Source organism: Raphanus sativus, chromosome 8 (genome assembly GCF_000801105.2).
Source record: "Raphanus sativus cultivar WK10039 chromosome 8, ASM80110v3, whole genome shotgun sequence".
In the NCBI taxonomy this organism is placed as follows: domain Eukaryota; kingdom Viridiplantae; phylum Streptophyta; class Magnoliopsida; order Brassicales; family Brassicaceae; genus Raphanus; species Raphanus sativus.
In genome coordinates this window covers 22427982-22568872 of record NC_079518.1, presented here as the reverse complement: position 1 = coordinate 22568872, position 140891 = coordinate 22427982, and the positions used below count along the sequence as shown (strand labels likewise).

The following is a 140891-nucleotide window of genomic DNA, read 5'->3' as shown; positions in this document are numbered from 1 at the left end:
GTTCTTTCTTTATTTAGACTATTCATACTTTTAATGAATATTAGGATTGATATGCCAACACTATACTAATCCTTTTTGTTTATTAATACAGATCATATGTATGTGAATTAAAATCACTTAAACTTATTAAGCAATACATTTAATTTTATAATCTAATAAACACAGACGAATATCTTTTGTACCATTATGTCGCCACTACAAATAATATTCCGGTGAAGGCAAAAATAATTTCATTGCCTATCCTGCTTTGTAAAAAAGAAATTGTAACATGCCGGTTTGTGGTATACGGAAAAGTTTAAGAGAATTGATTTGGCTACCTATATCACCAAAGTTGACTTATCTTTTCCGTCACACATCTGTTTACAACTCCAAAGTTAAGCGTGTTTGGGCTAAAGTAGTGAAAGGATGGGTGACCTATTGGGAAGTGATTCGCGATACCGTGTAAGTGAAGCCAAAACACGGGGAAATGTCTGGTGGTGATTGCAGGGTCAGTAAACAGTGATTTCGAACCTTAGAAAAATTAACGGCCGACCGTTGAATGGGATGGGACCCACGGGCCGAGAGAGCGGGCGTGGATGGCCCATTAGCCGTGGACGAGGTGGGGCGTTACAACTGGTATCAGAGCTGGTTAGCCGTCTCAGTTCTGACCTGAGAGGCGTCTTGAGACCTGTTGTGAGGTGCAACAAGGACATTGCGTTCTTTGAGAGAGGATGAATTGTAACATCCCGGTTTGTGGTATATGGAAATGCTTAAGAGAATTGATTTGGCTACCTATGTCACCAAAGTTGACTTATCTTTTCCGTCACACATCCATTTAGAACTCCAGAGTTAAGCGTGTTTGGGCTGGAGTAGTGAAAGGATGGGTGACCTATCGGAAAGCGATTAGCGATACTGTGTAAGTGAGGCCAAAACACGGGGAAAGGTCGGGTGGTGATTGCAGGGTTAGTACACAGTAATTTCGAGCCTTGAAAAAATTAACGGCCGACCGTCGAATGGAATGGGGTCCACGGGCCGAGAGAGCGGCGTGGGTGGCTTTTAGCCGTGGACGGATCAGAGCGTTACAGAAATGCAAACCACTGTGTCGCATACGTGTCACTATAAATTCTTAAGTGTCAAAAACTTAACAGCGATTCGTAATCTGTATTGTGCAATTCCACGTTTCTTACGAGCATGTCACACTCCTAGGCGAGTTCAGTAGAAGACGGAAAAAACTATACATTTTACTTATAGAAAACAGGATAAAAATAATTAAAAAATAAAATAAAAGAATATGAATCTCATACATTAACATCAAAACCGAAAATTTCTTATGATATTTACTTTAGGTTTGAAGAAAACAATGAAGTAGTGTGAAATGATGATATGAATTATATTTTTGTTATAATACCAGACTAAACTAAAAAGATTAACTGAACAAATACAAACAAACCCAAATTAAACTGAACCAAACAAAAACCAAACCAAACCAAACTAAACATACATCAGACCGGAATAAAAATAAACCGAACCGAATACAAACGAAACCTATAATTAAACCAAAATGCTCACCCCTATTTTCTTTTTATCTACACTTTTCCTAATAAAACTAAAAGAATTTAACACCAATATTTGTGTTTGAAAACTATAAAACAAAATAGAGAAGTGGTAGAATTGACCTAATTTCACGATGACAAATATTTGTCGTTAATGATCGTCATTATGCTTCTTTTTTTTAGTGGTAGATAAAAACTGTGAGAGCATTTCCAACTCTACTCTATTTTTGACTCCAAACTTTATTTTGGAGTAAAATCTTTTCCAACCCCACTTTATATTTAACTCCAAAAAGGAGTAATGGCTAGGGTTACTCCATTTATAGAGTAATCTTATTCATTACTCTATTTTGGAGTTGAACTTTTTTATTTAAGAAATGATCCTTTTAGTTTTAAATATTTTTATTTTATACTTAAATAATATAATAACATGAAAAGAAATAAAATACTCAACAAAAGATTATTTAATAGTTACATAAAAATGCATAAATTAATAAAAATCAAAACTAAGAATAAATGATATAAAATAAATATAATGTAATGTAATATAAATAAGTAATATAATAATTCGGTAACTTATTTTTGGAACTACCAAGATCTGTGAAGTATTATTCGAACGGAAGAAATGAGTTTTTTAATTATGTGGGTCAAAGTTTTGGTTGATAACATTTATACTTATTGAACTTGATATAAGCACAGTTTAAAAAAAACTTGATATAAGCACACACATTAGGATCCAATATGTAATTAAAATTACAATACAAAACTTTATTTTTTTCTTTACGTTCTTTTAGTGCATAATTTTATTTTTTAAATAAGAAAAATTGCGTATGACAAAAATTGCACCAATTGAGTTGGAACATAATCTCTCATTGTATTTTTAGTAGTATAGATTTCATTAAAATATAATATATATTTTATGGAAATTTTGTAAACATAAAATAGTTGGGTTAATTGTTAAATTTTTATGAGTTGAAAGGTATTATTAACAATTATCAACGAAATAGAAAATTAATCATTTGAGAGTATTATTTTTTGGAGTGAAAATGGAATAATACATTGGAGAAAAACTCAACACCATTTTGGAGTTACACCATTTTAGAGTAAAAGATGGAGTAATACATTGGAGATACTCAGAGAGAGAGAGAGAGAGGGAGAAGAGAGAGAGAGAGAGAGAGAGAGAGAGAGAGAGAGAGAGAGAGAGAGAGAGAGAGAGGAGAGAGAGAGAGAGAGAGAGAGAGAGAGAGAGAGAGAGAGAGAGAGAGAGAGAGAGAGAGAGAGAGAGAGAGAGAGAGAGAGAGCAATACGAACATCATTAGAAACACAAGCTTGCAAGTTCATAGAAGGTTTGTTAATCCGATGTCATCTGCCAAGAAGTTTTGTAGTCAGTTTTGTTACTGTATTTTTTTTCTTCAAGTAATTGTGTATCGAGCAGCGGAGGTTCATATAAGATCTTAAAGGGTTGTAAAATATTAGCAGTGAATATGATAGAAAAGTATGAAAAATAATTGAAACATACAACATACATATGATCTATAAATTATACATATATATAATATAGTAATATGCATAAGCAACCATATATAAATTGTATACTATACAAACATATATATATATATATATATATATATATAACTTATACGGTACATTTGTGTGGTAACAAGAATGTGTCTAATTTTATATATAAACACACCTATAACTAATACACTATACATACATATAATTATAAACAATTTCTATATACATAAACAATTATCAAAAAAATTGTATACTATATAAACATATATAATATACATAAGCAACCATATATTAATTGTATACTATACAAACATACATATATATATGTAAATTACGTTAATGCCCGCACATATACACCTTATCCTTTTTATTAACAAACCATCCATCTAGTCTTATAACTAATTTAAAACCATTAAAATTCAAATAGCTTAAATATTATTTGAGAAGTGATTTTGCATATTTCATTTCTAAGTTCACTTTCACATAAAATATGAAATGGCTTAGAATATATGACATGGATAATTACATTTAGTATTGATTTAGATTTTGGGTAATGTTTTTAGAATATAGTATTAACTCATAAATTACATTTAATGTTGACAAGTAAATGTTTTATAATATTTTTGAATATGGTAATAAATCATACAGAATCTTTAAAATAAATATATTCAAATATGAAGTCACAAATTTCGAAATCTTATTTTATTTTATTTTTTTATAAATATAAATGTATATTGCTAAAATTTTCGAAACTTTCTACAATTTTTTTAATTTTAAAAAAAAATTGATCTTAAAACCATTAGTGTCTATATATCTATAAATTATATATTTTTGTTTTAATTTTAGATAATTATAAAAAAATTATATTAATTTTAACTAATTTTAATTACAAATTGATTTAATATATTAGTAAGAAAATAATAAGATATATAGTATTAATAATTTTTTATTTTAAATATAATTTAAATTTAGAAAATTTCTTATTGCACATTGTGCAGGAAAACACCTAATTCAAATAATAAAGATAAAACAAATTTTGGTAAAAATATTTTTATTGATTTATATTCTATATCGGTAAACAACCATTTCTATTACATAAGTTGAATTTCATATTACTTTGGAGGATAATGAGGAGGAGGACAAACTTTGTCACATAAGGCTTTGTCGTGCCAGCAAGGTTCACCTTTTAAACTTTTACAACACCAACCGAACTTTTTAAACCATTTTACATGAAAACAATTTGATGATACGTTAATGTGTGATTTATCTATTTCTCTAACATCAATCCTTGCACCTTCACATCACAACGACCAAATGTTAGTTAACAATGAAAAAAAGGTTAAACTGAAAAAATAAGTAATATAATTTCAATAAGATATACACACAGTAATGCAAAGTAAATAGAGAGATGAGTAGTATGCAGATAAGAGATGTTTGTATTTTCATAGTTTTCTTAAACAACAATGTGATGTCTTTTTTGTTTGGAATTCTTATTTAGAGTGTGAATTTATCTTCTTGATATTATGTATATAAAGCATGATGTTTAAATAATAACCCAAAATCTATGGTTTCATAAAACCATTATTAAAAAGTCATATATATAATCATTAATGATCACTTAGATTTTTAAATGTTTCTATTTTATCCAAGATATTTTTGTTTAGTTCTTTTTTAATTAATTATTTATAAATATTACTATGTGTATATTATTGATTACCAGAAAATTTAAAAAGAAATTAAGAAAAATTAAACACCAACAATTATATTCTAATCTAAAACAAACATATTATTACATTTGTAGGGTCTTAATGAAAATTACATCTAAAATTAAACTAATACTTATTACATTTATAAGTATATGGTTATAGATTTTGTAATATCTACAATTTCACCTTGTTTTAGCTATTTACAATAATTTAGTACGATTTACATTTTTGATTTATTATTATTTATCTATAATTTTGCTAATTTTTACTATTTAGAACATAAGACGTGGGAAAACCACCAAGATACTATTTTCTGAGATATGTAAAACAAGATCATAGTTGAGAAGACATCTAATGCTGTATAATAGTTATCATTTTAAAATAGCTCCTCGACCCATTTTCTTTTAGGAATGAGCAAAAAAAACCAAACCGAACCGATCAACCGATCCAACTGAATTCAGACGACCCAAATCAAATCAAATTCTATGTCTAAACTATTTCGTTCAAGATTTTATCAACTCAAATAGTTTGGTTTGGTTATAAACTGAAAAATCAAAGTTTATAGTTAGATTAATTAAATGTACTAATAATATTTAAATGTAATATATTTAACCATTTAACCTAAACAACTAAACAAAACTATACATTTTACTTATAAAAAACAGGATAAAAATAATTAAAAAATAAAATAAAAGAATATAAATCTCATACATTAACATCAAAACCGGAAATTTCTTATGATATTTAAGTTTGAAGAAAACAATGAAGTAGTGTCAAATGATGATATGAATTATATTTTTGTAATAATACCAGACAATTAAAAAGATTAACTGAACAAACACAAACAAATCCAAATTAAACTGAACCAAACACAAACCAAATCAAACTAAACATATATCAGACCGGAATAAAATAAACCAAATCGAATACAAACGAAACCGAATCCAAATCAAACCTATTATTAAACCAAAATGCCCACCCCTATTTTCTTTATATCTACACTTTTCCTAATAAAACTAAAAAAAATTAACACCAATAATTGTGTTTGAAAACTATAAAACAAAATAGAGTAAAATTGATGAAGATCCAGGCGTGATTGATGTTTTCTAAGTAAGTACCATATGGTATAAAATGTCTATGTAAGGTGTTGAATTTTTGCGCGAGATTTGGGGGTTAAGCCAGGTCGACCACGTGGGAATTGAAAACGACAGCGTTTTCGTTTCTAATTTGCGCCGAATAAAAACATAACGGTGCAGCTCATTGCTGAGAGAACGGCAAAGGTTTTCAATTAATTTAAGAAATATATAATATTTAAAAAAAAACAATAAAACAAATTAAATAGACAGAAAAGAAAGAGACACCTTCGTTTGCGCGTTTTCTGTAATCTCTCTCTCTCTCGCTCTCCTTTCTCTCTCCTCTTACGGCTGTGTCCATGGCATTTCTGCAGAGCGCCGTGATCCGTGATTGTCGATCGGAGGAAGAAGAAGCTTCATCGCCGTCTCTCTCCGCGTGATCTTAGCCGCTGATTATCATCTCATCTCCGCTCAATCAAAATCGTAATGCTTCCTCTATTTCTCTTTCCCCCCCCTCATTGTCTTGTAATCTCTCCACACGATGCGATCGTATCGATTTCGTTATGCACAGTCTGCCTCAGATCATTTGTTTTCCGCTTTTAAATTTTCATCCGTTCAAGGCTAGTTTCGAGAACGCATTACGATTCACAAAATTTTATCATTGAATTAATTTTAAGATCTAATTTGATGGCTAGATCGTTTTGTTTCGATCTAGCAATGGTGGATCGAAATGTTGAGCATGTGCTAGACATGTATATATAAATATATATATTTTTTAAAAAATAAATAAATAGGAAGTAATTTAAATCTCTTTTGGAGAGCACACTAACCTGTAACCTCCTTGATAAATCTATAATTAAGAGATTATGATTAATTTTTTTTTTTTCTAATTTTGTAGCAGGTGGTAGAGAACTAGAGGCAGCTAGAGGAAGGTTTTAGTGTTTTTTTATTTAATTTATTTAAGCTTTGGGAGAGACAATGTCAACTAGAGGAGAGCATCATACAGTTCCACTTTCGGTTTTGCTCAAGCGTGAATCTGCAAATGAGAAGATAGACAACCCTGAAGTTGTACACGGCCAGTTTAACCAGAGCAAGAAAGGAGAGGATTTCACTTTCGTTAAAACTGAGTGCCAAAGGGTTACTGGAGATGGCGTTACCACCTTCTCCGTCTTCGGGGTATTTGTTCCCTCTTTGTTTTCTGTTTCTTGCTACATTTTAGACCATATATTGGTTGGTCCTAACAATTTATTATAATGATTGGATTGACATGAACATCTTAGTCCATTAATCCTTTGGTATTTGATATCTCTCTGGTTGAATATTGCAGCTTTTTGATGGACACAATGGTTCTGCAGCAGCTATCTACACTAAGGAGAACCTTCTGAACAATGTATTAGCTGCAATACCCTCTGATCTCAACAGAGATGAGTGGGTTGCGGCACTTCCTAGGGCTTTGGTTGCTGGATTTGTTAAAACTGATAAAGATTTCCAGGAAAGAGGTATTTAACTCTTTCATCATTGAGTAAAATTTATGATTTTTTAGTGAAGGAAGTGTTTTTAGTTTTTTTTTGTTGTTGTTTCCTGTCTTTTTCAGCAAGAACGTCTGGAACGACTGTAACGTTTGTCATTGTAGAAGGATGGGTTGTGAGTGTTGCATCTGTAGGTGACTCTCGTTGCATACTTGAGCCTGCTGAGGGTGGTGTCTATTACTTATCTGCTGATCATCGGCTTGAAATAAACGAAGAAGAGTAAGTCAGCTTTGTTCCTTTTGTTGACTCCCAGCTAATAATAATGACCTTATTGTTTGTAACAGAGTCATAATATCTTTGGGTTTTTTAACAGGCGAGATCGCGTCACTGCTAGTGGTGGTGAAGTTGGTCGACTAAATACTGGTGGTGGAACTGAGGTACTTCTTTTAGACAATACATTGTCAACTAATGCTAGCTTTGTAGATTATAAAACATATGAAACTTCTTTGTGCTGTTAAAATCTATTAACTAAAATCTGAATTTTCTTAGATTGGTCCTCTGAGATGTTGGCCTGGTGGTCTCTGTCTCTCGAGATCCATTGGAGATCTGGATGTTGGCGAATACATTGTTCCAGTTCCTTATGTGAAGCAAGTCAAGGTTCAAATCTCTTTTAACTCTCTCCTGTTGTGGTTATGAGGCTAGCTGAAACTTTCTCAAGTATAGAGTTTATTCTGAAAGATGTATCTAATTTTTGGTTGTTGTGTAGTTATCTTCAGCTGGTGGTCGACTTATCATCTCAAGTGATGGTGTGTGGGATGCAATTAGTGCAGAAGAGGCTCTTGATTGTTGCCGGGGTTTGCCACCTGAAGCTTCGGCGGAACATATTGTTAAAGTATAATATCTGAACTGCTTATATTCTTTTCCATGCAGTACCTTGATGTGTTTTCATTGCTTCACACAGGCAGCTGTGGGGAAAAAGGGTATTCGCGATGATACAACATGTATTGTGGTTGATATATTACCATCAGAAAAGCCGGCTGCTTCCCTGCCCCCTCCAAAAAAGCAAGGAAAAGGAATGTTAAAGTCCATGTTCAAAAGAAAATCTTCAGACTCCTCTTCTAATATTGAGAAAGAGTATGCAGAACCTGATGTAGTTGAAGAACTCTTTGAAGAGGGCTCTGCTATGCTTTCAGAGAGGTGTGATTCTCTAGATACAGTTGCTTATATTGATTGATAAGCTTCATTTCAATAATGTGAAACTTGATCATTCTTGTTGTTTATTGCAGATTAGACACGAAGTACCCACTTTGCAATATGTTTAAGTTGTTCATGTGTGCTGTGTGTCAAGTAGAAGTGAAACCTGGCGAAGGTGTCTCGATCCATGCTGGATCAGCTAATTGCCAAAAGCTACGTCCATGGGATGGTCCATTCCTATGCGCAAGTTGCCAAGAGAAGAAAGACGCTATGGAAGGGAAACGATCATCAGGAGGTAACCTACTTACATCTCCTCCTGACTCCACTAAGGATGCGTGTATTGCGGAAGCTAATAGTCATTGTTCTAATCTTGCAGATAGACATAGTAGTGAGAGCGACTAGCCAACAGCAATTCCACAACTTGCAATTTATTTGGTCAATCTACTAACAAAAACAGTATTGTGAGTAATATGGAGCCGTCTTAAGGATCTTATGGTTGTTAATTTTCACCCAGAGATATGAGTTCGTTGATCAAAGCCACCACCATCCTCCACCAAACTCCAAAGCAGTTTATTTTATTTTTAACTTTTTGATATGGCTCTCACTTCACACCCTCTTGGAAGTTCTTTTCTTTGTTTTTTTTGTTTTTTCATTTGTGATGCTTTGGTGTTTCAAAAATGAGGTGAACTAACTGCTGAGAGATGGTAGGTACAGAAAGATATGCGAGTGTGAAATTATTTCATGTATAAAACCTTGAACACAATTCTGGATAGAAGCATCATTTTTCATATAACTTAAATTATATCTTTCGTGTTCGTCGGTTTATAACATAAGCTATTCTCCTCTATCGTATGACACTTGATAATCTGACACTTTCCAGCTATGTATTCAAACAAGTGAACTTATTGTTTTAGGAACCCATAAAGTTTACATGTCAAACTCAAAGAGATAATAGAGTTCAGTGGTAAATCAATTTCTGTCTATTTAATACACCAAAGTCGCAATAAAATTGGGTGAATCTGTAGCGGCTTAAACTTTAGGATTAATAAGTTTGTATGGTTTAAAGTTTTTACACTTAGGGATACACCATTGGTTAGTACAATAAAGTTTTCAAAAAATAAATGTTGGTCTTACTTATAAGTTTGCAAGATAAACTAGGTACCACTTCTTATCCGGCCCAGCTTTAAAAATTAAAATAGACTAGATTCTAACATGAGTTTTAAAGCGCGGAAATAGTTTTTTTTTTTTTAAGAATCTAATTTACAGTATACATTTTAACTCTTTTGATAAGTAATGTTTAAACATTTTATTTTTGATGTATTTGAAAACTATATAATGATATTATTTGTATTTATATTAAATATAAAAATTATATATTACTTATTATTTTAAGTAATTTTTTTCAACCTGGATGTCACAAATATTTAATAGGATCTCTGTAATTGGTTTGATTCATTGTGTAATATATACTTATTCGATAAAGTTTAAATTATAAAACTTATTTTATGTAAATTTAATGACTAATATTTTATTTTTATAAAACCGATTCATTTGTCAACTTATCATAATCATGCACTAGTAATTATATGCTCTTAAGAATTAAAAAAATCTAAGAAAAATAAGAAACCTTTATTAAATTTAAATGAAAGCAATTTCTTATGAATATATAAATAAAATAATCTATTAATTTAATTAATTTCAATTGATTTATGAAATTATTTTCAGTTTCTAAACCCACAAAAAACAGTGATATGTTTTGAATTTGTTTTATAAATGAATTGAGTGGTTTAGCTAAATCATTAAAAACGAGACAAAAACTTTTTTAAAAAAATATAGTATCTCTTATTTTATATTGTTCGGATACAAGATTAATTATTGTGTTGTTTGGAAATACATAGTTGTACAAGGGAGGAAAGTGTTAAGTAATTTGGGTTAGTTTAGTTATATAATAGAAAAGTGTCTTTAATTTAATAACTTTCAAAAAAGGTTAGGTACATGAGAAAGATTCTCTTTTAATAAGAAAGATGGATCTTGTGTTATATACTATTTTTCCCTAGTGTTTTAGATGATTTAAAAGTTTAGACCCTCTATTTAATTTTTAAAAAATTTAAGACCTGAAATAGTTAAAGTAAAAAGAATAATGAAATATGGGGACTTTGTGCATTTTCACCAAGGCCTGGGCATTTTAACCTGGATCCGAAAAATCGAACCGGAACCGACCAAAATATCCGAACCGAATCAATCCGAAAATCTATAAATACCTATTGGATCCAAAAATTTTATACCCGAAATAACCGGAACCGAGAAGAACCGATTTATACACGAATTAAAAACATGAATATCCAAAAACTATGTTTTGTTGTGTCTTCTTTTCTATATTTTATTTTATGATTCAATTGAAATATTTTTTGTTAACAATCTTCTTTATTATTTTGTAACATTTTCAAGCATTATGAAGTTTTAAATGTAAAATTTAGAATTTAAATTCAAATAATTTAGAGAAAATTGAGAAGTTTTGGAAAAAATGGAGAGAGTTTTAGAGAGAAGTGAGAGAATTATAGAAACTTCTGCAGTCATTTTAGAGAAAATTATGTAAATTTAATTTATGCAATTAGTTCTTCAAGGCATGTCACTAGAGGATGATAAGTCAATCATTATCCCGGAAGATGACGATTATTGTGCGATCGTCTGCTGAACCCGGAGTGCCAGAATATGGGAAGGATGCTTAGGACTATGCCAAAAATTTGGAAAGTCTACAACAGAGCCCGTGGTATGGCTCTCACAAGAGAGCGCTTCCAGTTTGTTTTTGATTTAGAAACAGACTTACAAATGGTTTTGGATCAAGGCTTCTGGACCTTTGATGATTGGGGCCTGGCGATGGAAAGATGGGTAGAGAACCCTCCTCCTAATTATCTTCAGACTGCAGCGATTTGGATCCGTCTGCATTATCTTCCGGCGAACTACTTGACACTGAAAACGATTGACACTGTTGCTGATGGAGTTGGACATGTCAAAGTGATTGAATTTGATCCAGATAAGCCTCTTCTGAATGACTACGTACGGGTGCTAGTGGTTCTAGATCTCAATCAACCCTTACGAGATAAAAAATCATTAACTCTTCCAGGAGGTAGAGTTGAATACGTTGAGGTCAGATATGAAAGAGTCAGGAAGAAGTGTTTTCACTGCATGAGGCTTTCGCATGAGAAACCGAGGTGCCCAGTTCTTCAAGGAGAGAGGAATAAGGGCAAAGGCTTAATGGGTCACAAGAGTCAACTTCAGGCTCAAGTAACCCGTCAACATCACACTGACCTTGCAGAGAAGATCATGCCGCTGCTGGCTCCATTTTTTCCTCCAGGTTTTGAACCACATTCCTCAGTGATAGTTCCTGAGGTCTTTGAGCAAATGCGCCTGTACATGAACTGCTCGGATCCAGATGAGAGAAGCATTAGAGAAGCTAAAATGAAGAAGACCCTCAATGAATTATCTCAAGACCCGGTTGCGCAGAGATCTTGTCTACGTCTTGAGGCAGCTCCAAAGATCGTCACTGTTCCATCCCCAGTCAAAGGAAGAGTTTTCGACTTTAGTAAAGTGCAAGAGAAGCAATCTACAGACGTAGCAGAGTCTTCCTCCAGGAGCAGTGCTAATCAGTCTTCACGTTCTGAACGTGATCGGGCTATTACTCCATCTCAGAGAATTCTCTTTGGAGAGACCGACATTACGGCAGATAAAGATATGAGGAATGCTTCTGATAAACACCCTCAACAGAACATAACAGTTCCTACAGCTAATAACTTGGTGGGAGTCAGAGAAGGTACACAAGTGGAGGCTGGAGTTTTTGTCATAGGCTCTGGAGATAACATCGGTGACAGAAGTAACAAGAGTCGAAACTCTTACCGTAGCCGCTCCACTTGGTCAAGGAAGAACCAAAATAACAGAAACAAGTCTGCATCTAGGCATGAGTCTGATATTCATGAGCGAGAGGATGGTACTGGAAAGCGTAAGGCGGATGAAGACGGTGAGGTCTCATCAAAAATGTCACGAAAACACTCAGGTTTGATGGTTCACCAGAAACCATCCAATCCTCAATGACGACGCTCAGTTGGAACTGTCGGGGTTTGAGAAGCAACCTGACAGTTCGACGCCTAGAGGAGATGTGTCGTGAACATCTTCCGGATTTTCTGTTTCTCCTAGAGACTAAAAACTCTAGTGATCACGTGATAAAGTTCCAGAGTTCGTTGGGTTATGATCATTGTCATATGGTGGATCCAGTGGGACTCAGTGGTGGTTTGGCTTTATTTTGGAGGAGTAAATATGAGGTGAAGATACTGTCGGCCTCAGCAAGAATTATAGATACGGAAGTGAAGTTGGGAGAGCTGGTTTTCTTCATGTCTTTCGTCTATGGTGATCCGATCAGACACAGACGAATTACAGTATGGAATGAACTTCAGGATATTGGTTTAACCAGGAATGGAGGTTGGTTTTTGACTGGTGATTTTAATGAAATCATGAATAATTCTGAGAAGATGGGAGGCCCACCAAGACAAGAAAGTCTGTTTTTTGATTTCAGAGCTTTAGCCAGAAACTGCAGGTTGAAGGAAATCCCTAGCTCTGGGAATCGTTTGTCTTGGGGAGGAGTGAGAGAAGTTTTAACCAATGGACTTAAAGAAAAGGTTTGGGTGCAATGCCGTCTAGATCGAGCTTTCGGCAACGCAGAATGGTTCAGTTTATTTCCTCAGGCTCACACATTATACCTTGACAAGACTGGTTCGGATCACAGACCAATATTTACGAGTCTTGCCAACAGTGGTCAGAGGAGAACTGGCAGATTTACTTTCGATAAGAGATGGTGCAAGAAGCCTGAAATCGCAACAGTGATCAAACGTGGTTGGTGTGACAAGTTTGATGCTGCTCAAGGCTCGGTCTCAGAGAGAATAAAAGCGTGTAGGCAGGAGTTGTGCAAGTGGAAGCGACACGCCAATGTCAACTCTAGTGTGAACATCAGAAATTTGAGAAGGAAGCTTGAGGTAGAAGAAAGTAAAAGGTTTCCAAATCTGGCTATCTTACCTTCTCTACGTGTAGAGTTGGAAAAAGCTTATGACGAGGAAGAGTCCTACTGGAAACAAAAGAGTAAGAACACTTGGTTGAAAGTAGGCGATAAGAACACCAAAGTCTTCCATGGTTGGGTGGAATCTAGACGCATGAAGAATAAGGTTCACTCTCTGATTGGTGATGAGGGAGTTGAGCACTTCACGGAAGATGAGATGGGAAATATAGCGGTTACCTACTTCAAGAACCTTTTCACAACCTCTGGCTCTGCTGATGCGACTGAACTGCTTGAGGGTATGGAGCCTAGAGTCAATGAACGGATGAATAGAGATCTTATCCGGCCTGTCTCAGATGCTGAAATCAAGAAAGCAGTAAAGGCGATCAAGAGTGACAGTACCCCTGGTGTTGATGGTATGACAGGGCAGTTCTTTCAGAATTTTTGGAGTATAGTTGGTCCTCAAGTGACGCAAGAAGTAAGGCGTTTCTTTGAAGACGGTTACCTTCCACCGGATTGGAACTATACTGAGCTATGTCTGATTCCGAAAGTTCCAAATCCTAACATGATGAAGGATCTGAGACCTATCAGTCTTTGCTCGGTAGTATACAAGATTGTTTCTAATATCTTGTGTGATCGCCTTAAGCTGGTACTCCCACATATTATCTCCCCTACACAAGGTGCCTTTGTGGCTGGCAGACTTATCTCCGGTAATCTTTTGATTGCTCATGAAATGATACATGGATTGCGGACCAACCCGGTTTGCAAATCAGACTTCATAGCAATTAAAACAGACATGTCAAAAGCATATGATCGTGTTGAGTGGGATTTTCTGGAATCACTCTTCCTGCGATTAGGCTTTCATCAACGATGGGTGTCTTGGATCATGCTTTGCGTCAGATCGGTAACGTACTCGGTGCTTCTAAATGGGCAATCATTTGGTCATTTCACGCCACAACGAGGGATTAGACAAGGTGATCCGCTCAGTCCTTTTCTTTTCATACTCTGTGCTGAGGCTTTGGTTCACACAATGGAACAAGCAGAACGCTCTGGGAGTATTTCAGGAATGAAACTAGCGCCCCAGTGTCCGGCAGTTCAGCATTTATTGTTCGCAGACGACAGTTTTTTTCTTTGTAGAGCTACACTAGCTGAGTGTGCTGAGTTCCTACGGAGACTGAAGCTATATGGAGACTCGTCTGGTCAGATGATTAATTTCCAGAAGTCAGCCATAACTTTTGGCGCAGGGATCGATCCAGTTAACCGTCGTGTCTTAGCAGAGTTCCTTAATATAGAAAAGGAGGGAGGTGATGGGAAATATCTGGGTCTTCCAGAGTGTTTTAATGGATCCAAGAGAGAGCTGCTAGCATTCATACGTGAAAACATGAGCAAAAGGTTGCGAGGATGGTTCGCGAAGAAGTTTTCTTATGGGGGCAAAGAGGTTCTCTTGAAGTCGGTAGCGATGGCTCTTCCAGTCTATGCCATGTCTTGTTTCAGGTTGACTAAGCACCACTGTCAAAAAATCACGAGTGCTATGGCGAGCTTTTGGTGGGATGAAGATGGAGAGAAGAAGAAGATTCATTGGATATCCTGGAAGAAGCTCTGTATTTCGAAAGAGAATGGGGGTCTTGGCTTTCGAGATATCGAGGATTTTAACCAAGCTCTTTTGGCCAAACAGGCTTGGAGATTGCTCAATGATCCTGATAGCTTGATAGCCAGAATCTACAAGGGTCGATACTTCTCATCGTCGAGCTTCATGGAGTGTGGGAAAGGATACCGTCCCTCATATGCTTGGCGCAGCATTCTGTTTGGTCGGGAGCTTCTATCGAAAGGACTCATCAGATCTGTGGGTAATGGAAGAGATACCTTTGTATGGTCTCAACAATGGATAATGGATGATTGTCCCAGAAGACCTATCAACAAACAGCGAGACTTTGATGCCAATCAACGGGTGTCATCGCTAATAGGGGAGGATGGTCAATGGGATATTGAGAAGCTGCAGTACTTCTTTCCAGAAAATGAGGTGCTGAGGATAAGGCAAATCCATTTAGGACCTACTGAGGATAGAGATATTCGGGCCTACTCTGCGAATGGAGCGTATACTGTGAAGAGCGGCTACAAACTGGCAACTAAACACAAGGAAACAGAGGAGGTACAGTCTATGAGTTTGAGGCCGGGTGTTTTGGAACTAAAGCGACGTATATGGAAGGTTAAAACAGTTCCTAAAATACGTAGTTTCTTATGGCGAGCATCTTCGGGAGCCTTGGCAGTCGCGGAACGCCTCAACACGAGAGGACTGAACTTGGATACACGTTGTAGAATTTGCTTATCAGGTTCAGAATCCATCTCACATGTCCTCTTTGTCTGTTCAAAAGCACAAGAAGCGTGGGCGTTGGCAGGTTTCCAAGATCTTTCTCACCTGCATACGTTACCGTTGACAGAGGCGCTTTCTACATGCTTGAATATGATGGAAGATGTATCTCTTTTGGTAACACAGAGACGAGCTATCCCTTGGTACTTGTGGACAATCTGGAAGAATAGAAATTCACTGCTATATGCAGATACTCAGGAATCTCTTCTTAACCAGATACAACAAGCGAGTGAAGAAGCTCGGTTATGGCATGTTCTCAATGATCAGCAAGAAGTACATTCAGTGCTACGTGGTTTAAATGAAGAAACTCAGAAATGGGAACCTCCTATCTTTGGCTACGCGAAGTGTAACCTGCACGCTAACTGGAGAAATGCTTCACTACACAGTGGTTTAGCATATATCATTAGAGACCAGAGTGGTAATGTCCTTCATCACGCTCGAGATGCTATCACTTTCTCACCAAACAGGTTCACAGCGGAGCTGAGATGTTTGGTTTGGGCATTACAGAGCATGAAAGACTTAGGCTACCAAGATGTGATTATAGCTTCTGACTATCGCGATGTTATCTCTGCGGTGAAAAAGCCGAAGGAATGGCCACTCTTCAGAGCTCAACTTCAGGAGATCAGAAACCTCCATACCTCATTTAGGTCGGTGGCTTTTGAAACAGAGTCAATCTCCTCAAATCAGATAGCAAGAGAGATAGCTACAAGTGTCCTACGTGATGGTCGTCTCCAATCCTATCTGGCCTTAGGAGGACCGGCGTGGCTCCATAACAGAATTTTAAGAGAATCTATCTAGACTGGCTCGCAGACCTGTTTCAGGTTGAGCTCATCTTGTTTTTTCTCTTTGTTGTTGCATTTTATCACTTTCTTCCCCTCTGTGTACGAACCCTTTGCATTATTCAGTTGATGAGTTAAAAAAGAATAATTTATGCAAGGATACAAAAATTGTAACTCGCAGTAGACTTCTTTTAATATTTACTAAATGTTTTTAATAGTTATAATATGAAATTTTTTATTCGTAAAAAGCTAAATTTAACTTTAAAATAATGATTTTTGTAATTACTAATTAACATAAACTTGAAAAGACGACTTCAATGAAGTAGATTTTATTGTAAATATAATAAACCTTAAAACCACAAATTTCAAACTCTAAATATTTGTTTGATAATAAAAAATCTCAATTATTAAAAATATAGAAAATATAAACTACTCAACGTTAACATGTTAGGAGCAACATGATCAAACTTGTGGAATTCTTGATATAAAAAACAAGCAAACCGAAACCGGTGGTATTGGTATTTCTGGTTTTTCCTTTATTCAATGTATATCTATCTTATTAAAACAGAAACATTTTATTGGACTTAACATTTATTTTGTAAGTTTTTAAATTAAATACACCTTTATACTTTATAGTTAAATCTACATTAAATCATTAATATTCATTTCTTTATACTACTATCCATGTTTCCAAACAATATACTTATTTCTTTATACTACTATCAATGTTTCCAAACAATATATTTTTTATACTACTATCAATATTTCCAAACAATACAATAATTAATTATAGTTATTTTATATATATCATTTTTTCTTTGAAATTTTGTAGAAATGTCATAATTTCATAAATTGCAAAACAATGAACTTTAAAATTTGGATTATAAGATTACAAATTATAAAACTATTACAAGTTAAATCCAATTAGATTACATATCGGTCATCCATAAGTTTAATCGGTTAGTCTCAGATTTTAGTGATTTTTTTAATATGAATATTTTAAAAACCAAAATTGAATTGTCAGATCTTCGGATTAACCGGTATAATCACAATCAGGTTGAATTTAAAAACATAAATGCAAAAGTATTTTAAATACACACTCTTTAAAAATTACCAAAATATTTGTTAAGTTATTAATGAAAATTTTTATCGTAAAATATTCCGCGCTTCCAAAGCGCGGGTCAAAATCTAGTTCAAAATTTAAAAATATAATACATATAAACTATAACTATTACATCCTTACATTTGTGGTGTGAGTAAAAAATGATTTTTATTATGATTTTGATAACAATTAGGAATGACAAAAGGAAAACTGAGGAAAAAGGTATAATTGTAATTTGATTTTAAAAAAGGAAAAATCTAGCAATTCCTTTAACGCACAATTCAACAATTGACCACCGTACTAATGTGTATTTTGTCCCTAGGTCTAAATATAAACTTTAGTCTCTCTCTCTCTCTCTCTCTCTCTCTCTCTCTCTCTCTCTCTCTCTCTCTCTCTCTCTCTCTCTCTCTCTCTCTCTCTCTCCTCTCTCTCTCTCTCTCTCTCTCTCTCTCTCTCTTCTCTCTCTCTCTCTCTCTCTCTCTCTCTCTCTCTCTCTCTCTCTCTCTCTCTCTCTCTCTCTCTCTCTCTCTCTCTCTCTCAGCAACTAAAACGATCATGTGTTCAGATTCTCTCCCTCATGATCTCAATATTGAAATATTGTCGAGATTACCCGCAAAGTCAATCGCTAGGTTTCATTGCGTGTCCAAGCAATGGGCATCAATATTTGATTGTCCACAATTCAAAGACTTGTTCCTGACCAAGTCATCGTCTCACCCTCGACTGATATTTGCCATCGAGGAAGAAGTGTAGGAGCGCGAGAATCCTGATTGAAAATTACGAAACAATAGTATATAGACGATAATATAAATACTTACAACGTTTAAAAATCGTAAGGAAATAGACGAATTCACGGAGTCGAGATTTGATCTTTTTCCTTAACTCAATAAATCGCCCGTAATGTGTGACGTTTTTATGCGATTTTTGAATCCCAAGATACAACCGTGATGAGACCGTTTCGCAACACCCGAAACAGAATCTACGAACTAACTACTACGATATACTCTCGAGACACTTGATCTAAAAAGAAGAAAATCTAAAGAGTATTTTTTTTTCTCTAGTGAGAGAAAGTGGTTGTGAGAGAGAGATCAATGTCTCATCTTATGTGTTATGAGATGAAGATCATGAGGATATTTATAAGGGAAGCTAAGCTTGGTCACCAAGTTAACAAAGCTAAGTCACCAAGTTAACCAAGCTTAGTCACCAAGTTTGCCTAACTTGGTCACCAAGTTGGCTATGCTTGGTTGTTAAGTTTTCTAACTTGGTTGCCAAGTCTTTTCCTTAAGGCTTAAGCCTTTTCCATCATGGGTTCAAAACCAACAAATGAATCAAATTACTCAGCTCATTTGGCTTGTAAAATGAATCAAAAATCTTCATATTTCTTCTCATGAAATCTAAATTTACTCAGCCATTAGGCTTATAAAATTTTTCTATTCACACATCCAAAATATTACCCAGCCCATTGGGCTTGTAATATTTGACCCAACAATCCCCTACATGAATAGAATTACTCTAAAACCTAGACTAGTTAGACTAAGACCGACTCTACAGTTAGACCTAATGCTAGACTAGACAGACGGACTTTCGAGAGTATAAGCGAAAAACTAACTGTATATGATGTAGTAGCATATTTCAGCCTTGAACTACTCACTGTTAGTATCTGCCGGATTTACTTTTCAGGTGGTGAACATGATGTCTTGAACCCCCCGAAAGTTTATGTAAACCGAGTCAACAGATATAACACAGCTGCGTTTTCTCGTAGAGTTAAGTTCTCTATTGTGTTCATTTTGGCCGTGAACTTGCCTGGTAGGTCATGAGTGAACTTGGAGAGTATAGCCTTAACTTCATTCTCCTAGAAACGGCCCTATTTCACACTCACTAGGTGATTGCCATGTGTACCTTCCATATACACAATAAAATACCCTGTAATATTTTATCTACATGTATATGAAGGTCATGGTCTTATCTCATTAAAAGCCAATGCTTAACCTTACATTTACAGGAGCACTGTTATCATCTTGGAGTATGGGTAGGTTTCAGTGCTTCAACGGATTTTGTTTGATTTAGTTGTCCCTTTGAACCAACTTCTTGGGATCTCCAGTCACGTTGGTAGGGTTTCCATCAAACATCCTTTAGTCATAGGCAACAACCCATCCCCTTCAATGATTTTAATACTTAATCTCATGTTAAACCTTTGGTAAATAATCCATAATGTTGTCAGCTGACGTTTTGAGATCACAGTTTATAATGGTTTTATGTCGTCTTATGTGATGCGACTTACCATTATAGAGATTATCCAGTGCCCAAGCTATAGTCGATTGACTATTGCATTGTAAGCGTTGAACTGAGACTGGTTTCTCCCACATTTGAATATCTTTCAAAAGTTACGAAGTTATTCTGCTTCTTTTGCTGCTTTGTGTAAAGCGATGAACTCAGATTACATTGTGAATCTGGTCATATTTGGAAGTTATTCAAGATTTGGCTAAGCACCTCCACATTTTTAGGAGTTAGTACAACGACTTTTGCTTACACCCCCACACTTTGAAGTATTTGCATGAATGTACATTACCTTTTCAAAGTACATAGCCTCTTGCCAATGTTTTAATGTGGTAATTAGCAACGCTCCCCCCACATTTCCTGAGATAACTCAGGATCATGCATGCTTGCAATCATCCGTTATGAGTTTAGAACTTTTGTTCCGCAACTTTATTGGATTCTACTGAGTAAGGGGCAATTCTTATGAGGAATAATGTTAATTCTTTTAAGAACACATTTATTCTCATTTAAGTTGCTATACGTATTCTATTATATTATGGAATGTTGACGCAAAACTACACTTCATGTGACAGTTTTTATCAAATTGGTTTGAGATTTTACTTCGTCTCTACATAAACCAATATTGCTACAACATTCGTCAGCCCTGCTCCAATGTGTGTCAGCTTTTTGAAATTATCCATTAAACTTCTTCGAAGCATGTTGCTTTCTAAAGCTAATGTATAATTTAATATGAACTTTTTTTCTAGTTCTTTTGCTCAATCACTTTCGTTTTATGTTCACAATTGTGAGGACATATGTTTTGTGATTTGCATATTTTTGTCTTGCCTGACAATCAAGTCATATTATGGCACTCAGCCTTTTCTTATGAGATAGTTTTTTTATGGATATTTTCCAGTTTAACTATAGACCTAGTATGCAAATAAATTGCCATACATGCAGTCTTTACCTCATGCATTAAGAATCACAACTCTTTGACTAGATAGTTTGTCATTGCAAACTTCTTTGAACTTGTGTTCTTAGCCTTGATTTCTCCATATCAAAATTTAAAGTTTTTATGGAAGTATTTAACTCACTATAGACTTATATAGCGGTTTTACTAGGCATAGACAAAAGAATCTAAGGGGATGACCGTTCCCAATTAGGGTTGCCGTCTCACTAAATATTTTATGATTATTTGAACACAGTCTTCAATCTTTCAGATTTAGATTTTTTCAAAATAAATTATCTGATATAATCTAAATATAGATTAGATTTATTCAAAATAAACATTTCATAGTCATTTAGACACATTATTTTATATATATAGATTTATCCTTATGGACACAACCTTTATATTTTGATTTATCCATAATAGTTATTTGGCCTCAATCTTTAAATTTATATTACCCGAAGGTACTAAGACGGTTTGTCTAACATGATTTATCCAAAAATATTATGAATTCAATCCTTTAAGATTTATTCAAAAGTAAAATGAATTCAATCTTTTAAGATTTATTCAAAAGTACTATGAACTCAATCTTATAAGATAAATCTATATTTTACAAGACTTATCTTGAGAGCTTAAAATTTTGTAGCTCGTTAGAGAGATCATTAGTCTTCATTGAATCTATTCTCAAAGTACACAAACCGCAGTAAGTATTGAGAACTCAATTCAATAAGCGATTTTAGAAATCACATAGTCGTCCACAGAAATCACCTATAAGGTGTTCTTAAACGTTTTAATAGTAGTTCTAGGAATCGCATAAAAGCGTTCTTGAACTTCTAATATTCGTCCTCAGAATCACTTTAAAGCGTTCTTGAACTTCTAATATTCGTTTTTTCAGATTTCGCCACAAGGCTATCTTAAACGCTATATTTTTTATAGAAAAATGAGATCGTGAACCTTTCAATGAATGTCACGTAAATCATTTTCTAAAGATGATTTGTCTTTTATACCAAAAATGTTCTGAAGAATAGCTAAAGAGCGTTCTTAGAACCGTTTCAGATCGATTTAAAAACGTTTTAAAATCATTTTTAAAATATTGTTCGCAATATTCAATCTGATTCAAGCGATAAGCAGGAAGCAGATTTATTGAGTTCAGATTGTAGGAGCGCGAGAATCCTGATTGAAAATTACGGAACAAATAGTATATAGACGATAATATAAATACTTACAACGTTTAAAAAATCGTAAGGAAATAGATGAATTCACGGAGTCGAGATTTGATCTCTTTCCTTAACTCAATAAATCGCCCGTAATGTGTGACGGTTTTTATGCGATTTTTGAATCCCAGGATACAACCGTGATGAGACCGTTTCGCAACACCCGAAACAGAATCTACGAACTAACTACTACGATATACTCTCGAGACACTTGATCTAAAAAGAAGAAAATCTAAAAAGTATTTTTTTCTCTAGTGAGAGAAAGTGGTTGTGAGAGAGAGATCAATGTCTCATCTTATGTGTTATGAGATGAAGATCATGAGGGTATTTATAAGGGATCTAAGCTTGGTCACCAAGTTAACAAAGCTAAGTCACCAAGTTAACCAAGCTTAGTCACCAAGTTTGCCTAACTTGGTCACCAAGTTGGCTATGCTTGGTTGTCAAGTTTGCTAACTTGGTTGCCAAGTCTTCTCCTTAAGGCTTAAGCCTTTTCCATCATGGGTTCAAAACCAACAAATTAATGAATCAAATTACTCAGCTCATTTGGCTTGTAAAATGAATCAAAAATCTTCATATCTCTTCTCATGAAATCTAAATTTTACTCAGCCATTAGGCTTATAAAATTTTTCTATTCACACATCCAAATATTACCCAGCCCATTGGGCTTGTAATATTTGACCCAACAAGAAGGTCTGCGGAGCATCTTCTCTTTAGCTCAAGGTCTTAGTCCATACGAGAAGCCTTCATCTTCTCTTGTAGCAAGCCCCGAATTTCATATGATCTTCCCCCCACAAGATATGCAGATCCATCATCATGAAAGCCGAAAGTTTGCATGTGGCTTTGCCTCCGGTTTGATCTATTTCTATGGTTTGTGGACCAAAAGGAAGGTTGACGATGGAGTGCCCAGTGGCGGAGCCAGTGTGTAATCATGGGTGTCAGTTGACCCATGTCAATTTCTGCAAAAAAAAAATTTACATGTATTTCCAAATAAAACTCTGATGAATATAGCTTATTGACCCTTGCAAAATACATTGATTATCACATTGACCCCTCTAAAATAAAATTCTGCCTCCGCCACTGGGAGTGCCTGTAATATGTAACCCTAAAACAGGAAGGTATGAGACCTTACCCTATATTTTAAGGTACAGAGGGTCGAGTAGCTTCTTTGGGTTTGATCCAATTGACAAACAATTCAAAGTATTGTTCATGGGTCATCCATGTTGTTGTGATGATCACAGAATTATGACATTGGGAACTAGAGGAATGAGGTGGAGAAAGATCAAATTTTCTTTAAGAGTTGAGATCGTGAGTGAAGGAGTATGCATTAATGGGGTTTTGTATTACTTAGGTGACATGTGGGATTATAAGGAAGTTTCTGAGGCGAGGTCTAATTATGTGATAGTTTGCTTTGATGTTAGGTCTGAGAAATTCAAATTTCTTTATCCGGAAAGCTTTTGTGAATTGATAAACTACAAGGGTAAGTTAGGTGTGGTTTACTATGATGATCTCACTGATGATGCCATTGAGTTGCGGGTATGGGTTCTAGAGGATGTGAAGAAACAAGAATGGTCGAAGTATTCATACACTCTGAGGGGTGATAAACTCTTCCCGCATTATTCTTCCGTGGTTGGAGTGATTTCTACGGGTGAAATTGTCTTGTCGATGACTGACTATACATCCAAACAACCGTTTTATATTTACTATTTCAATCCAGAAAGGAACACCATTCGACGTGTTGAAATCCAAGGTTTCGGAGAATACCATCTTACAAAACCTTCAGAAAAACCTAGTAGAGTCTACGTCTTTTTAGACGATTGTAGTAGATTCTATACCTTCGTAGACCATGTTGAGAATCTTAATGTTAACGATCCAAGGCTACTCAAGTCAAGCATCTATGCTCCATATGTGTATAAAGAAGAAGATGAAGAATCAGAAGAAGAAGAATATGATGATGAAAAAAATATTTTTCGTCGTTTTTATGGTAAAAAGAGGAGATGGAGATGAACGAGAAGGAGAAGGTGAAGAAGAAGGGGAAAGATGAAGGTAGGAGAAGGAAAAGAAGACAGCAGGAGGAGAAGATAGAGCCTTTATTGGGTTTTTATTTTTGTCATCATCGATAATTGGATTTAGGTGAAAGCAATGGGCGAGTCATTGTGTGCTTTGTTTTGATCTAATATGCGTTTATGTTCTTTATAACTCTTTTAATAAATCAAGTTTTCTTTTTTTAAGTTTCATCTCTCTATAGTTTTGAATCAATAACATCCGTTGTGTGGTAATAAAAACGACTATGCACAAAATTCTGTCAGAAAGGTTTAGCGTAAGAGACACACAAGAGTTTCAGTTTCAAGCTCATAGTGAAAGCTGTACTAATTGATAGATCAAGATCCAATCAATAACATGTGAGACATTGCAAAAATAGAAAAGGAATTAAAGTTTCAGTTGCTATGTTAAGCATGGAGGAACTCCAGTCCAAGGGTTTAACTTAGGTGTCGGAGTCTCTGGCGTCAGCTGAGGCCACCACCAAACCCGACGCCGTTGGGAAACGAGACAGCCGCAACAACAACTACAAGGCCGACGGAGAAGTTGTCCAGTGTAGTGGAAACGCTCCTATACTCAGAGAAGCTCTTCAAACTTGCGAACAAGGTCATGCCTTTCGGACCCACTAACATCGAAGCCACCGTTGCCTCAGAGGTCAGGGCAGTTAAAGTCAGTTTTCTTCTTAGGAATGGCTGAGTTTGATACTGATATTCACTACTTTGGTTTGCACACTTTATTAAGGAAACTAGATACTATACTAATTACCGTATATTCCTTCTATTACTTCTGTATCAAGTCTAGTGATTTACTCCTATAATTACTCTTGTACATCTTGTATAAATATGTATACTCTCATATCAATAGAATCATCCTTTGATCTTATATGGTATCAGAGCGGGTGTAACCCTAAAGAAACTTCAGCCGCCCCTTCTTTTCTTTTTCGATCTTTCACGTTCTCTATTCTCTGCCTCCTTCAATGACAAACTCAAACACATCTTCTGATATCCCTGCAGTCACTTCGCCTGCAGAAACTATTGTTTCAAACAAAACCTCTGTTCTTCACATTAACATGTCCAATATTGTCAAGCTCTCGGCTTCAAACTACCTTGTATGGAGTCGCCAAGTGAATGCTCTTCTTGATGGGTATGAGCTAGCTCACTTCCTTGACCCCACTGCTTCACCACCAGATGAAACGATCACTGTCGAAGACGTCACCAATCCCAACCCTGCGTTTGCTTTGTGGAAACGACAAGACAAGCTCATCTTCAGTGCTCTCTTGGGCGCCATCTCTCAAAGCATTCAACCCATTGTGTCGCTTGCGTCTACGGCATCAAGTGTCTGGACTATCCTTGCTTCCACCTATGCCAAACCAACTCGTGGTCACATCAAACAACTTATCAATCAGATCAAGCAATGGAAGAAGGAATCCAAAACGGTTGATGAGTACTTGCAAGGCCTTACCTCCCGTTTTGATCAACTGGCGTTACTTGGTAAGATACTTGACCATGAGGACAAGCTTGACCACATTCTTCAAGGCTTGCCTGAAGAATACAAGCCGGTGATTGAGCAAACCGAAGGTCGTGACTTGCCTCCCTCACTCACAGAACTTCATGAGAAGTTGATTAACTTTGAAGCAAAGCTCCTCACCTCCACTCCTGCGGTCGTAGCTCCAATCACCGCAAACTATGCTCACAACACTCGTCCTCCACAGAGACAAACCAAGCGTCCTCAAGGCCCGCAACAAGCCTGGAACAACACACCAAACAACAATCAGCAGAGGGCGTATCGTCCATACCTTGGACGCTGTCAGATTTGTGGAACTCAGGGGCACTCTGCTAAGCGCTGCAATCAGCTTCAACAGTACCAGCAGAACACGCAACCTGCTCTGCTTCCCACACCACAGTACGCTCCTCCGTCGTGGAACCCCAGAGCTAACATCGCCTACACCACAACTCAGCAGCCGTGGGTTCTCGACTCAGGTGCAACTCACCATATCACATCGGATTTGAACAACCTCTCTCTTCACCATCCTTATACTGGTGGAGAAGAGGTCCTTATCGGTGACGGCAGTGGTCTCTCTATCTCTCATACTGGTTCTGTCTCCTTACCTACCTATCAAAAACCTTTACTCTTAACCAATGTTCTCCGAGTCCCATCTATCCATAAAAACCTCATGTCTGTTCATAAGCTATGCAATACTAACCAAGTATCCGTTGAATTTTTCCCTTCTCATTTTCAGGTGAAAGATCTGACCTCGGGGGCGCGGTTACTCCAAGGACATACAAATAAGGAGCTGTACGAGTGGCCAGTCGAGAAAGCCTCAACAGTCTCTCTCTTTGCAACTCCTTCAGTCAAAACTTCATTCTCTGATTGGCATTCAAGGCTTGGTCATCCCTCAGTTCCAATTCTGAAAACTATTTTATCTAAGTTTGGTTTACCTGTTTCTGATTCTGCTTCAAACACTTTTTCTTGTCTTGATTGCCTCTCCAATAAAAGTCACAAGCTTTCCTTTGCTCAAACATCTATCTCTTCCACTCGCCCTTTAGAATATCTTTTTACTGATCTCTGGACTTCCCCTGTGGTCTCTGTTGATAACTACAAACATTATCTCATCATAGTTGATCACTTCACCCGTTACTCATGGTTTTACCCCCTCAAACTTAAATCTCATGTGAAAGAAACCTTCATCAGCTTCAAATCCCTTACCAAAAATAAATTCCAGACCAAAATAGGGACTCTCTTCTCCGACAATGGGGGAGAGTTCATTGCCTTACGTTCCTTTCTCTCTCAATCTGGTATCTCTCATCTCACAACCCCACCTCACACACCAGAACACAATGGTCTGTCTGAAAGACGACATCGACACATTGTAGAAACTGGTTTATCTCTTCTCCACCAAGCTAAAATGCCAAACACATTCTGGTCGTATGCTTTTGCCACTGCAGTCTATCTCATAAATCGGATGCCCACTCCTGTTCTCTCTCTCAACTCGCCTTACTCTCTTCTCTTTAAGACCCAACCAAACTACCAGAAACTCAAAATCTTCGGTTGCTCAAGCTTTCCTTGGCTCCGACCATACAGAGATCACAAACTTCAAACTCGATCAACTCAGTGTGTCTTCCTAGGATACTCCCTCACCCAAAGTGCTTATCTCTGTTATGACCCAACTTCGAATCGACTATATGTCTCACGACATGTTCGATTTGTTGAAAATGTTTTCCCCTTCCCAACTCTTACCAAAACAACTTCTGTTCCGACTGCTACGCTTTCCGACTGGACACCACCGGTTACTCGTATTCCAGTGACCACTGTACCCCTCGTACCTGCTCCGACACCGCCGCCCCTGAGTACAGGTCCGACACCACCACCTCCGACTTCACCCTCAGAACCCGTCGCAGCAGATGACCCACTTTCTCCAGCCTCATCTAATCCAAACCCAGAAAACCAACCACCAGCCCAAACCCAAATTGTGGAATCTCCAAGCCCACAAATAGATAACCCGGTCCAAACCCAATCTCAACTCCCTTGCAATCAACCAATACCCAATCAAAACCAAAACCAAAACCCAAATCCGATAACCACTTCAAACCAAAACCCAAACCCAATACCTACAACTCAAATTATACCGGCCCAACCATTCCAACCAAATACCGGCCCAACAAACCCAGCTTCTCCCTCTCTCTCATCGTCGCAACGCGGCCAACCCTCTCTCCCCACCATCTCTGAACCTACACCTTCTCTTCCTACAAATAACCACCCAATGACTACCCGAGCCAAAAGAGGAATCTCCAAACCCAATACCAAATATGCTTACTCTGCTCAACTCCACCAATCCCAGCCTTTCATTCCGACAACTATTGCCCAAGCTCTAGCAGATCCTCTATGGAGACAAGCCGTCATTGATGAGTTTAATTTGATCGTGAAGAATGGTACGTTCTCTCTTGTTCCACCATCATCAACTCAGAATCCAGTCAGTTGTCGCTGGGTCTTCACTATCAAATACAACCCAGATGGATCAGTCCGCAAATACAAAGCGCGCCTTGTCGCTCGTGGTTATACGCAGCTTCCTGGAATCGACTACACCGAGACCTTTAGTCCTTATCAAGTCCACTACAATTCGTCTGGTTTTGGACATTGCTGTGAGTCGTTGCTGGCCCATTAAACAGCTCGACGTCAACAACGCCTTTCTACAAGGTCGTCTTACTGAGGAAGTCTACACTATACAACCACCCGGCTTCGTTGATCCCGATCATCCTCATCATGTCTGCCGCCTTCATAAAGCTCTGTACGGTCTCAAACAAGCTCCACGAGCTTGGTATCAGGAGCTGAGTAACTTTCTCACTCAGTCTGGCTTTCTCAATTCGTTAGCAGATACCTCCTTGTTCATTCTCCGGAGAGGCACGAGTTTCATATACATGCTTATATACGTGGATGATATCATTGTTACAGGAAATGATCAAGCCTTGCTCACTCAAATTCTGGATTCCTTGGCTCTGCGTTTTTCTATTAAGGAACCAGAAGATTTAAATTATTTCCTTGGCATTGAGGCTATTCGTACATCAAAAGTTCTTCACTTGACACAGAGGCGATACATTTGGATCTTCTCTCTCGGTTCAAGCTCACTAACGCTCATCCGGTGACCACACCGATGGCAACTCATCCGAAACTCACTTTGCAATCAGGCACTCGGCTTTCTGATCCCGCGGAGTATAGGTCTCTTGTTGGTAGCCTGCAGTATCTCTCTTTTACTAGGCCTGATATTTCTTACGCCGTCAACAAGTTGTCTCAGTATATGCATGCTCCTACCGCTGATCACTGGCAAGCTGCAAAACGTGTGATGCGGTACCTTGCGGGCACTGCTTCTCATGGCCTATTCTTTAGCTGCAACAATCCCATGTCACTCCACGCTTACTCTGATGCGGACTGGGCCGGTGATACTGATGATTTTGTTTCCACCAATGCCTTTGTCATCTACCTTGGAAAGCACCCGATCTCCTGGTCTTCTAAAAAGCAAAAAGGTGTTGCCCGGTCCTCTACTGAAGCAGAATATCGCTCAGTTGTTAATACCTCTGCTGAGTTACGCTGGATTTGTTCACTTCTGCTTGAACTTGGCATTCGCATCACTGGTCCTCCTGTCATCTATTGTGATAATGTGGGCGCAACATATCTATGTGCTAATCCGGTTTTTCACTCAAGAATGAAGCACTTAGCACTTGACTATCATTTCATCAGAAATCATGTTGCTTCAGGGGTCCTTCGTGTTGCTCATGTTTCATCCAAAGATCAGTTAGCATATGCTCTGACGAAGCCTTTGTCGAGAGCTCCTTTCCTTCAAGTTTCAGCCAAGATTGGTGTTGCTCAAGCACCTCCATCTTGAGGGGGCATATTAAGGAAACTAGATACTATACTAATTACCGTATATTCCTTCTATTACTTCTGTATCAAGTCTAGTGATTTACTCCTATAATTACTCTTGTACATCTTGTATAAATATGTATACTCTCATATCAATAGAATCATCCTTTGATCTTATACACTTGTGATATCTTTCTTGCGAAAGAAGGTACTTTGTGAACTTAAGCTTTGGAAATGGGTGACAATGGTCTTGATGTTGTTTTGTTGTAGGGTTAGCCCCAATATTGAAGAGTAGACCGCTCCCAATGGGAATTCAACCTAGGACCTCCTAAGCAAGATAGCTCATCATTGAGTAAATATTATATGACTTTCGTGAAGGAAATGTTTATGTTTTTTATTTGTTGTTTCCTGTCTTTTTCTATTTAGCAGGAACGTCTTAGAACGATTGTAACTTTTGTCATGGTAGGAGGATGGGTGGTGAGTGTTGCATCTTGTAGGTGACCCTCTTTGCGTACTTGAACCCGCTGAGGGTGGTGTCTAGTACTTATCTGCTGATAATTGGCTTGAAATAAACGAAGAAGAGTTAGTCGGCTTTGTTTTTGTTCAAACAAAAAAAAGTAAGTCAGCTTTGTTCCTTCTGTTCACTCCCAGCTAATAATAATAACAATAATCTTATTGTATGTAATGACATCATAATATCTTTGGCTTTTTTAACAGGCGAGATCATGTCACTGCAGTGCACGTGGTGGTGAAGTTGGTAGGCGAAATACTGGTTGTGGTACTGAGGTACTTCTTTAAATAATGCATTGTCAGTTAACTCTAGCTTTATAGAATGCAACACAAATGGAACTTCTTTGTTCTGTCAAAATCTAATACTAAAATCTGAATTGTCTTAGATTAGTCTGAGATGTTGGCCTGGTGGTCTCTGTCTCTCGAAATATCCATTGGAGATCTGGATGTTGGTGAATACATTGTTCCAGTTCCTTATGTGAAAACAGGTCAAGGTTCAAAATTGTTGAACTCTTTCGTCAATTGTAGTTTTGGCTCTAGCTAAAATTGTCTCAAGTATTGAATTTATTCTGAAAACTGAATGTTATTTGTTATGCATTTATCTTTAGCTGGTGTGTCAAAGCAAATAACTCATATATTCGTTTAACAAAGGTAAGTCCACAGTCAATTTCACCGAGAACCTACATTCCGAATGAAATCAACCTTCATAGACGAGAACAAGCTCTCGACTCTGCCCTCTTGACTCTCAACAAGCCTATGATTCAGTTACAAAGCTAACCGTTAAAAATGAAGAAACGTCAACGACATCTTATATACTTTTCTATTCGTCCTCCTTCTTCCACGTATCTAAAGCTGCACGTCACTAGTCACTCTAAACTCTCTTCTCTGCTTGACTCTGCTTCTTGGGAACATACACCTTTAATGGTTTATCAATATCCACCATGTTGAAAAGAAGCTTGTTGTAATACCCCGATTTTTTAAAATAATATAATAAATAATAATCTCGTAAAAGTCTCCATTTATTACTTCCCAAAAGTCAAACTCAACATCGTAATCCAATAATAGCATAAATAAAATAAATCCCGGAAAATATCGATAAAAGCATAAAACCAAAGTTTGAAAATAAGAATAAAACTCCCAAAAGCACCAATCCGATATTAATCACTCATGTCTGCCAGGCTCACCTGAAAGACAAAAAAGAAAGAGGGATGAGCAACAGGGGAGTCACTCAGTGAGGTATGGGATGCTAATCCACAAACCACTGACTTAAGTAAATAGAACTCCCGCTATGGAAGTTTAGCTCTAACATGAACAAGCAAGACGCTTAAAGCATCACACACAACAAACACTGCGCTGATAGTGCATAGATATACCACACACCCCGCATCTCCGTATATGGGTATACATACGTGGCGTCGCTAGTACAGTCTGTCTCTGTACCCCGGCCCTCGATCGCTGCGTCAGATGCAAACGTCTCTGCACCACGCACCACACAAATTGTGTCGCTAGCCCAGACGTCTCTGAGCCCCCGCCCCTCCACAGTGGCGTCGCTAGTCCAGGCATCCCTGAACCCCCGCCCTCGCACATAGTCCCTACTATAACTATGTATATATATATATATATATATATCATATCTCATCATCACACAATCCAATCAATGGTTGAATCCTCTAGACCCCTAATTCCGGTTTGCAATAAATAAACTAACTACCAAGTAAGGACTCAAGCAGACACATTTCATGTTTCGAAGTCTAAACCTATCATAGAAGGAATTCTACACTGGTACGGAATTTATGGAGTAGACCCTCACCTTTGCCATGGGTTCTGAAGAAACCTGAGAAAACACATAATGGACCTTGACAGCTCTAAAACAGCAACTCTGAAACTCTCTGAAAATAAATGAATATGATAATTCTGGTAGGATTGAACCCTAGAGAAACCAGATGGATATCTCAAGATCTGACCGTTAACTTTTCAATCCGTCCGGTCATAATGTAGTCCTATATGTCCTCTGTCCAGAGACACCGAGTTCACTCCGATCGGACACCATTTGATTAACATAAATAGCTTCACCTTCCGGCTGGTCGCAAACGAAGACTGCAGTAATACTTCTCACGAAAACAAACACAACTTTCAGAAAATAACTCGAAATGACAATCCGCTTCTTGGAGATGATAGATAAAAACGATAACTACTTACTGACAAATTTCCAGATTGAAAGCTTTCGTTTAGGTCGGCCGTTTGGCCTTTACGCTGAGACTGGTCGGAACTGTATCTGCATCACTAAAGCTTCAGCTTATCCTTGGCCTAGAAGCAACGTCAATAACTTTCCAACCGTGCCTTGTTACGATCGGGAAGATGATCTGGAAAGCTGACAACGAGATCTTTCTATTGATAACTCGCTCGTTTGCTGGTTCCTTCTATATCAACAGGAAAATACCGATGAAGTTGACTATCGGCGGATTCGATCTACAACGAGTAGCCCTAAAGAAATGACCATAACTATTAGATGAAAAATCCAAATGGTGATCCGCTTTCTGATAAACATAGATCTATGAGTGTAGAACATAACCTCAAAAGTTGGATTCGAAATTCTCTGTTTTGATTGATCGTTCTTCTGTTCTTCCAAAACGTGTCTGATGAGTTATAATCTCTCTTTTCAAATGGTGTGATGGCTCTTTCATGGTGGCTGATGGTGGCTGGCACAGACTCTAATGGTGATGAGAGATGGAGTACGTGATGATGGAGAACACAGAACATGGCATGTCTGCGTCGAGCAATGGCGGCTCACGTTTTTAGGTTTTAGGAGAAAGACACATGTGATTATATATAAGCACACCCGGTTTTATTAAACCACAAAGATGATGAGTTGGGTTTATTTGGTTTGGACCAATAATTAATCAAACCAAATAAATTAAATAATGATTTTAAGAAACTGGGTCGTTACAATTCTTCCCCACTAATAAGGAATTCGTCCTCGGATTCAAGTTATGAGTCGGATGTCCAATACCGTCCGAAAAAAAACCTGAACATTCAATCCTTATTTCAATCAAGGTCTCCCAGATTTCCGCATGGATCTTGTTTCTCTCTCAACAAACTTTGACCAACATGGTCATCATCCCCTGAACCTCTTTGAACCTCTTTTACTTGTCGGTTTAAAATCTCTATGGGCTGACAAAGTGCATACAATTTTTTTTTTACCATGATCACTTGGCGGCTGCTTCAAAATTAGTTTTTTTTTCTCAACTGACCTTCCTCAAACCTGACTTATGGATTACGTCTTGAAAATCTGACAACTCTGCTGGTAACTTTAAACTATAAGCCACTGCTACAATCCGCTCCATGGTCCCATATATCTCAGCTTAAGCTTTTTTTTTTTAGTTTCCGAGTCTCAGATCCTTCTTGAAATGTCCTTTTTCAGGTATATTCGATCGTCGGCAAAACTTCAAATCCTTATGATGCTTAACTGCATAACTCCTCTGATCATCATCGCTTCCTTAAGCCAATCTTAAGCATGTCCACTTGCTCTACCGTCACTGGAACTATTGATGGTTCTAAGTCTTGTCTCTCCCCCACTTATGTCCAACTAAGTGGTGTACGACAATACGTATCATAAAATGCCTCATATGGTGCCATCTCATACTCAAATAATAGTTGCCGTTGTAGGAAAACTCTACTAGATGTAGATACTTCCCCCAGTTTCCTTCCCGATATAAAACTCAAGCTCTGAGCATATCATCCAATGTCTGAATAGTCCTCCCTGACTGTCCATCTGTCTGTGGATGATAGAATGTCCTCATATAAATCTTTGTCCCAAGTGCCTTTTGAAAGAATCTCCAAAATGTCGATGTCAACTTTTGCATCATGATCTGGTACAAATTTTGACGAGAACTCCATGCAACCTCACAATCTCTTGTGATGTAAATCTGAGCCAACCCAACTGATCAAATCCATTTGTTTCCGTAATCGCTATGAAAGGAGTAGACTTGGTGAGTCTATCCACAATCACCCAAACAGCGTTCTTTCCACCAGTGGTTATTGGTAGTCCAGAAACAAAATCCATAGTCACCATGTTCCATTTCCACTATGGTAATGGCAGATCCTGCAATAACCCGCTAAACACCAGATTCTCAATCTTAACATTAGACATGTCTGACACTGCGATACAAATGTAGCAACATTGTTTTTCATACCATGCCAATAAAAATATAACTTCTGATCTCTATAACTCTTAGATGTCGGCCGCGCTGAAATCGTAGTGGTATTTTCCAAATCTTGAGCAACTCCTGCTTCCGGAACCACATAACCCAAAATCCATTTTTTTGTCCTACCAAAAGAAAAACTTACCAAGCTAGCAAATAATTGATGCTCTCCAGCTTAACCAACCCAATCTGTAAATGCTCCGCATGCTCCTCTCTGCTCAAAGAATAAATTACGATGTCGTCGATGAAGGCAATCGCACACTTATCCATGTGCTGATGAAAGACATCGCTCATAATATTTTTGAATGCTACCGGTGCATTTCGAAAACCTAATCAGCATCACCACGAGCTCATAATGTCCATAACATGTACAAAATCCCGTCTTATGTACAAGGTCTCAATGGTGAAGTACTCGACCTGATGAAAACCTTATCCGAGAGTTCATTCAGCTGCTTTTTCAACTCAGTTATCTCTGCTGGTATTAAACGGTACTGCGCTTGTGAAACCGGTTCTTTCCTTGGTTCCAACTCAATCATACGAGCGTCTACTCTGGCTGGTGGTTCTTCAAAAAGCCTCAAATACATCCTCATACTTTGCAACCACTGAAATGTCCTGCAACTCATGATGTCCATCATTCTTAACCATCTCGATAGTCGCCAGAAATCCCTCTGCTCCCCTCTCCAATAGATCCTCAGCATGCAACATGGAGACAATAGAAATTCCCCTCTGCGCAGGAGTACCCTCAAATGTGATCTTCCCATCACCTCTAGAAATATGAACTTTTGCCCTCGGGCAATCTAGTACCTTTCAATGATGTGACAGCCAATCCATCCCAAGTATAACATCATAATAATGAAGCTCCATCATCTCTGCTAAGCCTCCGATGAAATCGACCCCACCAAGTAGAACTGGTACATCTCGATGAACGCTAGTGGTCCCCAATCTCTGTGTTCCGGCTGACTGAATCTTAATAGCTTAACCACAATCTGAAACTGTCAATACCGCCAAAATCTGGCAAACCAAAATAAGCATAACTCCAATATATACAAAACACAAGATGCCGCAACCCCAATCCAAAAGCGATCCCCACGAATTTACAAACTGATCATACCTCCAAAATAGTCAATTTACTCATACACGAGAATAACACATGCCAACCAATGGCTCACCTCTCACACCAAATAAGCTCTACTAACCAAAAACTCGCAGAATGACAGCTTAAAGTTAGGTGGTGGTAGAAACATCATAAATCCACTTGCAATCTCTGAACACGGTTGACGAAACTGATAAACAGCTGAGCAATCTTACAAACTGTGACATCCTCCATCTATTAAACATCTGGTTGGAACTCTGTTTGCTAGAGAACGGATAACGATGAGTAAACTCATCGTCATAAAAAGACATTTAGGTTAGAAGTTATCGAACAGAAAGGTGCTAGTTACTTTTATTTTTAAAATCCCCCCAATTTCCAAAATGTTTCAAAAAACTTCTAAAACCGATTAAAATTCAGTCCCACAAATCGCCATCCCGGGTCAGAGCCGGGACGGAACCCCGCTCTGATACCAAATTGTAATACCCCGATTTTCTAAAATAATATAATAAATAATAATCTCATAAAAGTCTCCATTTATTACTTCCCAAAAGTCAAACTCAACACCGTAATCCAATAATAGCATAAATAAAATAAATCCCGGAAAATATCGATAAAAGCATAAAACCAAAGTCTGAAAATAAGAATAAAACTCCCAAAAGCACCAATCCGATATCAATCACTCATGTCTGCCAGGCTCACCTGAAAGAGAAAAGAAAGAGGGATGAGCAACAGGGGAGTCACTCAGTGAGGTATGGGATGCTAATTCACAAACCACTGACTTAAGTAAATAGAACTCCCGCTATAGAAGTTTAGCTCTAACATGAACAAGCAAGACGCCTAAAGCATCACACACAACAAACATTGCGCTGATAGTGCATAGATATACCACACACCCCGCATCTCCGCATATGGGTATACATACGTGGCGTCGCTAGTACAGTCTGTCTCTTTACCCCCGCCCTCGATCGCTGCGTCAGATGCAAACGTCTCTGCACCACGCACCACACAAATTGCGTCGCTAGCCCAGACGTCTCTGAGCCCCCGCCCCTCCACAGTGGCGTCGCTAGTCCAGGCATCCCTGAACCCCCGCCCTCGCACATAGTCCTTACTATAACTATGTATATATATATATATATATATATATATATATATATATATATATATCTCATATCTCATCATCACACAATCCAATCAATAGTTGAATCCTCTAGACCCCTAATTCCGGTTTGCAATAAATAAACTAACTACCAAGTAAGGACTCAAGCAGACACATTTCATGTTTCGAAGTCTAAACCTATCATAGAAGGAATTCTACACTGGTACGGAATTTATGCAGTAGACCCTCACCTTTGCCATGGGTTCTGAAGAAACCTGAGAAAACACATAATGGACCTTGACAGCTCTAAAACAGCAACTCTGAAACTCTCTGAAAATAAATGAATATGATAATTCTGGTAGGACTGAACCCTAGAGAAACCAGATGGATATCTCAAGATCTGACCGTTAACTTTTCAATCCGTCCGGTCATAATGTATTCCTATATGTCCTCTGTCCAGAGACACCGAGTTCACTCCGATCGGACACCATTTGATTAACCAAAATAGCTTCACCTCCCGGCTGGTCGCAAACGAAGACTGCAGTAATACTTCTCACGAAAACAAACACAACTTTCAGAAAATAACTCGAAATGACAATCCGCTTCTTGGAGATGATAGATAAAAACGATAACTACTTACTGACAAATTTCCAGATTGAAAAAATTTCGTTTAGGTCGGCCGTTTGGCCTTTACGCTGAGACTGGTCGGAACTGTATCTGCATCACTAAAGCTTCAGCTTATCCTTGGCCTAGAAGCAACGTCAATAACTTTCCAACCGTGCCTTGGTTTTACGATCGGGAAGATGATCTGGAAAGCTGACAACGAGATCTTTCTATTAATAACTCGCTCGTTTGCTGGTTCCTTCTATATCAACGGGAAAACACCGATGAAGTTGACTATCGGCGGATTCGATCTACAACGAGTAGCCCAAAGAAATGACCATAACTATTAGATGAAAAATCCAAATGGTGATCCGCTTTCTGATAAACATAGATCTATGAGTGTAGAACATAACCTCAAAAGTTGGATTCGAAATTCTCTGTTTTGATTGATCGTTCTTCTGTTCTTCCAAAACGTGTCTGATGAGCTATAATCTCTCTTTTCAAATGGTGTGATGGCTCTTTCATGGTGGCTGATGGTGGCTGGCACAGACTCTAATGGTGATGAGAGATGGAGTACGTGATGATGGAGAACACAGAACATGGCATGTCTGCGTCGATCAATGGCGGCTCACGTTTTTAGGTTTTAGGAGAAAGACACATGTGATCATATATAAGCACACCCGGTTTTATTAAACCACAAAGATGATGAGTTAGGTTTATTTGGTTTGGACCAATAATTAATCAAACCAAATAAATCAAATAATGATTTTAAGAAACTGGGTCGTTACACTTGTCCTCAAGCTTCTTATGAGGAAACTGCTTGAGCAACATTGATGCTCTCTCCCATGAGTTATCATTGTTAGGTAACCCTGTCTACGGAATCAAAGGTTCTAACACCAGCTCTGGTTCTATAATTATTTCAGCAGCGGCTGACAATGTACGTGGAAAGAGGTGAAAATCACAATAACTAGGCATGGAAAACTTTGCGAAAAAACCCAAAATTTAAAACCCATAAAAACCCACAAAAACCCATCAAACCCCGAAATCTGGTACCGGTTGAACCACTGGTTGAACCAATAAATAAATTTTACATTTTTAAAGCTTTTAGTTATTTTTTAGATTCTGTTTTATATTCTAAATTTTTAATTAAAAATTAAGTTTCTTTTAGTTTTTTTGTCAAAATTAGTTGATGTTATTTGGTGTTAGTTTATTTTTGCTATTGACAATTTATTAAAATTATGTTTTACTTTTGGTTTATTTTGGATTTGAATTTTAATTTATTATTCACATTAGACATAATTATTTATGAACTTTATTTTTGATAGTTTTAGATGTCATAACTTTTAACTAGTTACAAATATTTTAAATAGTCTAAATTATTTTTTTGATTTTTTCTATATCGAATGAAAATAAAAATATAAAAGGTAAACTTAAATATTTTCTAAATGTTTTTAAACATAAAATATATAGATATCCAAACTATTATTTTATGTTTAGAAAAACATTTAGAAAATATTAACTTTAGTTTCGATATTTTTAATTTCATAGTTAATATATTATTATATAATAAAATTAATTCATTTATTAATCCGTAGTTCATCCGGTCGATCCAACGACCCAATGACTCGGTAAATCGTCCGACTCAGTCTCCGGGTCAGTTTTTAAAACATTGGTTGCAAGAGAGCAGCCTAACTCTACGAAGGTGTTAGCTGCCGTACTTACATCCCCCGTATGGTCCCAGTAATTTATATGCCAGTTCCACAAGATGATTATGGCATCATCACAATAGCAGGTATCTTTATACTTGGTCTGCCAAATTATAATAAAGTAGTGTTTATCTGTGACGAGGCCAAAAGAAAGTTACCAATAAATAGAAAGAAACAAGTTATATTTGTTAATATTTTTGGAAAGAGTTTTTCTTTATGATCATTCCATCTAACAAAATGATTGTGTGGCATATCATGAACAACAACCATTAACCGCTCTTGCAAACACTGCATGGTCCTGGAGAAGCTTCAAACAAACAAGCAAAGCGATGGATCAAAAAGTTCAGAGAAACACACGTATATCTAGTGATGTTGCTAAACTAGTTTACTTTGGTGTGCGTGTCTTTTGCCTTTTGAGATGGTCATAATAATTGTAGCTTGACGTTTTGGAACATGTGGCACGTAGAAAGGTTACCAGGTCCCAGCTGGGCCAATAGATGACTTGTCGCTAACACTAAATGGTCATGTGGAGTTTTTGCTATACAAACAATACAATTGCAGTTGAAAAAAAAAAGTAAAATTTCACCCAAAAAGTACGCAAATTTTTTTTTGTCAACTAGTATGTAAGTTTTTTTTGGTAAGAAATGGAAATTCAGCAACACCGCCCTAATTTGTTTTATATTTTCTCTGCCGCTTTCCATATAGTAGCTAGGTCTTTTCATATAGCAAGGTTTGCCTAGATCTTAATATAAATTTCAACACCTCTACTCTCTCTCTCTCTCTCACATAGCAAGTATAACGATCATGATTTCATATTCTATACCTATGGAGCTCACCCTCGATATATTGTCAAGACTGCCAGCAAAGTCAATCGCTAGGTTTCATTGCGTGTCGAAGAAATGGGCATCAATACTTGATCGGACATACTTCAAAGATTTGTTCCTGACCAAGTCTTCGGCCAAGCCGCGTCTCATATTCGCTATCGAAGAAAATTGTTTGTGGAGCTTCTTTTCGTTGCCTCAGCATGTGAGTCCATATGAGAAGCCATCATCGTCTCTTGTAGTAACCCCTGAATTTCATATGAAGTTCCCTCCAGACGATATGTGGTGGATCTTTCCTAGTTATTACCGAAAGTTCTCATTCGGTTATGCCTCTGGTTTGATCTATTTCTCTTCTATGACGGTCAAGGAGGGTTACGATGGAGTGCCTGTAATTTGTAATCCTAAAACAGGACGATATGAGATCTTACCTTATATCAGAAGGTACAGAAGGTCGTATGGTTTTTTGGGTTTTGATCCTATTGAGAAGCAATACAAGGTATTGTGCATAGCTTATCCATGTGGTCCTGATGATCACAGAGTTATGACATTAGGAACTAGAGGAATGAGGTGGAGAAAGATCCATTGTTCATTAAGACTTCAGGAACTGAGTGAAGGGGTATGCATTAATGGCGTTTTGTATTACTTAGGTGACACGTCTGAGTGTAAGAAAAAGATTAGGGAGAAGTCTAGTTTTGCAATAGCATGCTTTGATATTAGGTCTGAGAAGTTCAAGTTTCTTTATCCGGAAAGCTTTTGTGAATTGGTAAACTATAATGGTAAGTTAGGTTTGATTTACTATGATGATCTCACTGATGATGCCATTGAGTTGCGAGTATGGGTTCTAGAGGATGTGAAGAAACAAGAATGGTCGAAATATTCCTACATTCTGAGGGGTGATAAACTCTTCCCGCATTATGCTTCCGTGGTTGGAGTGATTTCTACGGGTGAAATTGTCTTGTCGATGGCTGAATATACGTCCAAAAAACCGTTTTATATTTACTACTTCAATCCTGAAAGGAACACCATTCGACGTGTTGAAATCCAAGGTTTCGAAGAATACCATAAACCTTCAGAAAATCCTAGTAGAGTCTATGTGTTTTTAGACTTTTTAGACGATTGTAGTAGATTCTACCCTTCTGCAGACCACAAAGAGGATCTTAATGTTAAGGATCCAAAGCTACTAGAGTCAAGCATCTATGCTCCATATGTGTATAAAGGAGAAGATGAAGAAGTAGAAGAAGAGGACGATGATTATGGTTTTCCTTGTTTTTATGGTAAAAGGAAGAAGAATAAACCAGGTGAAAGCAGGAGTAGAAAAGGAAGAAAACAGGAGGGGAAGAAAAAGAAGAAGGAAGTAGGAGGAGAAAACAGAGACAATCATTGGAGTTAGGTGAAAGCAATTGGCATGTCTTTTGTGCTTTTATCTATGCGTTTATGCTCTTTAGTTATGTACTCTCTTTTATAATGATTTTAATAAACCAAGTTTCCTTTTAATATATCTCTTCTCAGTTTCTAAATGCAATAGCATCCTCTGGGGGGTAATGAATGCAAAACAGTGAGTGGAGAGTTTGTATGTGACAAATAATTATATTTTGATGCTGTCTTAAAAAGAAAAAAAAACGTGTATATATTGATAAGTAAATCGGTTACTCCTGCATGTTGACTCTTATCCTGTTGTGAATGTTCAAGGGTCAGAGCAAAAACATTTAGCTTATGAATCTTCAGTTAGAATCTCTAATGCTAAAGAAGCTCTTGGATAACGTCCTCCAAGATGATAACTCCTACAACCTCTCCATTGCCAGTCAAGATCCTTATAGACAACTGCAATGTTGCTGTGACCCTTTTGGAACTTGTTTAGCATATCATATAATACACTGGAGACAAGAAGGTTATTAATATGAAGGCTTGTGTTATAGGATATCATATAATGACATGGTCAAGAATGTGATTTTCCGCGGAATTCTCTCATAATGTTTTTTTTTCGTTGGAGGAACTTAGTATTTTGTTAATTAAGCTGACAAAATCTAAAAGATTGATTCCAAACTGATTAGTAAAATTTGGTACTGAGTAAAAACTGAAATTGACTGTAACAGAGTTCAAGTTACGAAGCGGAGAAAAATAATACAAGCAGCTCTAAAACCAATCAACATCCATCCGTACACCCAAAGGATGTATACAAAAGAGTCAGGTTTGAACCTTAAAAATAAAAACAAAGTCCAAAACACAATTGTTTTGGGGATATAATTGGGACTATGGACTCATCTTCTTCAGTCACTCTTCTTACTGCCGAAAAATCTCCAAAAGAAAATGATTAATGCTACCAAAATTGCAATGGGTATAGCAGAGTATCCGGTTGTTGCAACAAGGTTAATATAGAGAGTAATCAGAATGACTATTGCAATGAGTGTCTGCTTTTTCCATTGAACCGTATCAGTAACTGCAAATATCAACCATGCCACCAAAATCATTTTTTCAATTATACAACTTAAAACACATGGAAACCAATGGTTTAACCAATACGTACCCTCTTTTTTGGGCTGGTTTTGAGCTGTCAAGTGTGAGAATGAGTCTATTGGCCTCTTTATACCTTCCTGTAGGTACATATTAATGAAAGTGAAAGGGTTACTGGTACTGAAACAGAAAGTATATATCGATTTATATATCTGTAATGAAAATAGAAGATTGTGGCACAAGAGGAGCGTAGCCTAAGAAATCCTTTGCTTTTGAGGAATCAAAAGTTCTGCTGCAAGAGAGCAACCTAACTCTAGAAGGTGTTAGGTGTGGTACTTTCATCCCATGTGGTCCAAATAATTTATATGCCAGTTCCACAAGATGTGCTATTGGCATCATCACAACAGCAAGTATCTTTATACCTGGCCTGCAAAATTGTTATAAAAGCAGTGTTCATCTAACTACGACTAACAAGGGGAAGAACCTACTTGTAGCTTGTTTTACATAAACTCCCAAAACTTAATTGGCTCCATGTTGGTAATGAAGTATGCCTGCGCAGCCATTTCATTTCAGATTAAGCTAAAACATATATTCCCAAACTCGAGTACGAGGAGATTAACTTCTATCAGAAAACAAAATATCATAGTTCTAGAAGTGAGAGCATGTTTATCCATATCACCCCTAATGGGTTTGTTAATGATTTTTTAATAAATAAATGTAACTAAGAATTCTTAGTTAAGAAACTTCCATTTTGAATGGTTCAATGGGAGTCTCTAAGGTTTTTAAGGAAAAATATTAATTTTTTTTTAAAATAAAATTTATTTATTAATTAAAACATATTAAAAGATAATATTAAAACATAAATTAAAAAAAACAAAAAGAAAAAGATTAGTACAATAATCGAAAGAATAATTTGAAAAATGCATCTGAACTCAGTTGTTGTCTTCGTCAAGTCCAAATTTACGCTATACATGTTTAATAAAATCAGCTTTTAGTTGTTGATGCATTTGTCTATCACGAATTCTAGTTTGAGCATCCATCATATTAGCGATATTTATAGGAATATTTGTAGAATACGTAAAATCCACATGTGAACTTTTGTTGTCTTCGACACACATTGAGAATACGAAAAGAGAAAAAGAAACTAATTAAAATTGAAAAAGGGGAAAACACCTGTGTGCAACACGTGTCTAGGAAACCCACTTAAAAGTCGGTCACCGAAAGGCGAAAACCCAGGCTAAGGATCGACTACATGCCTTTATTTAGTTTTCATTTAATTAAATCAGTAATTTGCTTTAAAATCCACTTAAAAAACTCTTATAATCATTTCTGAGAGTCCATTTCCTGTAGGGAAAATTGTCTTTTAAATTCTGAACTTTCAAATTTGGTTCAAAAAAAGTCTGAACTATTGTTTGGACCATTTAAGTCACAGACTTATTTTGACAAACCGTTTAAAGCCTCGAATTAATTTGACTAAGCCACATTCAATACGTCGTTATCTCGGCTAACGGCACGATTAAACGAGCTTAACTTCTGTTTATTGTTCCCGTTAAACCTAAGCTACGTCATCTTAAAATTAGAAAACTCCTAAATTTTTATCTTCTCAAAATTGCAATCCCTAATTCCCCAAATCAAAAACCCAATCAAAAATACAAACTCTTGATTTCAAGTGGAGCAGAGGCTCGTGAAACAAGAGCAGCTGGTCGTGAAGCAAGGGCTTTTGAGGCAGAACCTCGTCGGGCAGAAGCTCGTGAGAGGGAGAATCGTGAAGCAGAGATTTGGTAGGCAGAGGCTCGTGAAGCAGAGGTTCGGCAGGCAGAGGCTCGTGAGAGGGAGAATCGTGAAGCAAATGCTCGTGAAACAAGGGTTTGCAATTTTTGATTGAGTTTTTGATTTGGGGAATTAGGGATTGCAATTTTGAGAAGATAGAAATTTATGGGTTTTTCTAATTTCAAAACGACATAGCTTAGGTTTAACGGAAACAGTAAACGGAAGTTAACCCCGTTTAATCGTGCCGTTAGCCGAGATAACGACGCATTGAATATGGCTTAGTAAAATTAATTCGAGGCTTTAAACGGTTTGTCAAAATAAGTCTGTGCCTTAAATGGTCCAAGCAATAGTTCAGGTTTTTTTTGAACCAAATTTGAAAGTTGAGGATTTAAAAGACAATTTTCCCATTTCCTGTATGTAGTATGTGACCTTATTATAACCAAAAAGTTTGAAGATGAATTAGAGTGAGAACCTATATATACTTCTCATTTGCACCATTTCTCCCCAGTGTGGGACTTTCCTCTTCTCTTCATTAACATTATGCCTCAAAGGCTATTTAAATTATCGACCCAATGGCCTATTTCATTTTCACAGTTTTGCCATTAAATATTGGCCCCGCAGTATACACTATCAGAGTATTATGATAATTAGAGCAACACGGATTGTCGTTAGTAGGTTCAGGCGTTTTTACTCCAACCCGAAATACCTACCTAAACTTGAACCCAAAATATCGAAACCGATCCGGAATGTTATATAAAAATATCTGAATAAGATTTATTAGCTTAGTATTTTAGAGTTTGGTTATAATTCAAACTGAACCGAAATCCAAATTAAGATTCGAAGATATCTAAAATTAGTTAAATATGTTAATATTTTTTATAGATGTTAAGATAATTTGATATTTTAGAGTATTCAAAATATTTTTGTAGTTTGTTTTATTTGTTATTTTGACTACAATTTAGTTAATTTAGATAGTTTAACTAATTTTTAATTAGATTTGTAAATAATTTATATATTTTGAAAAAAAAGTTTATCAATTTGTGAGGTATAAAAAATATATTTTTGGATGATTTGAAACATTGGTTACATCCAATCTGAACCAAATCCAAAAGAAACCGAACCGAACCCTATCCGATAATTAGTAAAACTTGAATAAAACTTATGAGCATAACGAATCAAGCGGACCGAACGCCAGGCCTAGTCGCTAGTACAAAAAAAAGAGTAATTTTTGAGCTTTTTCTACAAAAACATAATATAATTGCAGTTGAGAGGAAAAGAAAAGCATTAATTACACCCAAAAAGTATAATTTTATTTCGTAAGAAAGGAAATCTTTTATTAGTCACCCTTATTTGCTAAAAAGTAAAATTGCCGCCTTCCATATCGTAGCTAGGTCTCTTCTTATAACTAGGTTTGCCTAGGCCTTAATATAAACTTCAACACCTCTCTCTCTCTCTCTCACACACAGAAAGTATGACGGTCATGGTTTCAGATTCTATACCTATGGAACTCAACCTCGAGATATTGTCAAGATTGCCAGCAAAGTCAGTCGCTAGGTTTCACAGCGTGTCCAAGCAATGGGCATCAATACTTGATAGTCCATACTTCAAAAAATTGTTCCTGGCCAAGTCTTCAGCCCAGCCACGTCTCATATTCGCTATCGAAGAAAATTGTCTGTGGAGCTTCTTTTCGTTGCCTCAGCATATGAGTCCATATGAGAAGCCATCACCGTCACTTGTATTAACCCCTGAATTTCATATGAACTTCCCTCCAGACGATAAGTGGTGGATCTTTAATCGTGATGACCGAAAATTTTCATGTGGCTATGCCTCTGGTTTAATCTATTTCTCTTGTATGTCGATCAAGCAAGGTTACGATGGAGTGCCTGTGATATGTAACCCTAAATCAGGACGATATGAGATCTTACCTTTTATCAGAAGGTACAGAAAGTCGTATGGATTTTTTGGGTTTGATCCTATTAACAAGCAATACAAGGTTTTGTGCATAGCTTATCCATGTGGTCCTAATGATCACAGGATTATGACATTGGGAACTCGAGGAATGAGGTGGAGAAAGGTCGAATGTTCCTTAAAACATGAGGGCGTGAGCGAAGGGGTATGTGTTAATGGGGTTTTGTTTTACTTAGGTGACACCTCTGAGTTTGATAATGAGGAGGAGTTTGATGATGCGGATTATGTGATAGTTTGCTTTGATGTTAGGTCTGAGAAGTTCAAATTTATTTATACAGAAAGCTTTTGTGAGTTGATAAACTATAATGGTAAGTTAGGTGTGATTTACTATGATGATCTCACTGATGATGCCATTGAGTTGCGTGTGTGGGTTCTAGAGGATGTGGAGAAACAAGAATGGTCGAAATATTCCTACACTCTGAGGGGTGATAAACTCTTCCCGCATTATGCTTCCGTGGTTGGAGTGATTTCTACGGGTGAAATTGTCTTGTCGATGGCTGAATATACGTCCAAAAAACCGTTTTATATTTACTACTTCAATCCTGAAAGGAACACCATTAGACGTGTTGAAATCCAAGGTTTCGAAGAATACCATAAACCTTCAGAAAATCCTAGTAGAGTCTATGTGTTTTTAGACTTTTTAGACGATTGTAGTAGATTCTACCCTTCTGCAGACCACAAAGAGGATCTTAATGTTAAGGATCCAAAGCTACTAGAGTCAAGCATCTATGCTCCATATGTGTATAAAAGAGAAGATGAAGAAGTAGAAGAAGAGGACGATGATTATGGTTTTCCTTGTTTTTATGGTAAAAGGAAGAAGAATAAACCAGGTGAAAGCAGGAGTAGAAAAGGAAGAAAACAGGAGGGGAAGAAAAAGAAGAAGGAAGTAGGAGGAGAAAACAGAGACAATCATTGGAGTTAGGTGAAAGCAATTGGCATGTCATTTTGTGCTTTTATCTATGAGTTTATGCTCTTTAATTAGTTATGTACTCTCTTTATAATGATTTTAATAAACCAAGTTTTCTTTTAATATATCTCTTCTCAGTTTCTAAATGCAATAGCATCCTCTGGGGGGTAATGAATAATTATATTTTGATGCTGTCTTAAACAGAAAAAGACGTGTATATATTGATAAGTATATCGGTTACTCCTGCATGTTGACTCTTATCCTGTTGGGAATGTTCAAGGCTCAGAGCAAAAACATTTAGCTTATGATTCTTCAGTTAGAATCTCTAATGCTAAAAAGAGGTGTCGAGTTTACCTGAAGAAGCTCTTGGATAACGTCCTCCAAGATGATAACTCCTACAACCTCTTCATTGCCAGTCAAGATCCTTATAGACAACTGCAATGTTACTGTGACCCTTTTGGAAGGTTATTAATATGAACGCTTGTGTTATAGGATATCAAATAATGACATGGTCAAGAATGTGATTTCCCACGGAATTCTCTCATAATGTTTTTTTTCCTTGGGGGGAACTTAATATTTTGTAATTAAGCTGACGAAATCTAAAAATTTGATTCCAAACTGGTTAGTAAAGTCTGTTATTGGAGTAAAAACTGAAACTGACTGTGACAGAGTTCAAGTTACGAAGGGGAGAAAATAATACAAGCAGCTCTAAACCAATCAACATCCATATACCCAAAGGATGTATACAAAGGAGTCAGGTTTGAACCGTAAAAAATAAAAAACAAAGTCCAAAATACACAATTGTTTTGGGGATTATTGGGACTATGGAGTCATCTTCTTTAGTCACTCTTCTTACTGCCGAAAAATTTCCAAAAGAAAATGATTAATGCTACCGAAATTGCAATTGGTAAGGCACAGTATCCGGTCGTTGCAACAAAGTTAATATAGAGAGTAATCAGAATGACTATTGCAATGAGTGTCCGCTTTTTCCATTGAACAGTATCAGCAACTGCAAATATCAACCATGCCACCAAAATCACTTTTTCAATTATACAACTTAAAACTAATGGAAACAAATGGTTTAACCAATACGTACACTCTTTTTGGGGTTGGTTTTGAGCCAAGTGTGAGAATGAGTCTATTGGCCTCTTTATACCTTCCTATGGTTACAGATTAATGATGAATGTAAAAGGGTTGCTGGTACCGAAACAGAAAGTATATATCCATCTATATGTCTATAATGAAAATAGAAGTTTGTGTAAACCTGAAGTGGCACAACAGGAGCGTAGCCTAAGAGATCCTTTGCTTTTGAGGAATCAAAAGTTCTGCTACAAGAGATAAACCTAACTCTAGAAGGTGTTAGCTGTGGTACTTTCATCCCATGTGGTCCAAGTAATCTATATGCAAGTTCCACAAGATGTGCTATTGGCATCATCACAACAGCAGGTATCTTTATACTTGGCCTGCAAAATTATAAGTGGTGTTAATCTGAGAAGAAACATCAATTCCAGATGTGTTGTTTATACGTACATTGTTAATCTCTTTGGTAAGCGTTTTGCATTATGAATTTCGGAGAAAACTAGGATTCAGTTAACTAAAAACAAAAGCAAGAAATTGTTGGGGTTACGAATTAAGAAACAAACTTCTATTATGTAATCAGCATAAAAGTTATATGTTACTGAGTTAACTGTGGACAAAATTAAGAAAGCAAATGAAATATTTAACTACGACTAACAAGGGGCACAACCTTATTGTAGCTTGTTTTACAGAAAATGTACCTCTCATAGCCAAGTCCTTCAAGAAGCAGTGACATAAACTCCCAAAACTTAATTGGCTCCATGTTGGTAATGAAGTATGCCTGCGCAGCCATTTTATTTCAGATCAAGCGTAGATTCCCAAACTCTGAAGTACGAAAAGATTAACTTCTATCAGGAAAAAAATCCTAGTTCTAGAAAATGATAGTCTGTTTCCATGTAGTATGTCACCTTATTATAACCAACCCAAGAGAAAACTAATTCTAATCCATGTGGTATATCACCTTATAACCCAGCCTAAAGGAAAAGTATATATTATAAGACAAGACCATACGCAACAAATAGAGCCACTATTCATTCAGCTCATCTAATGGTTTCATTTCATTACAGAACTATAAAACATTATGAACCAAGGTATATATTATAAGACAAGACCATCAGCAACACATAGAGCCACTATCATATTAGACACGAACAACATGGAATCAACTGAAACCAAATACCTGGCCTGCAGCTTTTGCAGACACTTCCCCTCCTGATGCTAGCGATCGCTCAGCACAGACATGGGCATGCACAACGTTTTCAACATAAGTGAAAATCATAGAGGTTACTTCCATCACCCATAATGAACTGGACAAAAAAAGAAAGAGAATTGTAAGTACAAGGAAAACTATTGGGCAAAGCAGCACATGCATACAATCCAACCTTTGATTTGCCAGCCCTGGCAGCAGCTACAAGGGACGGAACCATTAATCTATCACCAGGACCAAATATGCTGCTAGGACGTATGGAACAAGTGAGTAGTCCATCTCTTCCATTCGCTTTCAAGATCAAAGCTTCCCCTTCAGCTTTAGTAGCTGAATACGAGTCATTGTGCTGAAACAATGAAAGATGCATCCAAAAGATTACCTTGGATGGGTATGGCACTGTTTCATTGGCATTCAGAACACTGTTGACGCCATCAAAGACGACACTAGGAGAGCTAGTGTAGACGAGCCTCTTAACTCCAACCTCAACACAAGCATCAATTACATTGCTTGTACCTACAGATCAAAACCCCCCATAAAGAAACAACACTTTTTCACATATAGAGAGAGAGAGAGATTTAGTTTTCAACAAACCTTGAACATTAACTGAATAGTGAAGCTGGTAGCTGTTGATGGACGAATCAGGAGCCGCCATGTGGAACACCACTTGTGCTCCTTCAAACGCTGTTTCACACTTTTATAATCATCAGATACCAAAAACAACACAGAGACGAAGGAAGAATGTGAAAGGATATATATATATATATATATATATTATACCTTGGTCCTTTGATGACTTGAGCTTTGTTCCGGAGATCAGCGGAGACGTACTGGACTCTACCGGATCGCATTGCTTCGCCGAGAAGTCCTGTCTCCTCGTGAGCATCGAGCTGTAACGCCGGAGATAGATCGGCGATGCGGACGTGGAACATCTGGTAGCGTACGAGCATCTCGACGAGGTGTCTTGCGGCGAATCCTCTGCCGCCGGTGACGACGCACCAGCGCTCCGTCTCCGTAACTTCCGTCACCATTGTCTTCTCCGCCGAAAACTAATTAAACTGAAAAAGGAAGTAGAGAATGTTGATAGTGTATAGCTTTTGATCGAACAATAGGTGAGCATAATCAGAACAATGTAGCAATAAACAGTACTCAGAAGCAGACAAAGCTGAAGATATTAAAGTTCACGGTGACTGTGTGGCGGCGTAGTAGGTAGTCAAAGCAATCGACAATAGTCAGAGGAGAGAACTTTGAGAAAGAAGCAAAGCAATCGGAGGTTTGTTTCCAACAAAGAATAAATATTTGATCCGTTACAATTTACAAACAAAAACAAAGAATAAAATATTTGTCGAAGAATTAATTGTTTTTTCAAGCTATTACATTTTCCCACTAATTAATTTATGGAAATCAGAATGCGAGCTAATATTTTTGCAGTTTGTTATAATTTATTAAATTATTTTTATTTCTATTTTAGTGATTCCTTTTAAAAGAAAAAATAATTTCTTATTTTTTGTATTTTTGAGATTAACATCTTACATTATGAAAAAGTATGAATAATTATATACAGAAGTTATATTTATTTGCATAGTAATAAACACTATTTCATTATCAAAATTTCATCAATGATATGTTTTTAGGTAAAAAGTTTATAAAGTGAAAATTTTATCATTTGTTGGTTTGAAAACACTCAAAGTGTTGATTTTCAAATCTAAAAGATATTAATATTCTCATTTTCCCCCTGAAAACTAGTTAATTTCTTTTAATATATATAAAAATTCTTAAAATTTCTAAATCTTTGACAATAGATCAATTATGTCTATGAAACATAATTAGGTATGAACTAGGGGTGTCAAAATAGTTCAAATGGGTCAACCCAACCAATAACCCAAATGAGTTGACTGTTAATGGGTCATATAGGTTAATGATTGACCCAGCAACCCATTAATTCAATAAGTAAGTAAACAGAGAATAAATAGGTTGAGTTGACTCATGATCCGTTAAATTAAATGGGTTATATGGGTTAATGATTGACTCAGCAACCCAATAATTCAATAAGTAAGTAAACAGAGACTAAATTTTTTTTATTTTTTTTTGGGTTTTGTGGTTTCTTTTTTCGATGAGTAACAAAAGTAACAACCAAAAAAAATTGAGAGATGTATCACGCTCTGTTCATAATCTCGTCTTCTACAAACGGACACAACGACCACATCATAGTGTAAGTATCATCAAACGGACAAACGTACACGACGACCACAAACGGACACAACGACCATAATCTTTGTTCATCAAATGATGTCTTCAAACTATGCCCTCTCACAATCTTTTCCTGCCAAAAAAAAAACAGTATCATCAATCATCATCATCCATTGCTCTTCTGTAAAGATTTTTTAATAAAAGACCAACATGCAGAATCTGTGAAGGTTCAAAATCCAACACACATGCATAACATAGTTCTGTTTTACCATAACTGTAGCGTACTCTGCAACTTCAGGTTCTTGAGCAAAAGGTACAGTCTCCTTCTCTTGAAACCAAACAACATTACTCTTTTCTCTAAAACCATTTCTCAGAGACATACAAAAAACTATACAAAGATGCTAAAATCACAGAACACAGATGCTAACTATACAAAGCTATTCAGTTGAGAGTGAGAGACAAGAGACGATTGAGAGATATGAGTATAAACTAATCAGGAAAAGAAAAAGACTCACCACCAGCTATAGTTCCATGGTACCAACATGGTCTTGAGTTGTTAATGCTTGACTTGGAGCCTCTCGGATAATGACTATCTCATCTTCTTCATCTTCATCTGCATATGATATGAAACCGAATATTAATAGCCATCAACTTGTACCTAGCAAAGAATATAAAGTTTATATAAAATTGTACCTTCACCATCAACTTTATAGCCATGAATCCAAGACCTAGTACACAATAAAACTTGCACATTTCTAGGAATAAGGCGAGTTCTGTACTTGTTTATAATGTGAGCTCCAATACTGAAAGAAGACTCGGACGCCACAGTAGTAATAGGTATGCTGAGAATGTCCATTGCCATGAATGCTAGTGCGCCAAAACGATGCATGTTCTCTTTCCAATATCGCAACACATTCAAATCATGATGAGCTCTCATTTCTAGCTTTGGCTCCTCTAAATATAAATCCAATGCTGACTTTCCTGGTTCTGCAGTCTCTGGAATATCATCTAACTCAAACAAGTCCTGTTCTCAGTAAACAAAATAAGAAGTTTAGAATGAATTAAAAAAAAAATCAAACAAGTTAGATAGATAAACATCAGAAACTTACATCCAACACACCAAAGTTCTCTGTCTTAGTTCCTTGCTCAGAAGCACGAGAATATGGTCTTGTACAACTCACAACAGGAGTCAAAGAGAGCTGTCTTCTATAATCATCAAAGATCTTCCTAAGCTGATCCTCAATATGATTAACTTTTTCTTGGGAGGTGAATGGATCGAGTTCACCATAACATCGCTTCAAAAGCTTTAACTTCATCCTAGGATCTAAAACAGCTCCCATTGCAAGAATCACGCTGTAATCCTCCCAGTATTTATCAAATTTCTCCCTCATGTTAGAAATCATTGTCTGGATGACGATATCCTCGTTGCTCTTAAGAACTTCCAACAAGCACTGAATCTTCCAAATATGAGCAAAATACATGTTTGAAGTAGAGTAGCTTCTGCCAGACATCAAAGTCGTAATGCTATAAAAAGGCTTCAAGAGCTCAAAGATAGTGCTAGCTCTTCTCCATTCTTCATTGGAAGGGCAATGCTTGTAGTGTTTATCACCTAACTTATTCCTCTTTAAACCACGCTGATACTTCAGAGCTTTCTTCAGCATTAGATAGGTTGAATTCCACCTGTTCTTGACATCAATAGACAACACCACATCCTCAACACCATCTATACAGTCTGCAAGTGCAATCCTTCTAGATAATGAGCCCTTAAAATACTTCGCTGTTTCTCTGATCTTACACAAAGCAGAACTAATGACTTCCAAACCAGCTTGTACAATCAGGTTCAAGATGTGGGCAGAACACCGGACATGAATGAAATCTCCTTTGCACACTAAATTATCATCTAGACTAAGCCTATCCCTCAATATGTCTTGCATGTTGTCATTAGCCGTGGCATTATCCAGAGTCAAAGTGAACACATTTCTCTCTATTCCCCACTCTCTCAGACATTCGTGAACTTTACTAGCTAAGACTTCACCACTATGGGGAGGAAGAACTTCACAAAACGATAAAATCTTGCTATGTAGCACCCACTTCGCATCAACATAATATGCCGTGACAGCTATGTATCCATCTCCTGCTAGTGAAGTCCAACAATCTGAGGTCAAGCATATCCTACTAGGAATCTTTTCCAGCTCAGACCTCAAGATCTGTTTTTCTTTCTCCCAAGTTTTCATAACATCACTAGCAGCAGTGTTCCTAGTGTAGCACTTGTAATCTGGATTCAAATAGCTACAATAGTCCCTCAGCTCATCATATTCAACCGAAATGAAAGGAAGATTATGTCTAATAATGACTCGACTGTACTTCTCCCTAGCAACTCTCTCATCAAAATTCACTACCCTTCTTTCAGCCTCTAAAATTCCTAAGCATTTCTCTTTATGACGCTTCAGATTTGAGGTTCCACTTGTTGATGTATACGCACCACTTGTTGATGTATACGCATAGCTCTTTGAGCATTTCAGACAATATGCTCTCTCTTCCCCATTCTCATCCTTTTCTACTCTAAAATATTGCCACATATCCGATGTTTTTTGTCATGTCCCTAGTTCTAACTAAGGCATCCGGACGGGCCATGGTGCGGGGAGATGGGCTGGCCAGGTCATAAAGATCTAAAGGCAAGCGTATCATGGTCCAAACTAAGGGTTAAGTGCATCAGGAAGCTGAGACTTGACCAGAATAAGAAAGAAAGAAGGAAAAGATAGCTGGATGAGTGATCCGGAAGCTGGATATGGTCCGGAGGCAGCTCAATCAGCTAGGTGGAGCTGGTAGGGAGCTCACACAGTCTTGGGCAGCTCACTGGAGCTGGAGGAGTAGCTCACTCAGCTCAGGCAACTAGTACTCAGCTCAACTCAGCTGAACTGAGTGATGGAGTCTTGGCCGGTCTTTGCGGACCATGAGTGTGATCATCGACCGGGTGATGGTCGTGGACGTCCGTTGGGTCTAGGAAGCTCTGGCAAGTGAGCTAAGTGTTTGGGCAAGCATTTGGGCTTGAGATCGATCAGCCCAAACGAAGAGGAGAGCAGTTGCAAGCGGTTGGACGGTTTTGGGACGGTTTGGGCGAAAAGGTGTCCGTTGGCCAAAGAGCTAATCACATCGTCTGGACGGTTGGCAAGCCCCTTCCCTATAAATAAACCCCTCCTATGTCGACACAAATCATCAGAAACATAAGGGGAAACTCTGCCCAAATCTTTACAGAAGCAAAGAGGGAAAGAGAAGTGTGACCGCAAAGGCAGTCCGTGTGAAGGCAAGGTGATTCCGGTGAGTTCTAAGCCGTGGGCAAAGGAGACTTGATCGGAAATGGATACCAGAGGAAAGGAGAAGGCTGCAGAGAAGAGTGTGGGGGCTTCCGAACACACACCTAAGGTACTAGATGCAAACCAAGTACAAACCGCCTGAAATCATCCATCCGGATGGTTTGTCCGTTTGATCCATGAGTGGATGGTTGCATCTATTGTTCTTTTCCTGTCAATATATCTCTTCTCTATCATATTCTGAAGTTATCTATGGGTCTAAACTCATGGACACGCCACCAAGGCTTGGTTAGATCAGAGTAATCTCTCCATGGCCTTGGTTGGGCATGTATGGTCCGATCTCATGCTTCCAGTGGGAGTTATTGGGATTTGGCGTTTGATATCTCTTAGTGGGGATTTATAATGAATTATCAAAGTGATAGAATAATTTTCTAACATTGATTTCGAGATGGTACCATGAGGCCGGTTAGGCTGTTCATGGCCAAGATCAATATGATCAAGGCCGGTTCTGGGAATTCCGCTTGGACCATTCTCTTAATCATGATTTATCATGATTTATCATGCATTTTAATTAGTTTTTGGACAAGTATCAGGATGGGTCACTTTTGGCCAGAAATAGGCTAAGTGTCCGGACCATGCTTAGGATTGTATATTGCTAGGATATCGGTCATGATTCTTATGCATATGTGTTGTGGGTTTTGATTTTAGGTCCTGACAGGGATCGTGGTAAGGCTAAGGAGCCATGAAGACCATGGCCGTGTGGGATGTGTGATGTAGTACTTGTTGTTTACATTTGGATTTATCATAGCTTATTGTGCAACTGAATGATTTGGATACATTGTATGGATCACATTTGACATATATATAATATGATTGTTTGCCTTAAGCTTCTGCATTGATTCACTTTTGTATAAACCTCCAATGATTGAAAAATGACTAAGTAAGGATTGGACTTAAACCGGCTGAATTGCACTTAGAAACATTAGGTAAGGCCGCGGACTGGTTGGATCATGGGATCCAGGTTTGGGTCTTACAAGTTGGTATCAGAGCATGCTTGATTCTAGGCTATTGGTTAGGGCAGGTCATCACACATCCGGCTGGGTCTCATGGCAGGTTTTGGTATTGATTAGCATGATATTGCTTGAGGTTTGCAAATAAAGATGTTAATCTAACCATTGCCTTGTGTTTTGTCTTTGATGTCCTAAGGGATCAAAGAAGAAGTCTCGGAAGAACAAGGATGGGACAAAGGCGTCCGGAGCAGGAGATGCCTCAGTGCCTAATCCGCAAGTGTTGCTGTCAGTTCCACCTACTGGTCAGACCAGTGAGGCTATCCTGACTGAAACTCAAGTGAATCAGACTGAGGTTCAGCTGGGTGGAGAGAAAAGGCAGATGGACGAGACCGGGCAACCACTGAATGTAGCTGGAAGTCAGCTAGGAGCAACAAGTGGGCAGCAAAGGAATGATCAGGAAGGTGAAGCTGAGTCCTCAGAGACTGGTAACCGGGCTGATCCAAACATCCAAGAAAATGGGAGGATTGGACCGGATGAACCAATGGCTGAACCAACCATGAAGAAGATACTTGATGCAATCAAGTTGATGGGAAGTCAGATGCTGGCTATGACCCAAGTGTTCACACCAGTTGTGAATTCATCTATGGGTCAAACTACTCAAGCACAAGTGATAGCTCCTGGAGCTGGTGTGGCTGGTGGATATGTGGCGCCTCTAGCTGAGGTGATTGAGTTAGATCCACCAGTTGGGACAACCAAGAAGGTTGATTACCTGAAGGTGCTTGAGCACATCACCCGTTTGGGAACCAAACACTTTGCTGGAAGTGCTGATCCTATGGAGGCAGATGATTGGAGGGACCGGCTGGCCAGGAACTTCAGGTCTACAAGGTGCCCTGAGGAGTACCAAAGAGACATAGCAGTGCACTTCCTGGAGGGAGATGCACACAACTGGTGGCTGTCCCTAGACAAGCGCACCAATGGTTCCATTGTGAAGTTCTCTGACTTTGAGGTTGAGTTCAACCACAAGTACTTTCCAGCTGAGGCATGGGACCGTTTGGAGGCCAAGTTCCTGGACTTGGTTCAGGGCAAGCGGTCAGTAAGGGAGTATAAAGAAGAGTTCAACCGGCTCAGGAGGTATGTGGGTAAGGAACTTGAGGATGAGAAGGTTCAGGTCCGCAGGTTCATAAGGGGCTTAAGGCCTGAACTTAATACTTATTGCTCAGTCCGTACCTTCAACACAGTCTCTGAGCTGGTGGAAAGGATGGCAATGCTGGAGACCAATCTGGCTGAGGAGAACAAGCACAAGCTTAAGAGTGTGGTGGTGTCCTCCGGTCAGGGTGGTGACAAGAAGAGAAAGAGGGATGCGGCTGAAGGGGGTAAAACCTCAAGTGGTAGGCCAGAGTGTCCCAAGTGTGGTAAACACCATGGAGGAGAGTGCTGGAAGGCAATGGGAGCTTGTACCCGTTGTGGCAAGATGGATCACTCAGCTCGAGACTGTCCTGGTCCGGACAGGAACCATGGGCAAGGCTCGACCAGTGAGGCCAGGAGTTGTCACCAGTGTGGTAAGAAAGGGCATTTCCGTGTGGACTGTCCCCAGTTGCAGACTGGACAAGGCAAGGGCCGTGTTGAGAACAACCGGCCAGACCACAAGCAAGGCCAAACTTCAGCACCTCGAGTCTATGAGCTTTCAAGGGATGTGGATGAGTCCGGACCCTTCAAGGCGATCACTGGTAAAACTCTAAACCCATTCTTTTTAAAATTTTTAAATTTATTAGAATGGCATGGTATGGAATCTAGGATGGACTAGATACTTAGATAAGGTCTTATGTAGGGACCTTGTGTATTGGTGGTGTGGAAACACATGTATTATTTGATACTGGTGCTACACATAGTTTTGTGAGCCCAGAAATGATTGGTAAATGCATGTTCCAAATGGGAACCAGGAATGATCTTGGCTTAGTGAGTGCAGCCGGTGGGCAAATGATGCATGCACTAGGCCTAGTCAAAGACATTCCAGTGATGATCCAGGACAAGGCAATGCCTGTGGATCTGATAGTGGTCCGCCTTAAGAATCACGAGGTGATCCTAGGCATGGACTGGCTTGGCAAGAATCGGGCCACCTTAGACTGTCATCGAGGAAGGGTGCAGTTTGAGAGTGGGTGTGGACCCCCGATCAAGTACCAAGGTAATAATCCGGCCTCTGGATGCTTAGTGTTATCAGCAGTCCGTGCGGCAAGGATGCTGGAACAAGGTTGTGAGGCTTATATAGCCACAATCACCACTAAGGAGGTCGTAGGGGATGGTGGCCCGGACGGGATACCGCTGGTCAGTGAGTTTGATGATGTGTTTAGGTCACTACAGGGCATTCCCCCTGATAGGTCAGACCCATTCATAATAGAACTGGAACCAGGGACGGCCCCAATGTCAAAGAGCCCATACCGCATGGCTCCAGCTGAGATGGCTGAGCTAAAGAAACAACTTGAAGAGTTGTTGGAAAAAGGGTTCATACGCCCAAGTGTATCACCATGGGGCGCACCAGTCCTCTTTGTCAAAAAGAAGGATGGTAGCTTCAGGTTGTGCATTGATTATAGAGGGTTGAATAGGGTGACTATAAAGAACAAGTACCCATTGCCCCGGATTGATGAGTTGCTAGATCAACTGAAGGGAGCCAAGTGGTTCTCAAAGATTGATTTGGCATCAGGTTATCATCAAATCCCCATTGCATCAGATGATGTAAAGAAGACAGCCTTCTGGACTAGGTATGGCCACTATGAGTTTGTGGTTATGCCATTCGGATTGACTAATGCACCAGCAGCCTTTATGAAGATGATGAATGGAATTTTCAGAGAGTACTTAGATGAATTTGTAATCATCTTCATTGATGATATACTAGTTTACTCTAAGACTCGAGAAGACCATGAAAGGCATCTCAGATTGGTGTTGGAAAGGCTGAGAGAGCAGCAATTGTTGCCAAGCTAAGTAAGTGTAGCTTTTGGCAGAAGAGCATTGGCTTCCTGGGACATATAGTGTCTGAGGAAGGAGTGTCTGTTGATCCGGAGAAGATCAAATGCATACAAGAATGGCCAAGACCAAAGAATGCCATTGAAGTGAGAAGCTTCTTGGGTTTGGCCGGATACTACAGAAAGTATGTCAAGGGGTTTGCAAGTGTGGCACAACCTATGACACAACTTACTGGAAAAGATGTCAAGTTCATCTGGTCAGAAGCTTGTGAAAAGTGCTTTAAGGCCTTGAAGGACATGCTGACCAGTGCACCAGTCTTGGTGCTGCCTGAGGCAGATCAACCATATGTGGTGTACACAGATATGTCCATTACTGGACTAGGTTGTGTGCTCACACAGAATGGGAAGGTCATAGCTTATGCCTCAAGGCAACTCAGGAAGCATGAAGGAAACTACCCAACACACGACCTGGAGATGGCCGCGGTGGTGTTTGCCTTGAAGATATGGAGATCATACTTGTATGGTGCCAAAGTAAAGATTCTCACAGACCACAAGAGCCTGAAGTACATCTTCACTCAACCTGAGTTGAATTTGAGACAAAGGCAGTGGATGGAGTTTGTGGCCGACTATGATTTGGACATTGCCTATCACCCAGGCAAGGCCAATCTAGTGGCAGATGCTTTGAGCATGCGTAGAGCTGAGGTATCAGCTGAGAAGGAAGCAGAGATATTGGAAGGGATGGTCCGGTCACTGCACCTAGACACCTTGGCTAGTGAGGATGAGCCTTTGGGTCTAGAGGCTGTGAACCAGGCTGATCTGCTTACCAGGATCCAACAAGCACAAGGCTTGGATGAAAATTTGCAAAAGGTTGCAAAGAATGACAAGACTGAGTATCAAGTCACAAGTAATGGTAGCATTTTGGTACATGGGCGGGTTAGTGTTCCTGGTGACTGGGGACTAAAGGAAGAGATTATGAGTCAGGCTCATAAGTCTAAGTTCTCAGTGCACCCGGGACTAAATAAGATGTACAAAGACATCAAAAGGTATTACCATTGGATCAGGATGAAGGCTGACATTGCTGAGTGGGTGGCCAAGTGCCCTACTTGTCAATTGGTCAAGGCTGAACATCAGGTTCCAAGTGGTTTACTACAAAACCTTCCCATACCAGAATGGAAGTGGGATCACATCACAATGGACTTTGTGACTGGCTTTCCCACAACCAGAAACAAGAAGGATGCAGTATGGGTGATTGTGGACCGCCTGACCAAATCTGCACACTTCTTGCCCATCACGAAAGGTGATGGAGTGGATGAGATTGTAAAGATCTACATATATCAAATTGTGAGGCTGCATGGAGTGCCGGCCAGTATAGTCTCAGATAGAGACCCTAGGTTCACTTCTTATTTCTGGAGAGCTTTTCAAAAGGCTCTAGGAACAAGAGTGAACATGAGCACATCCTATCACCCTCAAACGGATGGTCAATCAGAAAGGACCATCCAGACATTGGAAGATATGCTAAGGGCATGTGTTCTTGATTGGGGTGACTCATGGGAGAAGCATTTACCACTGGTGGAGTTTGCATACAACAACAGCTTTCACACCAGCATAGGTATGTCTCCTTATGAAGCATTGTATGGGCGGCCTTGCAGGACACCTTTATGCTGGACCCAAGTGGGGGAGCGCAGCATAATAGGTCCTGAGATTGTGGAAGAAACCACAGAGAAGATCAAGATGGTCAAGGAGAAAATGAAAGAAGCTCAAGACCGCCAAAAGAGCTATGCTGATAAGAGAAGGAAACATCTTGAGTTTGAGGTTGGTGATCTAATCTATCTCAAGATGATTACCTTTAAAGGTAGGGCTAGAGTTTCTGGAAGGAGAAAACTAGACCCAAGGTTCTTAGGTCCATTCAGGATACTTGAAAGAGTTGGGGCAGTGGCTTACAAACTGGATTTGCCATCTGAAATGGATGCTTACCATAATGTTTTCCATGTGTCTCAACTAAGAAAGTGCCTAACGGATCAGGACATTGTCTTGCTAGAAATTCCTAAAGATCTTGGTAAGAACCTCACCTTAGAGACAAGGCCGGTTCGGATCATTGATCGGATGGAAAAGGCAATGAGAAAGAAGACAGTTCCTATGCTAAAGATAGTATGGGAATTCAATGGCAAGGACATTATCACTTGGGAAACAGAAGCAAGAATGAAAGCTGAGTATCCTAAGTGGTATAGTCAGTATGTGGTTGGAGAGTCATCAAGTATGAACTCGGGGACGAGTTCCTTCCAAGTGGGGGAGACTTGTCATGTCCCTAGTTCTAACTAAGGCATCCGGACGGGCCATGGTGCGGGGAGATGGGCTGGCCAGGTCATAAAGATCTAAAGGCAAGCGTATCATGGTCCAAACTAAGGGTTAAGTGCATCAGGAAGCTGAGACTTGACCAGAATAAGAAAGAAAGAAGGAAAAGATAGCTGGATGAGTGATCCGGAAGCTGGATATGGTCTGGAGGCAGCTCAATCAGCTAGGTGGAGCTGGTAGGGAGCTCACACAGTCTTGGGCAGCTCACTGGAGCTGGAGGAGTAGCTCACTCAGCTCAGGCAACTAGTACTCAGCTCAACTCAGCTGAACTGAGTGATGGAGTCTTGGCCGGTCTTTGCGGACCATGAGTGTGATCATGGACCGGGTGATGGTTGTGGACGTCCGTTGGGTCTAGGAAGCTCTGGCAAGTGAGATAAGTGTTTGGGCAAGCATTTGGGCTTGAGATCGATCAGCCCAAACGAAGAGGAGAGCAGTTGCAAGCGGTTGGACGGTTTTGGGACGGTTTGGGCGAAAAGGTGTCTGTTGGCCAAAGAGCCAATCACATCGTCCGGACGGTTGGCAAGCCCCTTCCCTATAAATAAACCCCTCCTCTGTCGACACAAATCATCAGAAACATAAGGGGAAACTCTGCCCAAATCTTTACAGAAGCAAAGAGAGAAAAGAGAAGTGTGACCGCAAAGGCAGTCCGTGTGAAGGCAAGGTGATTCCGGTGAGTTCTAAGCCGTGGACAAAGGAGACTTGATCGGAAATGGATACCAGAGGAAAGGAGAAGGCTGCAGAGAAGAGTGTGGGGGCTTCCGAACACACACCTAAGGTACTGGATGCAAACCAAGTACAAACCGCCTGAAATCATCCATCCGGATGGTTTGGCCGTTTGATCCATGAGTGGATGGTTGCATCTATTGTTCTTTTCCTGTCAATATATCTCTTCTCTATCATATTCTGAAGTTATCTATGGGTCTAAACTCATGGACACGCCACCAAGGCTTGGTTAGATCAGAGTAATCTCTCCATGGCCTTGGTTGGGCATGTATGGTCCGATCTCATGCTTCCAGTGGGAGTTATTGGGATTTGGCGTTTGATATCTCTTAGTGGGGATTTATAATGAATTATCAAAGTGATAGAATGATTTTCTAACATTGATTTCGAGATGGTACCATGAGGCCGGTTAGGCTGTTCATGGCCAAGATCAATATGATCAAGGCCGGTTCTGGGAATTCTGCTTGGACCATTCTCTTAATCATGATTTATCATGATTTATCATGCATTTTAATTAGTTTTTGGACAAGTATCAGGATGGGTCACTTTTGGCCAGAAATAGGCTAAGTGTCCGGACCATGCTTAGGATTGTATATTGCTAGGATATCGGTCATGATTCTTATGCATATGTGTTGTGGGTTTTGATTTCAGGTCCTGACAGGGATCGTGGTAAGGCTAAGGAGCCATGAAGACCTTGGCCATGTGGGATGTGTGATGTAGTACTTGTTGTTTACATTTGGATTTATCATAGCCTATTGTGCAACTGAATGATTTGGATACATTGTATGGATCACATTTGACATATATATAATATGATTGTTTGTCTTAAACTTCCGCATAGATTCACTTTTGTATAAATCTCAAATGATTGAAAAATGACTAAGTAAGGATTGGACTTAAACCGGCTGAATTGCACTTAGAAACATTAGGTAAGGCCGCGGACTGGTTGGATCATGGGATCCAGGTTTGGGTCTTACATTTTTCTTCTCTTTTCAGTATTAGAAGATGTACCTGTTGATGTATATGGATGTTCTTCTTCATTTTCCATATCCAGCGACCAGCAACCTGAAATTCAATATAAGATGCACACAAAAACCAAGTCAAAGAATAGCCTTCAAGTAAAAAACACAGAACATGTCGAAACAACACAGCAAAGTAAAGAATAGCATCAAACAGCTGCAACTATGTATCCATTTTTTGACCATAACGATGTGAATTCAAGGAGAAGAAATGATGAACTCATTTAACACAGCAAAGTCTCCACATCATATGATCAACAAAACCCATCAAGTCATCAAAATTCATACCATCTAATACACACTCACACCAAACGTTTATCTACAGCATCTAAAGAATCAAGTGATCCATGGAACTATCTTAGGCATAAAGCGAGAGTTTCAGAGGCATTTTTGTTTACTCAATGATTTCAATTCAACATCAAAAGAATCAATGACTTCTTAAACTCCAGGAGTTATAAATGTATCAATCATGCTTGAACAAGATTCCTTAGACCCTTTTGAATCAACACATAATCAAAACAATTCAAGTGAGTCTGAGAGTGAATAAGAACAATTACCACAGGGTCTGAGAGTGAGTCGTCGAGAGAGGCTGAGACCAACAATCAGAGGAGATAAGCTTCAGAGCTTCAAAGGGTGGAGAGAGTGAGAGCAACAATCTCTATCTCTTCCTGTAGAAAAAAATTAAAAAAATCACCAACCATATAATTACTTCAGAGTGTCAACGAACCGTGAAACAAAGTAGTGTTATACAGCTAAACTATCAACAATACACGAGAACACAAACGCCTTCGCACGAGAATACAACAGAGACAATATAGGAGAGGAAAAAGCCTTCACCGTGAAGAGACTCTGAGAGAGATGAGAGTGGGTCGTCGAGAGGGTCTGAGAGAGATGAGAGAGAGATGAGAGAGAGATCGATGGAGAGACTCTTTGAGAGGAGATGAGAGAGTCTGAGAGAGAGAGAGATGGATCGATGAAGACGAGTTAAGAGAAGAGAGAGATCGGCGTCGGAGAAGAGAGAGATCGAAACCCAAATCGGAAGAGATGAGAGATCGAGCCGAAGAAGATGGATCGCGAGAGATGGAGAAGAGAGAGATCGGCGTCTGATGTCGATGAGAAGAGAGAGAGAGATGATGTCGATGAGAAGAGAGATATATATATATTTTTTTAATGAAACCAAATGGTTAAGAATTGACCCAACCCAATAGACTCATTTAATCTGTTAACCCATAAACCTGCTAACCCATACATCTGATAACCCATTAATCTGTTAATCCATTAACCCATTGGATCAAAAATAAACAGTTCATTTGGGTTAATGGGTCAATTTGGGTTAGGTCAATCCATGGGTCAACTTTTAAATTTTAATTTTGAGAATTTTTTTGTCCAAAAAAAAACAATCTAACTTTAGAATCTCTTTTTTTACACTATGGTCTTTGTCACTAGTAGAAGTTAATATAATCATATAACTTTTATATAACAACAAAACATCCTAATAAAGTATTAGAAACAATATTAATTGACACAATGTTACATTCTAACATAAAATACATAAAAATAACTAAACACAAATTAAATGATAGAATTTAAATAAAATATAAATTATTCATTAAAATCATTTCTGTAATGCTTTCATATATAATCTTTCAATTTATTTTGTAGTGATAAGTCAATTTTTATTTTTTTTATCCGTAGATTACAAGTTAAAACTTTTTGAAATTTTGTATTGTGAGCTTCTAAAAAGAAAGTGCATCAATTAAGGAGAAGAGTTATGAAATAGCTCAATTACATATACAAAATCAAGTAAAAACTACCTCTTAAAAAATGCACGAGTAAAATACTACTCGTGAGTCGTGACTTTACCCAATCTTAAAAGAAAAAGAATCATAAACAAAAAAAATTCAACAACAACAATCTCCAACGGCGTCAAATCGTTACGGACAGTTTTTAGTGATTTCGAAGGTGTAGGGTCAATTTTCCTGAATATTGGTAATATTGTAATGTTTAGTTGATGTAGTATTTTATGTTTTATGTAATTTTATCTTTTCTATTTTTCCTTTTGTATTAATTTTTTTTATTGTAATGGTGTTTTGTGTACTATTTCTCTTTAATGTTATTTTATGTTTTGCATGAAATGCAATTTTTTTATAAGGACTCAAACGATAACTATAAAAATTAGTACATAACTTGAGAAATGGATAATTATAAATAATTGAAAATAAAAACTTCATATTTTGAAGTTCTGAAATTACTTTTGAATTATACAAAACTTTATATTTGTGTTGAAGTTGTTTTTGGAAATGCTGCAAGTAGACAACTCATATCATATGTGGTTGTTGATGTTAATAAAAAGATGAGAATAAGCATTCATTTCATCAATAAAAGTTTTATGATGAGGTTCAAAAGTTTTCTTTATTTGGATCACATTAAAAAACATTCAAAGTATCACTTACTACCATTTTAAATCTCAAAGTTTTTTCACTAATATTTTAAAATTTCAAATTGAAATTTGTATCATAAAAAACCTCCAAATTAAAATATTGACCGGTTATACAGGTAAAAAAATAATGTTTCAGGTTTTTCTCCAAAAATAATTCTCTAATTCATAAAATAAAGAAAAAATTCAGAGAATAAATAAAAATCAGAAAATTAATGAAAAACGTAGAATTAAATAAATTTTCCGAATTTCTAAAATGAAAATTAAATATTTAAAAATTTAAATAAAAATAACTTAAAATTTTATAAAAATAAATAAAATTAAACTAAACTAGAGGAAAAAACTAAATAAAATTCATAAATAGAAAAACTCTAAAATTCAAAATATTTTATTTTAGATTAGAAGATTTTTTTTAAAATATATCATATAATTATTTACAATAATAATTCCAAATATATCACTTATGACAATGATGGTTTTTCACATAACCATTAACAATGATGGTTTTTGGCGTATCTTAACTATAGCTTCCGACATCATCAGTGAAGATGACAAAAAAAACTATTTTGAACTTCTGAATTTTCAATTTTCTTTTTGAAAATTATGATCTTTTTGGTTTTCTATATTTTAGTTTAGCCTTATTTATTTTTTATTTTTCTTTATTTTTTTATTTTTCTTTATTTTATAATTTTTATTTAATTTTGTAAATATTTATTATTTTCTGAACTTTTTGGAAAAAAATTCTGGAAGTTTATTTAATTTTATTAATATTTTTATTATTTAGAAAAATCTGATTTTTTATTATTTAAATAATTAGTTTTTAAAGAAAACTTACACTTCATTTTCTTTACCGGTTTTGTAAATCATTTTCTAATTTGGAGGTTTTTATAATACAAATATCACTTTGAATGTTAAAAATATTAGTCAAAAAATTTCAACGTTTAAACTGTTAGTAAATGACATTTTCAAAGTTTTTATGCGATTTTCCATATAAAATATGAAAGAGAAAACATCTCTTTTTTTTGGTTCAAAAGAAAGCATCTCTTTATATTTTTAACATTTACAGTCGGAATTAGGTTAATTAGACATTTTATAACACGTATGTTTTTCAAATTGTGATCTCATTTAAAGTAATTTTGGGAAATTCCTATTTAGTTTATTCAATAACATCGTATGTTTTTTTTATATCAATACGTGTGTTGTTTACAAATTAAGAAAACAAATTTGCTGAAAAGATTTATACTAAAATTTTAGACGAGTTAAAAATATCAGAAACGATAAAATTGTGCTCCTCTCCTTAAATCGCTCTGGTGTTCCCTATAAATAATTCACATTCTTTGTCAAGACAATTCAATCTAGCAAAATTCTATCTAAAGAAAATCGTAATCAATAGTACAATAGTCTTTTAAATAATAATTAGAAAAAAGAATCGTGCAAACTAAAATGGAAAAGGTAAATTTCTTTGCAATAATCGTTATGGTGTTAATGGTCGTGACAAGGGTTTCTGCGGAAGAGCCATCGGTGAAAGTGACGGCCAATGAGGTGACTCTTGCGGCGGAGGCGGCAGCCTCGAGTTTCAAAAGCAGCGCTGGAGAGGCTGCTCAAGGGGCCAGGACATGGGCCGATTGGGCTACGAGCAAATTCAGGTAACATTTTCCTTATTTCCTTGCTTTTTCTGTTATTCTTTCACGTTAAATATTTTGGGAGAAAACCCAGTCATCAATTAAATCTTTTGGTATCATTTTCTTCAGACGTTAAGTATAATCTCTTATCTCGTTTCTAATTTTAAAACTTGAGTCTCTGTTAACACAGAATTAAAGAGAACATGAGTCAATCTAATTCATTACCATTATAGGTTATCTTTTGTACTATCATTAACTATTTTATATCTCTCGTCTTTTTTGAAGGATTGGTGGAAATTTCGAAAAAACTCCCGATTCAGAGTGAAACGTATGGAGGTCTTAAGAAAAATTTATCTTAAGAACATGCATAACTGTTTACCAAGAAAAAATATGTGAATTGAGGAAGCAACAATATAGTTGCATTCTCTTGTATCTTATTGTATAAGAAAATTTTCCATTAACACTAACACGTAATTATCAATAAAATTAAATAATATTATGTAAAACCTGTACAAACTTAAGCATATACACCTCATTGCTGTGATTCATAGATGAAGTTTATGTTTCTAGAGAACATTAACACTCATGGCCCTCTCTGCCTTGACTCAGAAGACATGTTTATTGCAAAAACAAAGAGACCAAATCCTTTCTCTTTAAGTGAACAATATGTCCAAAGTTTCTACTTCTTCTTCTAGATGCCAACAACATATAAATATGAAGTACCCCAAAAACACTGGGAAAGAAACAGAGAAATCAATAAGACCATTATAACTACCAATTGACCCATCAGTCTATGGATCCATATGCCACATTACTTTCTTCCGCGGGTTAACCTCTGCAAATGGTAGTTAATGTTTCCCCACGACTTGGACTTCTCCGCCTACAAAGCAAAAGAGTTTTAAGTAAACAAAAGGTTCACCGTTTCCGCAAAGCCAGAAGAAAACAAAAGTAAAAATGCAAAAAAAGTTATTTACATGTCCGTTCATACAAACGCTAAGGAGGTTCTTCTGTTTCTCGCAGTTATCATCTTTGCATTTGTTAAGAGCCATGCAGTTGAGAAACGACACCATCTCCTTCATACACGGTTTCGCTATACCGCCTAGCTTTTTCGGGTTTATGTACAAATTTCCAGCCTTTCTCCCCATGGCTCACTCAAAGATAAAGATAAAACACCAACTGAAAAAAACAGAAGCCAGAAAACAAAAAAAAACAGGAATCAATACAAAATCACATAGGAGGAGACCAAACAAACGAGGTATCCTAATGTACTCACATTTATCTACCACTGAGAGTAGTAATAATCACATTTATGAATTAAAGAACATTTTAATCATACAAATCCATCAGACGAAGCATTTAAATTACATAAGTGAATACTGTATAGTCCTTATGAATCAACCAACGCAGATGAAATTGGAGTACATCTACAATGGGTTCTTGACTCTACCCAACTCATTACATTACCATCTAAGCATCACTGTAGAGAGCATTTGTCAAAAAAAAAAGAATCATAGCTAGAAATCAAATTAAAATATCTTGCATATAGAAACGGTCTCAGATCCGAGAAGTAGAACGAATCAGATCGAAACTAAAAATCGAAAGCAGCAGGGCATGAAATTAGATTGAATCGACGGCACATTCTGAGAAAGGATTGGAGCCGAAACAACTTACAGTGTTGGTAAAAGCGGAATCAAGGATTGATTTTTGACAAGACGCTGGAGAAATGGAGAAGAATCGCAGGTGGGGAAACGAGGTTAAGAAAAAAAAAAGTATAAAACCCTATGGCTATTTCAGGTAGCCCATGGACTCTTTTAATAGCCCATGAACTCTTTCAAAATATGACCCGGCCCAGTGATGACTTTACCATTCAAAAGCGGATATTTGAACCGAACCAAAATTTAATTATATGGTAAACCAGCTATCTTGTGTATATCCACGCACGTGCCGTGCCGTCAGTATTTTTTTTTTTTTTTTGAGTATCTATTTGTTTCTATTCGTTTTCTAAACGTTATTCTTTTTTGATCAAATTCTAAACGTTATTTAAAAAGTGATTTACCTCTGTGTATAATTTCAGTTTAACTATGACAAAAATATAAGATGATTTCATTTATTTTTTATACATTTTTTTGTTTATTTATTTAGTCTCCTAAACATTATTTAAAAATTAAGTATCATATGTGTATAACTACATTTATTCTCAACAAAAATATAACATGATTTCAATTTAGTATGATATGTATATTTTCTTATAAAATTTATACTTTTTACAAAAAAAAAAGTAATATGATAATAACTAATAAATCTTATATCACCATTAAAGTAAATTTTCTTTATAAATATTTATTTTTGACAAATTTTCAAAAGTATACTAATAATTAATAATTCATATATCACTATTATAAAATAGGGAGAATTATGATTTTGGAACCAGAGGAATGACCCGTTTTTGCAAGTTATTTGGACAATATCAAGGTCCTACAAGAAGTCTTCATAAACTAGGAAATCATTCATGTACCACGAACACAAAATATAAGGACGGATAGCGTACCACGAAGTGTCAGGAAACAATCATCTTTTGTTATTCACATGGATGTAGAGTCACCGTTTTAATTTTCAGAGTCTAGTTGAATGTGTTTTTAAGCTGATGACAAAAAAATGGGGAGAATTATAAATTTAACTCAGATTTGATACTACTTTAAAATTTACCTTTAAATGATAATTATTTTCATATATAAGCACGTTAACTTTATTGTAAAAATACAAAATTAATCCTAATAAATCATTTATAAATATTTAATAATTATTTATAGAAGTTTATAAATCCAAACCCTTCCTATATATTAAACTATAAATAATAATCACTAGACCATAAATTCAAATATTAAAGTATTTCTGATTAAGTGTATTTTGAAAAATGGTCCAACTTAGTGTATTTCAAGTAGTCTTTTTCAAATAAAATATACACATTATCACATTAATTAAAAATAATCTAAATATAATTTTTTACATCAACTTATAAATCATATTTTGTATAAATATATACATTTTATCCAAATTAATTGTAAATGTACATTAAAAATACAAAAATAAAGTAATACAAATCACATAAAGTATGCATTAACAAATACAAAACTAAAAAAAAATACTAATTAATATGTTTCTTGTTGATAGTTAAGTGATCAAAAAAAATTAAATAATCGGTTTCTTTGGTTCATTAAAAATTTAGCTTTTACAAGCAACTATAATTTCCTTATGTCATTCTTCCTATACTTTTAAGTTTATCACTCTACCATCTATATTTTGTTTTAAAAAAATCATAACTAAAATATCCACACTTTTAAATACTATTTATCATCACATATGTAAAAAAATTCAAAAATTACATTTTAAATTTATGTTACCTTTTGTATGATCCGAGATAAACTTTTTCGTCTCAAATCGAGACAAACTAAAACTCTGGCTAGTTAGAAAATAGGAAACCGAAAGAGAAAGAGACTGATTATCATTATTCAATCTCTTTGTACTCTTTCAGTTAAAAGTCAGAGGGGGTTAATTATCAGATGGTCTAAGGTTTTTGTGTTGTTTTGGTTAACATTTAGGGTTTTCTCTCCAACAAATATGAGTGATTATAACAAAATCGACAATAGTCTAAATCTGATCAAGGAGACCTCCCTTCAAACCAACTTATCAACTGATCCTAAGTTTGAACCAAGATCTGGTGGTTTCGTCGATCGATTGGCTATAAGATTAGGATATGATATTCCACCGCTCAATACAGAGAACCCCAGATCATCTGATAATTATTCGAGGAACCTGTTTCTTGTTCCTTCTCCTATCAGCGTAATATATCCAGGATTCAGTAGTCTCTCTCCATTATTAATAAGTCTAAGATTGATCTCTTACATGATGATGTCCAACAACAATCTTCCTCATCAACCGATGGATGTTGATCTGCCTCCCCAAGGATGTAATATATCTTCTATAGTCTCGAGTTTGCTTCCAGATTCGAATTTCCTAATATTTTGTTGTTTTTAATTTTAATCAGGCTCTGATGATATTTTCCAACGGAAGAGTCTGTTGATATCACATCTCATGAATTTAATGCTGATCCCATTGTTGCTCTAGTACCTTCTTTTGATTCTGAAGTTGTTGCTGAAACTGATTTTATGAACCTCATCTCCCTTGAAAGTGGTTGCGAAGACCATGACTAGGACAAATATTACAACAAATAGGAAGAGAAAGAATAAGATCGCAACTTTGTATTCGAACCTTCATTCCCAAAGGGAACGTCTCAAGTTAATATTTAATAATCAATATATAATAATAATCTTAAAACTTATATAAATTGCATATTTGATATATTTAACAATAAAATTGACCTAAATTACAAGATGTACAAAATCTTGTACTTATCCTCATCATGATTTTAATTCAGTAAAGATTTTGTATTCCTGGAAATTTTGCATAATGTTGTTAGCTTCCGGTACGCCTGGGATTTTGAATGAACCAAGTTGAACTAAAGTTCTGGTTAGTTCGGTTAGTTTGTCCACAAATTTGGTTCGTATTTGGTAGGTGTCCTAAAAACTTCGGTTTTAGTTTAATTTGGTTCGACAAATGGTTACTTCGGTTTTCTTAGATATTTTGCATGATGTTGTTAGCCTTGTAGACCTGGGATGTTGAAAGGAACCAAATAGAACCAAAATTTCGGTTACTTCGGTTTTATTCTTAAAAAGAATTATACCAATACAAAAAACTCACACTGAGCCAAAAAAAAAGAATTACTAACTGAATTTATCCGAAATTTTAACAAGATTAAACCAATATCTTACGAGAAAAAAATAGGTAGGATTTTCAAAAACCGAACAAACCACATATAGTACCGAACTTTATTTTGTGTTAATTAAGTAGTATTTTTTTTGAAACGAACTTACCGAAAACTGAACTACCTGAACCGAAAAACTCAAACTAACCAAACCCACATACTTTAGAAACCACAAATTAAAATATAATTTGTATATATAAAAGTATATACATTAGAGTGAGCACATAAATCAAAACCAATATCTTTTGTTTATTTTACAATCTTTTTTTTGGTAAATAAATCAAAACAATAATTTTATTTAATTTATATGGTATATAATTAAAGTAAAAAATTGCCAAAAAAGAACAAAAACACTAGGTTGTTGTCCATTTGGTATAAAACCAATTTTGTCATTTTTCTCTTTTTTACCCTTTTTATTTCTGAAAACTAATGAAATAAATAATTTTGTGAATCAAAAAAATTATTAAAAATATAAACAATTAATAAAACACTCATATTCACAAGCTGATAATTTTGTTTTGTTCAAAAACTTGATAAATAATTTTTTTTTAAAAATAAGTTCTACTAAAAGTAGAATGCGTCTTCTACGAAAAATAGTATAGTAGAAAACAAGTTTAAAAATAAACACGTTCATCTACTTCTTTTAGAACGATCATTCTACTATTTACTAAATTTCTAAATAAGATGAATGCACATTCTACTAATCGTAAATGTATCCGCTTTCCTTCCGAATCATCTTCTACTTTTATAAAGTATTCTAAATTTTGCAGAATGTGTTTTCCAAAATATACTCTTACGTCTACTCAAAGTAGAAAGTGTATTCAGGATTTTAGTTCATTTTTTAAACTTTTAGAAGGAGCCTTCTACATATAAAAATACCTATTTTTTGCGAAAATTAATAAAATTTCAGTTAAAGAAATATTCTAAAAATCTCCTAATAATATTCTAACTTCCTAAAACGTGTTATGGTCGACTTTACTTGTGAAAAAACTAAAAAAAAGAACGATTATCCCTCATCTTCTTCATCAATCTATAGTTTTCCATAGTTTTTCTTTAGATTTTTTCCACAAACTCTTGTTCTCTATGATGCATATCTATATCCTTTTCTTTTTTTATTGCCTTTCAAATGTTTTTTTTTCCTTTTTTCCATTAACTTTTAAAAAAAATTTCAAATTAACTTTTAAGTTGTGTTTAATTAGATTAACTATAGGGTTAGTTTTGGGATTATGAGAAATATTATACTATTGGACATTTTATGTTGTTTTATACTAAGGGATAACAACCTTGTTTTTGTTCTTTTTTGGCAAAAAAAAAATTATTGATCAGTGAATTTTCAATGTGTAACTTTTACCATTTTTAGTAATTTATAATCGTTTAAAAAATTCAAAATATAACATATAAAAAAGTTTAGTTTTTATTATATGCTTGATGTGATTGTTTTATTTCTTCTAATAACATAAAAGTTTTAAAAAAAAAGAATACGAAAATTGTTATCAAATATATATGATTCAAAATCTTAATTGTTCATATATATGTTAATCATATTAGGTAATTCTATAACTTTTATTTAAAAATAATTGAAAAACTTTATTTGTATACTACTAATCAATTTGATAGTTAGTTTAATAAAAGAATATAACATATATTTATATAGATCAACTTATTCTCTAAGGATTTTAAGAATCATCTTAGTGATGACACGAAGACGTTGTAGTGCTCCAAAATTAATATAGAGGAAAAAAAATTTCAAAAAAAAATAGAGAAACCTAATACTAATAACTCTTTGGTATAATAAATAGTTTAGTGTTAGATTTTTTGTTTTGATTAAAGAAGACAATACCTAGGTTAAGGTGTTTAGATATTTGTGGAAATCTTTGAGAAATGATTATTCTAACATTTCTGAATTCGAATTGTTTGCCAGAGAAAGAGAAAGACTAAGACACATCTTGTCTGAACCAAATGTTGATTGCATTTTAGTTACATAATTAAGTGGATGAAGACTGAAGTTGAATGGGAAAATATCTGATTGTTTGCTCCGAGAAGGAAAGTATGTACATTCATTTAACACACAACAACTGCAAATAGATAACATAACATTGATATGTACCTTTTGTTCATTCATCGAACAGGCTTTGTGTCGAAGCTGCTTAAACAAATGGCAAAAGCTTGGAATGCAGAGATAGGGTAACGATAATCCATGGTGAATGTATCTTTCCCTATCTTCCCAAACTGCAATATCACTCTCTCTTGCTCCTCTTCTGGTACGTTCATGTCCTTCCCTGCTTCTGCAGCAGCTGCCATTAGCTGGAAGTTTTTCACTGACGCAACCGTGACTCGTCCTTTGAAGTTAAGACACCAACACTGAAGCTGCTCGTGCCATCTGGGTAACTTGTTTTTCAGGACTAATGGTTCCTGTACAACGGAGTCTCCTCCCAAGTTCCCTGAGCAGAAATCCATCAGCCCTCTCTTCTTCTTACTTCCTAGGTTTGACAACTCTGTGGGAGTATGAACCTGTCCCCCTTCTTGAATAGAAGACACTGGGACACTGTTCATGATACATTGGATTCTTCTTGGACCTCTGGTTCTGAGGACATTCAGCTCATACAAGATCGAAGCAATGCTGTAACTATGAGTAGATGAAGTTACCCATGGAGACACACGCATCGTTTGTGATAATCTCTTGTTGGATTTGGATGATCTTCTTGAATCAACCGGAGGAGGTTGGTTTTCGTAAACCGTGAACTTAGTACCAAGAAAATTCGATCTATCCCACACAACAACAAACGAAGTTATAAAATGTCATGGCGATATCAAGATGACAAAATCAGACATAACGTACCTTAGTTTTCCTATGTAATTACTACTACTTCTTGACAAGTCATGTCCAGACAAAGATACAATAAACTCAACACCAGTCGCCCTCCTTACCCTCTTAGCCGATAGCAAGAGCTTACTCTTATCCCCAGTAAGAGCTGCAAACCATACATACATTAAGAATGACTCACAAACTTCAATTCATAAAAAAAGTTAAGAGAAGTTAAAAAACTTACCAGGGCTTAAACCAAGATAGAGACGGAATATTCCAGTGGCTCTCTCCCGTTTGATAAAGCACTGAATCGGCTCATCTCTAGGACCAGGCTGAGACAAAATAACCACCAATCACTTCAACGATTACAAGAACACGTTCTAAGAAAGAACACAGACCTGTTTTACTGAAACTGGAAAAGTGAGCAGACCAGAGAGCTCAGGAACTTTAACAACTTCTTTGGTCATCTCCCTCCAGGCCTTACAAACCGAGGCGCAAGCAACGACGTCTCTCCTCCCGGGCCACGAAGTCTGACCAGACTCGATTCGGTTGATGATGTCGAGAAGTAACTCGGGTGGCAAATCAACCCAAATGCTCTGATCTAAACAATCATCAGTGGACGGAGAAGAAGAAGAAGAAGATCCTTCTGGAGCAATGTGAGACCTTCCTCGTCTAGTACCAATGGCTTTGTTACGACCCCTAAGCTCACGAACTATCTTCTTCAACGACATTGCTACAAACCAAATCGATCAAACCCTAATTTGTAACCTGCAACAAAGATAAAATCATAAAAAGGGCATAACATCGTGTAGAGCCCCGAGAAAGGTTGAATGATGAAAACGATAGAGAGAGAGAGAGAGAGGGGATGTATGTACCTAGAGAAGCGACAAATCCATGGGGGAATCACGATGAAGAAAGTCTCGAATTGAGAAATTTTAAAAACGCTCTTTGGAAGTAAATAGAGCCACCGCCGCCGCCACCACCAACTCCTCCGATGTTGTTAACCGTCGCCGTCGTTAGGTTTTGAATCCCGACGACGACGATAAACTGCAATGATTTCGAGGAGAAGGGAGAGAGAGAAAGAGAGGAGACGGGAAAGTTTCCGTTTTTTTTTTCTTTTTTTTTTTAATTAATACTAAGAGTAGGCGCGGGCGGCCCCCATGTCTCCCTCCTTTCAATTGAAATTAGTAAATTACTCAGAATAGGTTTTATCTCCTTTTTATTTACTTTTCTTCCATTTTGGTTAATTACTTTCTCACAAGATTTTGTATTTTTTTCTCGCGGTTATTCCAACAAGAAAATACTTTACTGCAAATCTCCAAAAAGAACTTAAAAGCGTCATTTGATCCAAAAAGTGTTTTTCAACCAAAAGAAAAAAGAGAACGTAGAAAATAACTAAAGAAAGTTTCTTTAAAGAGGTAATTGACAATTATAATATTATTCTGTATGTGTTATAAAAAAAATATTATTCTGTATATATAATTATCTATAAATATTTAAATAAATAATATTATTCTCCAAAAAGACTTTATTCAATATTCAAAAACCTTTTTCAAAAAAAAAAACTTTTTTCAAAATTTCTTTTTTCAAAATTTATTTTGAAATCTTTTAAAAAAAGTTCTGAAATTTTTAAAATTATTATTTTTAATTTAAAATCTTAAATTTTAAATCCTAAACTCATCCCCAAATTTTGTCCCTAAATCTAAATTTTATCAATTAAAAATGACCAGTTTTCATGAAAATCTCTAAAATCACTCTCCCAACTGTAACATTTTCCGGATTGGAGTAAGCTCTAATAAGTAATCACCGCCACTAGCAGTAACCATCAGCACTAAACACAACTCTAGAAACCGAACAAAAAGCTTAATTGTGTAGAGTTCTTTTTGAGAGAACTAAAGCTCAATGGATGCAAGATTTAGAGGAGTGAGAAGAAAGTGAAAGAGTTTGTGGGTCATTTTTAGGTTGCACATTTCTTAAGTTTTCGGTCAAAAGTCTTCAAGTTATAGGGTTAAAAGGTTAGAAAAATCACTGATTATTTCTCTCACTTATAGATATGTTTTTCCCCCACTAAAACTTATAGCCACCTGTTCTCACAATTATAAACTTAGTGCGACCCTTTGTCATAAGCAACTCGACAAATAATATATAACAAATTTTAACCAATCTACAATGGCAATTGTTTTAAGTCGAAAATTCAAGAAATTTGATAGTAACCTCAAAGTATATTTCTCTCTTTTATTTATAGAACTCACGTCTCTATGATTCTGTTATTATCCTAATGACTTGTTTCATGTTATAACTTCGTAAGTAGTAGTGTAAGTGTGTAACCAAAGTCAAATAATATCACAGTTCAAGTTTCCTTATATCTTACCTAGGTCTAGAAATTCCGGGTATGGTTAGGCTAGGGGGCTACAAGCTCCACACAGGAGCCATAAATTTTTTAGTTCAGATATTTCAGATTCAGGTCAGATATAATAGTCAAACTAGATTAGGACCCGCCCTAAAAGGCAGACACTGATTTGTTAAATTTTAATTTTAATATATGCTATATATACTATGTGTATATAATATATATATATATATATATATATATATATATATATATATTGTGTAATATATATATATATATATATTAGACATATATATATTATTTATATTATATATATATAACTAAATGGTGCTATATAAGCAAAGGCGGAATGATTTCGAAATATTTTAGTGATAAGCAAAGGCGGGATGATTTAGCAAACGTGAACTTTCCATTTAATTAGTTATGATTCTCTATATAGATCACAATAATATCAGGTAGTTTAGACTAATTTAACAGTTATATTTGTTATTATGTTACTATCAAATAAATGGTTTTGTTATCTATTATAATAAATAGTACTTATTAAGTAGTTATGATATTTTGCATATTTTCAGGGTTGTTCAAGATGTTCGTAGCAGAACTATATATGTTTATAGAGGAGAATATATTTTGTATGAGATGTGATATATTCTAGCAACAACTAAGAAAAATACCAAAATTTAAATAACAATCTTAAACAGTATATAAAAACCAATCCCCGAATTAATAGATTAGACTAGGAACTAAAGAGTACCAAGAAAAAATTCAGGTCCATTTGGTTCTAGTTTGATTTGGCTATTTCGGTTATTCAAATAAAACATCCGGATAAAAATATCAAATAATTTAGATTATTTTAGATATTTTGAATAAAAATATTTGGATAATTTCAGAAAATTTTGGGTAGTACGACAGTATGTTATATATATAATTAATAATTTTATATATTTTGTGACCCATTCTCTGTTCAATTATAGTTTAGTTTAGCTATATAGGAATTGTTTAGGTATTTGAATGTTTTGGTCAGCTTCGTTCTGATTTCAGTTATTTCGGTTCTGTTTAGCTTGGTTTGGTTTGGTTTGGTTTGAATTTTTGATTCTTGGTTTTTTTCCGCGGCCTAATTGGGTACCAACATAACATATTTTCAGTGTGGAATTTTTTATCAATTTTGTTTCCTTATTATCATATTGATTTTCAGACGAGTGTAGAAAGAGCCGAAGAAAAGTAACATTCCACATATACAATAAGTATAACATCGACTTAGAAACTAAATTCCACATTGACTTAACGAACATATATATGCATCCCAATTTTAAAATTGTAAACTCTATGTTTCATACGTTTATGACCTAGGGTCAAATACATAAGGACTTAAATATTTATGTATAAAAATGTTGATATAAGATTAATTTATATTATTTGTCAAAACTAATATAGAAGGACATAAATATTAATTCATAAATTTATTTCTATGATTTTACACTAAAAATATTTAAAATTAAAACTAACCATTTATTTGTTATTTTCGTGTTATAGAGAGAAAAATGGTATATGAGATTAAAAATAAAAACAGCAGAAAATAGATATTGGTTCGAAATGTCGTTTTAATAAGTTTTTTTTTTCTGACAAAGGGCTTCGTTTTAATAAGTTCAGCGCCAACAATATAATCAGTCACGAAACTATAACTTCCCTCTCTGCCTTCACATTCACCTTCACCTTCAACTTCAACTTCACCTTCCATTCTCTCTATCTTCTTTTCAATCAATCAATCATCTCCACTGTTTCCAGAATGGAAGAATATACAAGGTAGTTCCCATTCTCGTCTTCTTTCTTTCTAATCCACTCCAAAGACTTCGATGCAGCTCACACCATCATCGCTAATCCCTGTGATTCTTGTAACAGTATCTCTAACCTCATCAAAGAAACAATGGCGACTAAAGATGAAGTCCAGAACGTTCCACTCTTGCAGGCGTCATCAGAAAGCGACGACGACGGTCACGAAGAGTTCAACGGAGCTTCTTTCACCGGAGCAGTACTCAACCTCGCGACGGCGATCATCGGTGCTGGCATCATGGCTTTGCCCGCGACGATGAAGATCCTCGGACTCGTTCCCGGGATCGCGATGATCGTTCTCATGGCTTTCTTGACCGACAAGACGATCGAGTTCTTGATTAGGTTTAGCGGTGGAATCGCGAGGAGATCGTACGGTGGTTTGATGGAAGATTCTTTCGGTAAACCTGGAAGGATTGTGTTGCAAGTTTCTGTTCTCGTTAGCAACATTGGGGTTTTGATCGTTTACATGATCATCATTGGTATATATACTTATACTCTTTGATATAGCTTTTGATCTTCGCATTGGTTAATACTCTTGTTTGGCTTGAAAGGTGATGTTTTGGAGTGTTTGCTTGAAGAATGGTTTGTAAAAATCTGGTGGGACAAGAGAACTGTTGTTCTTCTCTTTACAACTCTATGCGTCTTTGCTCCATTGGCATCCTTCAAGCGGATTGGTTAGTATCTATGATGTTCAACGCATACTTCTCTAATTAGATGACTCTGATTGATGTTATTATTATTCTTCATTGCAGATACTTTGAAATTCACATCTGCACTATCACTTGTTCTAGCGGTTGTTTTTCTACTCATCACTGCGGGAATCGTCGTTACAAAGTTTTACAGAGGTGGTTTGATGAAGCCAAGACTCTTCCCAAACGTCACCGACTTGTCATCGGTCTGGAAACTCTTCACCGTTGTTCCTGTGCTTGTCAACGCATTCATTTGTCACTCTAACGGTAACTTCTTTCTCATTATAACATTTTAAAAGGATTAAACAAAGAACTTTGGATGTGTTTTTCAGTACACAGTATACAGAACGAGCTTGAAGACTCTGTTCAGATCAAACCCGTTGTGCGTTCAGCTCTTGTGATGTCCTCCTCTGTTTACATAATGACGAGCTTGTTCGGATACCTCTTGTTCGGCGAATCCACTCTCGGTGATTTTCTTGCAAACTTCGATGCCGATCTTGAAATCCCTTTTGGTTCGGTTCTCAGTGACGCGGTCAGGCTCAGCTATGCAGTTCATCTCATGCTTGTGTTCCCTGTTATCTTCTACCCTTTGCGGGTTAACATGGACGGTCTCTTGTTCCCCACGGCTCCATCACTTACTACCTCTAATCTGAGGTTTGCCTCCATCACTGCGGGTCTCATTGCTGTTATCTTTGTTGGTGCAAACTTCATTCCAAGCATCTGGGTTGTCTTCCAACTCACTGGAGTTACAGCTTCTGTCTGCATCGGTTTCATATTCCCTGCTGCTGTCGTCTTGAAGTAAGTCCCATTGTTTCTCATAACAGACTGGTTTTGGAACCTAATGGTACCTGAGTGTATCTATCTCTTCAGGGATCGTCATAACCTAGCTACAAAGATGGACAAGACTATAGCCATTTTCGTGATTGTCCTTGCGGTTTGCTCCAGTGCAGTCGCCATTTACAGTGACGCTTACGCCTTGATCAAGAAGAACAAATCCACATGTTCAATATGAGCAGATTGGTACTGTTTGCTTCTCTCTCACTCTTACGTGAAACCGGTGACACATAAGATGTCGTTAGATAGTTTTGAGATCATTTGTTTCTTTTACTGTAAATAAAAAAAAAACTTGAGAAATGTAAAGATGACACCTGTGATTTCCATCTTTAGATCTTGTTCAGCTCTAGAACATAGTGTTGTTACAGTTGATCTAATAAAAATATTAGAAGCGTCCATGTAAATTCACAAAGATTTTTTTTTACTTTGCTTTCATGAATGAAGGTTCTAATCTATATCATATTTGGCCCTAGAACAATATCCAAAGTAAAATAATGTTGACCTGATATAATTGTCACTGCGAATCTTTCATGTATTAGAAGATGCGGTCTATAAGGTGTCATTGGGACAACTCAAAACAAAACAAGAGTAATATAAAGAACCAGCCTTAAAGAATAAAGGGTTTGACTTTTAGGAAGATGACTCATCTCCATCGCTGGAATAAGCCTGAGAACTAGAGAAGCATGGCCTCCACACAGTGTCGTTGCCAATATCCATTAATGCTATTCCTTGAACAGTCAATTCTGCTCTGATCTCATCACTTTTCTCGAACTCTTTGTTCTTCCGCGCCATTATCCTTTCTTCTATCTTCTGTGCAATGTCTTCTTCGCTCAACCCTGCTCTTGTTAGTGTTTTCTGCTTCATTTCTTTCAGAATCTCGGCATAGCTCAGGGTTGTGAGCAAACCAAGCACATCAAGAACTTCCCTGGCTGCTTTCTCAATCTCAACGAGTGACACAAGCAGGGACACTCGCTGTTTCTTCTGCATTTTCTGATTTTTTTTGGCAACAGAAACAAGACAAGTTTGGTTATGCAATGATTATGAATGTCAAGATGCAAAAAAAAAAAAGAAAGTAAAGAATAAAACCTTGAGCTTGCCAATGGAAGCGTTGATGAATTTCAATGCTTCTTGGTAAGCACCTGTGAGTATATGGGCAGTATTCAGATCGTCCAACATCTTAGCTTCAAACTCACTTTTGAGCTTGTTAATGATGTCTTTGGCTTCTGCAGTCACTTGAGCTTTTCCACCGTCTTCAGCCATTGCTTCTTGATATGGCAACAGGGCATCATCAAGATCTTGCAATGTCTAGCAAACAAAGATTGAGAGGTGAATATCTAAAACAAATTGTTTTTGAGTAATTTGGAAAACATATCTCAAGCAAAGCACTGCACCTGATAAACATAATACAAAGCTTCAGACGAACTGTCTAGCTGCGACCGTGAGAAACTCAGAGGAGACCGGTAGTGTACACTCATCAAGAAGTGCCTCAGAGCCAATGGATGGTACTTTTTTGTGACCTACAGTAAAGATTGAAACAAAAAAGACAGATCAGAGAACCTGTCAAACAATTCTGCAGTTTTAAGCAAGCCATGAGACATTACTTCTCTGATTGGTTTGAAGTTCTTCTTTGACTTGGCCATCTTCTCGTTGTTAATAGTGACATGCCCATTATGCAACCAGTAGTTGACACCACCATCCTCATGTGCGGCACACGTCTGAGCGATCTCGTTCTCATGGTGGGGGAATTTGAGATCTTCACCACCACCATGAATGTCAAATCTGGGAGAGAGATAATGAGCACTCATGGCACTGCACTCGATGTGCCATCCGGGTCTTCCTGGACCCCATGGGCTCTCCCAACTTATCTCACCAGGTTTTGCAGCCTGCAACAACAAACAACAACATAATAATAATGTTCACTTCATCATAATAATAAAACTACAAGAAGCCTGACTCAATTTACAGACACAAACCTTCCATAGTGCAAAATCAGCAGGGTTACGTTTTCTGGAATCAACAGCAACTCGCTCGCCGGCTCGTGTATGTTCCAGCAGCTGACCAGATAACTTACCATAGTTGTGTGATTTTTCGACAGAAAAAAACACATCTCCTTCCACTACATACCCACAATCATTCTCAATGATCTGTAAACAGGAAAAACCATAAGAAGAATCATGAACACAACAATAAGAAGTCCTCTCTTAAGAAATCAACCAAAAAAAAAATTAAAAAAAAACCTTTTGAATCATTTTAATAATGTGATCCATATGGTCGCTGACACGTGGCTGGTGGGTGGGAAGGAGGCACTGAAGTGCACCCATATCCACCAAATACTCCTCGCAAAACCGATTACTCAACTCTAACGGTTTCTCTTTATTTTCCTTAGCACGTGAGATTATCTGCACAGATCATGTAGAAGATTTATAATATGTCATAATATGTCATAGATCATACATGCATACCTTGTCATCAACATCTGTGAAGTTTCTGACGAAAGTAACTTTTTTTTTTTTTTTTTTTGATATCTCTGGTGTCTGGGCAGCCACTTTCCCAAATATCCCCCGAAGAGGTCCAGCGCCCCAGCAGTAAGGATGTTAAATCGCTGTGGCCGGGTTTCGAAGCTGGGTGGCGGACACCTCAGCCGAGGTTCCATTACCACCTGGGAAAGTAACTTGATAACCCAAATGCTTCAAGTATCTGCAACGAAAGACTCAAGCTTTCTTATCTATAGGAATCTAAAGTTACGAGAGATGGGAGAATTTGAAATCATCATTTTATACCTGTAGAGAACGTCGAAGGAGACGGAGGCGCGAGCATGGCCGATGTGACTGAAGTCGTAAGCTGTGATACCACACACGTACAGTCCGACCTTTTCGGGAGTGATCGGTTCAAAAACTTCTTTCTGTTGCGTCATCGTGTTGTAGAGCTTCAGCTCCATCTTCTTTTCTGCATCCATGTCTCTCACACAATTGCCACCACTGCTCCACGGCCAAGGAACGAAACGAATGTTTAAATACCCTTTTCTTCGCGTGAGCTGTTACTTTATTACTGCCTTATTATTATTACTGTGGGCTGATTTACATTGAAGATCTATGGATGCGGCCCGATCTGTTTCTCCTTGAGCCATTTTTAATTTGTTTGGATATGACTATGAGATTTCAATTCTATATTCCAAAAACAATTTTTTTATTCCAAAAATAAGATCCTGATTCCAACAATAATCTCAACACTTTAAATATGAGATTTCAATTCTATATCCTAAAAACAATTTTATAACTTTAAAGTTAAAAGTTTTAAAATAGTAAAAGTTTTAATTTGAGATTCTATTCTTTTAAAATTCTTACAATTAATTTTTTCTAAATAAACTTATTAATTTTAATAGTTATCATTTTAATCCTTATATTTTTAGTATTTCACATATAAAATACTGATTTAGTTTATAAGTTATATATGACTTATAAATAAATTTATATGCCATTTTCAAATTTATTAATTGATCATATATAAGAAAACTACAAAAACATTTGAGTAATTTGGTATTTTATTTGTACATTAATTCAAACAAACTCAAACTATTTATGTAAATTAAACGGGTAGTTCTGCATCCAGGTAAACTATGAAAGACGGAAATAATGTTTTAATTTAAACTTTTCAGTTATCATTTATTATAATATATTATTTTGTTAATTAATATTATAACTAATATTACTTTATTACTGCGTTATTATTATTACTGTGGGTTAATTTACATAGGAAAGGACCAAGATCTATGCATGCGGCCCAATCTGTTTCTCTTTGAGCCATTTTAAATATTTTTGAATATGAGATTTTAATTCTATATTCCAAAAACATTTCTTTATTTTTGGAATAAGATCCCGATTCCAACAATAAATTTAAAACTTTAAATATGAGATTTTAATTCTATATTCCAAAAGTAACTTTTAAATGATTTTATAACTTTAAAGTTAAAAGTTTTAAATAGTAAAAGAATTGATTTGATATTCTATTCTTTTAAAATTCTTACAATTTTCTTTTTCTAAATAATCTTATTAATTTTAATAGTTATCATTTTAATCCTTATATTTTAAATATTTCTCATATCTAATACCGATTTATTTTATAGATTATATATGACTGATAAATAAATTTATATGCCATTTTAAATTTTATTAATTGCTCATATATAAGAGAATTATAAAAAATTGACTAATTTGGTATTTTATTTGTAAGTAATACTTTTGTCATCAATTTAAATACACTCAAACTGATTATGTAAATTAAATGGGTAATTTTGCATCCACGTAAACGATGAAGGACGGAAATAATATTTTAATTTAAACTTTTCAGTTATCATTTATTATAATATATTATTTTGTTAATTAGTATTATAACTAATATTACTTTATTATATGCTTTTTAATTAATATCGAAGAGTAAAATGCAAATATAGATTTTTAAAAAGTTAGATTTAAAGTTTTAATTTGGAGAAAAATACCTTCTTTAGTTCCAACCTTAAAAATATGGCTCCTCTTGAGGATGCTATAAGTTGAACTATGGTGGGTTTGTTCTTGGAATCATGGATCTGATCAACTGGGAGAATAGACTGTTTTAAATATCAAAATGGTAATCTCGTTACAGAATTTCAATTTTTCTATGAAATTAGAAATTTTATTTATGTTGAAATAAATAACAAAGTCAAAATAATATGTTGCGTGACGGAGTGTGTCTCCTTTAAATCCACCGATGTCTAGGGCAGAGGAGCAACCGCCGTCGGATCCCATTACGTCACTTCCCGAGGACGTCGCCTTCGACATCTTAGCGCGTGTACCGAGACGCGACTATCCAAGAGTCTCCCGCGTTTCGAAACTCTTCCGCTCACTCATCGTTGCGTCGCCTGAGGTATTATACGCGAGACGATCTTCCTCGGGTTGCGCTGAACACTGTCTCTATGTTTCAGTCCGCAACCTCGTCAACGGCGTTGACCGTTTGTATACTCGCATCGGCGACCGCCGCTTGGTCCTCATCCCTGGGCTTCCCCCTTTGCCTCGCCGTGGAAGCCTTGTGGCAGTAGGTTCGAGGATATATGTGTTTGGTGGGGTTAGGGTTACATCGAGTGCTTTCAGCATCGACTGCATATCTCACACTGTTCAACCCCTCCCGAGCATGCCGTTCCCCATGGCTGATACAGTCGCCGACTATATGGATGGGAGGATCTACGTTATTGGATCTGATGACTTCTCCTCAGAGTCAAAGAAGGTGGTGGTGTTCAATACCGAGACACAAACGTGGGAGCCTGAGATGACGACGACAAAGCCAGCAGGGATGGAGATAGGTGACTTGAGGACGTATGGTTATGCGGTGCTGATGGGTGGTAAGATGTACATGAGGGATAACTGGAAGAGCTTTGTTTACGATCCAAAGGAAAGCAAATGGGAAATGGACGAGGTCCTGGGTTCCAAGGAGTGGGGGAGTGCGTGTGTCGTTGATGATGTTTTGTACTATCACGATTCTCGTAAGAACGAGTTAAGATGGTATGACCCGAAGCAGAGGTGTTGGGGAGTGGTGAAAGGCGTGGAAGCCTTGTTGGCTCAGACGCTTGATTTTGGGTATATAGACTCTGTCTGTTACGGCGGTGGGAAGCTGGTTTTGCTGTGTCCTAAAGGAGGTGTCAGAATCATGCGGGAGGTTTTTTTTGCTGAGATTTCTCTGGAAAGACGCAAAGGAGGTCAGATTTTGGGTGAAGTTGATCATATGTGTGATCTTGCTTTGACTGTTGCTGGTGGTAAATTTCACACTGTGAAAGCTCTTGATGTTGTGGTTTGATTCAGGAACACTCCTTTCTTCATTTGAGCTTGTTGTGAAGTGAGGCCATTTGTTCTTGTTCTTGTTGCTGTTGTTTGCGGGTTAAGTTTGTATGTTTTTGGTGCAAAAAAAAATAGAAATAAAATTTGTTACAGTTAACAACCTATTCACTATTAAGTTTTACTTGCCACCTACATGTCCGAGGATTCTAAGTGTTTCTTTTCACTTGTGTTTATCTTTCATGTATGTCGTTAGTGTTTGGTTGTCTATTAAATTGTTATGTCCGTAAAAAAAATATGTTGCGTGACAGTGAATACTTTTGTGTTGAGTGGTTTAGTAATGCTTTCTTTTACATGGTAATTTATTAGCTATGTGTTCTTTTTAGCGACGCAAGGCAACAGCTATCTTTATGGAGAATCTTCACACCATTATTCTGGTGTTTAACTTCTCTGAAATTGACACTCTTTTCACAGTGAACCTTTCGTTGTCTTTAACTTGGTAGTCTCTGAAACTCTTGTGCATTTTGGTTTGTTTAGTCGAGGATGAAAACGTACTGAGCATTCATCAATCGGTTCTTCTCATGTATATTATGATTAGTCAAAGATGCTATTCAAATGCTACTTAACCACATTAAAACTTTGATAGATTGTTTGGATTTTTCAGAGAAGAGAACTCTGTGTAGTAAGCATTTTTTGAGATTGAAGAAAACAACTACTTCATCAACAGTTTTAATGTCGTGCACTAGGATTCCCAGAGTTAAAAGATGCTTTTTGGTTGCTTACCACAGTAAAAAAAATTAGACTTGAGTTTGCAGAGAAGACTAGAGAACTTACTTTTTAACAGTTAGAAATATACAGATCTGAGACCTGAGTGACTAGACTTTAATGAACAGAAACAACATACTAAACAAGATATGAATAGAGACTACGTACTAAACCTTTTAATGAACAGACACTAAACTGAAGTTGGTCGATTTCTTCAACCTCAACACTTTGTTCAGAGTTCTCTTAAACTGTGTGGTCTTTGTCTTCCAAAACCTCAACTTCAGAGGCTTCTTGTCTGAAACATCAACAGCATCCGTCGTTAGTTTCTTATTTGAACTTGTTCCTCTGATTCTCAACTTGAACAGGTTCAACAGAAACGATTTAGTTGTCTTCTCCTCTGTTTTCTTCTCCTCCTCTTCTTCAACTTCTGGACGAGGCAAGAAAGGATGAAACAACAACCCATGCGCGCTTCCTCTCCCTTCAGGTTCCCTCGAGAAACACGTTTGGATAAAGTCCTTTGCATCAGAAGGAAGCGTCTCAGGTATCTCTGGAGCTTGACCAGAGAGGAGACGAGCAGCGATATCATCTAGCTCAACGCCTTTCCAAGGAATCACTCCAGTGTACATCTCCAGGACCAAACATCCCACCGACCACAAGTCTAGAGACGTGCTGGCGATGCCGTCACGGACCGACTCGGGCGACATGTAGATCGCAGTCCCAAGCCACGGGAAATTAATCTCCCAGCACAGAGGAACTTCTCCTATCTCTAACGAGTTACCAAAATCACAAATCTTAATCTCGTATGAATCTTGTCTAGGGAAGACCAGTATGTTGTCTGGTTTGATGTCGCAGTGAACATAGCCATGACCGTGAACCGAGACCAAACCTTCAAGAACCATCCGCGCGAAATCCTTGATCAACGGTTCAGGCAACTTCCTGTCGGCGTAGTTGTTCATGAAAGCGTTGAGACTACCTTCGGAAGCGTATTCGAGTTGCGGTTTGTGGAGTTTCTCCCCGAATCTGCTGAAGCTTTGTTGGAGAGAGTCTCCGTGACATGTAACGATCCTGGGACATCCCCTGAGTTGGAGAAGAACGTGTAACTCTCGTTGGAGACTGGCGTAGTCTTCTTGGTAAGAGTTCTTTACGGCTGAGAGGAAGGAAGAGTTGTCGTCGGAGTTATTGTAGCGGACGAGATTAACAAAACCATAAGCACCTTCGCCGAGAAGCTTGACGAATTCTTCGTTAGTTTGCATCTTTTTCAATCGGACTTGCGTTTTTTAGGGTTTCGGAAAAAGAATCGCTTTTGGAGAAAAATCTGTAAACGGTTTTTAGGGTTTTGACACAGAATCGCTCTGGAAGAGAGAACGTAAAAGAAAATAAGAAACTGTGGAGAAAGATAAGTGATTTCAGTCTTTTATAGATTTGGGGTGGGGGGAGTTAAGTCGGTGTCGCGGACACACGAAAAAAGGAAAATTGAATATAATATAATAATAATATAATTGCCTTTTCTGAGATGCTGAAAAAAGAAATTAGAAGCGCGGACCAACGGTTGAAAAAAAAAGGGAAAATTGGGAAAGTACATTAAAAAGATTAGTAGATTGTCCATATACCATAATATGAACAAGAAGTTGTCCACTTAACATAAATTTTTTATTAAACCCAATTAAACCCCTAATCTAAGTTTAAAACGTTTTTTGTATTTTTTATTTAAAAAAGTAAAAAAAGTAAAAACGTAAAAAAAAAGTAAAAAGTAAAAAGAGTAAAAAAAAAAAGAAAAAGGTAAAAAAAAAAGAAAAAGAGATAGTAAATAGGAAAAAGGGGATAATCAATTTGTTTAGAACCCTAATTTCATCTTCTCCTTAGGCGATAGAGGAGAAGACGATTTTAAGAGCTTGCCGTCGACGGTGTTCCTCCTTAGTCATCGGGTTGTCAAAGCTCTCGGTCGCCGCTGTTCCTTTTGTCCTCTAAGACTCAGCCGTGTTCTTCGTTTTCCTAATCGGAGTCTCATTCACCGATTCACTTCGCCGGAAGCAACTGAAGTCGTACCTCACCAATAACTGAAGCTCGTGCCTCGCCGCTCTGTGAATGTACTCTCTCATTTCCAGTTTCAAGTCAATCAATCAAGACATTCAGGTTTGTTTTTGATCTTTTTTTGCATGTCTTTGTATCTTTTACATGAGCTTTTGTAATCATAGCTTGACTATGATAAGTATTGATTTTAGTTTCTGTGAATGATTTAGGATTCTATCTACTCAAAGTCACATACTTTTTTGAATTTTGGTATGTCGCAACCGATCTCTTCGAACTGTAGGTTTCTCTCGTGACATTGAGGCAACTTTGTTAGTTATTTGATTGGGTTTTGACATCTATAAAGCTTGTAAAAGTATGTGGTTTCATTGAGTGTATGGCTTAGGTGATTTTGTTGGAATATTTTTTTCACTAGAATGTCTGTATTTGGACGATTGTTTTGTGAATAAAAGTAGCATGAATATTGATTGTGGTGATTGTATTTGTTTCTTTTTACATTGTTCTCAGACACCTCGAGCTTTTCAGGTTTGTATAAGAACTTGTGACTTGTTTCTCATGTCTTTCTTTTAAAAAATTTCAGTCTTTCTTTATCATAGTTTGCACTTCGTAAGTATAGATTTTAGTTGAGATACTTTGTGTTACTCATTTAGGTGTCTATGTTATCATAGTTTAAATCTTTTTGATGTTTTTGATCGGCTAGTTAGTAAAGTTTCAAGCATTTATTTTGTTTGTGTTGTTGATTGTATTTGTTTAATTGTTCACAGGTATGACGATGGATCAGTTGCCTAAATGCCTATTCAGAGAGGGAACTGAAACACAAGTTGAGAAGGTCAACAACACTTGTCGAACTTCCATACTTAAGAAGGTGGAGAAGTATGTGGAAGCAGAGTACAATGACGTGTTGGGTGATCCGCTATTTGCTCAGGTTATAGCCATCTATGTGCACAAGCTTAAGTACTCGGGGAGAGTGATCCACAGCTTCGTTTGTAAGCAGCTTCTGACCGCAAAGCGCCATGAGTTGTGGTTCCACTTTGCTAGGAGGCCTCTCAGATTTGCAATGCAAGAATTCCATGCGATCACTGGTCTGAAATACATAGACGACGATCTTGACTTGGAGATTGATAATTGGAAAGATGACAAAGGGTTTTGGAGTAAGTTGCTGAGGAGAAAAGAGAAAATTTGCTTACTAGATATCAGGAAGAAGCATCTGAAGGCTTGTAATACGTGGTCTCGTATCGATAGGCTGAGGATCGTATATTTGTGTGTGATCGTTGGGTTATTAATGGCGAAGGATGAGAGGGTTGCCATCCCACACAAGTACATCAAGCTGGTGATGGATTTCGAGAAGATGAGGAGATATCCGTGGGGTCTTCACTCTTTTGATGCGCTAGTTACTTCCATCATAGCAGCTAGGGATAAAGTGAAGACGCAGAACAGTTATGTCATAGATGGATTCTCGTATGCACTTCAAATTTGGTTGATGGAGGCTATTCCAGACATCGGGTCTCTTGTGGGTAAGAAGCTCGAAGAAGGTGTCACTAGCATGAGATGCAGTAACTGGAAAGGATCTGCTATGGTTTCCTACGATGATATTACTAGCATTGAGTCTAATTTTCCATCCACTGTAAGTTCTGGTTCCTTTAAGTAATGTGATTGAATTTCATGATTGTTAATGTTTGTGTCTAACTTTTTTACTTTGTTTGTTTTGTAGGGTGATGTGTTTCCATACATCTCTTCAACTGGGAATTGCAATATCATTGTTGATGCTGGCTTTGAACGACAGGATGAGATGAAGGACGAAAGGGTCGATCTGATCATTGACATGTACAGACAGAAGTATGACTGGAGTAAGCATGTTTGGAGTTTTCAGGAAACTGTACAACCATATGCATGCATTTCTGAGGATGATGGTTCAAAGGAAGAAGAAGCTGGAGAAACAAGTGATTCTCGAGTGGAAGAAGAAATAGAAGCTGCCCATGTGTCTCCTGCGAAGAAGAGAAAGAACCAGTATCAGGATATTGGTGCACAGTCAAGGAAGAAGAAGTTACTTTGCCAAAGATCAGCCGACAAATACAAAGATCTTGAAGAGGAAATGAAGTCATATATACAGGATATGTTCAAGTCGTCTTTTACTGCCTTAGGGTTGGAGGTCCGCGAGTTAATTGACGACCGGTTTACGAAATTAGAGGAGAAGATCCTTTCATCTCAGCCTCAGGTTGGTGTTCCGGTTGGTGTTCCGTCTGGTCTTCCGGCTTATACTCACACTCCAGCTGCTGCTACGACATCTAGTGGCCCTCCTGTTCGTGGTTATATTCCTACTCCGGCGTCTACTGATCCTGCTCCTGGTAGTGCTCCTCCGACTGCTCCTGTTACTTCCCGCAGTCGAGCTTCTGCTCCATCACGCAATAAAGCTCCGGTTTCTTCTCAAACTGGTGGGCCTGCAACTGCTGCTAAGACAAGGTATCAGACGAAGGTAAACAAGAAATAGATATTTTCTCATGTATTTTTCTTGTTCTTGCGGTTTGTAATATTAATATAAGGATGATGTTTCGTTGTCTGTGTGTAATAATGATGTAAGGATGATGTTTTCTGTCTTGTTTGTAATATTATTTTAAGGATGATGTTCCTGTTGTAATATATATGTTTTAAGAAGTATTAATTTTGTCCTCTGTGTGTTTATGACCAGGATGCGGACTTGTCTGATGTGTATGGCAGCTTATTTAGCTCTTTAGATGAAAATTTAGGGACCCAAGAGCACTTACAGAAGACAGTAGGCAACCTTACACAAGAGTCAAATGTTAAAGGATTTGATCCTTCTCAAGACAAGCAATCCGAAGACCATGATGCTTTCACTACACCATTGACTTCTTTCCGGCCACAGAACTCGAAGTCTCCATTCTTGACTGATATTGATGATCCCATAGTCCGTTGCAAAGATAGCGACTATGCATTGGTTTATATTCCAGAAGAAAAATGGTCCAAATTAACTGAATGGATCGTGAATCCCAAGTAAGTACTATTGTCTTGTCTGCTTTTATTTATTTTTTCTTAATTCTAGGTAATAAACATCGTCACAATAATGCTTCTTCTTTACAGAGCAATTCAGATTGGACCATCTAAATTTGATGCAGAGTTAGCTACACGTATAATTGGGCCTAATCATTGGCTCAAGAACTATGTAAGTTTAGCTCAAACCTGGTTATTTTGCAGATTGAATTAAGTTGTTGATTCTCATTACTAACAGTTTTGTATTGTCCATTTCAGGACATGGACGCCATGATGTATTTGTTTCAAGAACGAACCTCATTGCGTCGGTGGAAGCCAACCCGAGTAGCATTTATGAGCTGTTTGTTTAGTACTCAGATCATCTCGGCTTTCGGCAGGTTTGACGGGAACAGGAGAAGTTACAAAATCGACAAGAATCTTCTAGAGTATGGAAGAGGTGAGCTTCCATACCACGGACGTACAGATGCCGTATGGAATGTTGATGTAGATCGTCTCTACATCCCGGTTTTTGTTAACCAAAACCATTGGATCTCTATGTGCGTTAATCTTGTGAATCGGACAATTGAGGTCTTCGATTGTGGGGGTAGGAAGAACAACAGGTCTGTGGAAGCATTCGCCGTCCTCATTCCACGAATCGTCAAGGCTGTCCAACCGCCAGATAAGAAGAAAGATTTCAATGTTAAGCAGTATACTGTTTCACATGTCCCGATCAGCGGCGTCAACAAAAGTGGTAATGATTGTGGTGCTTATTCATTGAAATTCATAGAGTGCCATCTTCTGGGCTTAGATTTCACTTTGGTAAATGATGAGAACATCCAAGAAGCCCGACATAAGATAGCATATGATCTTTGGGAAGCAGCACATGATGAGGTCTTGCAGTTTCGAATGGCCACATTTAAGCCTCCACTGCGTGCTCCGGAGAAAGTTGTTGATCTTGGTTGACATCAAGATAGTCGTATTTGATCTTGTTTTTAATTTAATTGAGTTAATGATTGATTATTGTTGTTTTTATTGTTGGAGTTCATTTTAAGTAAGAAAGGGTTGAAACTATAAATTCTCAAACCCTATACCCTAAATAATCTTATAAATTCTCATACCCTATACCCTAAAGAAGAGATAATTTCTAAGAATTATGTATCAAACAATTTACAAGAAAGGGTTGAAACTATAAATTCTCAAACCCTATACCCTAAATAATCTTATAAATTCTCATACCCTATACCCTAAACAAGAGATAATTTCTAAGAATTATGTATCAAACAATTTACAAGAAAGGGTTGAAACTATAAATTCTCAAACCCTATACCCTAAATAATCTTATAAATTCTCATACCCTATACCCTAAACAAGAGATAATTTCTAAGAATTATGTATCAAACAATTTACAAGAAAGGGTTGAACCGTCAATCAAGGGTGCAAACCCTATACCCTAAATCATCTTATAGAGTGTAGTATTTAACAAGAGACAATTTCTAAGAATTATGTGTTTGAGACCTTTACAATTTAGTATGTAACTTGACGATTTTAATAAGATATGGTTTACACTTACACTTATACAAATTAGTGATTAATAACATATAGTCTTTTGTCAAAAAAAAAAACATATAGTCTCCTTATAATCTTAGGACATCGAATTCAGTAGTAATTTAGAAGTTGATTAAGTGTATACCCCTAAACCGTTTATACCCAGTAGGACCCACCCGGACATTCATAAGATCCGACCCGTAACCCGGATCCACACCCCCCCCCCCCAAACACGTGATTGCTTATCATTTCTCGAAATATTAGAAACCTAAACCGAGAGAAAAGGGGACTAGGGCTCTTTGGCGGCGAATCTACAACCAACATCTCAATGACAAGTTCATCAACTTCTTCTTCTCGTTTTCCTCGAATCTCTACTCAATGACAAGTTCACCAACATCTCAATGACAAGAGATGAAACAGAAGCTGAAGATTGTGACAGTGGCTATGGTTGTTGTAGGAGCAATCGTAGGGATATGGAATTCTCTTACTGTCTGACCAAGTTCCAGCTAAGAGATGAAGCTGGAGTGGCTATGGTTGTTCTCTTAAGTTTGCAGTTATTGTTTGATTTCTCTGTTTTTAAAACTAGCTTCAGTTCACAATTGATGACTTATTGTTTGATTTCTGGTTAAAGCTAGCTTAAGTTCAAAGTTGATGACTTATTGTTTGAGTTCACAGTTGATGACTTCATTTGTCAACGACATGGCTAAAACCACTAAATATTGCAGAAACCAGTAACAAGACAATCCAAAACGAAAATCAAAACACCAATAAATCGAGAAACTAGGTCCATAATGAAAAGAAGAAAATCAAAAACGACATGATTAAATAGCTCTGTCACATGTAGCCCTGTTATGATTCTCTTCGCCACATCGACTGCATCTGCGCTTCTTTTTTTGTTGAGTTCCTTGCGATGAACGGAGCTTGTCTTCAACTGTCTCATACCTTCGTTTTCTTCTCCTTCCTGCTGCTCTTCTTGATTCAGGAGGTAGCACATTTGCATTTCGAACATCATCTGGAACAATCCAACTATCCTCAGGAACACCTATTGGATTAATAGTTTCCTCATAAGCTGTTCTCCAAGTGGAAGTAGTGTACATGTCATCCGTAAGGGAAGATGGGGCTCGGCCAACTGTTAAACCAGCCTTGATAGCGTGTCTACATGGAATCTTTAGCAAGTCATATTTCCCACATGAGCAAGTCCGTCTGTCTAGATCAACCAGGCAGTCAATTGTATCTCCACGAACCAAAAAACGATGCTCGTTAATTGGTTGGACAAGAAACGTTTTACCCTTCGTAATCCGCCTATCTATCTTCTTCTCGATGGCAACAGTTAATGGTTTTGTATGCTTCCTGCTCAGTGTCCGACGTTCGAAGAACCAACGTGTCAACATTTCTCTGATGCTATCCAACAACGGAATTACAGGATACTCTCTTGGTGTGCGCAAAGCAGAGTTTATTGATTCAGCCGGGTTTGTCGTCCTGATGTCGTACCTGAATCCTGGAAACTGACAGCGAGCCCACTTTGAAATCTCAGCTTCCGTTAAATAGTTTCCAATAGCTGGACTAATATTGCAAACAGCTTGGAATCTCTGCTGAAAATCAACAACTCTATAAGCTTTAGAAGCTTTTGCAATCAATGCAACCAATCCCTTTCCTCTAAAATGTTTGACCACATTATTCAACAGATGGTGAATGCAAATGCCATGTTGAGAAAGAGGATAAACATTCTCAATCGCCTTGCAAAGTGAGGTATTTCTGTCTGATATAAAAGCTAGAGAACGCTCGTCCGCAACAACAAGCTTTAGCTGTCTCATAAACCAATTCCATGAACGGTCATTTTCCGAGTCCACAACGGCAAATGCAACAGGATACAAGTTAGAGTTACCATCTAAAGCTGTAGCAGCAAGTAATACCCCTTTGTACTTGCCCTTCAAAAACGTCCCATCGACAACAAGAACTTTTCGCATGGACGTGTGAAAACCTCGGAGTGATTGCCCAAACGAAACGAAGAGAAAGCGAAATTTCCCATCAACATCGGTTTCATAAAACGTGTGTGTTCCTGGATTAGCTTCTTCGAGCATGTGCAAGTACCTCGAAATTTTTCCAAAACTCTTCTCTGGAATACCTCTGACCACACTAATTGCAAACTCACGAGCATCCCATGCTAAGGATTTAGATATCTCGCATCCATGGTCCATTCTCATAATCTGTATGACATCATTAGTTTTGGGACCTTCTTTCACACCATCATACCTATGCATTATTAGAGTGCCAATAGTTTTTGCAGAAGCTGTCCGACCACCATTTTTCATACTCGACGCAGCACATGTATGATCTGCTACATATTTTTTTATGATGAAATATGTGGATCCTGATAACCCCTCAGCACGAACACTCCACTTGCAATGGTTGTCAATGCATCTAATGTACCACAGTTTTCTGTCCGATTTCACAACTTTGTAGTCGAAGCTATGCTTCATTGCTGACATTTCGAGTGCTGCTTTCAACTTCATTTTGTTTTGAAAAGTTTCACCCTTCTTTACAACATCCACCAAAGAAAACCGAACACCTTTCCCCCTATCGTCTTCTTTTGCACTTAAGTCAACACCTCCATCTTCTTCTGAGGCGTTCGAGTTACCATCGTCTTCAGCATCATTGCTTGATTCAGATGAACTAGCGATGTGATCTCTGGGTGAAAACGAGGATGGCTCACCTCGCTCTCTGGAAGGCGATTTAGGTTGCTCCTTATCAACCTCAATGTTGTCGCTGTTTCCATTGAGAGGTGAAATAGACACACACAACCTTGTAGAAGCTTTTCCACGTACATATGTAAGAAAATTTTTGAGTTGCCGATCATTCTCAATGATAACTGGGGGACAGTCTATGGTGCTTATCAACTCCATAGGTAAGTAGCTTAACTCAAGCTCGACTTCGTTTTGGTCAATTCCAAAGTCCTCAAAAGCTGTCTTCCTTAGATCTTCAAAGGAACTTGTCAATTCCACAGCCAGTACTCTACCTCGTTTTTCTTTATCAACAGCAAATCCCCATCCTTTATTGGGATCAAATTTCCACACCCCACAAGAGGCATAGATATGCATGTTTTTCAACTACAGATTCAATTTTTTGGGATGGTTTTCTACTTCACGCAAGAACGTGTGAAGAAGAAGAGAGATCACGTTTTATTTTTAAAATAATTACTTTAGGTAAGACATGAAATTTGGAAAAAAAAAATATTTACAAATATTTTCTTAACTGATTTTGGAGAAATTTAAGGAATATGTAAATATTCCGAATTTGGTAGAATACATATTCTGCTTCTCGTAGATTATAGATGCGATGGTAGATACGAGGGTAGAAGGTATAATCCGGCAGCAGTAGGATACAGTATTGTAGTAGATAACAAAACATTACAGCGGTAGATTATTAGTATTAGGCAGATTCTGTGATACCTCTCCCGTAGATATATAGGAAACAGTACTTGATGACATCTACCGTAGTTCAGATCGTAGGCAAAACCGTAACTTATACTTTCTACCGTAGTAGAGGACTGAATAAGCTGTAGATTTTAAAATCTACTTCTGCCAGATACGTACGTAGTTTACCGAAATAGCAATCTACCAAGCCGTAGATGGTAGATTTTGTTTTCTGTTGTCGGTAGATCAAAATATGAAATTTTTTCCACAAATATTTAGTCAACCAAATTATTTTTCCTATGATTGTTCAATGTTTATGTACATTTTGTATAAATTTTCATATTTTTCTGACTCTTAAAATAATTGATATGAATTTTTGAAGTTGACTAGGGGTATGTGAGTCCAAATCTGACCAAAAAAGGATTTATGTTAAAAGGACAATGTAGTTGTTTTTTTGTTGCCTTTTACCAATTTTTTCAAAAAAAAATCCAATGTTTGGTCATTTAAATTGTCTAAATTTATAACAATAAAAATTTTGAACATGGCTTAATTAATACATAGATATATTTTTTTTTAATTCTGACCATTTACATTTTTATATCTGAATGTAGTTTAAAGACTACGTAATAAAACACTAAGAAATATATATACATATAGCAAAAAATTTAAAGCAGAAATGGAGTTTGTTTTCAAACTTCCCCATCAAACATATATGCTATACTAGGGTAAGTCCGGATTTTTGTTTGAAATTTAATTTTGGTTATATATTTAGTATGCTAATTTTAGTTTATAATATTATAATATATTATAAATATATAAGTAGCTAAAATTATAAAATTATTTTAAATTATTCATTGTTTTTCTTTTACAATTTCAAAAAATTTAGTATCTATTTTCTTTTGTTATTGGAAATTATATATAAGTTGATTATCATAGTAAAAAATCAATTAATTTTTAGTTATGGTTTTTAATTGGTTTAATTTTTGTCATAATCTAAAATATTGTAATACTATAATTCAACATGTGATAAAGTACAAAATTAAATACAGCGTTAAAACATCAAATTATTACAAACTAGGGTCGGCCCGGGCTACGCCCGGAATTTATGTTTAAATTTTAAATTTAGTTATATATTTTGTATGTATGTATACGATGGAATGAACAAAATACAAACATTTTAGCATATAAATGTTAAAAGTTATCATTTAAATATAAGTTGCCAGGCAGTTTCTAAATTATTGTAAATTATTCATTTATTTTGTCTTACGAAACTGAACTTTGATATTTTAGTTATTAATTTTTTATATAAGGTGATGAGAATAACAGAATATAACTTTAATATACAAAATAAAACTTTTAACAGAAAATTAATTAAATTTTAGTTAGATTGTTTGGATTTTAGAAATGTTTCAACTCACTTATAATTTCTTATAACTTTTGTTTCAAATTAGTTTTAAGTAATTTAATGGTCTCTTCTCTCCCCCCCCTCCCCATTAAGTCAATAATCCTATGTTATGTTTTTTTGTTTTACTATTTTTTCGACCAACGGTTTAAAAGTTATTTAAAAAATAAACATATAAATAAATTAAAAATGATAATAAAATTTTATATTTATTTCAATTTAATTTTAATATGTATTTAAATAATTAAAATAATAAGATAATATGATATCTATATACATCCTATTTTTATTGAATTTATGCTTTTTTATGATGTTGAAAATATTAAATATATATTAATTTTATTTTTATAAAATTGTGTTAAAATTTCATTCATGATTTTAAAAATTATTTTTATTTTGTATTCAATTGAAAAAAATATTTTGTACCATTGAATATAGAAGTATTAGATATATTAGTATTATTACCATAGTTTTTTTTCTATGATTAGAAAAAGCTTTGAAATTTTAATTTATGATTTTAAAATTGATAATTAGTTTTGATTCAAAACGTACTCATGGTTAAAACATATTTATGAAATATGTATATGATGTAACTGTTAAAATATTTCGTTTAGTTGATAATAAAAATAAGTTTAAAAAGGTTTATTTTTATTATTTGTGTTAAAATTTTATTCATGATTTTAGAATTATTGTTATTTTGTATTCATTTGACAAAAAAATATTCTGTGTTCAAAATCTACCATTGAATAAATATTTATGGAATATATTTATAAAACTGTGTTAAAATATTTGGTTTAGATGTTAATTAAACAAAAGTTATGGACATAATTCTTTAAATAATTGGCTGATCTGTCGGTTTTTCCTTCACCTATTAGAAATAGTTGTAAACTGAATATTCACTATTCAGTTTCAAACATATTACACCATATTCAAAAGAAAACTCAAATCCATGTTGTATTAACTTATTTATCAAAGATGATCACATCACAAGTTTACAACAATAACAGAGAAGAGAAAACAACTTGCACTAAAAGTCTTAAACAAACACATATTGTAACTCTAGCTGAATTAAATACAAAAAAGAACCAAGATACACTCGGCTATTTCACGTGGATAACACGTACGAGTTTCAAGTGTTACTTTCTGTGCCTTCAAATTTACAGAAACAATTGCATTGCGCATGATCATCTTCTTTTAGGATAAAGAATTCCTATATTTTGGTTTTGGTGAAAGAGCAGAGCTTGGTCTTTTAGTTTCTTTTCTTCTCTTTCTAGCTAGAGAAGGTCCTGAAGCTTCTTCTCCTTGAATCTCATCGTCAAACATCGTTCTGATCATAAGAAAAAGTTAAATTGTTTTCTACGTTACATATAATCAATAACAGAGGAATTTAATATTAATTCAAAAAAAAAAAAAATCAATAACAGAGGAACTATTACGTACGGTTAAAAATGTAGATGGTGCCAAATGTATCAGTTGATAGACTCGGTATACAGAATACGAATGACCTCTAAGTGGTCCTCCATACCTATCTTTTTCTACATATGTGATCTTCCACAACTACTGCAATGACAAACAGGATATCTTAATACTTAAGCGTTGGTTTCTATTTCACATGTCTAATTGCAAAGAGAAGATATATTATAAGAACACGTCCAAGAAGAATTTAAATTGCAGCTTGAACGAATCTGCTACGAATTTGACATTGAAACCATTTTGATTGCCTCTGCATTGCTCCATATGTGTCTTTTTATAACAATCCTCTTCGCACTACATACAGACTTAAAAGGTAAGAAAGCTTCTTAGTAAGAAACTTGTAAACAAAAGGGAAAAAATCTTACGTTGAAAGATCTTGCTTAGTAAGAAATCAGAGTCTCCTTGACGATCTAACGTCTTCAACTTTCTAACGGATTTTTTGGAGCCAGACTCCATATAGTTCAAGAAGCCAGAGAAGCTGGGAACTTTTAGTGGAGGTCGGACACTTGGCTCGCCAATGCTTTCTGGAGGTTGGACAAATGATGACCTAAGCACTGATCTCATCAGTAGCACTCGCCGTAAGCTGATTTACTTTTGGAAAGTTTTTTCCTTTCATGGTAAGATGGTCCAGCCAAGGAAAGGGGAAGCTAATTATGATCACCTTGATCATCTTCGTCCAAACAAACCTGTCTCGGAGTTCCTTTGCTAGCTTCTCTGAGAGACTTCTCTATCTTCACAACCCGAGTCTCCATAGCGAAAGTAAACTCACGATGCCTGTCTCGAGTTTCGCCTTTCAAACCATTGTCGTAGCTAGACTGAACAGCTCGTCGGAACTCATCTGACCACATAGAAACGATACTGACAATCAATAAATGTTACACAATGAGAGAGTATGAGAGCAGAGAAGGAGAGAAAGAATGAAACCTGCCATTTGGTGGTTGCGAGAGCGGCGTGAAGGTCCCTGTGGAGCTGATCATACCGATCGAACCTCATCGCCATGTCCTGGGATTTTAAAAATTGGAAAGAAGAGAAGCGAAAGAGAGTAATCACTTTATATAACTGGAAACATGAAAGTAATAAAAGATTAAAGGAATCGCTTAATCAGAAATCAGTGTCAAAGCAATTAGAAACTATAAATTAATAATAGGAAATCTCAAAGTGATTTTCCAAGAAATATCAATTTTCCAAGAAATATATATACACATTCCGAGTGATAGAGCAGGGAGTAAAAATGCATTAAAGAACGTGTAACGGTTGACGTTTCCGTTGATATAAGAGAAGGCAAAACGTCAAGATTGAAGATCTACACAGCGAATCATCACGTGGATTGTAAATCTCAAAACTCCATGGTATCTGAGATCGAATGAGAAGCCTTTTCGATTCAGGTGGAAGAAGAACATGAACCCTAAATTTTGTGCGGAGAAGATAATGGGATGAAACCATAGAATCAAAAACTCTGCGTTTCAGGCATATGATTTACTCTGTGTTTCAAAGATTGAACTTTATAAACCAAAACAATGACAAAGAATGAGGCCCAAACGGAAACGAAAATAAGTGAAACGCTGAGTTTTATTAAAGCGGACAGGTGTTGCTCCCTGGGTGTACGAATTGATGACGTGGCATCACCAGGAGAGAGTAAACATTTTTTATATAAATAGATAACTTATATGTCCTAAGGAAAAAGGGGGACTGGGGTTTAAAAGGCTGGGCGGCTGGAATATAGTGCTTGGCTTAAAGTTGAGTTGGTTGATCTTTGCAGCAGGAGGGTCTCTGTGAGTTTTTTGGGTTCGAATTAACTTATTAGGAGACAGAAATTTTTGGGAGATTCAGCCACAAAGATCGGACAGTTGGATCTGGAAAAGTTTGTGTAACTTGAGGCATATTGCAAGACCCATGTTAGTGTGCGAAGTGGGGAGTGGGATTACAGCTAGGTTCTGGCATGATAACGGGACAACTCATGGCCCTCTTATCGAATTTACAGGTCCCAATGGTCCTCAGGTTACGGGTTTCCTATAGATGCTGTAGTTGCATTGCCTTACAAGATGGAGACTGGTGGATAAGCAGATTCCGTAGTAGAAGCAGAGTTATGGAGCTGTTGCGTGAAATTCTCCATGAAGCAGCACCCATTAGCTCTTCTGAGATGGATGACACCTACTTATGGAAACCAGGAAACAGACCAGCGTCGAGTGCATTCTCCACAGCAGATACCTGGTCGGCCTTACACCCCCACGGAGAGTCAGTCCTATGGCATAGGCAAGTCTGGTTTCATGGGAAAATTCCAAAACATGCTTTTATTACTTGGGTAAATGCAAGAAACCGGTTGAGTACTCGATATAGATTGAGAAGATGGGGAATGCAAGTGCCTTCAGAATGCATTTTATGCAATGTGGAGGATGAGACAAGACAGCACTTATTTTTTTATTGCAGTTATAGTACAGAGGTCTGGCTTTACTTCTGTTCAAGGCTCAATGTTAACCCTCCATCTGAGTTTGAAGAGGGCCTGCGATGGTTGCGAAACCCCTCTACGGATGAGTTTTTGAAGTTGATTATCAGGCTAGTGTATCAGGCAGTGGTTTATGGTATCTGGAAAGAGAGAAATGCAAGAGTGCATTCACAGATTTTCAGACCAGCACAAGCTTTGATCCTTGAGATTAAGCAAGTTGTTCAGAATTGTTTGGACCCACTGTCAAGAGCTCAGAATTCTAGAAGGAGAGATATTACTCTACTTGGAACTTGGTTTAGTAGATTCTAGTTGCAGGTTCTGATGATTAGAGTTTTGAAAGAGTGAAAAAGTTTTTTTTGGAGTAGGAAGTTAACGTTTGTACAGGTGTTCTTTTCCGTTTGTTTTCCCGCTTGTGGGCATCCTTTTGGATGATAAGTTGTAGGCTCTTTTAATAAATGGAAATAAAGTGGTTAAAAAAAAACTTATAATGTTATTGTTTTTACTATTGTTCTGAAAACTACATGTAGCTAGCACTACAAGAAATATGTACATTCTTAGCTCACGATAAATGCTATCGTAGCCCTTTGATAGCGTTTTATCATTTGCTATGTCATCGGCAGCCATCATAGGTATCCCCTCTACGATAGCTTTTTTTTTGACGCTATGTAATGTTACAATACGATGGCAATAAACGGAAGCTGTGTTTAGTGTAATTATAAGACGAGTTTTTTATGTTACAAATTGATTACGAGTCATGTTTAGTGCCATTATAGGTCCTTCGACAATAGCTGTTTGTATATGCTATAATTAATTTTGTTATGATTTATTATGTGTTATGAAAGTTTGTTTCGTAGCTATTTATAAACGCTATTATATTGGAGAACAATTTTTTTTTTTGCTATTGTTGGTTCGTTGGATGTGCTATGCTTATTGTATTTGTATTTGCTATAATAAATTTTGCTCTTATACAGACACCATATAAACTACCAAACATCCTTCATTAGAACACCCAAACATTCATACAAGATGGTGATTTTACATAAGTCATAAGTTCAAGTACCAGAAACAGAAAGAGCCGATTGAAAACATAACAGCCGATTGAAAATTTTTTAGCCTAGTCTAAAACTAGCTATTTCTGGACCAAACTTCTTCATCCCCTGCATGCTGCAACAATAAAAAAGTCTCATCAGTTTAGCAATTGCATATGAAAGAATGTAACCATAAAGAAGCAGACTTACATGTGCATCTTAAAATATGACCAATTTATCAACTGGCCATGCAATAGATGAACCATGTGCATCTTTCAAAGACTCGATTTCATCAGACTTCCTCCAAACGTCTGCATCATCTACCATCACTGCATCAACCCACACTCTAGCTGCATTCGGACCCAATCGTACAAAGTGTACCATTTGATTTGGGTCTGTTGAATGCACACGTCCTTCGGCAACAACCCGTTTCCTTCCACTAATGTCCATCAGTTTGCACTTCTTATTAACTTGTACAGCTTCCGATCCATGATTTAGCTGCCATGTTTAATATACATAACTATTTCAAACCCAGACAGTCATAAGAACAATGTTATTAAAGATTACAATAAAAGTTACCTGGCTTGATGGAGATTTCTCAGTAGGAGCTGTGGATGTAGGAAACTTAGAACTGATGGATGGAACTTTTAGAACTGTTTCTCTTGTGTTTCCTACTGAGGATGCAGTGTGCTGTGTAGGAGAATTTCTTGTTCCTTCAGGTGGGTTTTCGAAGACAACTTTCCGAGCAGGCCATGAGATGAAAGACATCAAGCAATCCTCAAGGTATGCGACGTCTGACGTAGGCCTCCATAAAAAAGTTTGAGGTTCAAGTATGACATCAAGAAAGACTTTAACTGCTTTTGGACCGAGGGGAATGCCATTAACCAATGCTTTTGGTTCTTGTGTCTGCCAACGTCCTTCACCAACAACTACACTATCATCGGATAAATCAAGTAGTTTGCACTTGTTGAGAGAGTTTGCTTTTGAGCCCTGTCACAGACATTGACAAAACTATATCATGAAAGACCAAATCATTATTCTTATTTCCAACATTAACTACTTATATAACACAAATAAAAAACGTTACCAGTGGTGCAATGTCTTCTGGTTGGAGGCCTTGACCTAGTTCAACACATTTGTTCTTAGGCCATGCAATGATATGACCAACAGCTTCTTTAATCGTGCACATGTTTCTCGCAGGTCTCCAGAGGAAAGCATCTGGTTCAGTAGCAGAATCAACAAAAACTTTGACATCCGTAGGGCCTAATCGACTGTCATTCACAATATCTTCTGGCACATCAGTTGGAAGTGCTTGTTCTGGTACACCTTCAGCCTCTTCTGGTACTTGTTCTTGTAGGGTTTCTTCAGGGTCTTGGTCTTGTACAGTTTCTTTAGGGTCTTGTACATGCTCTGTGTCTCGTAAATCAGCTCCAGCTTGTACAGTACACACGAACTCAACTTCCTCATCTTGATGTATTACTTTCTTGACTTTTTTCTTTCCTCTTTTCACCTTTTTAGGTCCCATCTCAAGTTACCTGAAAAAGATCATGAAAGGAAGAGTTAACTACAATCCAAATACTAAACAAACATCACGCACACAAAAAAACTCAAAAAGCCATACTAAGACCACAAGAACTAAATAGTAAACACACATCAAGCACACAATAACTCAAACAATCAAAGACCAATCACACTCAAAGGACACGAGAACTAAAAAAGGATATGCTTCACACATAAATTCCTTCACAATCAGTTCTGGCATTGTCGGCGTCATCAGTGTCAACTTCCATGTCTAAATTTGTAGGCAACGGCCCAATCTCTCCAGTTCCCTCGTGGACATCTTCCTTACTGTATCTTCTTGAAGGACCTCTCATGACAATATACCAGTTGGAGGTCTCATTTTCCCTAGAGTAGAAGACTTGCTTTGCTTGCGATGCTAGTATGTATGGGTCACTAGAAAAGGAGGCTTGACTGTGCTGCATGTTTACAAGTGTAAAACCATCTTCAATCTTCACTCCATTACCCTTTACTGCCCACTGACATCGAAACAGAGGAACATAGAAGACATTATAATCCATGAGAATAATGTCTGTTACTCTGCCATAGTAAGATACCACATCAACCACTTGTGACGTATCTTTAGCACTCGATCTACAAACTGCGGTAGCCTCATAGTAAACTCCTGAATTCTGACTTTTCCTATCAACTGACGATGTGCGAAACCTCTGCCCATTAACTATAAAGCCAGTATATGACCTTGCAGAACAACGTGGACCATAAGCTAACCACTTGAGAGTTTCTTCATGTTCTTTGGAATCAAGAGGTACCTACAAAGTAAAAAGACAGTCAACAACTATACAACAATCATCAGAAGAGATAAGTTTTTTACCCAAGTCTCATAACGAACCTGTTTTTTTAGCCAATTTGCAAAATTCTTAGTATGCATACTCCATAAGAAAGATGCATCTCGCCGACACTTGTCATCAGTGTCTTGTAAGAACTGGAGATGCTCACTGGTTAATAGAAATAAATCACTTGTCAGACAGAAATATAAACTTTCATATAAACTTTCAAATAAAATAACTTAGTGCTTACTCTACATAAGGTTCGACGATAGACAGGTTCTGGATAATAGCAAGATGTGCTATTTTCTTCTCCATTTCACTGAGGGTAATTGAGGTTCCAGTGGATATTGGACGCCCCTCTAAGATAGTGCTGTTCTCATACTCCATGTTTCTATCAACTTTGTCTTCTACATTTGTTGTCTTCTTCAAAAATTCACTGCAAAATCTCATACATTCCTCAGCTAGATAAGACTCAGCGATGCACCCTTCTGGTCTGGCAGTATTCCTGACGAAGTCTTTAAGTACTTTCATATACCTGCAAAATAATTGAGTTAATAAAAATTAGCTAAAGAATACTATCATTTCAAACATACATGTATAAAGTACCTCTCGAATGGGTACATCCATCTGAAATGGACTGGTCCACCAAGACGGGCTTCCCTTCCTAGATGCACAGTCAAATGGACCATGATATCAAAGAAACTTGGAGGGAAAAATCTTTCGAACAAGCAAAGAGTCTCTACAATCTCCGCTTCCATAACCAAAAGCTGCTCTCTGTCGATCACTCTCTGACACAACAGATTGAAGAATGAACATAGCCTTGTAATTGCTAGCCTAGGTCCTTTAGGCAGCAACCCTTTAAGAGCGATAGGAAGAAGTTGCTGCATTAAGACATGATAGTCATGTGACTTCAGCCCTGTGACTTTACAGTCATCTAGTGAAACACCTCTAGCTATGTTTGAACAATAACCATCTGGCCCTTTGAAATCAAATAAGCGCCTGCAAAATACCTTCTTCTCTGACTTGGACAAAGACCACGGCGCAGGAGGAAGGTATGTTCTCTTTCCTTGGATTTTAGGGTGCAAATCCTGCCTAATACCAAGATCCTCCAGATCTTTACGAGCAGGAAGACCATCCTTTGATTTCCCACAGTGCAACAATGTCGACACAATACTAGCAGCCACATTCCTCTCAACATGCATTACATCTAAGTTGTGCCTCACCGGGAGTTCCTAATCATAAATAAAACCAAAATTATTCAGAATACAGTCAATTATAGAAAGATATAAGCACAAGATCAATGAATCATACCGCCCAGTAAGGTAGCTTGAAAAAAATTGATCTCTTCTTCCATCTAGATAACTCATCCTCATCTACGTTGACTTCTTCATCTTCCTCATCCTCTTCCTCTGATTCACTGGATAAACCCTCACTATCAGATCCTCTATCTGTACTGATCACCCTTTTCCTCTTACTTGTAGAACGTTTGACATTGCCAAACTCATTTTTGAAATGTCTCAGGTTTTGAGAAATCTCACGCCCAGTTAAAATTCTCCCCTTTCTCCCTTGTTCAGCTTTTCCATCGAACCATCTCTTCTTTCCCCGAAATCTATGGGCTGGTGGCAAACCCTTTCTGTGGCACATGTACACATGTTTTCTGCTGAACTTGAGCCACATACTATCAGTATTCTTCCCACATAAAGGACACCCCATTCTTCCCTTTACTTTGCAGCCTGCTAGATTCCCATAAGCCGGGAAATCACTGATCGTCCAAAGCAGCATCGCCCTCAAAGTAAATGTTGACCGAGTCACAGCATCATAAACTAACTCTCCAATGCTCCACAGATGGTTTAGATCCTCAATGAGAGGTTCTAAGTACACATCTAAACTATTACCAGGCTGTTGTGGACCGGGAATCAACAGTGAAAGCATGATGTTCTCCTTCTTCATGCAAAGATCAGGTGGCAAGTTGTAGTTGACTAAGAGAACTGGCCAGCAACTGTACATCGTGTTCTTCATATTGAATGGATTAAATCCGTCTGTTGAAAGTCCAAGCCGTATGTTCCTCTCTTCTGCGGCAAATGTAGGGTATTTGGCATTCATCTGGTCCCATGTGACTGAATCAACTGGGTGTCGAAGCTTCCCATCAGTGCTTTTGTTGCTGAAGTGCCATCTGAGATCCTTAGCCATTTCCTCTGACCGGTACATTCTCTTCAATCTCGGGATTATTGGAAAATACCGCAACACTTTCTGTGGGACTCCTTTCTTCTTTTCACCAGTGTGGACATTGGTCTTCCATCTTGAAGCCTTACATTTCGGACAGTGCTCAAGCTTCTTAAACCTCTTTCTGAACAGGCAGCAGTCGTTCACACATGCATGAATCTTCTCGTACCCCATATCAAATGTCTTCAAAAATTTTTTAACCTCATACAGTGAAGAGTGTACGACGTTTTCCTCTGGTAGCATATCCGGCAACGTCTCAAGCAGATCATTGAAGCTCTTGTCTGACCACCCATTCTGAGTCTTCAATCTAAACAATGATACAATGGCCGATAACTTGCTATGGCTTGCACAACTCGGATACAAAGGTGTCTCAGCATCAGCTAGCTTTGCCAAAAACTCATCTTCCTTCTTGTCGTCTCCCTCTGCCATCTCAGTCAAATCCCCGGAACCAGCTAACACTTCATCAAAACACTCAGCAGCTCTGTATAACCCCAAGATCTCATCATTCCATTGATGCACGCTCCCATCATCAGCAACCCCTGAGTTCAAGTCTCCATGTAGATACCAATCAGACCGCTTCTTATAAGCCTCCTCCATTCCCCTAGTAACGAGATGGTCAACTACCACAGTTGCTGAGTGACGATCTATGTTTCGGCAGTCGATGCAAGGACAGACAATCATATCATTGCCTCCCGAAGCTGCAGCCACATCCTCTACAAACTTTGAAGCCCCTCTCTCATAAGCAGGATCAACCCTACGGTTCAGAATCAAAAGGAAAAGCAAATAAACACATGAGCTCAGCAACTACTCAAAACCAAGATATATGATTGAATACATTACCTGCTAAGATGCACCCATGCTTTGTCCACCATTCTATTTTCTATCCTGAATTGAAACCTTTAGTAACATAAAGAACCAGTTCATAGTAAAACAAATCAAAATGAAACGAGATAACACAAAACAAATAGTTACATTCTATCTATGATACGAAAGCAAATCGCAACCCTAGACTCTTAATCTGGAAACGACCCAAGCTACGAAACAGAAAAAAAAACACGATTTCAAGCTATTACAAAACCGAAACAGTAGACTCTTAATAAGAAACGATACAGCTACGAAACAGGAAGCAAACACGAGATAAACCCGAAAGAGAAAGATTCAAGAACAAGTGTTAACAGAAAATCGAAAACGAAACCAAAGCAAGGCAAAATCGAAAACGATTAGAGCTCGAAATCGAGTAAGACCTCGCAATTGAAGCAAGGATACCTTATGTGATGGAAAAGTCAGATGAATTTGTGGTTGGAATAAGGTAATTAGGGTTTCTAAGTTGTTGAATCGAAATCGATTTTTCCTAGGGTTCTAAGAGAAAAGAGGGGAAATAAGAGAGATGAGAGAGGTAAATGAGATATGAGAGGGAAATGAGAGATGAGAGAGAGGGAAATTTTCTGATTTTCGCTAAGTGTCACGCGGAAAATCACATTTAGCTTCCCGCTTAGTAAAACTTTTCCATAGCGTTAATATAATGCTATTATAGAGTTACGATTTTTTTTACACACAAACAACAGCAGTTTGGTAAAATGAGCTATCGTAATATGCTATCAATGTGGACTTTTTTTGTAGTGTAGGGCTGGAATTATTATCCGAGATCCAGATCCGATCCAAGATCCGGGATGCCCGGATCCGGATATTTAGGTCTGGATATCCGGATCCGGATCTGATTTTTTTATAAAATATATTAAATTTAAAATTTTATTAATAATTATAATTGATTTATTAATATTTCTACATAAAATTAATCATATAATATTAAATTTTAATTTTAATAATATTATATGCATAATTATATGCATAAATACATTTATAAATCTTGTAAAATATTTAGTTTATGTAATATTTATAGATTTTTTGTATTTTAAAAAATATTTTTTTTTAATTATTTGACGGATTCGGATCCGTATCCGTATCCGGATATTTGCAGGTATCATGATATCTAGACGGATATCCGAAATCTGGATATCCGGAAGACACGGATCCGGATTTGAATACTAAAATCATGGATTCGAGAGGTACGGATCTAGATCTGGATACCCCAAATATCCCGGATATCCGGATCCGTCCCAGGCGTACATGTAGCATTTGTTTAGACTTTTTTTTTTGTTTTGGAAAGAGCAGATATTTTTGCAAACTTAACTTGAGGAATAAGGAAAAGTACCCAACAAAAACAGTGACAGTAGGGCTGAGACTTATTATTTGGTAAAAATGTTTAAGGTTAATTTGTGTACCAGTTCAGTAATTTTATTGCAGAATTAGCAAACCAAAATTTTAGAAAATGGAGCCAAATCGAAATTACTTTGATGGGGTTCACACTGACCAAAGGCCCAAAGGTAAACGTAAGCCTAATTAACGTTACCAACAAGACTACGTTATTTGACAAAGTCTTCTTCTCTGTTTCTATTTCCTGCAAATAAGTAAGTGGGTTGTTTATCCATATTTCCATTTTCTTTGTGATTCCAAGTTTGTAGGAGTTGTACTCCACGTTTCTTTTATCTTCCAGTTGTAGGAGTTGAGCTCCAGTATTTATATCAATGAAAAACTCAAAAAAAGGCTGTGACAACCCGTCTTGTCCGTTAGACCTCTAGTTCACAGGCAGTACCGGTCTAACGTTTAACAATGCCCTAATCCAATTTTAAAACTATGCCTTTTAATATTTTGTATTGAAATTATAAAAAGAACTAATATAAAAGTAATTTAAAATTTTAAACTAAAACAGTAAATATAAAACATTAAAATATACTTTTTGCATTTTTTTATGTAAAAGCATTCATTAAATAAATATACAATTATTATAACAGTTTTGATTGATAACAAAATCAATTTAGGTAATCTCTTAAATAACATGTTATACTACTAATAACTATGTTTACCTTTTAAAATTTTTTTATATGTGATGATCGATATTCTTATATTCTAAATTGCACACTAAATAATTTATATTTTCATATAACAATCATTCTTTAAAAAACAAATATTATAGTAGGCGATCTAATCTATTTTGACATTGATTCTTGTAGAATAATAATTACATAAATAAAATACCACTAATTATGTTCGAATGAATATCACTTTAAAGAAATTTTCAGTATTTGAATTATACCTTCAAAATATCATAAGTAAAAATGCCCACTAAATAATTTATATTGTCATATAACATTCATTCTTTAACAAAAAAATATTATAGTAGGTTTTCTAATCTATTGTGACATTGATTCTTGTAGAATATTAATTCCATAAGTAAAATACCACTATTTATGTTCGAATGAATATCATTTTAAAGAATTTTTCAGTATTTGAATTATGCCTTCAAAATATCATAAGTAAAAATATCCTATAAGTATAGTTTCAATTAAAAAATCTTATAAAATTATTTTATCTATATAGTAACAAAAATTTATAGAAAATATGCCCCTTTAAATTGGATGCCCTAATCGATGGCTTGGGTGGCTTCCCTCTGGGCCGGCCCTGTTCACAGCCCTGCAGGACACCGCCCCAACCCTTCCATTATGAGTTCTCACTAACTCCATAATTAGGTTGGATCAATTGGTGACAGCTTATCATGTGGGAGAGTTGTTAAAAGATGAGGTTTTGGGTTCGAGACTCACCAACAACATAATTATGGAGTTAGTAAAAACTTATAATAGAGAATTTGGGATCGGTACCCTGCAGGACTGTGAGCCAGAGATCCGACAGACAAGACTGGTCGTCACAGAGGCAATGATTTCTATCTCTAGACCACTACTCACCACTAGACCAACATCTTGTTCTTTTGAATATCAAGGGACTCGCGTAATCCTAAAGTGGGAAACCACATGTAAGCTAAATAACATAAAATGATGATTTTCATATTTTTGACAAGGAATACATATGGAGTGGAGATGGTTGATCAATTTGCAAAATCCTTTACTAACCAGATTGATTGATACTAGACGCAGAGATTACATGTAATAATGCTAAGACTTTAGTGGGAACTAATCTATCTTATTAAAACAGAAACATTCTGTTGGACCTAACATTTATTTTGTAAGTTTTTAAATTAAATACACATTCTACTTTATAGTTAAACATACATTAAATCACTTTATGTTCCTTTCTTTATACTACTATTCATGTTTCCAAACAATATACTTATTTATTTATACTACTATCAATGTTTCCAAACAATATATTTTTTTTTATACTACTATCAATGTTTCTAAACAATATTTTTTTATACTACTATCAATGTTTCCAAATAATACAATAATTAATCTTAGTTATTTTATATCTATTATTTTTTCTTTAAAATTTTGTATAAATGTCATAATTTTAAAGTTCACTATCATAAATTGCAAAATAGTGAACTTTAAAATTTCGATTATAAGATTACAAATTATGAAGCTATTACAATTTAAATCCAATAGATTACATATCGGTCATCCATCAGTTCAATCGGTTAGTCTCAGATTTTTGTGATTTTTTAATATGAATATTTTAAAAACATAAATTGAATTGTCAGATCTCCGGATTAACCGGTATAATCACAATCGGGTTGAATTTAAAAATACTGATTTAAATACAAAAATATTTTAAATACACACTCTTTAAAATTTACCAAAATATTTGTTAAATTATTAGTAAAATTTTTCATCGTAAAATATTCCGCGCTTCAAAAGCGCGGATCAAAATCTAGTATGACATTATTACATGTAATCTCTGCGTCTCCTGGTCATTAGTGGATTCTCAAAACATTATTACATTTTATTCATGTAATAATGATATTTTGGTAAGTTCTAAATGATCATATAACTTCCAATGCTCTGGTTTGGTTCTCTTTTCTTCATCATAATACATGATCGTATAGAGACAACTCCAACCAAGACTCACATGGATAGTAGACAGTCTAACATGATCATATTATTATTCATACACGAATGAATCCTCTTTTTCAATGGCTCTAACATTGTCTACATCAGTACATGTGCTCTTTTTCTATTTTATTCAACTACAATTTTCTCCGGTCTGTAATTATAAACATACATACCCGTAAAAAAAATTCAAATGATCATATAACTTAACTCAAGAAAGAATATTTAAGTAGAAAAACAAGTTTTCAGAGTTGAAGACAAACGAAATGAGTCCAAGAAAATACAAGAAATTGAAGAACAAGACCAATTTTAAAAGATCAAAATACTCAATCAAACATGAGTTGGCATGTAGCTGAAGCTCTAGGAGAAAGCTCCAACTCGTTCAACATCTCAGATTTTGGAACACCTGACGGTTCTGAAGACTTGATTGTTGCAGTCTCTAATTGACGAGCATGTTTGAGAAAGTAAACCACAACATCTCTCTCTTCTGGTTCTCCTGTGTATTTGGACCAACTGAAACTTTGTAGACTCGACAATATACATTCAGGAACGGTGGTCGGTTGGTTCCAGAAAACCATACCAGAAGGCGTATGTTGCTGATGTCAAAACACATAAATTAGACTAAGAAAAGACCAAACTGTGAATCAGACCGTAAAAAAAAAGAAAAAAAAGACAGTTAACAAAACAAACTTACATCAAAGAAGGAAATGCCTAGACTCTTTAACTTAGAAGAGGCTTTGAGCAGCTCGATAAGTTGATCCGCCGAGGCAAAGAGTGTGCATATACATACTTCCAGGTGTTCCAGTTGGTCGAAGACAAAATCTTCGTCAGGCTTAATAGCCTGCGTACGATACTTAAAAGTTACTGACAAACGATTTTTTTATTTTATTTTTAAAGTGAGTTTAATAACTAGAAAATGATTACCTCTGAACATATCGAAAGCCTCTTGACAGGTGTGATTGATCCAAAGATACTCTTCAAATCAGTAAAAGTAACATCAAGATATGCCTCGATCAGGTCAGACATCTTCTCGATGAAAACGTAATGATCATTAATACTGTGATCCATAAGTTTGAAATACTTTAAGTTAGGAGTTTCTATCACAATCCCATCTAGAACCTGATAATAGGGTATATAGATTGACAAACTCTGCAGAGACGGAACAGCAACAGTCAACTTCCCCGCAGACTCATAATCGTAATCACGTAAATCAACCACCAGATCTTCAAGAATCGGGCAGTTTGATAGAAGCCGTTGGAGAGTCTCTTCATTGAAGTATCTCAGTCTCTGAAGTTTCAGAGTTTTGAGAGAAGGAAGAGAGACCAGTCCAGGAACGTCCAAGAGGATCTCACCAACAAGTTTCAAGATAACGAGCGATTTGCAAGTAAACACGTCACTCGGGAGTATGTTTGGAAACTTAGGCGGATCGGTGTCGTCATGCAATGAGATATCCAGATCACGTAGGCAGCGAGAAAGAGCTGTTTCAACCCACGTGTTGATGTTCTCCGGTTTAAAAACTGAATTACACAATTCGAGACGGAAGCTTTCGATGATCGGAGATCTATGTAACGGCAGTTTTCTGTCGAGGAAACACCGTAGGCTCTCGCATTCAGAGACTGGACAATCTTTGCGACCGTAATCGAGTTTAGGCAACCACATCCACAGATACTCCCACCGTTTCGACAGGATGCTTGTGGATACAGCTACTTTTGTCGTCGGAATAAACGATAATATTCTAACAAGCAGTTCATCAGGCAAATTACTGATTCTGTCCATCTCTTAAGAAAAAAAAAACAACAACTTTAAAGACTAACCAACCAAGAAGGGATCGAAAGACTCAAAAGAAGAGCGTGACAGGATTTGTTAGTACTGAAGAGACGGGTTGCTTGAGAAGGGATCGACCTCAAGAAGGAAGATGAATGGGGGGGGGGGGGTTATCAAACGTTTCGTCAACGCCATTAATACGTCAATGAATGGTTTACTCATCGTAAAATAATGATCTAATATGGTGTTATTAAATTTGGTGATTTAATGGAGTTCAATGGAATCTAAATCTGACACGAAATCAAGTGTTATTCATTGTGGATTTGAGCAAAGTGAATTAAAATCAAGTGTTATTCGATTATGGATTTGTCAAATAGAATTTGAAAAGAATCACTTGAGAAATATCCTCGTAGATTTCTTGAGAAATTAGTTATAATAGAATTTGATGGACTTTTTAATAAAAAATAAGAGGAATCAAATCCTAGCTTTTTTTACGTGACTTTCAAATCCTTATCGATGATATCATATAATCGCTTCTTCTCTTTTTCATCCTTCCTTCACCACCATTCTTCTCATTATCATCCTTCATTCACCACCACTGTAATTGCTTCGCGTCCGACTTATCAGCCCATTTTAAAGAAACCAAACGTTTCGCCGACTCTCTAACCACTCATCGCTTCTCTCCTCTTCCACCGTTCGCCTCCGTCTACGCAACTGCCGCACTACTTGAGGAGAACCATCCGTGATTCATGAAATATAGGGCACCAGATAATCCAACCAGTATGTACACACGAACAATAGATTAATCTAAGCAAGAACACATGCATTTGCTAATTGCTACTGCATATCCATAATCTCATATGGTCAACCACCATTTGTGCTTCGGTAGTGGAGAATAAGAAGACGAAGATTCACGTAAAAGAATTCCCTTAATATCCATCATAAGAATCAATACTATACTAAAAGCTAATAAGATCAAAGGAGAATGCCTCCACATCAGCAATTTAATTCAGACCAATAGGAGATGAGCTTTCGTCCACGTCAGATCCGTCATTTAGCTCTGCTGGACTTCAATCGCAATTCATGTATATGGGCTTTGTCAACCTATCGCAGTTTCGAATCATGTGTATCAAAGCCCAGAACCAGTGTTCTGAATCTCTTCGACAGCTCCTTTCTTCGCCTTTTCCCCTTCCTCAACGGATCAATCCACACCGAATTCATTAGTGTGCAATGAATCCTCTGGGGTTCTCATTAATGGATTCCTTTCGCCTTTCTTCTCTAACTCTCCTTATAAGTATCTTCTTCTCACAGATTTGTTACAAACAAACAAAAAAATTCACAGGCGATGAATTCCAACAGTAAAAAACCTGTTTCCGGCGATCTTACCGCGAAGAAACCAAATGGAAAAGACGTTGTCCCCTCAGAAGTCTCCTACGATCCTAAGACGAATAAACCAAACAGTATTCGAGTTCCAATGACTTTGCTGAAATTATTCCTGCTGCCAGAAGAGATCACGATGTTTAAGTAAGAATAAAATCCTCTTCTTCTTTGTTATCCTTCGAGGACAATATTAATCAAACACCTTTGCAATTTTGTTGTTATGGATACATATTCTGAGACTATTTGGAAGTTATTGAAACTATTAAAGACAAAATGATAGATTCGATAATCTCACACGGATGTTTCTTGCGACTGCAAAAATGCAGCGTCCAACGCTCCATCCTTGGAGATTGGTCACGTTTAGACTATGGAGTTGAGCTTCAGGTGAATCTTCAGGTCTCTTCGTTTTGATTAACAAACCAATCAGAATATTGTTCTGATCAAACAGAGTTTTGGTTTAAGTTTTTTTTTGGCAGGATATGTTGATGTTAGGTACATATTATTACCAAGCTGAATCTCGGATTGCATCTCTGTTAGCAGAAGGTAATGTTATATAAAGGGAGCTTGAAATGTAGCTATCTTTGAGGTGTCAAAGCTACAAAAGTAGAGTTGGAAGATGATTATCTGTTTTTTCTTTCTCTTTTTGGTTCACAGATGTTAGTAGATACGCAAGCGATGATGACAATTCGTCTAGAAATTCCTTCCCTTGCCGGACTGGTTAGCTATCTGATCATCACCAATTTATGTATATGTGCATCTGCTGGTGTCTCTGTATTTTAAACTTTTTGTTATTCGTGTTATCTGAGCATAAAACATTTGGTATCATAAAATATTTTTGTTTCAGTATGATACCAATTTAGTCTTTTAAATCTGAAGTTTGTGATATCATTGCAGACTTGAACTGCTGCTAGCTACTATAAATTTGTGAGCCATGAAATAAGAAGTGCTTTAAGGTCATTCTATCCCTAATCGATTCAGTGGTAGTGATATAGGCACAAAGAGGGCCTTGCTCAAGCTGGTTGGATAGGGGTGAGGGTCAATGAACCGGTTGATAATGAAGAGGAGTGAGATGGAAGGATCTGATGTAGAGGATGGTTTGAATGATGGATCCGGTTGTATTGAGGCTCGCAAAGACACCAATGGAGATGAGAAACACCACTTGGTCGTATAACCAACTTGATGATTCAATGGATGGCAATGGAATAGATGTGGATATGGATCTAAGTTGCTTGTTCGAATAAACAACTCAACAAAGACAAAGAGATGGTTTGATGTGGTGAGGTTTTGATTGATTCACACAACCAAAGGATGGATCGAGGTGTAACCACAAGTTCTATGATGAGGAACTTGATATAACACGATTTGCTCTCAAGAATGCTTCTCACAAACTCTCAAAAGGCTTAGTAGTTGCTAGGGGCAAACTGACTCATATATTTCATAAAGGTTAAAGATACATGACTGCTTATAAGGGACTTATATAGTGTCCAATGCAGTTGTGCCCTTCTAGGGGTCTTGAAGCAAAAACAATACAAAGACTCGATCTAGGACTTAAGAAAGCATAGGCTAAACAATGCCTGACTCAACGAAATGAAATAAAAGAAATAAAATGTCTCAAGACCCTGCAAGATAAACCATAGGATATAATTCATAATGTAAATGGACTTACCTTACTTACTTGATGTGGATGAGATTTGAAAAGAAAGTAGCCGTTGGAGAGGAGCCTCTTTTGATTTTGTCAAGTGATGTCGTTTGAAGGCTTGCTCTTCTCTTCTCAATGCTCACCGTTTCACTTAGGCGTGATGACAAATAAGGAAACCATTCCTTTGTGAGGAAGAATGGACCATATATTATCATCATCCTTTGGACCAACTTGTATAACATAAGCTTCATCTTTATTAGCTTCTCCTCCGGTTATAGTGAATTGATCCATGCGGTTTGTGATGGCTTCTAGCTTGGTGTTGATGTTGCTCTTGATGAGAAGAACTTCTATGGCTTTGTTAAAGCTGGCAGTAACACCTCTAGTTCCTGATCTTGTCCTTGGAGCTTGTCTAAGTGTGGGGATGTTGATGTCTGGTTCTATGTCCTCATCATTCTCTCCCTCTTGAGAAGGTTCTGACCTCAGAACAGTTTCATCTGCATGAAAGTAAGATAAATCTGACACATTGAAAGTAGAAGAAACATTAAACTCGACCGGCAGCTCCAATTGATAGGCATTGTCATTGATCTTCTTCAAGACTTTGAATGGGCCATCTCCTCTTGGTGAGAGCTTGGACTTCCTTTGCTTTGGGAACCTCTCGGACCTCATATGTAACCAAACCCAATCTCCTGGTTCAAATGAAACCTCCTTTCTTCCCTTGTCACCTTGCTTCTTGTTTTGCTCATTTTGCTTCTCTAGGTTCTCCTTAACCTTCTGGTGGATTTTCTTCATAAGTTCAGCTTTAGTCTCACCATCAGTACTCACCATTTGATCCTTTTGTGGTAGAATAGGAGAGAGATCTAAAGGAGTCATTGGCTTAAAACCATACACAATCTCAAAAGGTGAAAGTTTAGTAGCTGAATGAGGAACTCTATTATAAGCAAATTCAATGAAAGGTAAACAATCAAGCCAATTCCTTAAGTTCTTACCAACCGTGGCTCTCAAGAGAGTGGATAGAGTGCGGTTAACAACCTCAGTTTGTCCATCGGTTTGAGGATGGCAAGTGGTAGAGAACAAGAGCTTGGTACCTAACTTCCTCCAAATGGTCCTCCAAAAGTGGCTCAAGAACTTTGTGTCCCTGTCAGAAACAATAGTCCTAGGAATACCATGAAGCTTAACCACTTCCTTAAAGAATAAATCAGCAGTTTGAGTAGCATCATTAGTCTTATTGCAAGGAATAAAATGAGCCATCTTAGAAAACCTGTCCACCACAACAAAGATGGAGTCCTTGTTCCTGATCTTTGGCAAACCTAAAACAAAATCCATGGAAATATCTACCCAAGGTAGGTCAGGAATAGGTAAAGGAATGTAGAGACCATGAGGATGTAACCTGGATTTAGCTTTGAGACAAACAATGCATCTTGCGCATAGCTTCTCAACATCTCTTCTCAAGTGTGGCCAATAGAAGTGTTCTGCCACTATACTCAAGGTTTTGTCACGTCCAAAGTGTCCCATAAGTCCACCACCATGTGCTTCTCTCAAGATCAAGTCTCGCATGGAACCTTGTGGGATACACAACCTTTTATCTTTAAATAGAAACTCATCATGCTGATAGAAAGATCCAAATGCTGCTTGCTTGCATTGCTTGTAGATGTCTCCAAAGTCTGGATCTTCTTGGTACTGCTCTTTGATGTGTTCAAACCCCATTACCTTGGCTTCCATCAAAGATATAAGCGCATGCCTTCTTGACAAAGCATCAGCTACAATGTTCTCCTTTCCTTTCTTGTACTTGATGATATAAGGAAAAGATTCCACAAACTCTAGCCACCTTGCGTGCCTCTTCTTCAAGGTAGTTTGTCCTCTCAAATACTTGAGTGTCTCGTGGTCAGTGTGGATCACAAACTCCTTAGAGAGTAGATAGTGCTGCCAAGTCTCCAATGACCTCACTAGTGCATATAACTCTTTATCATAGGTAGGATAGTTGAGTGTAGCTCCATGTAACTTCTCACTGAAGAATGCTACTGGCTTTCCTCCTTGAGTCAACACTGCTCCAATACCTGTTCCTGATGCATCACATTCAATCTCAAAAGTTTTGTTAAAATCAGGTAAGACTAAAACAGGAGCATTAGTTAAACTATCTTTGAGGTTTTGAAAAGCCTCATCCTGTTCACTTCCCCATTTGAAAGCCACATCTTTCTTGATTACTGAAGTTAATGGGGCTGCTATGGTGCTGAAGTCTCGGACAAATCTTCTATAGAAGCTTGCTAGCCCATGGAAACTCCTCACATGACCTATTGTAGTTGGCGTGGGCCACTCTTGTACTGCTTTGATCTTCTCTTCATCCACCTTTAGACCCTGTGAACTAACAACAAAGCCTAGGAAAACTAGTTGATCAGTGCAAAAGGTACATTTCTTGAGATTAGCATAAAGATGCTCTTGGCGCAAGGTTTCCAAAACCTTTTCAAGATGAATAAGATGATCTTCTAAGCTGTTGCTATAGACTAAGATATCATCAAAGTATACAACTACAAACTTACAGATGTACTCCCTTAGAACATGGTTCATGAGGCGCATGAAAGTGCTTGGAGCATTGGTAAGACCAAATGGCATGACTAGCCATTCATAGAGACCTCTCTTGGTCTTGAAAGCAGTCTTCCACTCATCTCCTTCTTTCATTCTTACCTGGTGATAACCACTCTTCAAATCTATCTTTGAGAAGATAGTGGCACCACTGAGTTCATCTAGCATGTCATCTAGTCGTGGGATTGGATGTCTATACTTGATGGTGATGTTGTTTATGGCTCGGCAATCAACACACATCCTCCAAGTCCCATCTTTCTTTGGCACTAGAAGAACTGGAACTGCACAAGGACTTAGACTTTCTCTTATGTATCCCTTGTCCATCAAGTCTTGCACTTGTCTCTCCAATTCTTTGGCTTCCTCCGGATTGACTCTATAGGCTGGTCGGTTTGGCAATGGAGCTCCTGGTACTAGATCAATCTGGTGTTCTATTCCTCTTATTGGTGGTAAACCAGCAGGGATATCTTCTGGAAAGATATCAGGGAACTTCTCAAGTAGTTGCACAACTTCTGGTGGAAGTTCTTGATCTTTATAATCTGTCAAAACACCTTCCTTAAAGATCATTAGTAGCACCTGTGTTTTGTTCTCTAAAGATTTTAAAACTTTAGATGGACTAATATAGAGATTAGTCTTACTTACCTTGTTTCCTTTGCTCATATCCTTTTGCAAGTCAAAGACTTGTTGTGGAGTTAAAGGAGCTAGGTTGTGCTTGCGGTTGTTGTGAGTGAAACTATAGTAGTTGGTGCGTCCATTGTGTATGGTTTCCTTGTCAAATTGCCAAGGCCTGCCAAGCAAAAGATGACCAGCTTGCATAGGAACCACATCACAAATTACCTTGTCAGCATATCGACCTATGCTGAAAGAAACTTCCACTTGTTCACCAATCTTTAGCTCGGTTTCATCATTTAACCACTTCAATCTATAAGGTCTTGGATGTGTGGTTGTCTTGAGACCTAGCTTATCAACCAAATACTTGCTAGCAACATTAGTACATGAACCACCATCAATGATCAAGCTACATACCTTAGATTCAATGGTGCATCTTGTATGAAAGATGTTCTCCCTTTGAATAGTTTCTGGTTCGAACATTGCACTAAGTACTCTTCTTGTCACAAGTATCTCTCCCTCATCTGGATAATCAGTGATCTCCTCATCAGTAGCATCCGCTTCTTCTTCTTCTTGAGTCTCATATCCTCCATCTTCTCTAAGGATCATGACTCTTTGATTAGGACAATCTCTTGCATAATGTCCTTTACCTTGGCACTTGTAGCAAGTGATGTCTCGGTTTCTAGGTGCACTAGGCTTGCTTTGATCAGCCTTGTTGCCCTTAGATGCATCAGTAGTGGAGTTCTTCTTGAACCGGCTCTCAACCTCAATGGACTTGCCCTTGTCATTTCTTTGAGCTGGTGGTGTCCAAGTGTTCTTACTTCTACTTGTTGCTGCGGTTTTGCGCTTGATGTGTTGCTCGGCTTGGATAGCAAAGTGGATTAGATCATGGAAATGCTCATAGTTCTGCCTCTCCACCTTTCTTGTTATCCTATCTTGGAGTCCATCCAAGAATTGTGCCATCAAGGTTTCCTCAGAGTCTTGAACCTCTAAGCGATTCCTCATAGCATCAAACTCTTCATAATACTCCTCAACTGACTTGGAACCTTGAGTGAGCTTTCTGAATCTCTTTTGCAAGTCACGGTAGTAGTAACTTGGCACATATCTTCTCCTCAGCATGGCTCTCATGTCATCCCAAAGAGCAATGGGTGCACGCCTTAGTCTTCTCCTTTCGGATAACTCTCGATCCCACCATGTCAAGGCGGTTTCAGTGAGCTGAGCAGCAGCTAGAGAGATCTTCCTTAGCTCGGAGTAGTGGTAATAGTCAAAGATGTACTCCATGCGTGTCTCCCAATCAATGTAGGCATCAGGATTAACCTTTCCAGCAAAGGTTGGTGGCGTGAGCTTCAAGTCCTTGCCTCCTTGCCATTGATCATGCTCTTGATCATGACCTCTTCCTCGGTTTCTTCCTCTATCTCTAGCATTTCTTCTAGGAGGGGGTCTTTGTTCTTCTTCTTCTAGACTCGGCATGTCACTATCCGAATCATCCTCAGCTCGGGGGTTGTCTTGTTGTTGTTGTTGTTGTTGTTGTTGTTGTTGTTGTTGTGGTTGCTGGTCTTGAGGATTGTTGTTTGCTCCTTGAACCGGTTGGTTGGCTCGAGCTTGTTGCCCTTGCTCTAGGCGAGTCATCCTTTCACTGATGGATTGCATTGCAACTAGGAGTTGAGCCATAGTAGTTGCGGTATCAGCTGAAGTTGAGCTAGTGTCTCCCATGTCTTAACCTGAAAAGAGTTTCAAGATCAAGTGAAGTTATCAAAGAAATAAAACTACAAATGAAATGCAAGGGACCGAGATATAAAAACGATATGATAGCAAAGAAGTATGCAAAAAGAAAGAAATCTCGAAATGCAAATGCCTTGTTCTAAAGATGGAAAGATGATATGTGATGGAGCTATACTAGGAAACTCGAAATGCAACAATCACAAAAACAGAAATCTTTTGGGTTTTTCTTGGGGTTTTCGGATCAAACAATAAAAACAAAACAAACTTTTATTTTCTTTTCGATTTATATGAAACAAGAACAACTATAAGCTTATCAATGGTGAAACACAAGAACTAAAGGAAAAATAAATTTTTATGGGTTTTTCTTTATCAAAACTAAACGATCTATCTAAAGAGAAAAGAAACAACCTGATTTAGAGCGTTTAGGCTCTGATACCAAAATGATATAGGCACAAAGAGGGCCTTGCTCAAGCTGGTTGGATAGGGGTGAGGATCAATGAACCGGTTGATAATGAAGAGGAGTGAGATGGAAGGATCTGATGTAGAGGATGGTTTGAATGATGGATCCGGTTGTATTGAGGCTCGCAAAGACACCAATGGAGATGAGAAACACCACTTGGTCGTATAACCAACTTGATGATTCAATGGATGGCAATGGAATAGATGTGGATATGGATCTAAGTTGCTTGTTCGAATAAACAACTCAACAAAGACAAAGAGATGGTTTGATGTGGTGAGGTTTTGATTGATTCACACAACCAAAGGATGGATCGAGGTGTAACCACAAGTTCTATGATGAGGAACTTGATATAACACGATTTGCTCTCAAGAATGCTTCTCACAAACTCTCAAAAGGCTTAGTAGTTGCTAGGGGCAAACTGACTCATATATTTCATAAAGGTTAAAGATACATGACTGCTTATAAGGGACTTATATAGTGTCCAATGCAGTTGTGCCCTTCTAGGGGTCTTGAAGCAAAAACAATACAAAGACTCGATCTAGGACTTAAGAAAGCATAGGCTAAACAATGCCTGACTCAACGAAATGAAATAAAAGAAATAAAATGTCTCAAGACCCTGCAAGATAAACCATAGGATATAATTCATAATGTAAATGGACTTACCTTACTTACTTGATGTGGATGAGATTTGAAAAGAAAGTAGCCGTTGGAGAGGAGCCTCTTTTGATTTTGTCAAGTGATGTCGTTTGAAGGCTTGCTCTTCTCTTCTCAATGCTCACCGTTTCACTTAGGCGTGATGACAAATAAGGAAACCATTCCTTTGTGAGGAAGAATGGACCATATATTATCATCATCCTTTGGACCAACTTGTATAACATAAGCTTCATCTTTATTAGCTTCTCCTCCGGTTATAGTGAATTGATCCATGCGGTTTGTGATGGCTTCTAGCTTGGTGTTGATGTTGCTCTTGATGAGAAGAACTTCTATGGCTTTGTTAAAGCTGGCAGTAACACCTCTAGTTCCTGATCTTGTCCTTGGAGCTTGTCTAAGTGTGGGGATGTTGATGTCTGGTTCTATGTCCTCATCAGGTAGGCAGTTATCATGCACTGTTTCCAGAAGGAACTCCCATGGAGTTGCAGCACATCATTAACCTCAAGGTGATAATAGTACTCAGATTATCTGTTTGAAAATCATGTTACATACTCACATGACTGGTCTAGATGAATAAGATCACGGAACCATCTTTAACACATAGATATGTCTATATAAATATTTGGACTGCCGAATACTAACTCCTACCGATTTGTGGTGTCGATGCAAGGTCTTAAGAAAGCTCAGCAGAGCATACTTGATGATCTCATCAAGCATGGCCCAAGGTATACACAGCCCTCTGTTTCAGGGGTAATGCCACAAGTGGTTCCAACCCACCTGCACTGCGCTGGTAATCACTAATCCGGGTACAACAGCTAGGTTTATAGCAAACAGCGAGGATGTGTTAACCAGGCAGAAGCTCTTGGCAGAGGAGCTGAAACCACTGGCTTTAATAATTTAATTGCTCTTACTGAAGCTGTCAAAGACCTCAAACATGGTATCTCTCTCACTTTTAACAGGACAAACAAGCTTTCTTCAAGACTTTTTTCGCGTGGCTTAAACCAGGTTCATCAGCGACTGATGTAGGAGCTTGAAATCTCCATCTCCTGAGTTTTCAGAGTACATCAAACAGAGAAGATATGATCTCCATGATGTTCAAGCATATGCGAAGGTTTTTTTCTTTTGTCAATGATATGTGTTTCTGTGTGTATCAAAACCCTAAGCTTTAATCCATGTAACAAAAATATTCATTGTATTATGCTAAAGACGCCAGTTTTAAGTTCAAACTTTTATTATCCTTATGTTTCTCTGCATAAATCGTTGGGGAGGTGAGGGCCATAAGGACCACTTACACCGGAAAAAAACCAATCCAGTGGACGCCTCATGGCTCAAGTCTGAACTCATTACTTGCTTTACGTAGATCCCCTCAGCAGTTTGGTTGTTGTCGTCTGACCTTGCGTCTTTACATGACATCTAGCTTACATCTTCAGATTTAGTTAACAGGCCTCCCTGAAGTAGGAAGTCTGTGTGTACTAGGGAAAAGGTTCATTATTACATTTTTTTCATTTAGTATTCTCCCTTATGCCTTGGTAGCTTCTACCTTATATTCTACAGACCTAATATGAATAAGCCGAGAATATGTGTCACATGGTACAATATTAGTCTTTCTATTGATTGACACATATACTCTACCCACTTTCCAAGCATGTGATCTTATAATAAGCTAATGCATGTGATTTTAATGCTTAATTTAGTTTAAAACAGAATCTGTATTTTATTAAAAATTTGCATAACTATAAGAAAACGAGACATCATATTTTGTTCGAGAATAAAAACTAGACATCGCATTTTAGCTATGTTTTAATAAAATATTTTCATAAATTTATAATACTTTTGGTCAGTTTAAAATTTATTAGAAATTAAATTAAATAATGATAAAATCGTACTATGAAAAAATATTGTATTTTTATAAATATATACTAGATGATCTTCCCGTGCCCATTCACATATATAAATATTTTTAAAATAGATATACTATAATAATAGATTGACATTTACTGTTAATTTAAAATTAATTTATAAATTATATGTATCAAGTGAATGGATCAAGTTCATCGTAGCATCGCTTCAAAAGCCTGAATTTTACCCTAGGATCCAACACAGCACCCATTGCAAGAATGACACTATATTGCTCCCAATACTTATCAAACTTTTTCTCATCTTAGAGATCATGTCTCGAATGACACTATCACAAATAGTTCTTTGGACACTTTTTACAATATGCTCTCTCTTGACCATTCTCATCTTTTTCTATAACAAAATAATCCCAAGCAGTTGATCTCTTAGCTCTTTTTGAATGATTAGAACTTACTAGAACAGATTGTGATGCAGCACTCGTAGATGATTGACCACCACTGTTTAGAAGATCTTCTTCATTATTCATCATCTCGTTGACACTTCAAGCAGCAAGTAGAATCTGTAAGTGAACAAACACCACTGTTTCTGCAAGTGGAACAAACAACAAAGCAAGAGAAAATATGTAAAGGAACAAACAACACCAGACTTAATCCGTAAGTGAACAAACACTTATCAAAAGCATTTATCGTTGACATTAAAACACTTACAAGTTTTGTGCTACTGTTTCGCGTCTCCGAGGAAGTCGCGTCTCCAAGGAAGTCGTCCGTGGCTTGCTGTTACCAGAACCCAAATCGATTCCAGAACGTGCTTGCTGTTCCAAATCAGAACCCAGAAAAATTTACTTCAAAATCGATTCCAAATCAGTGACCCATAAGATCAAATTGAAGAATTTGAAGATAGAGATTTACCAAGGGAGATTGGAGAAGAAGACGATGACAGCGTGGAATCACAAGCGAAGGGTGATGATGATGATGATGATGATGATGATTGGGAGAGAGCAGCGAGGGCGGATGGATGGATGGGAGATCGAGAAAGAGAGATTGAGAGATAGAGAGAGAGAGAGAGAGAGAGAGAGAGAGAGAGAGAGAGAGAGAGAGAGAGAGAGAGAGAGAGAGAGAGAGAGAGAGAGAGAGAGAGAGAGAAGTGGAAACCAGGTGAAGGTGGATGGATGGGAGAGAGCAGCGAGGGCGGATGGATGGATGGGAGATCGAAAAAGAGAGAGAGAGAGAGAGAGAGAGAGAGAGAGAGAGAGAGAGAAGTGGAAACCAGGTGAAGGTGGATGGATGAGAGAGAGGAGCGAGGGCGGTGAGAGCAACGACGAATGGAAGGTAACAAAAAGAAAAAATAAAAACGACAAAAAATGGGTTGGATTGGGTAAACCATAAACCCATTTTGATCCAAACCAATATGAATCAACTCACTAAACCCAATAACCCATAAAACCATTTATCCATTAATACCCAAATTAATAACCCATTAGGATTATGGATTGGTTTGGTTTGGGTCAACCCACTGGTTTTTACCCATTTTGACACCTCTATGTATAATTTATATTAATAATATTATATTACTTTAATTAGAAATATGATTTTAGATATGTTATAGTTAGTCGGTTTTGATGTTTTTACAGCCAGTTTAGTTATCATTCGTGTATATTAGATTGCATCTATTTCTATGAATTCAACTAGAGTATTTTTTCTAAATATATTAAAATATTGATTAACTTTCTTATTTGCATTTAGGATGGTTGTTGTCTTAGAAATGTAAATGTATTTTAGTAAGATTATATATAACTTAAGATATATTGTGCTTAGAATAAAAAAAAAAATAAACTAAAGTGTCTGAATCTAAATTACGAAAATCAATATAACGATAGTATTCTGAAGTCTCATGCATATATATAAATTCTACAAAATAACTAAATTGTAACAGTTGGTATATATTTTATTTTCATTTATTAATATGTTTTGAGTCATCCTACGATATATATAGTAAATAAACTATTATTCTATTGTATTTAATTCTATGATTTTAGACATAAGTTGGATTAGTCGAGTAACTCATGTTGTGAGTATATTAAGTTATATATATTCTTTCAAATTTGAACTGATGTATAATTGTTTTTGATTATAAATACGTCAAATAAAATTATTTTTATTTATCGTCTAAATGTGCATGTATTTTCATAATATTTATCAAATTATATGTTGGTTTTTAAAAATGTTAGAAAATAAAGCGATGATCAATATACGTGAGTAACTGAAAAAAAATTAGAAGCACATGAACACATATAGATATTTTAAATAACCTAAAATGAGAATTCAGATTTTCTTGGGTATGTTTTTATTATGGTTATAATAAGTTCCACAAGCATAAAAACATAAAATTAAAAAGCAAATGAAATATTAAAAAAACATAATTTTAATAAGGATAAAATAAATAGGTTTACCTCATTCAAGTATATAATGTTATGCTATTTATAAATATTTTTAAATTATTTGATCAAAATACGTTGATTGTTAAAAATTATTTTTAGCTTTAATATCTCTTTAAAAATAAGTAGTAAAAATTTGTGATTATTTTTGAGAAATCATATTATAGAGTTCTTATTCAGATATATCAAGTATGTATCTTTAACTTCTAATAGCAATTGTTTCGTACCCACTTAAATAAAGTTAACTGTCTTGATTTTTGTCTATTTTAAGTTGTTTTAATATGGACCACATTATAGACTTTATTCTTCCGGATAATTGAAGTTTTTTTACATTATTTATGTTACTTTAAACAACCATTTTACTCTTTTTGTTAGTTACGTGCATTTAGTAACTATCTGCTTTCCTTTATTTGGGGGAAAAATATTACTCTAATCCCATACAAAATTTAAACTTATGATCTAAAAAAATACTCCCTCTGTTTCATTATAAGTGTCATTCTAAGCTTGTACACACAGATTAAGAAATTATTTAATTTTGCATTTTTCCGATATAAAAACATCATTACTGATACAATTCAACCAATAGAAAAATAGAATGGAGAATAAAGTTAATAAATTCTGCATTGAAATGCTAAAACGACACTTATTTTACAACGAAAATTTTTCTCTACAACGACACTTAATATGAAACGGAGGAAGTAACAATTTCAACACTTATCCGCGCGTAGCGCGGAGATCGAATCTAGTTAAAATAAAACAATAGATTCCATCACGTATTTAAAAGTCCAGTTAAAACCATTAGAATACTTCTAATTAGAATTTCCAATGAATTATTCAATCCAATAACACCCTAAAACTTTGGTGGGCCTGATATTAATGGGCCTAAATTAAGGGCCGACCTTTCATGTCTCCTCTTTTTTTTTCCTTCTAAACTTTCATTAATAGAATAAAAACAGAGTACAATCAACTAAACCAACAATAAAACAGAGAGTTAATCAACCCAATACAAATTGGCATCAATCAACAACACAAAACAACCACCTCCTTCCTTTGGAGCTAACATCAATCAACAACCCAAAACCACCACCTCCTTCCTTCGGGGTAACATCAGAGGAACCGACTTTTATCGACAAAGAGCTCAAACAACCAACGAGGATGACCTCTGGCTATATAAGAACGCACTCTTCCCTGTTGAGTAACACTTTGAGCAATGATCGTCGCTCCTCTATTTCCCTCCTTGGATACACTCAAGAGTTGAAACCCTTCCACTTGAGATAATCTCATATTTAATTCATTAGACTGGAACCTCAATGCTGGCCAATGAGACGGTTTCAAGGCCGCCGCGAAGATTTCTTTAAAATCTCCTGCGAACACCATCTTCTTGTAGCGTAAGCTGACCATACTGTCTATCGCCCACAGTATCGTGGTGAGTCTCGCTTCTTCCAAGCTGGTTATGTCTGAGAAAGCCCTTCTGCTGTGGACCAAAACAACACCTCTGTGATTTCTTACTACCCAAGCAACTCCCATAAGCTTAGTTTCCTTGAGCCATTCAAAGGCCACATCGACCAACCTTGCTTAGGAGGAAACCATTTACGAGGCTTTTTGATCGTCCTTACTTGCTTCAGTTCAGTGACCTGCTCGTCCACTTTTTGCGCCAAAATCCATTCTTCAAATTCTTTTCTTGCTTTCATGTGAATCTCCTCTCGCTCCCATCTTTCCCATTAAAGAGAAAGTCATTTCTGCTTTTCCAAATGAGGCAAAGAAGCCAAGGCCAAAACCGCAGGTCTTGCAATTCTCCTATGGCTTCCTTTCTCAGGTTCAGAAGGAAATTGGCGTTGGAAAATAAACTACCTTCTCTAAATCCAAACTCTGGATGCGGGATGCCGGAAAGAGCCCAAGCCTGACGAGCAGGATCACAATCAAATAACACATGATGAACATCTTCACCTTCATTTCCACACAACTGACATCTATCATCTACTTTCATTCCTCTTTTGATGATCAAATCCGCAACAGGCAATGCTTCACTCAGAGCTTTCCATAAGAATATTCTGATCTTAGGAACAGATCTAATTTTCCAAATTTTCTCCTTTATCACATTGAGCGATGGCAAAGCCAAACTGTCTGGATGTGTCTCTTTGATCTTTTGCTCCATTGCGAGAGAATAGGCTGATTTGATTGTCATGTTGCCACTTCTGTTGAAACTCCAAGAGAAGAAATCAGGTTGATTAATTGAAGGTTGCTTCACCCATATTAACTCAACATCAGAGGAACGAAGAGCTCCTTCAAAACATCAATCTTCCATCTTCTTGAGTCCTTATCTATTAGCTCAACCACCATCAAGTTGGCATCAAAAACATTGTTTTTGATCCAAGGAGCTCTCATTCCGGTTTCAGGATCATCAATCCATTTATCAATCCAAACCCTCGTAGATTCACCGTTTCCAACCTGACGTTTGAGGCCTTTTTGTAGAAGATCTCTTCCATGCAAAACACGGCGCCAAGCAAAGGATGGTCTGGCCCCTACTACTGCATCAAGGAAGTTTACGTTGGGGTAGTACCTCCTTTTTAAAAACCTAGCCAGAAGACTATTTGGTTGATGCACCAGTTTCCACGCCTGATTTGCCAATAAAGCTTGATTGAAATTTTCCAAATCCCTGAAACCAATCCCTCCAAGAGCTTTAGGTAAGCACAATTTGTCCCATGAGACCCAGTGTATTTTTTGATGATGAGACTCAGAGCTCCACTAGTAGTTGGTCATTATACTGTACAATTTCTTGATGACAGTCTTCGGAAATTTGAAACAGGACATGGCGAAGACCGGTAGAGCAGAGGCCGTAGTCTTTAGTAGCACTTCCTTTCTTCCTTGAGACAATTTCCTAAGGAACCAGCTGTTAATCCTGCACTGCGCCCTTTCTTTCAAATAGGAGAGCAGTTCCACCTTAGAACCCGAGAAGCACTCAGGTAAACCTAAGTACTTACTCGTCCCTCCTTCGTTAAAGATCTCAAGGATATTCCTTAGTTCAGCTCTTTCCTCCTCTGGAATCATCTTACCGAATGTGATAGACGATTTTTAGTAGTTGATGCACTGACCGGTTGCTTCACCGTAGACAGTTAAAATTCTTTTTAGATTCTTGCATTGTTGAGGAGACGCCTTGCCGATAAACAAACTATCATCCGCAAACAATAAATGATTCACCGATGGTCCTTCTTCTGAGAACTTTAACCCAGTCAATATGTTATTTCTCTCAGCCACCTCCAGTAAGTGTGACAACCCTTCCGTACAGAGCACGAAAAGGAACGAAGACAGAGGATCGCCTTGGCGGATCCCTCGTGTTGGAGCTATTAGACCAAAAGGTTGGTCGCTCATCAAGACAGCAAAGGAGACTGAAGTGATGCACATCATGATCCACTGCGTGACTGTGTCATGAAAGCCCAACGCCTCAAGCAGTTCCTTTACATAGCTACATTCAACTCTATCATACGCTTTTGACATGTCGGTTTTGACCGCCATATATTCTTTGGTCACCGTCGGATTAGTGTTGAGAGCATGAACAGCTTCGTGGGCAATGATTATGTCGTCCTGGATCAGTCTCTCACTGACAAAAGCTGATTGATTCACCGAAACCAGATCCTTTAAGAAAGGCTGCAATCTTCTAACCAGAATTTTTGACACCGTTTTGTAGAGCACTGAACAGAGACTTATTGGTCTCAGGTCGGTCATGTTCTCAGGATCAGGAATCTTCGGGAGCAAGCACAGGTATGTGAAGTTCCAATCTTGTGGCATAATTCCGGTTTCAAAGACCTCTTGAATCTCTGCAGTCACTGAGTCTCCAACAACATCCCAAAACTTTTGGAAAAATAAACATGTCATGCCATCAGATCCCGGTGCACTATCTGAATTGATAGAGAAAATAGCTTCTCTAACTTCCTCCTTTGAGACTTTCTGTATAAGACAGCTATTCATAAGCGGAGTGACCTTTGGGGCCATGCTCTGAAACACTTCTTTGTACGATGGAGGGTTAAAGGAAGTGAAAAGATCAGAGAAGTAGTCTATCGCCACCTGAGCTTTTGCAGCATCAGACCATTGATCATGACCAAGACGATCTTTTAATTTCACCAAATATCTTCTAGCTCTGTTTGCTTTAACTGAGATATGAAAAAACTTAGAGTTCCTATCACCCAATTTCAGCCATCTTCCTCTGCTTTTTTGTCTCCAATAAATTTCTTCTTCTTTGTAGGCCAACATAAGCTCTCTCTTTAAATTGTTGATCACAAAGAGACATGGATACAGTTTAGATTGGAAGAATTCCAGTTTCTCCTGCAGTAAACCGATCTTGTCCTTGGCGTTAAAACGTCTTTGACGTTTCCATTTACTAGCCACTCGTCTGCAAGTCTTTATTCTGAAGGAAACTGAGCGAGTATCAGCCTTGTTACCCCAAGCTTTCTTCATCTCCAAAACAGCATATGGGTGATGAAGTAGCCTCCTGTCAAACCTGAACTGGCCTATGATCAGAACCTCTTTTCTCAAGGAAGGTCTGATTAGAATTGGGGAAGCTTGACATCCACGCTTTGTTACCAAAACATCTGTCTAAGCAACATTGAATGTATTTTTTCCATCTAGTACCGGCCTAAGTGAATCTATTTCCTTTGCTAGCAAGCTCTTCCATCCCACAAACACTTAACATATCAGCAAAGGGTTTAAAGGAGGCAGGCGACCGCTTTGGACCTCCACACTTCTCGTCATTATTGAGGATCTCATTAAAATCCCCAACAATACACCAGGGCTCTGATCTTTGAACTCCTAATCTGCTCAAACGTTCCCACACAATGCTCTTCCCATCATGAGCCGGCTCTCCATACACACAAGATAAGAAAAAGGAAGAGTCACCAAGACTCACAAAACAGTCTACAATGTTTTTATCCGAACTTTTAATACAAAGTTTCACATTTTTTTTCCACAAAATAGCCAAGCCACCACTGTATCCAACTGGATTAACAGTGTGAACTTGCTCATAACCCAACCAAGCTTGAAGGTCTACTACAATATTCCTACATTTTTTTTTGTTTCCATTAAAAATAAAATCTCCGGGAAGTGGTATTGACACAGTTCCCGCAGTCTTTGAATTGTCAAGCCTTGGGCCGCCCCAAGCCTTGGCAATTCCAGCTCAATATGCTCATTGGGGAGAGGGCAGTCCCCCATTTGGGACCACCTTTAGGCATACGTCCTTGCTTGTTGTTGCAACTTCCTTCTCCTCCGGTGAACACTTCTTTTTCTTGCTTCCTACCACCATCTTTCCATCACGCTTCTCTTCAAAAGGAACCAGTTGTGTACTTTTGTTTCCTTGCTGATTGGCACGTCTCACAGATTTTGGAGGTCTCTTCCTCGCACTGTTCCTCTTGTTAACAATCCCGGAAGAACAAGGAGCAAAGTTACTTGCCTTGAACACCGTTGGAGAGTTAGGTGAGTAGGAAGCAGTAGTCTCTGCACTGTCTTCTGCTCCACACAATAGTAGAGCTTCTGGAACAGAACGCCTAGACAGACTGGAGTGCGCTTTAAAAGAGGCCGCCATGAGTTTATTTGGAGCGCTTTGGATACTTCTTGCTCTAACATCTTTGCTGTTGTCATTGTATTCAAACACAAGACCCTTTCCTTTGTCCATTTCAGTAGTGAAGCGTGGAGCCTCCTCCATCCAAAGAGCCAAACATTGAGATGATGAGTCGTTCTCTGCACTTTACAGACCGCTTAATTTTGTCCACTTTGACCTCATAAGATTCTCCTGTATCAGCCAGCAGGAACCTTCTCATCTTATCCATTATTTCATTGGCTATTTTCAAGCGCCCAGTAGCTGGATCAATGCCCACTTGCTCTTCCTCCAGAACCCCAAACAGAGCATCCCCTGGAATCAAGATTTTCTTTTGTTTCTCCAACTCAGCAGAAACTCTTTCTCTGCGTGACTTAGCTTCATCTTGTCTCTTCCTTATCGACAAAGGACAAAGGTCCTTCTCGTGGTTGAGACGCTGGCAAGTGAAGCATCTCTTTTGAACTCTTTCATAGCTGTAACGAATCACCACTTCTTTTCCTTTTACTTCAATGACCTTCGAAGTGCGTAGCGGGTTCGCAACATTGAATTTTACCAAAACCCTAATGAAGTCTTGGGTAACAGGTTTAGTAGGGTCAAATGCCACAAGCACTTTCTTCCCCACCAAGTCACCCAAAGCCGTTAATGCCGCTGTCGTGTAACAGCTTACTGGAATGTCTCGGATTTGTACCCAAATGGGAACGTATTGGAGATAATCCGCCGGAGGGTTTTCAACCCAACGTTCAAGTACAATGACCCATTCCTCAAATGTATGCACTCCTCTGTCCAAAACATCGACGAGGTCATGTTCATTTTTGAAAATGAACTGAAACTTCTCCTGAGAAAGCGCAATCCCCCTCACCTTCCCTTCTTTTAGCCATTTCCTTGGCATCTTCCTGATGAGATTCACCATCTTCTGCCTCGCAGGGTTGAGAAGTCTCCTCCTTCGTTTACAAAATTTGCAATTCACCATTTGTAATTTATTATAACTAGGGTTAATCTGTGGTACGCGCAGAGCTATTTTAATTTTATAATGATAATATTACGATAAATATTTAAAGTAATTTTTTATTTTTTATATTGTATATCTAATTATTATTTATTTTACTATACATTTTTCAGATAAATATTTGATGTATTTTTTGTATTTCTTATACCATATATATTTATTATTTATTTTTTCTTATATTGTATATTTACTTATCTAATATAATATTATGATAGATGTTTAGTTTATATTTTATTTCTTATATTGTATATTTATTATTATTTATTTTACTATACATTTGTTCGTATAGATGTTTAAATTAGTTTTTCCATCTTTATATTGTATATTTAATTATTCTATACTTTTTTATTTTGTATATTTACTTTATATCAAATGAAAATATACTTATTCTAAATATATTGCTTTATATCAAATGATAATATTACGATATATGATTAATGTAGTACTTCTATTTTTATATTGGATATTTACTTATTATTATATTTTCCTATATTGTATGTATAGTTATAAAAATATTTGGAAGCAATAAAAATAAAAAAATATATTTTCAGATAGATGTTTAATTTAGTTTTTTCATTTCGTATATTATGTATTTACTTATTATTTATTTGTCTTATATTATATATTTAATTATTCTAATTTGTTTATATCAAATGGTAATATTATGATAAATGTATAATGTAATATTTTTATTTATTATATTGTATATTTATTTATTATTTATACCAAAACAATTTCAGATAGATGTTTAATGTATTTTTCTATTTCTTATATTGTATATTTATTTATTATTAATTTTAATATTATGATAGATGTTTAATGTAATGTTTTTAAAATTATAAATTATTTACTGCACCATATGAAGTAAAAAAACTTTAAATTATTTTTAACAGATAAATATAAATTTTATTTATTTTTATTAATATTATAAATTTTCCTTTTCTTATCAATATTTTAATATAAATTTGATTTAACTGAACATTAAAATTAAAATAAAAACAATTTTGTTTATTTTGAATTGTATTTAAGAATGTGCATGTATATATTTAAATTATAATCTTAGGTAGATTTTCTATCTATTTATCTTAAAGCTTTGACAACAATCAAAGCTATCATACTTATAAGCCAAGTTACAGTTATAAAGAAGTGAGTAAAAAGTTTATGGAGATGTTAGGAATGGATCCTCAAATAACGAAGATAAGAGAAATTTGGAATAGGGTAATGGAGAAAATTATTTCATTACATCAAAATTCTATAGATACAAAGTCATCTCTTCTGAAATCCGTAATCGTAGCAATTAAGTAGTCAACCAAATAGGGAAACAAAACACCTTATATATGTAGTAAAATAACATAGAATACACACATCACTTAGATTATATGTATATACTAGGTGATTTTCACGTGCTCATGCACGGGTATAAATATTTATAAAATAAGTATACAATAATAATTGATTGCTATATACTTTAATATTAAATTAATTTCTAATTTTTATGCATAATTTATATTAATAATATTACATTATTTTAATTAGACATATAATTTTAGATATATTATATCTAGTCAATTTTTTACAGTCAATTTAGCTATCATTTAGATATATTGGATTACATTTATTTCTCTGAATTCAATTATAATATTTTATTCTAAATATTTTAAATTTTTATTAATTTTCTTATTTGCATTTAGGTTAGTTGTTGTATTTTTTAATTTTAATATAATCTATTATTCTATATATAAAGGTTGATTAGTCGAGTCACTCATATTGTGAGTATATTGAGTTACATATATTATTTCAAATTCAAATTAAAATATAATTATTTTAATATTACTTTGAAATATATATTTTGTATTCTTTAAAATTGTGTTTTAAATAAATAATATTTCCTTTTCTAATATCAAGATTATCATTCTAAAATTTGTTTTTATGAAATCAAATTATATACAAATATATATTTTCATCTAAGAAAAAATAGATATAAAGCAAGTATTTTATTTCTTCAAAAGTATATTTTATGTTATTTAAAAATATTTTTAAAATAGAATATTACTATCTTGTGAAATTTCCTTTTTAATGAAGTCATATTATATATACATGTATGTATATTTTCGTTTTAAAATTTATAAATGTTTCCTTTTTAATATATATGTTATATGGAAAATTTTAAAAAGGAAACTAAATAAACAATAATGTAATATTTTTAATTCATTAAAGGTATCAATGTAATCAGCCATCGTGAAGGTTAACGTGAGCGCGACACATAGGAAACTGACTTCTCAAATAATATTATAGATATCTTACTTGTTTGAGATTATGGGCATGAATCAATTAGTGTGAAAGGCGATGAACAAACCGTCATACACCCAATTTGGTAAATCACAGAAGATGTGTAAACAACAAATGTAAATGTAACTGTTTAGATTTCACTGAAAACATTTGCGCAGAATTCTTGTCCTTTTTCAATACTTCAATCATTAGGCCAACACCTAATCTGCATTATTTAATTAGACATAAACCACCTTTTTTTTCCATCTATAAATTTTATTAAAAAGGGACTAACCCCAAAGAGGGATACACCCATATACATATGCATAAAGCCCAAAAAACATAAATGGACAGATACTAAAGACAAACAAGCGGGCTTTTTAACCTAGCCCATTAACCAAACCCTTGACCCAAGTTGCCACACGTCCCACCGCAGCACTAGGACCACCACGTGTTGAGACCCCACGCCTCACCGAACCACGCGTCACAACGTCACCCACCGTGATTCAAACACCCAGACAACGCCGGAGACGGCGAAACGAACACCCGTTCCGCCGGAACACACCGGAGTCGAAGATTACCACACCCATCTTCGTCGTCTCTATACTTTCCGGAGAGATTCATCGGAACAGTTCCTAGATCTAATCCGGGTCAATCAAATCATCTCTGACGACCGAAGATCACAACACCCTCGCATCTTGCCGCTTCACCGCCATATCCGCTTTATTGAAAGCTTCAATCGAAACGTAAAGAAGTTTCATCTACAAAAGCGGGCCAGACATCGAAGCGACGAGAATCAAACCAAACAAGGACCGCGCTCTAAAGTAGAACCGAAGCCAGCCACCCCACACCAGAGAAAATAGTAAGGGCGCTAGAGGCAAGAGCCGGAGATACACGGTGCTATATAAGCCACCGCTTCCCAGAGATCAAATCGGACGACCACCGTGACAGAGGTGCGACGCCGAAGCCAAAAAAACTTATACAAACTATAAAAAAGCAAACCGAGAGCCGAGAACAAAGCAAAACGGAAGCTAAGAAACCGGACCGGCGGTGGCTGTGGAAGCCCACTCCGCCGGCCGGAGGCCACAAATCACGGTGGTTGAAAACCTAGTGAGAGGTCAGAGCTTTTTGAAGAGAGAGAGAGTCTTTTCGGATAGACATAAACCACCTTTGTACTTCATACTTTATATAATTTATGGATAATATTTATAATTTTATTATATTTTCTTTTAATATGTCTATTTAATATGTCTACATAAATTTTATGAGTAAAATTTATGCATAAAATATTTTTCACCTAAAATAAAGAATTACAACACATATACAATACAATTCTAATTAGTGATAATATAAATTCCACATTTGGAAAATAAAATGTCTTCTTAAACACATAAATTATTTTGAGACGTTGCAATTATAGATACACACAATAACTACCTCTTGATACTGAAGTTACTTTGTTCTATCTCGTCATTTTAAAATATTGAGTACCAACATTTTTCCTGTGCCTGATGCTTTATCCCAAAGTCGGTGGTCTTATGATATAAAATCCGTTACTTCCAAACCTGAGCACTATTTTGTCCATAATTTGAAATTGTACAATGCCCGCACAGGGTGTGAACCGGTCATCTAGTATATATTAAAGAAGAAGCATTCCAAGAAATGTGTTCACACTATAATAGACACTAGATTTTGACCCGCGCTTTCAAAGCGCGGGTTTATATTTGGTGAAAATTTTATATAATCACATTTATATAATCCGTCTTGTATATGCATTTATATAACCCGTCTCATATATGTGTTTTATATCCGGGTTTATATTCGGTTAAAACTATATTGTACATGTATTTTTAGGTTTTTAATTTTGAATTAGATATTTTAATATAAATCAATATAACAGTTTTATAGTTTTGATCGGTGTTTTGAAACCCGACTCGGACCTGCGGTTGAACGAATTACCGGTTTGTAACCCGGTATTTTTAATATTGTGATTTTTTCTAATGATAAGACAAATTCGGTGATCATAAGTTGGAAATTTGTTTAAAATATATTTATATTTTTCAAAATCGTTCTAAATGATAATGATTGTTGTCAAAATTAATAATTTTAGAATTAGAAAACCGGTGGTTAATAACAGTATCAAACATGGAAATAATCGATGCAGTATCAAACAAAGAAATAATCGCAGGCCGAAATTAAATTAGGAAACCGGTGATTAATGACAAATCAAAAAATAATTAAGAAGAAATTAGCGTAGAATGTCCAGAATACCCTTAATGAATACAAAGGAAAGGTTCTTTGGTATGGGTAAAAAGAGTAAAAATCCAAAACATGCTTGTACTTTAATAGTATAGATGTGGCAGTCTCAAAATGATTTGAGAATGAGCATTCAACACTCTCATAAATATTTTCACACTCTACATAAATGTGTTCAAGCTATATATTTTATGTTTTGTTTTTAATATAAAATTCTCATGTAAGGTTCCAAAAATATGAATTAAAAATCTAATTCTACAATATGATATTAAGACATGATAAAAAACAATCCAAAACCAACTCATATCCAAATTAAGACTGTTCAATATGCTAAAACCGAAGAGTACCGAACCAGACATAAATAGATAATATGGTTTTGTTTTGGTATATACCATCGTAACCAAATAGATGTGATTTTATAAAAACCGTAGGATTTGGATATGGTTTGATTTATAACCGATTAAATTGAAACATGTAAATATGTATATAATTATAACGACGCGTTAATATCTATTTGTTATATGAGTTGAACTATAATTATAATTTGTAAATCACTTGAATTATAATTAAGTAACAATTTACTGCAACTGGGGCTTCTTATTTTCTTAGTCTTTCTTTTTTTGATTTTTTGCTTTATTTTAACAATAACTAAATTGAAGTAAATATTATAAATTTGATGGACAATTTTGTTTATCTTTAAACAAACATAATTGTGTTAAATCGAAGACATATTAATTTGATGAACACTCAATATGGAAGAATAGAAAAGCTTTTATTTCATGCTTCTGTTTTGTTTTTTATTTTTATTTTCAAAATTTAGAGCTTTGATATTAATTCTAGATTTGATTATTTTATTAGATGGTAGAAGCATTTTTTTTGTTTTTATTATTTTATTTAAATATATAATATTTTTTAATAAATGATTTCTTGACAACATGACTCTAAAATTCGTATAATATATAATATGATCTCAAACTAAATAATTATGTTTATGGTATAAAACTGAATAAACTGAAAACCGACGGTTTATAAACCAAATCGAACCGAATAAACTGAAAACCGACGGTTTCTGCTAGCGCGCAGATGATTACGGTGTGGGTCAGGTACAAAGCCTCGGGTGACACTTTTTTGTGTTCTTTTATCTACGCCTCTAACTGTATGATGGAGAGGCGAGAACTATGGCGTGAAATGGAGATTATTGCTGGATCGGTGGCAGGTGATACTAATGCTTGGATCATTCAGGGTGATTTTAATGTTGCTCTGTCTTCTTCTGAACACTCTCGTCTCATGGCGTCTGCGGCAGACAGAAGTGCGATCAGAGATTTTCAAAATGTGGTTCGTGAATGTGATATGATGGACCTAGCCCAGGTCGGTCCTTCCTTTACCTGGTCTAACTGTCAGGATGCAAATCCTATTAGCAAGAAGCTCGATCGTGTTATGATTAATAGTTGTTGGATCAACGCCTTCCCCAACTCCTTTGTTACCTTTGAATCTGGTGGAGTATCTGATCATTTGCGTATGCATATTCAGCTTCGTGAGGCGCCGCAAGGGAACTCGAAACCTTTTAAATTCTTTAACCACACAACTTCTCATCCTCGGTTTCTAGAAGTTGTTGATAGGGTTTGGAATGAGACAGCGCCGTTGTTTCACTCCCGCTTGGCACTCAGACTGTTTCAGGACAAACTTAAAGCCCTGAAGTCGGAAATGAGAGGGCTTAACCGTGATCTTTATGGTGATTTACCAGCTCGTGTTAAACTGGCCTATGAGGACTTATGTGCAAAGCAAACAGAAGCTATGCAGAACCCACAAGAGTCAACCTTTGAAGCAGCCTCTGATGCTTGGGAACATTGGCATCATATCTCGGGTATTGAGGAGCAGTTTTATTACCAGAAATCAAGAGTGCAGTGGTTGGATTTGGGAGATAGGAATTCTCGTTTTTTTCATAAAGTCACTCAGAGTAGGAATGTGAGGAACATGATCAGGCGCATAGTCACTGCGGACGGCAGAATACTGACCTCTCCGTCTGATATCAAGCGGGAAGCTGCTGCACACTTTGAAAACTTCTTAAATGGCTCGCCTCAGGTCGCACCAATTATTTCACCAGAAGTGCTCCGTGATCTTGTTGATTACAGATGCTCTAATGAAGACAGAGTAATTCTTTCAAAATCGGTGGAGGCTACTGAAATCACTGAGATACTCTTTTCCATGCCTGCAAATAAAGCCCCGGGCCTGATGGTTATCTAATGGAATTTTATAAAGCAGCTTGGCCAGTGATAGGTGAGGACTTCATCACTGCTATCCAATCCTTCTTCCTCTTTGGTTTCATGCCTCATAGTGTTAACGCCACCCTGCTCTCACTGATTCCTAAGACTACGAATGCAGAGAAGATGT

General features: G+C 36.7%; 19 protein-coding genes, 3 long non-coding RNA genes and 1 pseudogene across 27 annotated transcripts; 11 read left to right on the top strand and 12 right to left on the bottom strand.

The window, feature by feature from the left end:
* Positions 1–6100: 6100 nt before the first annotated feature.
* On the top strand, positions 6101–9304 carry LOC108823060 (probable protein phosphatase 2C 12). Of its 2 annotated transcripts, none has more exons than XM_018596289.2 (10): positions 6101–6309; positions 6728–7002; positions 7154–7325; positions 7421–7574; positions 7669–7732; positions 7845–7952; positions 8062–8187; positions 8257–8492; positions 8582–8784; positions 8866–9304. In XM_018596289.2, the coding sequence occupies exons 2-10, from the start codon at positions 6805–6807 to the stop codon at positions 8889–8891; spliced, it is 1287 nt and encodes a 428-aa protein (XP_018451791.2). In that variant the 5' UTR covers positions 6101–6309; positions 6728–6804; the 3' UTR covers positions 8892–9304. The 2 variants fall into 2 exon arrangements, with proteins under 2 accessions (XP_018451791.2, XP_018451790.2); XM_018596288.2 differs by having other exon boundaries at positions 6725–7002.
* Positions 9305–12574: 3270 nt separating this feature from the next.
* LOC108850813 (uncharacterized) lies at positions 12575–16696 on the top strand. Its single transcript, XM_018624288.2, has one exon. It carries the CDS (start codon positions 12575–12577, stop codon positions 16694–16696), a length of 4122 nt encoding a protein of 1373 aa, XP_018479790.2.
* A 6296-nt stretch (positions 16697–22992) lies between these two features.
* Positions 22993–24199, top strand: LOC108831802 (F-box protein At1g47340-like). The gene is made up of 2 exons (XM_056992986.1): positions 22993–23117; positions 23338–24199. Exons 1-2 carry the CDS (start codon positions 22993–22995, stop codon positions 24197–24199), a joined length of 987 nt encoding a protein of 328 aa, XP_056848966.1.
* Positions 24200–30082: 5883 nt separating this feature from the next.
* On the top strand, positions 30083–30657 carry LOC130498859 (uncharacterized). Its single transcript, XR_008937847.1, has 3 exons — positions 30083–30204; positions 30305–30373; positions 30484–30657. It is a non-coding gene; the product is annotated as an uncharacterized LOC130498859 (long non-coding RNA).
* Positions 30658–39572: 8915 nt separating this feature from the next.
* LOC108835603 (F-box protein At1g47340-like) lies at positions 39573–41097 on the top strand. The gene has a single exon (XM_018608835.2). It carries the CDS (start codon positions 39602–39604, stop codon positions 41006–41008), a length of 1407 nt encoding a protein of 468 aa, XP_018464337.1. The 5' UTR covers positions 39573–39601; the 3' UTR covers positions 41009–41097.
* Positions 41098–45285: 4188 nt separating this feature from the next.
* Positions 45286–46856, top strand: LOC130498550 (F-box protein At1g47340-like). Its single transcript, XM_056991997.1, has one exon. It carries the CDS (start codon positions 45311–45313, stop codon positions 46727–46729), a length of 1419 nt encoding a protein of 472 aa, XP_056847977.1. The 5' UTR covers positions 45286–45310; the 3' UTR covers positions 46730–46856.
* A 477-nt stretch (positions 46857–47333) lies between these two features.
* LOC108831803 (3beta-hydroxysteroid-dehydrogenase/decarboxylase-like) lies at positions 47334–50270 on the bottom strand (annotated as a pseudogene).
* A 16053-nt stretch (positions 50271–66323) lies between these two features.
* Positions 66324–67121, top strand: LOC108820729 (uncharacterized). The gene is made up of 2 exons (XM_018593738.2): positions 66324–66637; positions 66899–67121. The coding sequence occupies exons 1-2, from the start codon at positions 66435–66437 to the stop codon at positions 66936–66938; spliced, it is 243 nt and encodes an 80-aa protein (XP_018449240.2). The 5' UTR covers positions 66324–66434; the 3' UTR covers positions 66939–67121.
* Positions 67122–67213: 92 nt separating this feature from the next.
* Positions 67214–68390, bottom strand: LOC108820730 (uncharacterized). 2 transcript variants are annotated; one of them, XR_008937480.1, is made up of 3 exons: positions 68285–68390; positions 67588–67789; positions 67214–67493 (listed from the first exon to the last, which is right to left on the bottom strand). XR_008937480.1 is itself a non-coding variant. In XM_056992068.1 (2 exons), exons 1-2 carry the CDS (start codon positions 67756–67758, stop codon positions 67425–67427), a joined length of 240 nt encoding a protein of 79 aa, XP_056848048.1. In that variant the 5' UTR covers positions 67759–67789; the 3' UTR covers positions 67214–67424. The 2 variants fall into 2 exon arrangements, 1 of the variants encoding a protein (XP_056848048.1); XM_056992068.1 differs by lacking the exon at positions 68285–68390.
* A 5046-nt stretch (positions 68391–73436) lies between these two features.
* LOC108819596 (tubby-like F-box protein 6) lies at positions 73437–75362 on the bottom strand. Its single transcript, XM_018592651.2, has 5 exons — positions 75117–75362; positions 74640–75009; positions 74486–74573; positions 74275–74407; positions 73437–74199 (listed from the first exon to the last, which is right to left on the bottom strand). The coding sequence occupies exons 2-5, from the start codon at positions 74970–74972 to the stop codon at positions 73554–73556; spliced, it is 1200 nt and encodes a 399-aa protein (XP_018448153.2). The 5' UTR covers positions 74973–75009; positions 75117–75362; the 3' UTR covers positions 73437–73553.
* Positions 75363–78273: 2911 nt separating this feature from the next.
* Positions 78274–80164, top strand: LOC108821392 (amino acid transporter AVT6B). The gene is made up of 6 exons (XM_018594433.2): positions 78274–78394; positions 78491–78900; positions 78973–79095; positions 79174–79377; positions 79443–79908; positions 79981–80164. Exons 1-6 carry the CDS (start codon positions 78378–78380, stop codon positions 80120–80122), a joined length of 1362 nt encoding a protein of 453 aa, XP_018449935.2. The 5' UTR covers positions 78274–78377; the 3' UTR covers positions 80123–80164.
* Positions 80165–80413: 249 nt separating this feature from the next.
* On the bottom strand, positions 80414–82334 carry LOC108821160 (cysteine--tRNA ligase 2, cytoplasmic-like). The gene is made up of 6 exons (XM_018594204.2): positions 82182–82334; positions 81918–82088; positions 81546–81827; positions 81336–81461; positions 81031–81249; positions 80414–80934 (listed from the first exon to the last, which is right to left on the bottom strand). The coding sequence occupies exons 1-6, from the start codon at positions 82263–82265 to the stop codon at positions 80575–80577; spliced, it is 1242 nt and encodes a 413-aa protein (XP_018449706.2). The 5' UTR covers positions 82266–82334; the 3' UTR covers positions 80414–80574.
* Positions 82335–84687: 2353 nt separating this feature from the next.
* LOC108837737 (F-box/kelch-repeat protein At4g38940-like) lies at positions 84688–85767 on the top strand. Its single transcript, XM_018610758.2, has one exon. It carries the CDS (start codon positions 84688–84690, stop codon positions 85765–85767), a length of 1080 nt encoding a protein of 359 aa, XP_018466260.1.
* Positions 85768–86686: 919 nt separating this feature from the next.
* LOC108837739 (mitogen-activated protein kinase kinase kinase 20-like) lies at positions 86687–87772 on the bottom strand. Its single transcript, XM_018610759.2, has one exon. The coding sequence runs from the start codon at positions 87761–87763 to the stop codon at positions 86687–86689; it is 1077 nt and encodes a 358-aa protein (XP_018466261.2). The 5' UTR covers positions 87764–87772.
* A 1532-nt stretch (positions 87773–89304) lies between these two features.
* LOC108836669 (uncharacterized) lies at positions 89305–92486 on the top strand. Its single transcript, XM_018609796.2, has 5 exons — positions 89305–90162; positions 90250–91011; positions 91225–91491; positions 91597–91716; positions 91803–92486. Exons 1-5 carry the CDS (start codon positions 89305–89307, stop codon positions 92484–92486), a joined length of 2691 nt encoding a protein of 896 aa, XP_018465298.2.
* A 1403-nt stretch (positions 92487–93889) lies between these two features.
* Positions 93890–96166, bottom strand: LOC130499081 (uncharacterized). Its single transcript, XM_056992985.1, has one exon. It carries the CDS (start codon positions 96164–96166, stop codon positions 93890–93892), a length of 2277 nt encoding a protein of 758 aa, XP_056848965.1.
* Positions 96167–98884: 2718 nt separating this feature from the next.
* Positions 98885–100817, bottom strand: LOC130498389 (uncharacterized). Of its 3 annotated transcripts, XR_008937289.1 has the most exons (5): positions 100281–100817; positions 99722–100194; positions 99593–99650; positions 99324–99443; positions 98885–99210 (listed from the first exon to the last, which is right to left on the bottom strand). It is a non-coding gene; the product is annotated as an uncharacterized LOC130498389 (long non-coding RNA). The 3 variants fall into 3 exon arrangements; XR_008937287.1 differs by having other exon boundaries at positions 99324–99650; XR_008937288.1 differs by lacking the exon at positions 99593–99650.
* Positions 100818–101313: 496 nt separating this feature from the next.
* On the top strand, positions 101314–102108 carry LOC130499080 (uncharacterized). Its single transcript, XM_056992984.1, has one exon. The coding sequence runs from the start codon at positions 101314–101316 to the stop codon at positions 102106–102108; it is 795 nt and encodes a 264-aa protein (XP_056848964.1).
* A 672-nt stretch (positions 102109–102780) lies between these two features.
* On the bottom strand, positions 102781–104113 carry LOC108846374 (uncharacterized). The gene is made up of 4 exons (XM_018619604.2): positions 103915–104113; positions 103407–103817; positions 103038–103325; positions 102781–102963 (listed from the first exon to the last, which is right to left on the bottom strand). Exons 1-3 carry the CDS (start codon positions 104014–104016, stop codon positions 103047–103049), a joined length of 792 nt encoding a protein of 263 aa, XP_018475106.2. The 5' UTR covers positions 104017–104113; the 3' UTR covers positions 102781–102963; positions 103038–103046.
* Positions 104114–104119: 6 nt separating this feature from the next.
* On the bottom strand, positions 104120–107606 carry LOC108815770 (uncharacterized). Of its 2 annotated transcripts, XM_056992104.1 has the most exons (7): positions 106484–107606; positions 106183–106404; positions 105779–106053; positions 105423–105707; positions 105235–105340; positions 104561–105154; positions 104120–104362 (listed from the first exon to the last, which is right to left on the bottom strand). In XM_056992104.1, the coding sequence occupies exons 1-7, from the start codon at positions 107567–107569 to the stop codon at positions 104354–104356; spliced, it is 2577 nt and encodes an 858-aa protein (XP_056848084.1). In that variant the 5' UTR covers positions 107570–107606; the 3' UTR covers positions 104120–104353. The 2 variants fall into 2 exon arrangements, with proteins under 2 accessions (XP_056848084.1, XP_056848083.1); XM_056992103.1 differs by having other exon boundaries at positions 105779–106404.
* A 4887-nt stretch (positions 107607–112493) lies between these two features.
* On the bottom strand, positions 112494–114286 carry LOC108836132 (FBD-associated F-box protein At4g10400-like). Its single transcript, XM_056991852.1, has 3 exons — positions 113221–114286; positions 112991–113137; positions 112494–112892 (listed from the first exon to the last, which is right to left on the bottom strand). Exons 1-3 carry the CDS (start codon positions 114070–114072, stop codon positions 112623–112625), a joined length of 1269 nt encoding a protein of 422 aa, XP_056847832.1. The 5' UTR covers positions 114073–114286; the 3' UTR covers positions 112494–112622.
* An 11017-nt stretch (positions 114287–125303) lies between these two features.
* Positions 125304–126194, bottom strand: LOC130498596 (uncharacterized). Its single transcript, XR_008937489.1, has 3 exons — positions 125861–126194; positions 125660–125763; positions 125304–125537 (listed from the first exon to the last, which is right to left on the bottom strand). It is a non-coding gene; the product is annotated as an uncharacterized LOC130498596 (long non-coding RNA).
* A 6855-nt stretch (positions 126195–133049) lies between these two features.
* LOC108833963 (uncharacterized protein At4g02000-like) lies at positions 133050–133940 on the bottom strand. Its single transcript, XM_018607343.2, has one exon. The coding sequence runs from the start codon at positions 133938–133940 to the stop codon at positions 133050–133052; it is 891 nt and encodes a 296-aa protein (XP_018462845.2).
* Between the last annotated feature and the right edge of the window lie 6951 nt (positions 133941–140891).

Bases quoted from the DNA above. Each gene is read 5' to 3' on its own strand.
- LOC108823060 (XM_018596289.2), top strand. From the start codon at position 6,805: ATGTCAACTAGAGGAGAGCATCATACAGTTCCACTTTCGGTTTTGCTC. The intron at 7,326-7,420 runs GTATTTAACTCT...TGTCTTTTTCAG, and splicing joins TAAAGATTTCCAGGAAAGAG to CAAGAACGTCTGGAACGACT. The intron at 8,785-8,865 runs GTAACCTACTTA...CTAATCTTGCAG, and splicing joins AGGGAAACGATCATCAGGAG to ATAGACATAGTAGTGAGAGC.
- LOC108850813 (XM_018624288.2), top strand. From the start codon at position 12,575: ATGACGACGCTCAGTTGGAACTGTCGGGGTTTGAGAAGCAACCTGACA.
- LOC108831802 (XM_056992986.1), top strand. From the start codon at position 22,993: ATGCAGATCCATCATCATGAAAGCCGAAAGTTTGCATGTGGCTTTGCC. The intron at 23,118-23,337 runs GTAATCATGGGT...CTATATTTTAAG, and splicing joins CCCAGTGGCGGAGCCAGTGT to GTACAGAGGGTCGAGTAGCT.
- LOC108835603 (XM_018608835.2), top strand. From the start codon at position 39,602: ATGATTTCATATTCTATACCTATGGAGCTCACCCTCGATATATTGTCA.
- LOC130498550 (XM_056991997.1), top strand. From the start codon at position 45,311: ATGACGGTCATGGTTTCAGATTCTATACCTATGGAACTCAACCTCGAG.
- LOC108820729 (XM_018593738.2), top strand. From the start codon at position 66,435: ATGGAAAAGGTAAATTTCTTTGCAATAATCGTTATGGTGTTAATGGTC. The intron at 66,638-66,898 runs GTAACATTTTCC...TCTTTTTTGAAG, and splicing joins TGGGCTACGAGCAAATTCAG to GATTGGTGGAAATTTCGAAA.
- LOC108820730 (XM_056992068.1), bottom strand. From the start codon at position 67,758: ATGGGGAGAAAGGCTGGAAATTTGTACATAAACCCGAAAAAGCTAGGC. The intron at 67,494-67,587 runs GTAAATAACTTT...TTTGCTTTGTAG, and splicing joins GCGTTTGTATGAACGGACAT to GCGGAGAAGTCCAAGTCGTG.
- LOC108819596 (XM_018592651.2), bottom strand. From the start codon at position 74,972: ATGTCGTTGAAGAAGATAGTTCGTGAGCTTAGGGGTCGTAACAAAGCC. The intron at 74,408-74,485 runs GTAAGTTTTTTA...TATGGTTTGCAG, and splicing joins CTATCTTGGTTTAAGCCCTG to CTCTTACTGGGGATAAGAGT. The intron at 74,200-74,274 runs GTACGTTATGTC...TGTGTGGGATAG, and splicing joins AATTACATAGGAAAACTAAG to ATCGAATTTTCTTGGTACTA.
- LOC108821392 (XM_018594433.2), top strand. The intron at 78,901-78,972 runs GTATATATACTT...TTGGCTTGAAAG, and splicing joins CGTTTACATGATCATCATTG to GTGATGTTTTGGAGTGTTTG. The intron at 79,909-79,980 runs GTAAGTCCCATT...CTATCTCTTCAG, and splicing joins CCTGCTGCTGTCGTCTTGAA to GGATCGTCATAACCTAGCTA.
- LOC108821160 (XM_018594204.2), bottom strand. From the start codon at position 82,265: ATGGGTGCACTTCAGTGCCTCCTTCCCACCCACCAGCCACGTGTCAGC. The intron at 81,828-81,917 runs GTTTGTGTCTGT...TTGTTGTTGCAG, and splicing joins CTGATTTTGCACTATGGAAG to GCTGCAAAACCTGGTGAGAT. The intron at 81,250-81,335 runs GTGCAGTGCTTT...TTTGTTTGCTAG, and splicing joins CTTTGTATTATGTTTATCAG to ACATTGCAAGATCTTGATGA.
- LOC108837737 (XM_018610758.2), top strand. From the start codon at position 84,688: ATGTCTAGGGCAGAGGAGCAACCGCCGTCGGATCCCATTACGTCACTT.
- LOC108837739 (XM_018610759.2), bottom strand. From the start codon at position 87,763: ATGCAAACTAACGAAGAATTCGTCAAGCTTCTCGGCGAAGGTGCTTAT.
- LOC108836669 (XM_018609796.2), top strand. From the start codon at position 89,305: ATGACGATGGATCAGTTGCCTAAATGCCTATTCAGAGAGGGAACTGAA. The intron at 90,163-90,249 runs GTAAGTTCTGGT...TTTGTTTTGTAG, and splicing joins AGTCTAATTTTCCATCCACT to GGTGATGTGTTTCCATACAT. The intron at 91,717-91,802 runs GTAAGTTTAGCT...TGTCCATTTCAG, and splicing joins ATCATTGGCTCAAGAACTAT to GACATGGACGCCATGATGTA.
- LOC130499081 (XM_056992985.1), bottom strand. From the start codon at position 96,166: ATGCATATCTATGCCTCTTGTGGGGTGTGGAAATTTGATCCCAATAAA.
- LOC130499080 (XM_056992984.1), top strand. From the start codon at position 101,314: ATGGCCCTCTTATCGAATTTACAGGTCCCAATGGTCCTCAGGTTACGG.
- LOC108846374 (XM_018619604.2), bottom strand. From the start codon at position 104,016: ATGTGCACGATTAAAGAAGCTGTTGGTCATATCATTGCATGGCCTAAG. The intron at 103,818-103,914 runs GTAACGTTTTTT...TGTCTGTGACAG, and splicing joins CAGAAGACATTGCACCACTG to GGCTCAAAAGCAAACTCTCT. The intron at 103,326-103,406 runs GTAACTTTTATT...TAAACATGGCAG, and splicing joins AGAAATCTCCATCAAGCCAG to CTAAATCATGGATCGGAAGC.
- LOC108815770 (XM_056992103.1), bottom strand. From the start codon at position 107,569: ATGGGGTACGAGAAGATTCATGCATGTGTGAACGACTGCTGCCTGTTC. The intron at 106,405-106,483 runs GTATGATTCATT...ATTTATGATTAG, and splicing joins TCAAGCTACCTTACTGGGCG to GAACTCCCGGTGAGGCACAA. The intron at 105,708-105,778 runs GTACTTTATACA...ATTATTTTGCAG, and splicing joins TGGATGTACCCATTCGAGAG to GTATATGAAAGTACTTAAAG.
- LOC108836132 (XM_056991852.1), bottom strand. From the start codon at position 114,072: ATGGACAGAATCAGTAATTTGCCTGATGAACTGCTTGTTAGAATATTA. The intron at 113,138-113,220 runs GTAATCATTTTC...TATCGTACGCAG, and splicing joins GGCTTTCGATATGTTCAGAG to GCTATTAAGCCTGACGAAGA. The intron at 112,893-112,990 runs GTAAGTTTGTTT...TTTTGACATCAG, and splicing joins TAGGCATTTCCTTCTTTGAT to CAACATACGCCTTCTGGTAT.
- LOC108833963 (XM_018607343.2), bottom strand. From the start codon at position 133,940: ATGGTGAATTGCAAATTTTGTAAACGAAGGAGGAGACTTCTCAACCCT.